A 144179-nucleotide genomic window follows, 5' to 3' on the forward strand; every position below is an offset into this window, starting at 1 on the left:
GTTTGAAGCACAGGAACGGGGTCTGGCCTGCTCAGGCGAAGACACCTTTGGGTTTTGTTTGACTTGTGCTGGAGACAAACAGCTGTGGGCTGACTGAGGGCACAGTCATCTCTTCTACACTCACTCGTCCCTCCTCCTGCAGTGAACTGGGCAAGACAACTCTCAGCAGGACGAGTCATTCACCTCCTGGTAAGAGATACTGAATTATTTTAGGAATCACTGAGTTGTGGAGAGGAGCACCACCACTAAGCAGTGCCTGCTGTCACCCAGTGCTTCTGGATTGCTGTTTTAGCAGATTGAGAACTGCTGAATCATATGTTACTAACCAGTGGCAGTACTCCTCCAGTTTATTCATCACACAAATATGAATATGATGATGAATAATTTTTAATACATTTCACAATGCACATTTTTTGGTTTGTACTATTCATTAAATAATGTCAGCTCCAGTCAGTCACAGATTTTTGTGTTAAGGAATTATGTTGGCGTATGAAGCCAGGTGAGGTGGGTGTAATTGAGCTAGATGTTAAAACCTAAACAGCCTGTCTCATAGGCCTATTTTATACACTAGAAACAACAGTTTAACTAATTTGGCATCCATTGGTTCAGACTCTTTATGTTCGAGGTGTTCTCAAGGAACTAAGAAATGCAGTATTAATTCAAAATAAATGTCTCCACATGGTAAATGCATTTATTAGTTCATTGATATTTAGGGCATGTACAGCCCATTTCTTAAAATATTACCACATCAAACCAGTCATTTCTGCCCATTGCCTATGTGCTGCTGTCTCCTCATCATATCCAGGTGAAGAAGTCATGTAACCACATCTCATACAGAATGTTAGTTGAAATCACAAATGGAAAGATAACCAATAATCTCAACCTACACAATGGAGACAGGAAATGGGAAGGTTTGAACACCTGTAAAATTCCTATTTTGCTGGGATAGTATATAATCATTACATAAGTAAAAGGATTCACAAAACAATTCAGAGGACTGCTTCCTCCTGCTTTTTGCCTCTTCTCCTGCTATGCAAATTTATGATGCCATGAAGAGAACTCCACCCCAAAGGACCTACACACGTATAAGCATTTGTTCTAGTGACAAGTGTGTAAGTTTTCTGGTCTAAGGATCTACTGAGATTGTATGCTTAGACAGTGTGTTAATTAGTGGGCCTACATTCTAGTTGATTGCTGTAATCTGTGCTTTTCAGGACTTCTGTATTATTTATGTGAAGAGGAACACCCAAGTTTTACTGTGGGTAGCTTCAGAGCCTCTTGGTCAGCAACCAGAACACACGAAACTGCTCTCAAATCCCTGCTTCATATTAGGCAGAGGAGGGATTTGGGGCTGTGCCTTAAACCTTCAGACTGCCAAGCATTACAAAACGGGGTAGGATTGCTGTTTGGAGGGGAGGACATGTCAGTAGTGATATGTCAGAAAAGGGACTGATCTCAGCTAAAATGCCTTCTCCAGAAGAGGGGCTGGAGTCAGGATCTCAAGGGCAGAGATCCTTTCTACAGGTTGAAGGTAGATAATGTGCATCAATCCAGCCACATCATGGTTGTGCTATGCTTCTATAGTGCATTAATGAAGTTAAACTTCTTTTCCAAAATAGCTAAAAGAAATCATCTTTGTGATTCAGTCTAAGCAGTTATAATATATGTGGGAAAATGCAAGAATTTGCCCATTTAGCTTTGTTTCACTCGTTCTGTGGCTCCCAAACCTACACATTTTATAAATAAATCCTTTCTGACTGTAGGTCTTGCTTACATTGCAGGCAGTCAGACTGAAGCTATACAACACCAAAAGAGGTGAGAAATCCTTCTGCATGTGTCTAAAGCAGAGTGCTATCATTTCACTGTTAAAATGCCAATAATTTTAAGCAAATGCACACCCCCAACAGCCATATACCTTGTACGTTATTTGTATTTAGTTATACACTGGCTGAACAAGAGAAAACATACTTTGGTATTCTTGGTTCATCAGTCAGGGTGTGGCAGAGTAGTAGAGACAAGACTCAGTCAGGTGCGAGAAGTATGACACTGATTATGTGGATGATTATGATAAGAATTACTGCTACTACAGTAGCTAAATACTGCCAATGCAGTATGTAATACAAGCAGGTCTAAAGTGTTATAATAGAAACAGGTTCAGTTGGAAACATACAGGAGGACAGGCTTTGACCTTACAGAACGCATATTTGCAAAGAATCTTGCATAAATGCAAAGTACCTGTGGAGCTACTTTAGGATTTTATCTCCATGCGTGACTCAGTGCTTTTACTCACTTGGTAAGAATTTGGCTTAAAATATCTATTGGACTAATGACCAGCTTAAATAAGGATGTAGACAAACAGTTGTTTTGGAAAGAGCTGCCCTGATGTGAAGCATGATCTCCAGGTACTTATTGTCTCTTAGCTGGAGAGCTGTCAAACCTCAGCTGTTTGTGTACTCCTGTACACCAGTTTAGCTACGCAGGAGGCAATCACTGGTACCGCAGGCAGGACACCTTCAATCACCATGGCTGTTTTTCACAATGACCCTGACTGAAACTTCAGATGCTGAGCAAGTGAGTCTTTGTCATCGTTAGAGATGCATTGATCTCTATTTGCACCAGTTCTTACAAATCACATTGGTAAGAATGCCTGGTAAGGGCTGAATGAGGGAAAGTAGGATTTCCTGGAGGTTAGACTTGCCTCTGGGATCCTCCAGATATTTCATTTCATTCATGTCTTATTGATCCCGGAGCCCTGGGCAGTGGCTGAAACCTGTGGTTTCTCTGTTCTTCTGAGGGTGATATTGCTGCTGCTGCTCACTCACACACAGTCTTCTGAAAACTGAGCATTAGTCAGATCCAAATTCAGTGCAGAACAGATTCAGTCTATAGGCTTGGTATGAGTCCCATGGGGCTCCATGTACATGTGTGCAGTGGAAATGGCTGGGGCAGTCACTCAGGCAGTCAGTGCTTCAGCCACATCCTACTGCTGCTTGGCAACTGGTTACTCCCTGGTCTCAATCAGTCAACGGAAGGAGAATGTATTCATGGCCATTTTAATATAAAGTCAGGGCTGAAATCCTCCTGCAGCATTTACCTTAAGTTGTTGGACTCCAGTGAGCAGACAGGCTTCATTACCATTTTTATGTGGATGAAATAGTCTTCAGCAGTAGGTGAGGGGTGAAGGGAGAAATCAGCATTACTAGGCAACTTGAATTATTTACGTCTCTGGCATTTGGAATTTCTTACATTACAATTGCAAATCTTGTCTTCCTTATAAGTGCAGCCAGATGTTTCTTTCTTCATATCTCCTTGCCTAAGTGTATTTGGGAGTTTAGAATCTCTAATAACACCCTCAAAATCTCTAGTCTTCCTCTTGTCACAGCATGAGGTCTGGACCGCTGCAGTGCTGGAGCTCAGATGTCCTGTCAGAGCTCATGCCTGTGTCTAGAGGCAAGGCTGTGTCTAGAGCACAGCACAGGACAAGTCTGGGGTTTTTTCTCGTTGAAAAATCTGACCACCTCAGGATTGCTTTGTCCTTCATGTTGCCTTGTCCTGTGTCAGATAAGGGTTGTCTGTGATCCTAATTGCCAGGGATACACAGATATTAAGATTAGAAGGCTGAATGTGTTTTTACAGTCTTAAAGTTTATGAAGCATCTAAAACTCAGCTGTATCTTAAAGGGCTAAAAATAATCAGTGTGGACAGTTATTACCTGTATAATTAAAAATTCAATCAAGGCAATCAAAGGGTAGCATAGTGACTACCAAATGAAGTTTCAAATGCTACCATACAACAATATTTCTGTCACTCTTAGTCTATCATTTTAAGAAGTGTTTTTAGAGATGCATGTTATCAACTATATTGTCAATTTTTTTTCACAAAGCTGTCTGCAAATCTAGTTTTACTGAGAGGAAATAATGAGCTATATTTCCAGTTTTGACTCTTAGGATCTCTTGACATTAAAGTCTTGACACCAAACTGCTCCAAAGAGATTAACAGCTTTTCACCAATACCTCAATAATGCATATCCCTGCTAGGAAATGAATTAGGAAAGAAGCCACAGCTAATTCTGTATTGCTCTAAAATTCTGAGGTATAAACTGGGTTAGTTTAAGAACTGTTTCACAACCATCTCATCCTTCTTTGCTGTACAGACAGCAAATTTCAGAAAATAGACCCCATATACCTCCAGCTGCCTGTGTTTGTGCATGTGTGTGCAATGTTGTCATATCATCTTATTTACAGTAGGAGTTTTTTGGAAATAACTGGCTATTGTTCCCTATTTGGAAGGATAAAGTAAAAGAATGGTATTGTTGGTTTTGATTAAATCAAAGAGTGACTAAACTTTATAGAATTTTGGCACAGTAAAAAGTATCATAGAACACTGTTGGAGCTAACAGCCTTATTCGACATAAGCAAGTGGTAACAAAACACGGGTTTTACTGCAGTTTTTATTGACAATGAATTCTTCCTAGCTATTTTCCTCCAGTTCTGATATTGTGTGGTTGAAGGGTGCCCTTATGTCTTTTGAAAGAGTCAACAATAATAAACTGTTGGGTTTCATGGACTTCCAAGAAAAAAAAAAAGCTGTGATCTTGTACTTGTCTGCTGGATCCTCTCCTGCAGAAAACCAGGCCTTATTTTATAAATATTGTTCAGAATACAATGTGTAATTGTTCTGCTGACATTTCCCATGTCACTGACACTGTTAATTAGCAAAAATATTTTATATTCAGCTCTTGTTGAAGCAAGGGATGAAGCCATGCTCTGCTGTGCTAGTTTCAGACAAAGCTGTTTTAGGGAAGGGAGCAAAAGCCTGGAAGCATAGTGCTAGCCCCTGTACTGCATGTTATTGATGATTTGAACTTAATGAAGTACTATAATCAAAAGCTAGTTCGGATTACACCTGAGACTTTGGACTCTAGTGTGGCAACACTGAAGTAAAGCTGTGTATTCTCCATGGCACAGATAAGGACTTTGTCCACATTGCTGTGTTCATCAAATCCCTGTGACTGTCAGTTCAGTGTGTAACACCTTCTAGAGGTGGTGAATTGATTTACCTTGGTGAGAAATCATGACAGTTGATAACAACATTTCAGTGTGGATAGATTTTCTCCCTTGCCTTTATTGAAAAGTTCAACCCACACTAAAATAGTCTGCATCAGAACAAATCTAATATTTCAGTGGCATAAACAGTATCTGATACCCTGATAATTACAGTACTGGTAAAGAAAGAGATATCTAACTTCTGAAGTAGAGATGCTTTAAATATTCCCAGAGCAGATCTTTCTTTTAAGTTATGCTTCTCCAATAAAAAGAACACGAGCTGCTGCTTGAAAGAATGGAGATAAGTTCTATAGTTTTATCAGCAGTGATAGCTAAAGCTATAGTTTTATTTACACTTTTTCTTAACATATATGGGGGTCATGGAAACTGGCCCAGTAGACTGGTAGAAGTAAATGTTAACTAAGCCATGTGTTAACTGCTAAAGCTCTGATGCAGGACACTTGCCAGTTATTCTTTCGATGACTGGTGTTTTCCTAATTACATGCAAAATTATGCATTAATTGACTTTGCTATAATCTCAGTGGGCTCTCTTATTGATTAATTTATTTATATGCATACTAAGACTTCAACTGCAGTCAAAATAATTTATTATTAGCACAGACTTCCTAATGCTCCTGGAATTTTGCAGCCTCAAATTACTAGTTTTATCAGAAAACGTGATTCACCTCTAGCCTAAGGATATCATATTTAATTAACTTTTCACAAAACTTTTCCAGTCATTCTATATCTGGAAAAAATGTACACATATGTCGACCCTCAAATATTCCATATGTTAAAATCAGCAGCGGGATTATATTTATTTCAGGTTATAAAGGAAAAAACAACCCAACTTTGTAAAATTCTGAAATCTATTTCAGAAAATGGACTTGGATCATAGAGTCGCAGAACATTCTGAGTTAGAAGGGACACACGAGGGTCATAAAGTCCAAATACTGACTCCAAACAAGGCAACCTAAACGTTAAACCAGTGGTGTACAAACACTTTTTGGACACCAAAAGCTTGAGGCCAAAAGAATTTCCCTAGAGGGCTTGTTTTAGTGCTTGCAAAGAAGACATTAAAATAAGTGATTTGAAATTCGGCAGGGTGGTAGTCTTGGTATTTAAGATCAGCCTTTTCTGTCTCAATAATAAAATGCCTTAAAAGTTATAAACTGTCTAAACTGCTTTTTTTAAAAAAAAAAACAAATTTAGAATTAATTTATAATTAATTACTAAATTTAAAGCAAAAATAAGCAGACGAGAAGTTGTTTTAAGACCTGACATTTCAGTTTGCATGTAGGGTACTCTTTCAATCCAAACCCAGCTGATATTTACCTACTTCAAGGGTAGGTAAATGAAAAGCACCTACCTTCTTTCCTTTGTTTTTGTAAAACACTTTATTTTGCTGGTGGCAACCATAACTATGTTACTTTTACATCACCTGATTACAAAGAGGTTTCTGAATTTACCACTAATCTTTACCACTAAGCTTTATGATCATGTTTTTCCATCTGCATTTATTAAAAAACTCTTGTTCTGAATTCTGAAAAATGATGATAAAATATTAAGCAGAGCAGATATCCTCTAGTCTTGCATCATGGCAGAAATCCCTGTTATCTACCATTATAGCTTTAATATCTGTTTTGGAAAAATAGATGAGGAAAGATCACTAGAGTCTAAGGATTCGTTTGTTTGTTTTTCTTTTTTTAAACCAGTTTTCATGGTTTAAATGTGTTTTAACCCATGAAGTTAAATTGGCAGAGCAGAAGTTAGTGATGTGTACTTTTTGTTCTCATTGTGTACAATCAAGTTTACCACTGGATATGACAAGAGGAGCTGGTAACAGATGCAGGGAAGGGAGGTCATGATAGTCTGGGAATAGATCAGTTTAAATAGATCTGGAAGTCTCCTTGCTCATACTGAGTGCTGGTTCTGCTCACGTGCATGGCTCACTTCTGATCACCTGGTGAGAAAGCACAGACCTTTGTGAGCTTTGTCTGCAGGAATACAAACTCCACAGCACATTAAGTTCATACACACTCATGTCCATTTGCACTGCCTGCTGTTTTGGAAGACTGGCACCCTGACATGACTGCTGGGTAGTCCATTCCTGCAGCCTCTACACTTCTGGGCCCAACTAGATACCATCTCCTGATGGAAAGTTTTCTCTGCAGTTGAAAGCACTCTGAATTTAATACAATCATAAAATCATAGAATGATTTGGGTTGAAAGAGATCTTTAAGATCATCTAGTTTCAACCCCCTGCCATTTGCAGGGACACCATCCACTAGGCCAGGTTGCTCACCCTCAAATGTGTTTTACACAGAGCAATGTGTCTTTTACACAGACTTTGTGTCCTTGACTTTTGGGAAAAGGTGAGGACTTGTTCTTTTGAAAAAACTTCATAGCAATGATCTTTACAAAGCTCTCAGTACAGTGTTTGCTTTGGAAAGTCGTGTCTGCCCTGCAACATTGGACCACTGGAAAAAATTCAACACAGTCTCCCAAGAACGAAAAGAGAAAAAATAGCACTCTAGCTCTTTGTTTATTATTATGTGGGGTTGGAAAATGCTTTATTTGTGTGACACTTCTGCCTGTGGTTTGGAAAAGGGTACTGAGATACTGCAGTATGGAGATCATGCCAGGATCAGAATGGAGCCCGGTAACAAGTCACCTAAAAACCAGAGTCTTATTGTCATAGAAAGATATCTGAGAATACAGACAAAACTCCTTCATCTGTCAGATTTCCAGATGAGACTCCTGCTTTGGGATGGGAATATGGTCAGTTTTGGGTTTTGTTACAAATATTTTGTTAACTTTCTTGATAGACATTGAGTCTTTTTCCCTCTCAACTAGAATATTTCTTAAGTCCTGGAGGGATCATGCATGCCTCTGCATTTAAAGATTTTCTGTACCTAACCAGGCTACTAAACTTAATCCATTTCCTTCTTGTCCTACACTAAGTCTTGCTTAGGGGGTTCTGGATGTATGGTTGCTCTGGATTCAGAACAGTGGCCTCTTTTTCCTGTCTGCCCTGTGTACAGTGCAGACTTTAAATTATTATCATTTTTATATTGAGAAAAATATCAAAACTTGATCCATGCTCTTTTAAAAGTGCATAGAAATTTATAGAGTATCTTGTAAAGCTCTGTGGAATAGTATGGTGAGGGGCCCTTTGGGTTTCATAGCACAAAAGCCTTGCATTTCATCAGGACAACTGGATGGCTCACTCTGTGTGTGTGTGTGTGTGTGTGTCTCATACAAAACCCAACCATTCCAGCGTTCTGCTTATTGAATGCCTAAGCATGCACAAATAACAAGGTACTGAAAAGGTGACAGGCTTAGGTCAATACACGCTCTAATTTCAAAAGCTGTTGTAACTCTGTTCGTGTATATGTAAACTCTGTGCATTTCTGCAGGGGGTTCAAAGTGTAACTTTTGCACATGAAAGCACTCTGTTGTAGCTCCAGCATCAGAGTCACTATGTTTTTCATTTCAGAATAGGTAGTTCTGGCCTTTCAAACACGAAGAATGTCAGGTGGGAGCATTTTGGTGAATGATGCCAGTGTGTAGCTTGCTCTGCTCCATTTAGAATTTTGAAAGAGGCATTTGTTCATCAGGGATGTCTCTTCTCACAAAAGGTATAAAAGTGCGGCTGCCAAATGCTTCTCCCTCCCACCTTACTGCCTATCTTTTGTGATGATAACATGGCTCTTATTGGGCATTCAGCATCTGGCAAATCACAGGAGCAGAGTGTAAAAAGAGGAATATTTAGTGAGCTACTAAAAGATTGCATAGCACAGAAGTGGCTGCAGATTCTCAAGATCGGGAGAAGAGCATCAGGATGATGTTGGTGGCAGTCTGCAATGTTCAAGGAGATCGGACAGAAAAGTTCAAAGTTAAGGAATGAAGAAATGTGATGTTGTGGAAAGTATGAATACTCTGAGAACGTTCTGAAAAACATATAATGCTCCCCCATCTTTTTCCTCTGAAACTGTTCCCCTGCCTTATGTGGCTTCATGTGATATCGCACTGAACATCTCTTACTCATGTAAGTTTTGGCAACCAGAAATCCTCCTACACAGAATTTTCACTTAGATAGTGCCACATTCTGAGCTGCTGCACCAACACTGATTTCTGCCATGTCTTTCCATCTCTCAAGTGTAATCAGGAGAAGACTTGCAATAATACCTGCCTGAGGAATATGACCTTCTCCATCTTTTCCACTCAGAATGTAGCATCAGACTAAATTACCAAGCAGTCCTGGCAAAGACGGCTTTTAGGGACCCTGGCAGAACTAGCAGTAATAGTAATATGGCTTGGATTCAGATTACATGCTCTCACTAGCAAAGTAGTGGCCTTCTTTCTGCCTCAGTTTACCCGCCCTTCAGCCTCCTCTGTGTGTTTTCAGTGTAGAACTGCCTCTGTGGGGTCTCACTGGTCGTGTGGTCTCACATGATTGGCTATCCTATCTTTCCATTTCTTTAGAGGAATCTGCAGAAATATTACCTGAATTCAACCATTTGGTAATTACAGGACTGGCATCTCCACAATGACAAGCATATCATTGTACTGCACAAGAGTCTCCATCCAATCCTCACTGAAACTTTACCACTGCCAATCCAAACATCTCACCCAGGCAAGACTGAGACATCCCACTGAGACAAGAATTTCCTGCTCCTGCCATTTGTTCTTTTGAAAAAACTTCATAGCAATGATCTTTACAAAGCTCTCAGTAGTACAGTGTTTGCTTTGGAAAGTCGTGTCTGCCCTGCAATGTTGGACCACTGGAAAAAATTTAACACAGTCTCCCAAGAACGAAAAGAGAAAAAATATTTTTGGAAGGCTAAAAATGACATGAGCTTTATGCAGCAGTGTGGCTAGATACTGTTAGTACAAAATCAATACATATAATATTGTATTTCAAGGAAACAGAAATAATGTGGCCAAGTGCACACTATCCTTAGGAGTTTAGCATCTGCAGAACTGCAACTCGGGGATAATATCTGTGTAAGACACTATTGTTAATAACATTACTGTGGATGCACTACGAAGTAAATAATAGTCGACTGAGATACTGGTGAATGTTGTGTATCCTGCTTGGCTACTGCTGCTAATTAGTAGCTTTTCAAAGTAAAAAATAAAAGTAGTTATAAAGTGTCTCTCTAAAGTGAGAAATGAATGCTATATGAGATTGCTACAGACCATGTCTTTGGTTCACAGGATGTCACACAATCTTGCATTTAGGATTATATCCTGCATTCTGTACTGATTTACCAGAAATAAAAGCAGATAATTGCCTATTGGAAAGTGGCAGGTCTAGAAGAGCTAAAACTAGAAGAGCATTATGTGTTGAAGGTTCCCAAATGTTTAACAAACTACTTAAGAATTTCTCAATCTCCTCATTCTACTTTTAGCTACCTTGAATAGAAAAGAGCAGCCTTTGCTCACAAAAGCTTTCTTCAATATTTCTTAATAACACAGACATGTTTTAATGAGGATAAGATGAAAAATAACTCTACCAGTTGATACTTTTGTTAGAATAAATTCTAGGATAAAACGATTAGTAGCAACTCTTACAAAAACTGCACTGCAAAGTACTTTAAAGAGTACAAGTGCTCAAGACCTCACCTTACATCTGATCTGGAAAATCCAATGCTCTTCAGGCTTAGAGAGACAGAGGTATGTTGTCTGCCCATACCATGTGCCTCATCAGGGCAGGCTTCTCATTCTGTTTAATTTCTAATTATTTTTGACTCTGTGTGTGTCTGGGCCCTGCTCCAGCTGCTGGCACTTGGACCTATTCACCCTCTCTGGGTGGATGAATGGGTCCAAGTGCCAGCAGCTGGAGGAGGACCATGGATCACAGGGCTGTGTGTCTGCATGTCAGCATGGCAAGTGCCTTGGGAGCCACGGAGAGGATGTGGGTGTCCATGTCTGCAAGACAAAGAGAGAGAGCAGTGATGTGGGTGCGTGACTCACCAGCTAAGCTCCTTTGCTGGAGGAATCCACAACGTGGTTATGTGATGGTGTGTGTGTGCTGAGGGCTGCAGGGGTGTTTGTTTAAGGGAGTTCCAGGTGCCACCGGCTGGGGAGACTGAGAATCCAAGGCCATATACCAAGCGGACTGTGCCTAACTAAGTCCAGCAACCAGAGGGATTCCCACTGCATATATACATACGCATTTCCCACTAGCAGAACTACACAGGTGAGCCAGAGGGGAACAGGATGCGAGCACTGTGGTTTCTGTGTTGCTCTGTGTGGCTGGCAGTGTATGTGCGTGCTCACCTATGGGGTCACACGCATTCCTGTGACTACTGGGGACATGTGCTACTGGTCAGCCCTGGGGACATGGAGCCTTGCTGCTGTCGGGCTGCTGGATTTGGTAACCATGAACATGTGCTTTTGCAGCTGATGACACTTATCACTGAGCTGCACAACTGCTATGATCAACCTAAAGTAAGGCTGACCATTTAGTTTAACTCCTGCTATGACTGCTGCCAGCCAAATATTCCAGAAACTTCAACACTCAAAATAGTCTGCTTCCCTAAAATTCTGCCCCCAGAGAAAGCTTTAAGCACTCAGAGTTGGGTCCAGTAGGGCTACCTGTATATAATGCTGCCCTAAGAGTAAACAAACTTCTCTGGTTATTTAGAAATACATACATTAGTATGATGATAACTTACTAAGGAAACAAAACACAAGGGATGAAAAGTATTGGTTCAGCTTCTCTCAATCTAAATTTCACATGAACTCCAATCTTACTCAAGATTCAGGCTGTTAAGTCTCATGCTGGCTTACACTCCCTGGTTCCTGAGTGCTAACTTACTGTAGACATGTTTAAAATCAGTCTTAAAATACTTACAGATGACAAAATTATCTCCAATATGAAATGCTTTTATTGTGAGCCACAGACGTGTCTCTACTGATGTACACTTTAATGAAACTTGGTCTGGGGAGCTACAGAAGTATTACATATATTTATGTCCTCTATACAGTAGAGGATTATGAAATGAATTGATAATATCTAAATTTGGATTGACCTTCTAGCATTCTAAAATGTTAAAATTCCCAGCATTATAAATCTGCTCAGCCTGTTCCTTAGTTATTCTGATTGTCCTTTATTGAATGAAAACCACAGACTGACAATGCACAATGACTCATCTAGGAAAGAGATTACCTGGATTTAGACCATCTTTAATCTGAGGGTGATGGGAGTAACAGACTGCAGAACAGCCTGATGTGAGACTTTCAGGACACATCAGCTCCAGCTTCAGCAGCCAGAGCAGACTCCCCTTTGAAAAAGTGGAACACAATTTTATGGAGACAAAGAACAAGCAAGAGGCAACCCTAACAGCAGGCTGCAAACAAGAAAATTTACCCTGAAAGGAATATATATTATGTAGTGCTATGATCAGTCAATTGTCTTTATTTTTCTAGGCTTATTTTTATATATTATAGGGATAATAAGTGTATAGGTTGAGGGTTTTCAGGACATATTTCTAGGATTTGAATAGAGCATTAAGATTGCACAGGTGTTATATAATCATTCACATATATGGAAAAGACTCTAAATGTTAGGTGACAAGGGTTATGTCATGGTTGTTCTTATGGAATGCTGGCTACTCTTAGCAAGAATTAATTTCATTGTGGATCAGCTGTTGTTTCCCAGTAATCATCATTTTACTCAGCATTTTCCTGCACTAAGATGCACAGCAGACCAAAAAAAAAAAAAAAAAAAAAAATTCAAGCCCACTGAATTTGTGATTTTTTTAGATGAAATCCAAGCAGTCTTTCTTCCTTAAAACAGTGTTTGCAAACAGGGACTGATATGCTTGTTGGGCAGGTGATTTCTAGATAAAACAGTTTGGCAAACATATGGATTCAGTCTTGCAGCTACAGCAGAACCTAGTTCACTTAAAGAAAATGACAAGTGCCTTGATTTTAGTTGAGAAGGAACAAACCCAGGATGGCTGGTAAAACGGTGATGTTTTAACCATTAGAGAGAACACAAAGATTGGAAACAGATACTTACACGTACAGTGGCCTTATTATTATTATTATTATTATTATTTTCTTTTCTGTTGGACAATCCTACAGGAAAAAGGTATTTAATGATTAACTACAGTGACCAAGCTCAAAGCACTAGCGTTGTACAAGAGTTGTATCTAGCTATTTCAAACCAAATTTTAAACAAAATTGTAATGCATTTTATACATTTCTAGCCTGTTATTTTATTGAAATCATTCTTTAAAAATATATATTTTTCTGCCTTCAAGAAAAAGGAGTTAAATCTCTTTATGAACAAAAGTATTATCAGAGATGGTACAGCTTCACTAGGTGGCAGCATAGCTAGCAATTTTCTGAAAAATCTACCTCACAGTCCATGTATGGTTTTGGTGTTTTTTGGCCAAGCTGGGTATAAAAACAGACAAAAAATAGCCTATTATGAAGCCAGTATTAACAAAATGAACTTATTATAATAAGTAATTCTTTCAGAACATGTATTAATTTAACACTATGCTCTGTATCTGTGATAAATGGCATACATGTGTTACGGTGTGGTAAAAATCTAGAGTAAAACAGGAAAAAAAGAAAATTCCTAAAAAAGGGTTCAAACATAGCTTTTAGTCAAGTCTATAGCAGATTAACTATGAATTGCAGCTTCAGAATGCTTTAAAAAAAGGTAATACGCAGCTGTTAAAAGGTATTAGAAGTAACTTGAGTTGGTCCTAAGCAAGGGAGAAATTTAGTAAAAATTGCAGAGGTATAATCACAGTATAAGCACTCCCTGTAGTCTCCAGAAGCAATAGGTATAGGGCAAAGAGTGTGGTGACAAATGGAAGAACAAAGTGAGCAGAGAAAGAAGCTTACCTCTGCATCTGACCGTTTTTCAAGCTATAGTGATGCTGTGGACTCAGCCAAAGTCATCTGGTATTGTATGAGACCGAAAATGTATCTTACAAATTTTCAAGATCCTCTCTGATTTCATGGTTATATTGTAAATGACAGCTTTCCCCCCTTCTCTTTAGAGGAAAAAAATGGCTTAAAACCCTCTCAGCAGGGAAAATGGATATGAAAATACATTTTTAATTGGACTGAAATAATTCAATCTTCTCAGCTTCAAAGATTCAGATGCACCAATTGACCCTTCTCACTACCTTGCAATCAACATTCATAAAATCAGAATGGACAATGATGATTTTCTAAAATATCCTGTAAGGAAACTCTTTCTTGATGCAGTTCAACATAATTATCCAATAATCTCAGTTCTGCAATGCTGCTCTCAGCCACTTATGCTTAACCTGTGACTTAGACACAGCCTTGCGACTGCAGCACCACTGATGTGAGCTCATGGGCAAGCCAACCATGCAGTATTTAGTCAGGAAACCTCTTCTTTTTCTAATTTCCGCTCATTAATGACTGTGAGATCAGTTACTTTACATCCCCACCTTTAGGACTAATCCCTGCCCTGCTAAGTCGAGCATCTTTTCTTACCAGCTTCTCCAAAGTAACTTTGCAGTGTAGTTTGATGCTGTTTCTTGTGCCTTTGACAATTTTCTTTCTCCTAGGAAAGGGACAAAGCTGGGGGATGACAGATAATGACACAGTCCTGAGCTAAATCCCAGTTCTGGTGTTTAATCACAAGGATTGGCTGCCATTCACAAACTGCTTGAGCTGTGCACTTGTGGTTTAGGATCCCAGCATCATCCCCCGATGAAATTACGGTTGTGTTCAATCTGGATTGAAGCAGGCTTTTAGACTGGCAGGCAGAAGACCTATATCTTTGAAATTATATATAATATGTTGGAGATGTTGCTGTTCATGATTAAATGGAACAGATTTTGCATTTTTATAGTGCTTGCATATATTTTAAAGAATAGGAATAACAGAAAAAAAGTGCATTTAGCAAAACTCAGGGAATTTTAATTTAAATTTAAGCATAACACAGCCAACTAACTAGAATCATTATTTCTGAAGACCAGTAGACCAAAGATAAAATAAACCACCTAAATATGTGTGTCTCTTTTTAGAAACTGTACATGTCAGTGTGTAAAATATTTTATACTATTTTATAAATACCTGTTTATTTGTTAAAATCCATTTTCTCAAGGAAAATTGATACTATCTTCAACCTTTCTTTTCCTGAGTATGGGCTAGAGGACCAGCTGTCAAAATTTTAAGCCTTGATGATAATCTAACTGAAGAGCATGAAAGTCTTGCCGGTGTTGCTGCAGCTGCACTAGCATGAAGTTTCTCCAGTTTCTTTGAGTCTCTTCTGAGTCATCAGGACTTAGTCACAGCCTTGTCTTCTGCATCTCACAAGCCATTGGCTAGGTTTTTGGCTTTGGAGAAGAGAGAGGCAAGGAAACATGATTCCTCTATCAGCTGTTGTGAAAGTAGATAAACACCACCTTGCAACAGGAACAGCTCAAAAGCTGTATAAACAATTTGGATTAAGCAACATTAAACACATTCACACCTGCTTTCATGTTCTGAATCTGTAGCTCTGAAAAATGTCGAAGAAAAGACATTTTTCTATTTGAAGAAAAGCAGATCTTTTTCTTTCAGTAAACATCTGCTTGGAACTGACAAACTTATTTTTCTGCTCTTAACTTTTCTGTTGCCTTTACCCATTTATCACCCTATTATTTGAAATATACGTCATTGATTACCACTGGATATTATTTGAAAAATATACATCGTTGATTACCACTCAACAACAGCTATAAATAACATTAAGTTATTTCCTTCTTTGCCTTTTCTTTTTGGCATATAAGCTTAAGGTTTTTCAAATAATTCTACATACAATCACTGAGCTTTAAAATAAAAACAAATGGGAACTCAGGAACAATCTGCTCCCATATATTGAAAGCCAGAAAATGTGTTATTCTGTTTTATTGTTAAATACATGAAACTTTGAGTTTCATTGGAAAGCAGTCAAACTCAAAATGTGAATGACAGACAAATCCTTGTTTAAATTACTTACACGATTTAGACACCAATGAAAAAAAAAATCACTGAACAAGAGTATTTGAAGTGAGATTTGATTTTAGAAGATATTCAGTTACAGGTAAAGTACTGCAGGCTTGATTTGAATCAATCTGTAATTTAGAAGTCCGGAAGATTAGGAAAAACAGAGTTATGAATTCAGACATTCAGATGAGGAAACTATCAGGTGTATCTTTAGAAAACAATGAACAGGGTAGAAAATCAATGAACCATATAGCAGTATAAACACATGTTAATATTTGACTTGTACTTCAAACACAACATTGTGATCCTGGAAACACATCCCAATTCCAGTAATATTTCTGAAGTCAAGGGAATCATCTGCATAAATAAGGGTCCTTGATCATGTGTTAGGTTCTCTATTGCTATATGCAAAGCCATTGGGATTGTGTGCTGTATTTAAATCTTTGAAATGTATATTTAAAGAAATGTAGAATTTTCCTTTAGAAGTTTCTGCAAAATCATCAGCAGTATAGAAGGTGCTGAACAGTATTTCAATAAGCCTGGCTACCACACAGTGGTACCACCACAGTGAAAGTGGTGCATGGGTTTTGAAGGAACCAGAGAAAACAATAAGGGCAGAGATAACAAAAGAGGAGTATGATATTTAAGTTTAGAACCCAATGGAAAGGCAAACGGGTGTGTTAGTAAGGTGTCTGCAGCTGCATTGTTGTAATTGCATTATATATTGATAAAGTTCACTTAGGGAACGTGGTGGATCCATGCTGAGTAGTTGCAATTAACTTCAATTGGTATAAAAATGTGTATAGACCAGACTGTTCGAGAACAGATCAAGATTAAATTCAATTTACCTTCACTGTGTTTTTTGTAGCTATTGCAAAGGATAAACCCTGGCTTGCTAACCTGAGATGAAAGGAGTTAGCTAATATCTAAGACAAGGAAAGCATCAGACTTATTATGTGATGTGGATAGAATTAATTTCTATCCTCCCGCATCCGATAAATCCTCCTGGAATGAGTAAACTTAAATTTTCTAAAAGTTATAGCTACAGAGTCACAGAATAGTTGAGGTTTGAAGTGACCTCCAGAGATCATCTACTCCTTGCTCAAGTAGGGCTACCTAGAGCCAGTTGCCAAAGGCAATGGCTTTTGGGCTTCTCCAGGGATGGAGATTCCACAATCTCCCTGGGCAACCTGTGCCAGTACTCAGTAAGACAGTGTTTTCTGATGTTCAGAGGGACTCTCCTCGGCTTCACTTTGTGCCCGTTGCCTCCTGTCCTGTCACTGAGCACCACTGAGATCAATATATAGCACACTGTCAGCAAGTGATACAATCAGTAAGGGACACTGCAATCAATATATACTTTGCATTAGCTCTACATGTTGACACACTCCAGTGCAGTCAGAATATCCTTCCCTTAGAAGAGGGCTAAGGTGAATGCTACAGAGGACCTAAATCCAAATGAATTATCTATATGGAGACTATGCAAAACAGCATATGAAGTTTAAATTTATGCCCTATCTTGCCTCACAACAGCTTTTCTATGCACACGTGCCCTGAGACTGGATTCTTGGCAACTTACTTTCATGTTATGGAGGTAAGATTTCAGATTTCTCGACAGATCAACAAACCAGAGCCATTTGAAAGGAGTCTAGTGTTTTAAAAGTCTTTCTGAATGTTTTTCACTGCAAGGCTTTCCTATTTCCAGAATTCACATTATCTGCAGACTTCACAGGCATCATCACAAGACTAAAGGTAGGTACTTTGCCAGTATTTCTAACATCCCCTTTTCACTCATCATGACTGAAAAAGACATCTGCAAAGAATAGTTTTGTCATTTTCTCTATATTTTTTGTCAGAAACATGACCTATAAAAGCAGGGTCAAATCGGAATGGCACAGGTGTTAGAGAATGCGGCTGAGGGTCGTGGCACATCAAACCTCTGTTGCCTGTGACATTATGCTGTACAGACTGCAGAGCTACTCTTCTGTGGAGCTTGTGCTCCCATGAATCCCTTTTCTGTACTGCACAGCCATTACTTATCTCAAATTTGCACTGAGAATGTCATGGGATGCTCACTGCCCTTAAATAAATGAGTTCCTATATTTACATAGTAATTTTTTACTCCAATGCACTTTCAAAACACTTCATAAAATTGGGATATTTCCTATGCTGGCCAACTTCTAACAAGCTTTGTTGTTCTCTGTCATGCAACAGATGGGTTCTCTCTACAACTGAGGGCAAATAAATATCACTCAGCTGCACCTGCTGCCATTGCAATTGTAACATTTTTATGTTTTGTACCTGCATTTTTGAGCATTGACTTTTCATTATTTTTATTCCAGAATGCTAATTTTCAACCCAAACCCCTCTAATTAATAGTATGTGTGAAGAACTTACACTTGGACTAAAAAACTCCCACACTTTGATAATGAAAGTTCATTACTCCACATGGTTCTGAGCCAGCATTCTTGAACCCTTCCTCTGTCATGCGTCTGCATGTGTTGAGGTAGGGAAACACGGGCTCTGGCAATAAACATGACAGCATGCTCGTGAAATCATACTCTATCATGTTCTTCCATCCATGGCAGCCCCTGACTCCAGAGGGAAAAACACTGTAGTAGGAAACAATACGAGACCTGCCTGGTCAGCATGCCTGGCATCAATCTCAGCTTGTCAAGTGCTTTTAAAGGAACCACAGATGAATCACAGGATTTTAGTAGAATTAAACTGGTTAGCAGCAAAGTTCGAATAAAATATACTTTTAAATGTATTGCAAATCAGAAGTATTTTTCCCCCTAAAGATATGGATTTAAGATTCCCTCTATGGGAATATTAAGATGCTTCAAGTCCCATGGTAAACAAACAGTAGAGTTGAAGCACAGCTGATGACTAAATGAAAAATGGAAGCTCTTATGTTTCAGTCAGCAGTGTACAGACATGCTATGTAATAGCTCTGGTGGGAACATGAGTGCTGTGACAATTGGAAACTCTAGAGGGAGTTTTATTAAAAAAAAACCCAAACCAAAACGGTAAATATTCACATTGGAATATAATTGGGAAACCAAGGTTAACATCATTACCCTGTCATCTACATGATGGCTTCCATTAACAGATAAAATGGAAGTAAGAACTAGGCAGTACTTTCCTCTGCCATATCCAGGGCACTAATTTCACATTAAAGTCAATGACAATTTGAGAGCAGATGGGTACATAACAAACTGTCTGCTTATGTATAAATAACTGTAACAGAACTGCTCTCCTGAGGAAGACGTTATCCAGCGTTGGTCAAGCTGTGAAGAAAAAAGATATTTTCAGAAGAGACAGTAAAATAAACAAACTAGACTCTGACAAAATTCCATGTGCTTCATTTCAACACACAGAATGAATTGATATTTTGGAAAACTTCATTAACAGAGGCTCCAGCCTCTGTTACTATGAACTATGAGCCTGCTATGTGCTCATCAGCAGATGTGCTGAAACAATTAGCAATATGCTCAGGTAGTCAAGTAGAGCTTTTTGTTCCTGAGTACCTCCTTTAATTTAAATACTTTTGGAAAACTGCTTAAAGACATCTTAAAAAGAAAGCTCTTCTTTTATCAGGTTAAAATGTTTTGACATGATCTCTTTCCATCTTTTGCACTTCAGTGAGGGTACCACTATTTCTCTGAAGAGAATACTGCTGTACCTAGGATTTTGATATAATAAATCCTGGGAGATGTATGGAAATAATGAATAACAGGCTTCCCTTTTTCAAGCTTCTTTGTTAATTACCCTTTAAACAAAACTAATTTTCACAAATAACTATTCAGTTATAACCTATTCATAAATGAGATTTGAGACAATATTGTGATAAAACAGACTGAATGGTAGATTGATATGATTGTCATAGAATTATTAATAAAGGAAATTTAACTCATTAATGAATGGCTCCGCTGTTATTTTTCTTGTTCTCTTAAGCATTTTATGTCAATAATTTACTGGAAATAGGCAGCAGATTACATGTTCATATCTAAATCATCCCTTACAGTCATTTAGAATCCTTTAAGCAGTACAGAGAACATTAAAAACATAAATAAAAGCCTTCAAAGGTACCTTTGTACAGAGGTTTTCCCTATCCCCCAATTTTCCTTTTTACATTTCGGCATAGTAGCTACGTCCACAGTCTCTTCTAAGACAATTTCCTGATATAAACTATGCTGAGAATCTGCTGCATTCTGGGTTACTGGTTCATAAATGAAAATGTTGTTTACAGGTTTCTAACTTGTGTCTACATAAATGTTCGACAGCAGCATGGCCTTTTAAACTGGGATAAAAATGTCAAGGACTTCTTTCCAGCTGTTTTTTGTTTTTTGTAGCTGGGACATATCTTTCAGTTTGATTGCTTTAGCATACAATCCTCTAAAAGCAATGTACTTTCCAGTATGTCTTGCTTGATTCTCGTGGGGAAATTAAATCCCTATGCAATGCAATATTTCTGAGGAAGGAGGGAAATATGTATTCTTTCAAGCAGTAATTATAATATTTTTTGTATGTATGTATTAAAAATCCATTATTTATAAGCACAAGTTCCATGCCAAAACAAAAAACCCAAAATATTTTCTAAGGTGATAGGAAAAAATGTAAGTTATGGTAACATCTTATATGCATATGTTGATGGGGCATATGACTACAGAAATAGTTTGTATGCAGACCCAAATCAAAAAGGCACAAAGTCATTCTGTCTTCTTTCTTTCAGCGCTTAAAATAGTTCTCCACTGTTTCAGAGCACCTCCTGAGGAGGACAAGCAGAGTATCTGAAGACCTTACTGCTGGGCTAAACTGCACTCTGAAAATTACAAAATAGTAAATTTTATCTAATACTCATATTTTAGAAAAACTCTACTAAGAATTAAGACTCCAATCTTGTTATTTTTATAGCACAAAGACCCCAAAGTCATCACTGAGTCAGTTTAGCAGGACACTCAGAACACTGTCCAAACCCATGGGGTTTTCAGTTGTTTAAACATGTTTATTCATGTTTAAAGTTAAGTATGTCTTGAAATGTTTATTTTATGGTGTCTGCATCTTGAAGAGGCTCAAGCCACACTTCATTAAGAGAAATATTTTGGGTACTGAATTTAAAGGGAGTCATGTCAAAAAAAATGGGATACTTCCCTTAATTCTACCGTATTTACTCTTAGTTTTACTCTATTCCCTCAGTTTTAGTCAATGAACATTGTGCCCTGAGTCCATACTCTAGCTTCTAACACCACTGAAATGTAAAAACCAAAACCAGAGGAATCCCTCTTCTCCAAAAGTCTACCTCAGGACTTAAGCAGTAAACTGTCAGTCCCTCCTTAAATCCTCACTAGATTAAAAAAAAAAAAAAAGAGTGGTGGCTAAAACCAGGTCCTGAGAGGGCTGGTGAGAAAAAAATTTACAGGAACTAATCTTTTACACAGGATGAAATCCTTAAGTCCTTGAAATGCCAGGTAACATAGACTATAGATTTGTGTTTTGTTGGAATCAAAATGTTGGATTGGGCATAAACACCATTTTCATAACTATTCTCATAGGAAATTTTAATTCCCTGGTCCCATTAAGTAGTCTGCTTTAATTGTCATATTTGGTAGTCTTTGTTACAGAATTATTCAGCATTTGTCTTTTAGAAACAAGCATAAAAAGTAACAGAACCACAAACTACAATCTCTTTTTCATAAAGCTTGGAAACGATGACTGATATTTTACAGTACATTTCCAAGATTTTGTGCACCTTCTCAAACTTTTAAAATGAAAGCCAACTTTTGTCTAGGCTGTCAATGGGACTTATTTTTTCGGGAGACTTGCACAATCGTGTCATACTGGAAGGCCCTCACAACAGAAAGCTTTTAACATCCTCATGCTTTCTTAACAAAGCAAGCTGTTCAGTTCCAGTTTCTATTTTGTCTAGAAAAAATAATATTTAGGAACCTCATTGGTAGCAGTTGTAGGTAATTATTTTCACATTTTACATAATAAGACTGAATTTATTTCATGGATATGGCTTTTATTTCTATGGAAGTATGTGACAGAGGAATACTTCTCTTAATGATGCATTTTGGTAGGGGTATATGTTTTCAAACAAGAGTCATCTATTCACTTCTCCTGGTGCTTCACAGATCTCTCTATCCCAACAATAATGAGAAAAATTTGAGATGGCATGGAATGGCATGAAGACTGAACTCACTATCGCCACAACCGAAATGATCACCGATAATTACTATGCGACATACAAAATACTTCAGTGACACCATTCAAAATTGTGAAGCAATTATTCTTTCTCCATTTTTTACATATTCATTCAGAAGAGCAACAATACTTCTCTCAAATATGGTCCTGCTTCACTTGCTCCTAATTTCCTCTAAGTCCCCAGTGGAATTTTATCCAGAGATAGTATGACTGATGCTCATGACAGCACTTGCATGGGAAGTTTCTTATGAAACTAATAAGCTAAGTTGCACATTCTGTTGCTTTTTGTTATCTTCCCAGAAATAAATGATGAAAATCTGGCAATCCTGTTAGCCATCTTCTCTTTTGCTGGCACTACTTCTGGCGTATAAAATGCAGAGACAAATCCTTATGCAAACAAAGAAATACTCTACCGACAGTCCCAGCATCCCACCTTCTTGCCTTGACTTGAAACAGTTCAAACAGAAGAGATGCGTTTTTTTGATTCGGTAGCAAGAAATCTTACATGCAGAGAAGAAAAGGTATCTGCTCCAAAGAATTCAGTAATCTGAGAAAAGACTATATTTTCTGTATATTTTTTCTTAAAAAAATCCCAAATTATTCCACTAGTACTTTATTTATCGAGTACTTCTGCTGCGATGGACATGAAAGCTGTATGTTACTTTCCAACTTTCTTTCAAGATGGTGCTGCTATTTAAAGATGCCAGCTAGAGAAAATCTCCCAGACATAGGCTGAAGTTCTTAAACTGCAGTGACTTTAATAATAAACTGAAAAGAAAGAAACACCTTTTGGGAATTTTCTTTTTTCCTCACTATTCTATGCATTAAAGGAGAGTTCCACTTCACAGCTATTTTACTTCCTTTATTCAGTGTACTGTTCAGTCTTTTCACCTGTATGTGCATAATAAATAATGGGGTTTTTTCTGTGTTTTTTATTAGACACCAACATTGTACATTCTAACATATCCAGGTATTCATAATATCTAATAATGCATTCTTCAGATGAACATTTCAAATAAAACCAAAATAAATTTTTATTATGCCACATGTTTAAAAAGACCTGATTTCTTATACCACTTTCACACAGATTAAAAGCCACTCAACTCAAACACTTGTTTCATACTTCAGCTGTTAATAAGAGAATAGATACTCCAGCAAATTCTTTTTTATATAGAAAAGGCCATATATACTTTCAATGCTAGCAGAGAGAAAACCTTGGCTTTCTACTTAAGAAACTACCAATATGATTTTCAAAGCTTTATTTTTTATATATATAGGCTTCCATCATACTTGAAGTGATGAGTTTCTATCTTTTTAAAAAAAGTTAGACTGTAGCAAAGTATGAAAGGATTAAGTCAAATCAGCATTTTTGCTGCTGTTGACAGCTCACAAATCATTTGGAAGCAGACATTTCTGTCTGTATTCTCACTAGTTTCAGAAACTGGTTGAGGTAAAGCTCGAGCCAATAAATGACAAATTACATAGTATTGCATGCTGTGTAACTATTGTTAAGATAAATAGTGACACATGCCAAGATTATTCTGTATGATTCTGACATTTTCTTGGCCCTGTGTTTCTTGACTTCCTTTGCTGTTATCAAATATCTGCACCATACTTCTGCTAAACAGGATCTCACTGATTTCCCTCGGTGGCATACAGCTGCAAACGGAGGAGATACTGTATGCTGGGAAAAGCTTACAGCTGAGTAAAGATGGTATGTAACAGATGAGTACCAGGAATTGAAATGGTCAGCTTGAGAATCAGTGGTTTCAGCATTGCAGCAAGTCGTTTTCAAGGTTTTTCTAGGAAAAATAGAAACGAGCTTCACGCTGGTGTTATAAGGACACGAGCAAAGTAGCTCTGCTGGCATTGATGATGAACTCCTGGTAGGACTAGTGGCACCAGAGAAGAAAAAAGAAGTTAATTACCTGTTAACCATCTTGTTGTTTGGTAATAGATACTGGTCTAAGGGGCAAGGAGCTAACCTGTCAGTAAAGCATGTATAAGCCAGTTTGCAGCATGTATGTAAGCCCATATAGCACAGGACAAGAAAAACCAGTAAAGACACCTCTTCTAAACCTCTCATGGTGAGAAAAGGTGGGTTTTGTTTTAGGAGAGACAGTGGGATTATTCAGATCATTTATGTCTGCATTTTGGTTACTAGCTTGTACCTCCTGAGTACATGGAACAGGCTGGTTATTTAATACTTAGACACCATTTTGGTCTGTGATTGCTTAAGCATTTTCTCATGAACAGATTAAAGAGATTAGATTTTGTACTTTCAGAGGCAGAAATCAGTCATTAGGGCAGAGTTTTGTTTGCAGTTACGTGTTTATTATTTATTGACTAACAAATAATTTTTTATCACCAAGAATTCTTGACACTCATTCACTGCTTATAGATACCATATTCTCACCAATCACACTACAAAAAAATTGAGTATGAACAAATCAGTATGAACAAATGATGGTTTGAAGACTTCTTTTATGTCTTATGTCGCTGTTGTACCAAGAAACAAGCCAGAATCATGACACAAGTCCAAGGAGAAAATGGAATTATTTTATTAAACACAAGCTAGGTTATATACCTTTGTACGTAAGAGAGCATGATATGATTGGGAGCTTGACCAGCCACCCCTTAGAAGGATTGGCTGAGGTTCTCTAATACCCATTCAGAATATTTTCTCTAGTGTACCATAACAAGACCGTGCAGCTGCAAGATAAAGTCTTGGCTTACAAAAATCTCTACACTGTTTTCAGCTAGCTTGCATGAGAAGGGAAAACTTCACAAAATGCTTCAGCAGCTGGAAAATTCCTCTGCTCCTGCTTTTTAGCATCCACAGTCTCAATCAGAATTAAAGGGATAACAGATTTTGACCAATTTTTAAAAATTTAATATAATATGGAAAATAAGGTATGTAAGATAACAGTATCACAGTACAATTCACACTAAGTCTTAGCAAAAACAAAAACTTATGGTGTCATTTATTCTCACTGGAATGGTCTGGACCTGACTACAGCTGTTTAGCTCTAGTGGGGATCCTTTCAATCTTCAGTTTCATTTGTGTTCCAAATTCAGGATATTTCACATTTAACTTGTTATTACACAGGACAGTCAAGTGTCACAATTTTTAATGAAATTTGAAGTAGAAATAAATCTAGATCTTAGAAAAATATCATGTCCAAAACTAAAAGAATGCCTGCTTTCTCTTTAATTGGATTAAATTTATGGAAGACACACAGTTTGATCCACCCACTGCCTTGCTTATTACAGTAAATGGATGTCTTTTCATAGCATAAACTGAAAGGTGTAGGTTGGAAGGGAAATTAGTATAATACTGCTGACATCCCAACTTTCAAATAAAAGTATTCCATGCCTTTCACTCATGAGGCTGAAATTACTGATTCTTGCTATAATCTCAGAAGTAACCACTTTATAATTAATGTACTAAAATATTTGTTTTATCAAGTGTTAGCAATATCAGTGTTGACATTTAATGCCTGAAATATTGGTCTTGATATTGACTCTCCAGCCAGACATGTGCAGATGACTGAGATCTGAAGAGCCTCTTTCAGATCTCAGTCATTCTCCTCTTTCTACTGCAGATCAGGAGCAAATTCCTTAAATCAGTGATTTTAAGGTCAGTATAAAACTGCTGTATTTAGGAAAAGGAGCAGACACTACCCATCTTTAAGAATGCACTGGTAGAATTTTAGAAGGCTCCAGGCAACACAGGAAAGTAGCAAAACTGAACTTCATCTGCTTGCAAAACACATCTTCCATATGTCTGTCACTAGGGTGGGCAGCTCTTGTACTATAATCCACAGCAATCTCCCACAAAATGTGTTGCCCACAATAATTTAAATTATCACTTTTTTCTACATATAACTTATGGATCATGTATAAAACCAACAGTCGTGGTTCACTGTCAGTGGGTTTTTAATATACAGCAAATGGAAGGGGAAGTCCACCCTAGAGATGCTTCTCACCTAGTAACAATACTGAAATTATCCTCCAGCCTATTTACTCTGTCCATAAAACCACACTGGTTCTGTCACTTGCCTAGGGTTTTTTTCCAGGATGGGCACTGTTTGAGGCCATAAATCATCTGAGGGTTTATGAGGATGGTTTCTACACAGCAGCTAGTATGGGGCTAGCTGTTGGGATTTGTGCTGTTGATAAAATGGGGATGCATTAATTACTGCCAAGCAGTGCTTATGTAAGAGCCAAGGCCTTTTCTGCTTCTCACTCCAATCCACCAGGGAGGAGGCTGGGGGTGCACAAGGAGCTGGGCACAGACTGGATAGCTGGGATAGCTGACCCCAACTAGCCACATGGATATAGCATATGGTATCATGCTCAGCAAATAGAGCTGGAGGAAGGAGGAAGAGGGCCACGTTCAGAGTGATGGCATTTGTCTGCCCAAGTCACTGTTACACATGATGAAGCCCCTCTCTCCTGAAGATGGCTGAACACCTGCCTGCCCACAGGAAGTGGTAAATGAATTCCTTGTTTTGCTTTGCTTGCATACGTGGCTTTTGCTTTGCCTATTAAATGTCTTTATCTCAGCCCATGAGTTTTCTCACTTTTGCTCTTGTGATTCTCTCTGCCATCCCACCAGGGAAGAGCAAGCAAGTGGCTGTGTGGTGTTCAGTTGCCAGCTGGGGTTAAACAATGACAAGAAAAAAGGCACGGTGATACTCTACCTCATCCACTGTTGGAGGGAAAAGAAAGGTCACTAGCAAGAACTGAACAAATTTTTTGCCTTGTAGATTTAAAAGCCCCAGCCTTTCCAGAGTCAGTACAAGAACAGTGGTGAAACCAGCATGTTCATGTCACATCCCTGGTCAACATTTCATCATCTACTGACAGCACAGGAGGGTGACATTTCCCTATCTCTTCCACATCTACATTTTCCATAAATGCTAAAGAAAATTTCTGATTTTTTACTTGTAGACATATTGCATCTACTTGGGATTTGGTGGGCATGTATCATCCTTTCATCCATTGCCTCTGTGTGATACACAGCTGGGTCTTTCAAAATTTGACATTTCTGAAGTTGACAACTGCCTGCATACCAGTCCTCTCGCTAGTTGACATGAAATACATGTTACATCACACACAAACCAAATTACAGATCCAGCAATAGCTGAATGAACAGACAGAAATCTGACACTTGAAAGTGATTCTTTATTCCTTGAATCAAAGCATGCTGAACAGCAGGAAATGCAATGTTTCAAACTTCTGAGGAACAGTACCTGCCTCTTTGTAGTCCAGACTTGTTGGCATTGTATCTCCTTGCTACAATAAGGTGATAATGGAGGATGTATTCAATGCAGAAGCCACTGCAGCCACCAGGATTATATTCTTTATAAAGCATACACTGAGAACTGACAACACATTGTAAAACCACAAAGCAATTGCATGCAGTTAGGACTGGAAGTACTATTACAGGATGGATGGTAGCTCCTAAGTCACTGTCTTGAGGAAAGCAGTTCCCAAGAAAAATTTAGATATGCTTGTACCAAGGTCAGTATTTGTCTTTTTTTGGGAGATGCATTAGGTAGAATTACAGTAAATTGAATAAAAGAAAACGGCAACACTTAAATCAACTTTAAAATACGAAATAAAACCTGCTACCAACGCAAAGCAAGTGCGGGGTCGTTCTTATTTTCCCCCCAAAAGACATGTTTGATGTGGAGAGCTCCCATGCAGGCTGGAGTCATCCCCTCTCCCAAGCCCATCTGCTGTATTACCTCGCCCGACTGGAAGGTGCGAGCACCAGGTAGATAAACTTTGCCGTCTCTGGCTGGACACGAGGGGTGGGCGGGCGGCCTCAAAAGAAACTCCCCAAAATATGCGTAAAAAGCTGAATCATAAAAGGTAATTGCATCCGAGGTCAAGAGCCCCCACATTGCGGTGAATCATTCTGCGCTCCCACGGTTCCCGTCGCGCTCTCACACGGGGTCAGGGAGGGCGGGAACCCGGAGGGCCCCCGCTCCCCTCTGCACCGTCAGGAAAGACCGACCCCCGCCAGGAAAGGCCGATTCCCGCCGGGAGACCCCAGGCGCGCCCGCGACACCGTGACCGGCACCCCCGCGCTCCCCTCCCGTGCCGGTGACTCCTCCCTCGCGGCCGCGGCCCCCGAGCCCGGCGGGGCGGAACCGGGCGCGCTACAAATCCGCCGCTCCGGCGGGGCTGCCGGCAGAGCAGCGCGGGGAGGTCCCGCGGAGGAGGCGCTCCGGCCGGCTGGTCCCGGCGGGAGCGGCTGCTCGCGCTCTCCTTGGGGGAGCCGGCAAACTTCCCCGGGGGCGGGAGGTAGAGAAGAAACCGTGTCCCGGTACCGCGGCTCAGCCTGCCCCTTTCTCCGGCCGCCGTCCCGTCCCGGGCGGTGCCTGCGGCCAGACCTGCCTAGCGCCCGCCGGGCTCGTCCCGTCTGCCTCCCATCGCCGCGACTGGCTACAGGGCTGCCTGCCTCCGCCTCGTCCCGTGGGGAGCGGAGGGAAACGAGGGGGTCGTTTCCATGGAGATAGGGCCGCAGCCGCGGGGTTTCGGAGTGAAACTTTGCCGCGGGCGGGCGGCGGGGCGCTGAGCGGAGCGCTCGGGCCGGCTGTGAGAGCGGGGTCCGTCCCCTTCCACCACCCCCGCGGCGCCGGGGAGACCCTGCTGAGGAGCCGGGAAACTTTTGCGCCGCGGAGCCGCCGCCCGCCCACGCCCCCCGGGGCGGCTGCTTGGCGGCCGTCCCCCCTCGGCGGCTCCCGCGGAGCGCTGCTATGGCACCCGCCCGTCGCCGCGGGGCGAGCAGGGGGAGGCCGCCTCCGGCTGGCCGTGCGCTGGCGGCGGCGGGGGGGCGCGCAGCCCCCGGGCGGCGGGCGTCCTCCTCCGGCCGGCAGTGACCGCCCCGGCCCCGCTCCTGCCTGCTCGCCATGCCTGCCCCCGCCCGCCTCTCGCCGAGCACGGTGCCGGGGAAGGGCGAGGGGAGCCGCCGCCCTGTCACTCCCTGAGCCAGCCGCCGCCTCACCGGAGAAGCCCCGTGTCTGACGGGCACGGCGCAGCTCCGCAGCTCGCTGCGCCGGGAGGGCTGCGGGCACCGCGCACCTCCCCACAGGTAAGCGGCGAGGCGAGTGGGAGTGCGTGTGGTCGAGGTCTACCTTTCGTCCCCAAACTTCAACCCGCCCGAAGCCGTCACCCCTCCTCGGGAGCGGAGGGGCTGCGCCTTGCCCGTTCCTGCCGGCGGTGGCTGGGGGCACCGGGAAGCGCGCCCCTGACATCGGCGGCGAGGGGCAGGAGGGGAGCGGCACGGGTGGGTGGGTTTTTCCTTGCCAGAAATGGACTTTATGCCTCCCGAGCGGAGCGGGCTGGCGTGCCGGCGGCTGCCGCGCTCCGCGCAGCTGCTACACACCCTCTTTTGTCTGCGCTTGGGTCCGAAATACTTTAGTACTGCCGCTGCCTGCCCCGCCGGTCGGGATCCCGGCCGGCACTGCCCCGCCGGGGGCTGCCCCCAGGCTGCGCCCCCCGTGCCGCTCCCGACCCCGCGAGTTGCCCCTTTGCCTTTATTTTCACAGGAGCTGGGCTTTCCTTAACCTTTGTTTGCGGGGAAAATGGTGGTGCGCTGGGTATCTGGAAGGATGAGAGACAGATGGGGATTGCTCTATTCCCTTGCGTGCGAACATAACTCAGTGCTAAATAAATCGTTCACCGGGTAGATATAAGCTTACTAGTGAGGCAGACTTTGAAACAAAAGTACTGCAAACAGCTCGGATGCATGGCAGATATTCCTGAGAGCGTACTAACATAAATATTGTTGGTGTTTGCGCTTGAATTCAATACGTGTGCAGCTTTTGTGCAGATCTGGAATTGCAGTAGCTGTATCTACTTGACACTTAATAGTCTATTGTATGCAGTAGTTACGAAAAATAAAACTGGTTTTATTGTTCAAAGGCAAAAGTATCCAGACAAAAGTATTCCTTTAGTGTAGCATTCTGTGTACCATGAACTACAAAATAACCTGTAGCGATGTAGTGGACTTGCACTTCATAATGCTTTTAGGACCTGAGGACTGTATTGTTCAATAAAATTCTGTCAGCAAAGGTTTTGTCTTCTCTGCCTTACCTTCATGCTAGCTCAATACACTAGCAACTATTCTGTTATTTTTCTCTAAGTAGATGATGCATAGAATCCATGTGATGGAAACCGAGTGTCCAGATAGGAAGAAACTGCATTTTTTTTTTAGTAGTTTTGGTGCTGCTTTGTAGAAAGTGTGAAAAAAATCCCAACATTTAAACCATAAAATTATATTTCCATTGAATGTAACTGAAGTTCCTTAATGATTAAGCTAAAGGGTCATTCAAGTTGGAATGGTTTAGTGTACTTTTGTTGGCAGGAAATGTATGTTTAGCTAAATACTTGTTAGAAGATAATTGTAAGATAATTTTTAGAAATTCAAAACATGAGTTACAATTAGATATTTTGTCCTGAGAAGAGAAAAACACTGTCATGGATAAAGATATTGAGGTACTTAACTAGTAATTTGGGAAATAAAATCATATATAATTGATATTTTGTTGGCATAGAAACATTTTGTTTGTTGCTCCTTGGTTGGATTGCAACAATGATCCAAATGGAAGTTGGACACCTGATGCAAGCATTGAGCACGTTAGAATTACTTTATTCTATGTACAGACATAGTTTTGCCCAATATAACCTCACTGGAATTCATTTTTGTGGAAGCTCTGTAATCAGATTATAAAAAGTGGGCTGTTTGAATCTAATCCTGTGAAGTATGGACTAAGCAAGTCCTGCTCTGACAAAGGACTGGAATGTTTGCTCACTCTCAAGCAGGTGTGCAGTTCCAACTTCATCCCTAATGATCACCCAAGGTCTTGAGTTCATTGCACATGGCAATTTGTCCTGGTAACTTCAGTGAAACTCTTCACTGTCTTAACTGCACTACTAGACCTTCTCTGGACCAAGCCCTCTCTGTGTGTTCTGCCTCCACTTCCTTGAATGCTGGGCCTACAACACAAAATACTTGACACAAAATATCTATGCTTTGTGCCGGTGCTCACCTCAGCCACATCTCATGGGTTGTATATTCTCTGTTGACTCTCGCCTGTTGGGGGCGGAAGGGGAAAATGCAAAGTGAAAATTGGTTAAGGAGTAGAGTACATCAGTGGAACAGCAGGAGGAGACTGCTACTTTTTGTGTTTTGTTCAGTATATTTTAGGAGCCAGAAATCAGAAATGCTGAAAATCAGTGGAAACACCCATTAAAATTACTGAAACCAGAAAAAGTTATAATATGAAATACATGAAACCTATTGTCATGAATAGTTTCCTATTTTTTTTTTAAATTAACAATAGAATCCTGGCAGTCTTGTCTGTAATAGTGGTAGTGAATGTAGTAGAAGGGGAGCTGTGCGTCCTAGCTAGTGTTGCCTCAATTTGATTTGGTGCCATTGTGCTTTATAATAGTTCAGTTATTTGTAATCTACATGTTTGATCTCATGATACTGGAACAAAGGGGCAGGTGCAAATCATTTTCTGGTGTGCAAGATAGGAGAGTAAAACATATGAAGATGTGAAACATGAAAATGTAGCCATGTCATGCCAATTCAAACATTTTATGGTGCTTCAGACCTCTGTATGAGGCTGATAAACAGAGTCTAAGGAGAACAGTTCTGGAAAGGCAGCTGAAAACCCGGTAGAATACTGTAGTTTGTACTACAGTTCTGTGTAGAAGCCTTAACAAGATTTCAATCTATTCTCTGAAACCCTGTTAAAAATTTTGATGCTGTGTTATGATGGATGTGGGAAGAAATCCCTTACTGTCAGGATTTAGGGGGGTCCATTCTCAATGCCCATTTATCAGCAGAATCTTTGTATTGCTTCCTGTGCTGCTAACTGCTTTTGAGTAACTCAAAGGTGCTAATAAATAGTTGAGTTAAAAATCTTCGTAGGGAAGTCGTGTACACTCTCCAAGCCTACTAGAAGTGGAGAAATGGAAATTGCAGGCGGTGCTTGAGTTAGTGCTCTAGTTTCAGTTAGTATTTTAGCTATACAATAAATATACTGTGAGGAAAAGTTTCTGCATTTCTCTTTCACTGGATAAAACATAAGAACTTACTCACCCAGAGATTGTGTGGGTTAAGTGGACTGTTGGTTGCATGGAAGGGTGGAATGCTGACAACATCAGTGAATTAAACTACTGAGCAGATGTTTACCCAGCTGTTGCTCTGCCCACTAGTTTTGCCAGCTTCTCAGTGTCCATCATTTGTGGAGCGTGTGAGAATGAGCACTGTTCTAAACTTTCATGCTGATGCTTCAGCCTAACTCTGAAGCAAGATGTTGTTACTCTGTTCCATCATTAACCATTGCCACATCAGACAATTCAGTACCGGGTGTATCTAAATGTGTAACTGCTCAAATAGGTGAATCTTGCCAGAGGCAGCCCAAGTGACATGATGGCAGAACTTAGTACTGAAATACTGACATTATATTAGTCTCTTAGTATAAATGAAATTACATTTTCTGTCCTGAACTTTCTTACAGGATCAGTGATTTTAAACTACATGATTCAGAGATGCCTTTTTTTAAAAATCCAAGTTTTTCTTTATTTGCACAGCTAGTCAAGTGGGATGGATAACCTGTAGTACAGAAGTACTTGAAGTCTTTTATCTGCAGTAGTAGCAGAACATGTTTGTATCACTCAGTTTTCTTTAGTCTTTTGCTGAATTTGTCAGCAAAAGAGTACCTGATTGTTTTAAAACGAGTTTATGTCCAGAAGACCTGACAAAAAGAAAGATGTTCATCCTCAGTAATTTCTTCTGCCCATCTGTGTTTCTGGTTGGGGAAAGTTATTGTTCTTTTTTCTGCATGTTTTAGTACCTAAAAAAGTGTGACAGGGTGATGCAAGTCCACCTAAACTAGGCATCTGAGGAACGTTGCAAATGAGATGTAATGATACAGCAGAGCTTTTCAGGAAAAACAGACTTGTGGAAAATAAAGCAATAAACTACCTTTTTTTGTGCATAAAGATTCTGAAAAGTCTAATGTGAAATGTAAATGGTTTTCACTTTACTCTCTTGTGTCTGTCTATATCAACATGTTGTTATCATTTATATACCACTGGAATTGTTCCTTTTGTTGGAAGTGTGACCATTTTCCTCCAATTGAAATAAGCAGAAACAAAGGAGATATTTCTCTAAATTGTCTTTTAATTTCTCCCCACTAAGCTGAACGATGAAACTCTAACTTAATCAGAAAAACCAGGATTTTGTCACTTCAATGAAGAATGCTTTAGATACACACAATAATAAATCAGATTTTTAAAATCTCAAGAGATGTAAAATATAGCATAGGTTACTTTTCATAGGATCTAGTTCAAAGACAAAGAAGTAGAAGGAAAGAGGAAAAACCCCTTTTTACATTATTTTGTTTTTTCTAGTTGCTGTTTCACAGATAGAGTTGGACTGAGCATCCCAGTATTGAGATTTTAAAACCCATTGATAAAAAGTGCTAAAATTTGAGTCAGTTGAAACTACATTCACGCTAGGTGTGAAATGGAAAGGACCTTTTCGACAAAGCATTGATACAGTTGGGTGCTAATGGCCTACGAGTTCTGACAATTGGTTAGTTTCACTAAATTCTTTAAGTAGTAGAGGTTTGTGCTTTGATACCTGTGAAATGTAGCATTAGCTCAGAGACTGAATGTGATATCAAACCAAGTTTTTTAGATCTTTTCAATAGTAGTTACACTACTTTTTTCTAATAAAGGTGAAATTCTGAAAGTAATTTTAATTTCTGTCAATTTAAATCACCCTAAAAGCCCATTAATTAGAAGCCTGTTATAAATGTCACATGTTGAATTCGGTATCATAGTGGTAGCAGTAATATAAGGGTTTTTTCACATTCTCCATCTGAATGTGTCTGAATAAATTGCTCTGCTTTTCTGTAATCAGTTGCACATTGTTGAAGAACAAGTTTGTATCTAGTTAATTTTATTCCTTCCATTTTGCTATGTATTAGATGAAAAAAAGTGCTATTATTTGTCCATCCATCTGGTGTAAAATTGTTGCTCAAAATCCTGGAGTTTTGTCTTTCCTTTGGGTAATTCAAAGTAACAAAGGCATATCACATATGTAGTGTACATGTGAGATGTACAACTGATGTATTCCTTCATAAAGAGGAATCAAAGCAACCTTGTGTGTTGGGGCAGCATTTTGCTGCAGCAAACAAGCTTTCCCAAGGACTGTTCCTTGGAGCACACAGGGTGTACATAACAGCTGCTATAGGTTCTGTCTTTTGCATGATCTTCTGCTAGACAAACTTGGTGTATAAGGTGTGAGGCAGCCCTCTGCTTGGAAAAAGGGATGTGCCCTGCAACTGTGCTTTCTAGAGACATGGATGTCAGGGTGGGGTCAACTGAATAAACCTGATACAGTGTCTGAGACTTGGCAGAGGTCTGCTTCTTGCTATAAATTACTGTGTATTTAACAGCTGGCTTGTTTCACCTGAGGTGTGACTATTATTTTTGTAGGGAGGAGAAGTTAGATGACAGAGAACAGACAAAAAAAAAGAACAAGGAAGGAAGAAAACAGGAGAGGGAGAAGGGAAAGGGGAAAAAGAGCAAAACACAAAATGGAAATATTGAAGATAGAAAAAATATGAAGGCAGAAAGAGAATTAGATATAATAAGTTGCATTTCTAAAGATAAATTATGCTACATCCAGTGTTATAAATGGAAAGAAACTCAAATCATGGAGATAATAGTAAGAATAAAAGATGTGGTGGTATTTCTTTTTTGAAGCATTTTGAAAATCAGACTGGAAAATAAAGAGATTAATTCTTGTCTCCCTGAGATGCATTTTAAATGAACTGTCTTTGTTGTGTAGTAAGTAAAATGTTCTGCAAAAATGATGTTAAACACTTCTTCCAGAAGATACACTGTAAGTAAATCAGTTCAAACAGACATATTAAAGGAAAGGGAGCTATGAAGGATTGCTTGTTTACAAAGATTGAAACTGCATTTTGAAGTACTTGAAAGTTAGGTGAACTGTTGTTTTCATTTGCAAGCAGACTAATACTCTAAACCCAAAAGTTATCAACATGTTGATCTATTCAATTTGTCATTGTCTCGCAGAAGACCAGTGAGCACAATAAGCATAACGGGGACATCCTTCAAACACTGGATAATTAACTGGTATTTATCATGAATACTTAGCTACCATACTTACACAGATTTTTCTTTCTGATATGTTTTTGCTATATGTGTGTTAAGAAACTGATGAAGCCAAGACCTGTTTTCTAGCTGTGAGGTCAGCCAGAGTGGTCTGGCTCTGTGTGGGTGTTAAACTGTCTTTCAGATGGTCATATCCAAACTGACTGTTTGGAAAGAGCTTCTGGACTGAACCAGCTAAGTGCCTGAGAGGGTGTTAGCTGACCTTGATTGCTAATGTCCCTAGCATCCTTGTGGTAGTGTGAAAGAGCCCACTACCTGGGCCTGTGCCTGGGGACACCAGCCAGTACTGAGCATGAAATCCATGACTTGTTAGAATGTTTTTCCACCTCAGCTGAAACTATCTTACTACAATGATCCTAATGTACACAGATTTTAAACAGAAGTAGTATGTTAGAAGCTATATTTGGAAGATATTGTCTGCTCTAATTATGTTAAAAGAAATCTGATGTCAGTTTGCTATCACAGTAATATAGAAAATGGAATTTGGAACGTTATCTTTGGATGCACAAAGTTTGTGGAATTGGTGGAAGAACATACTGGGACACCAAGAGAGTGGCCACCTTGTGGCAAAGAGGGCCAACAGAATCCTGTAGTGCATTAGGAAAAGCATTGCCAGCAGCATGAGGTATGTGATCCTGCCCCTGTAGTCAGCCCTGCTGAGGCCACATCCGGAGTGCTGTGTCCAGTTCTGGGCTCCTCAGCACAAGAGAGACATGGAGCTCCTGGAGCAGGTCCACTGGAGGGCTGTGAGGATGACTGGCGGACTGGAGCGCCTCTCTTATGAGGAAGGGCTGAGGGATCTGGGCCTGTTCAGCCTTGAGAAGAGATGACTGGGAGGGGACTTCATCAGTGTGTATAAATATCTAAAAGGGAGAGACATCCAAGAGGATGGAGCCAGGCTCTGCTTGGTGGTGCAAACCACTAGGGCAAGAGGCAATGGACAGAAACTGATGCGCAGGAAGTTCCACCTGAATATGAGGAAGAACTTTTTACTGTGCAGTGGCTATGTAGTGGAACAGATTGCCTGGAGAGGGTGTGGAGTCTCCCTCACTGGGGATATTGAAGAACTGTCTGGACACAATCCTATGCCATGTTCTCTAGGATAACCCTACTTGAGAAAGGAGGCTGGACCAGATGACCTACTGTGGTCTCTTCCAACCTGACTGATAGTGTGACCATACTCCCAAATGGATTACAAGAGATTTACCAAACAAGCACAAAACCTGCACACAAAATAAACCTCTAGCTGACAGTTCCTTACTGTCACAATTATTTGCCTGGTAATAGTAGCCTGTACAAAAATGGCTAGCAGATATTAATAATAAACATCCAGAGGCCTAACAGACTCTTTTTGGGAAGTCCTGTCTTGCCATTAATATGGTTTATAGTCTTTAGAGCAGTAGAATCCCTTTGCATTAATTCAGTGCCAAAGTGTTTTCCCCAAACCCTTGCTATGACCCCTACAAAGTATTTGCTTTGCTCTTTGCCAGGAAGACATTTCTTCTCAAATTACTTTGCAGATGCCTATTCTGAATTTATTGCCATTCTTTTGCTAATTCAATATTATTCTCGCAGGACGTGGCCTCATTAACTGGTGCCCATGGTGGAATATCTGCATACGTTGCTGGAACATAGTTCAGTAGACTATATTATATTAGAAAGACATGAGTCTGAGCCAAGCTTGCAACCAATATACATACCAATTAAATTACACACAGAAGCATTTACTGATTAAGGACAAGCAATGCTGTGTTTTGAAGAACACAGTTTGTAATTTTTTTGTTGTCCTACTGACTGTACAGTTGAAATGATAATGAAAATTGCTGAGACTGTAGTTCTTTTTTATTAAAGTTCTTAATCTTGTGAACTTTAAAATTCAGTTAGATTGGTGTTTGGTTCGTTTTTCCCTGTGAAATTCAGAGATTATGACTAGATGGCATTCCATACATTGTATAATTCCTGTAAAAGAGATGAGATTATCACAGAATCAGACTTAGACTAGGAGAGGCTGGGCCCAGATGAAGTAGTATAGCTTTTTTTAATGTTTTGTTGCGCAGCTTTTACAGCATGCGTGTGATTATAGGTTAGGAAGAAATTCTCCACTGAAAGGGTTGTCAAGCATTGTTACAGGCTGCCAAGGAAGTGGTTGAGTCACCATCCCTGGAGGTACTTAAAAAGCATGTAGATGTGGCATGTAGAGACATGGTTTAGTGGTGGACTTGGAAATGAGTGCTAAGGTACTGGTTAGGATCATGATCTCTGCAGTCTTTTCCAATCTAAATGAGTCTATGACTTCATGATGTGATGGTCGTGGGTTTTCTTACTTTCTCCGAAGAATTTTAAAAGTACTTAATCTTTGCTTTTACAAACATTTTTGTCAGTGTGCATGTTACCAAGTATCTACCCTGCGTTAGGGAAGGCAAAGTCCAAAGGGAGAATGTGGAGCAGAAAGTGGTCTGTGTGACCCTTAGTTTCTGCACTCCTTCCTTCCAGAGTTTAGACCTAGACTCAGGGAAAACTCTTTATCTCTTTTATAGAATATTCTAGTTGTTACTAGACCAAATTTAATTCTGAGTAAGGTCTGTCAATCTTGGTTTTCAGGTTTGTGCTTAGGAGGTAATTTTCAGCTGAGAATATTAAGTGCTTTGGAAATGGGCCATTGCTTAAAACTCCTTAAGAAGCCAAGATCAGCATCACCCTCAGGTTAAGTATGGCTTTGTTAAACCTTGTGACTGAAGAGATGGGCTTCAGAATTCAGTTCGGAGCTTTCTTTCCTAATCTAGCTGTTCTCACAGTTGAAGAAACATTTGCTGGGGAAATGGGAAGGAAAAGGAAAAGGAAAATGTGGAAGGTCTGCTACAGCAGACTATGAATTCAGAGGGGGAAAGTGAGAGAGTCTAGTTAAACCAGTCTAGAATCGAGAAGGCCCTTGGAGAGGGTGCTGATGTTATGGAAATATGAATTGGAAGATTTTTCCGATGAGTCATGTGCTCTGAAATTAGTTGAGAATGTTGCTCTTCCAACTGTGAGACTGTGCTTGGGAATACCCATATTTCCAAAAAACTCTTCTAAGACTCAGAGGCTTGTGGCTTCTCAGGTTAGACCTGAAGCTTGGAGGTCTGGGTAATGTTTATTATGTGGGTTCTTCGATTGCTTTATATTAATAGTCTCAATATTGTGCTTAATCACCTACATTTGATTCCACTACAGGCATTCAGTAGCTGGGTGCTGTAGCAGGAAACACACAAACTGACAGAGTTTGTTATACTTTGATAAAAAATTGTGGGTAAACAACTGTAGGTAAATTCTCACTCCTTGACAATTGCAGGACTGTGAATATAATGATATTATGAAGGCAGAATGTAGATAGATTGGTCAATAGTACAGCAAAAAAATGTCAATTATTCTATAGCAACAAGACTATAATATTTGCAAATAGTATCTTAATCAAGAAGTAGGGAGGCTCTTGTCTGAGTAACTGAAGGAAGTGGGTCTTATGCAGTGTGGCTAGAAGTATGTGTGGCATTAATATCATAACACTGTTTTCCTTCATGTTTTTCAGTAAATCCACAAGGAATGATGAGGCCAGCTGTTGGCATTTGCCAAGGGTAAGCAGTTTAGAAGAGAAAAAACATGGTAGGAATAACACTCAGGTCTTGAGCAGTGACAGCAGAGGCTTTGACATAGAGCAGCTAAAGGGCACTGGAAAAGGGGTCTGATCTGTTGTGCCAGCTGCTCTCCAGAGGTTTGTAGTTTCAGAACTCTTTGCAAACACTCAATTGAAAAGCCTGTGTTCAACAGCTGCATTGCTCTGAAAGATTGTCCTTAGCATGGTCATATGTGTGTTTGTACTGCTTCTTGTCTCCTTTTCCACCATATTTCTGCCTTTTAGACTGTGAGGTACTGAGTGGTGTGCTGTGGGATGTGTCCTGGGGGGATGTGCAGCCACACTCCAGCCCACATACATGGGTTCACAGTACAGAAGGTAGACAGAGGGTCTTCAGGAACGGGTATTCACAGAGGTTGCTAAGATAAGCATGAGGTTCAGGTTCTCAACATTTTTTATCTAGATCTTGAGGCAGTTTGTTTTTTCAAAAGCTGAGATTTTGAGCATGTAATCACATGGACCTTGAAATTAAGGTGCTGGGCAGGTTTCTGCAATTCCTGTGCCTAAAATCTCATCTTGATGGGAAATTACCTTCTCAGACAGAAACATCAAGGAGAGGATAAGACAGAATATGTCTACAGATCCTACTTTATACATTTCTTACTGTTTTAGATGCAGTGAGGTTTTCCTTAAAAAATAGAATTTGAGATTTGGTCAAAACAATAGAAATGGTTGAAAAAGCATTTAAAATCACTTTTGCGTATGTCACGTGTAAAACCATGTGGCTGTGATTAAACAAGCTCATTGTGTGTGAAAGCTAGGGGATGACTGTTGCTGAGCATAACTTGCTTTAAACAGATTTTTCAGAAGGATTATCAGTCATCATGATCAGACTGTAAAAACAGAAAATATGAGCGGCAGCAGAGATCTGAAAAACAGACAGAGAAATGATCCTGGATTCCATCAAAACCCAAAAGTTTATACTACTTCATGTTACAGCTTTGATAAAATGGAAGTTGATGAATGGCTGCTGTTAATAATTTTATATTTGGCTTGTGTTTTAGTTTTCAGGATACTTTATTGTAAAAATTTTTTATTGCTCATTCTTGGTATGGGTTTTGTTTGTTTTTACAGAGACAGACTGCATATTTATAGTGCAGCAACTCTCCACATTCTGTCTGGATAGCTCTTGAAGGAGGAGCATGGAGAAAGCATGGCTATGTAGACAAGTTAGTATTGCATTATTTGAACATTCATCTGAATCTAATGTGGCTCTTCTGGCTGATACGACAGTAATTTCTATTTTTCTCAATCAAACCTGCCTCTTCCATATATGAGTGTGTATGTGTGTGTGTGTGTATAAAAATCTTGGGACAAGAGTGGGGAGTTTGTGCAACTGTTGCTCCTCTCTTTGTTAAAAAAAATATAATAAAACCAGGTAGTGGATTTGCTTCATATGGAAGCTTGTAGGCCCTACTTTTGTTGTTTGCTTCAAAGAATAGCTGCAGAAGCACCTTAGTGCTGTAGCCCTATTTTATGATGTGACCCAAGTCACTCCTGTATTGTATAGATATAGAGAAGATACCAGACTGTAGTAAAACATGTAACAATCTCATGGACATGATGTTATATATAAGTTGTGATAATTGCTGTCTTACTCTGTTCCTCTGTGAAATAGTCCTTTAAATCCTTCAGGTTTTTTGTGTCCATGCAATGTTCTCTTCTCTCTTTGTAGTGTAGGAGATCCATCCTATTCTCTTTTGCTTCACTTCTCCTGTTGTGCTTTTTTCTACATCAGAGCAGCAAATGCTCCAGGAATCAAATGGTAATTTAGGTTTGCTTATATCTAGGGTGCACACAGCTAGGAGCTGCATACTGCACCATGGAATAACTCCTTCAGTTTTTAGAGTTGTATGTATTAAACAGGTCAGCAAAGACAAAAGAATTTGAATTCTCTGCTATTGTTACATTTCGCATCAGTATAAATCCTCAATTTTAATGAAAGTTTTGATATTTGTCACAAAACTGGTGGAGGGTTAGATATTACAGATTGAGTATTGGATGATACCAGTCAAAAATTGTCTTTTCCTGCTATGAGCTCAAGAACACTGTAAAAAGATTGAATTATTCTTGTTTGGTTACTGTTGGTCTGGTAGTGTCTTGAGATCCTGTCTATGTGAAGTTACAGGCAGATTTCTTATGTATTTCAACAAAGGTAGGATTTTATTCAGTATGTTAGGTAGTTGTGGGCCTTGTGCTGGTTCTTACATGGCCCAAATATGTAAAAAATGTTTTCTGTGAATTATGCCTTTATTACACAAACAAGCCAAAACAGCTCTCCGCAGCTAGAAGTGTTTTCATTCAAAGCCATGACAATCAGTTTCTGCTAATAAGCTGCCATCATGGGGAGCCCCCAAAGCCTTCTGGAATGTGCTTTCTGCAAAGATGACACTCTAGTTTATCTAAGCCATGTTAAGGTGGTATTTTTTTGTTGTTGTTGTCTTAATGTCTCTGAATATATGCTTTTATCAGCTGGATTTTAAAATGTCTGAGTTCCAGATTTCTAAATGATATGTGTAACACGCCCTGAAGTAGAATGAACTTTGGAAGTTCAGATTTGGAAGGAGAGATTTTTTCCATCTAATTTCTTTTATTATAATAGAATATTATGAACCATATGATAGGTTAATTGAGTTAATCAAGATATTAAGAAGATGTTTAGTTTTCTTATTAGTGATATTCAAACTCTTAAAGGCAACATAATGGGGAAGATGTCTCTTCTAGTCCAGGAGAAACACTTTTTAGAGAACTTTTAGAAATACCCTAACACAAGTACTGAATACTTTCTGTGGCCAGTAAATTTCAGGAGGTCACATGTTCATTCTGCGAAAAAAACTGACGATTCGTGAAAGCCCATATACCTTGTTTCAAAAATAGCAGTAAAATTTCAGTAACCTGTACATCCCAGGGTGCTTGAGCAGTTAAGATTGGAGTTGTAGGAAGGATTATATAGATGCATTGAGAATTTACTTTCTTCCTTAGGGTTCTACAACCCCATTTCCTGTGGTTGGAAACATTAGTTTTCCGTGATCTGACCTGCTGCTTTGTATGACATAAGGCTGTGAGAGTAAGAGGTCTATGCCTAATAAAGCTCCTCTCAGAATACACTCTGACAGCTATTGGCTGCATTTTGGAGAGAACCTATTACGTTCTTTCATCTACTCAGCAGTATTCATTGATCCAGAAGAAAACCTTCCTCCCAGGTTCAGATGTGCAAAGAAGTGACTGAGTGTGCACGCTTCTATTGACACATAGTCGCTGGGGACTGAATGGCCAGGCTGAGGTCTTCATTTTCTCTGCCACAGGTCAGAGTTGCAGCAGCTGCCAAGGCAAATTTGGGCTTGCTGTGAGTATTGGTATTTGTCATTCATTAGGCTTAAAGTGTCTCGTTGTATGAAGAGGGGTAAGAGCAGCCAGTTGCTTAAATGGTGTAAAAGCTGTTGCATTCCTGTGCTGGACAGTTTGTACTGTTGCTGTAATTGAAGCATCAGTATTAAATCTGTAGTGTATTTCTGAGCTGTTTCAAATACAGAGTTGTACACCTGAACTTCATACAACAGTATCTAGAAATAATATATTCAGGTCACAGTTGTCTTGTTGTGGAAGCACAGGCATAAGAATCTTGACAATGCGGGGTTTGTTCCTGGCTTTGCCAGAGTTGGCCTGTGACTTTGGAGAGCTTGTCTGACCCTGCCTTCCCAGAAATGCATAGACACCTTGTTCCCATGTTATTTTAATTCCTTTGGTGAATATTATCTTTAGTGTCTTTTCTTTCAGTTTGCCTGGCTGCAAAACGGGGATATTTCTGTAGGAAGTTTGCCATTCTTACACACTTGTGAGAATTTTTTGAGACATTTGAATGACAGGTGCTATGTAAAATCAAGTCAGTATTATATACCGTGAGTGGAAAGAGCTCTGTGAATGTTGGCACCTGAGCAGAGTCATTAATCCTAGAAGACGTCATGCACCAAAATGTATTGGAAATCAGAATATTGAAACTGCAAATAAAATAACAATTGAAATTGGAAACATTTCTAACCATGAAAAGAATGAGTTAAAGTATCTCCTAAGAGCCGAGTTGTCTCTATTGAAACCAAGACTATCTATCTGAAACAAGTAATTCATGGAGGAGTTACAGACTTGATACAGAAATCAGAACTGAATTTCCTTGCTTATGTATGCACAAGAAAATGGTCTTTTCTGGCCTAAAATATCCATGCATATACATATTTTTTTCAGCTGAACAATCAGTTGTAAGTTTGTGGCTAAATAGTGCTTTTCTCTAGAGGGATTTAAATTCCATCAAAGCTATTATTTTGAACTGTATAATGTAAGCTTGTTATGTAGACAAACATAATGGCCCGGCTGTTTATTTTAGGCAACTCTCTCCAACTGTATGGATAAATACATGTTGGAGATAATGTTGATCTCCAGCATGCGCCTCCTTGCTGAAGTTTATATTGCACATGCTCAGTGTAGTGAATGAAACAAATGTGTCTAAGTAGAAAGAAAATTCTGCAGACACATCATTGCCTTACAGGCAACTCCTGTTGGCTGAGTCTCAGTTACTCTTGTCCACTGTTAAGCCTCAAGTGTGGGATTTGGAGAGTCTGTCCAAGGAATTGATGAGGATAGATCATATTTTTGAAAGAAGGGCATTATGACATTTGTGTTTTGTTCTTGGTGAGGTATTGGACTGCCCCACCAGTAGACCTGAGAGAAGGAAGGTTAGACAGATTTTCCTGAACAGAAATAAAATAGTTGACAATGTGATCTGGTTAACTATGAATGAAATATGATTTTTGAGCATACTTAATCCCTCTAGTATCTCATGCAAATGCTATCTCAAATAAACAGTGTAAGGAGGAATCCATATTTTCATAAGCAAAATAATGCTTTGGCTATTTTAACAAAGAAGGTAAAAATTACCCAACACACTGTTGGTGAAGAGATTGGTTTGGCTTGTTTATGGGATAATTAACAAGTTTTTGAAAAAGGTTGCAGTAGCACTTACTGAGAATACTATAGACAGTTACTGTGTTGCTAGTATGTTTGCAAGGTTAGACCAAAGTGTGGGTAAGATTTCTCACTTCATGTCACAAAGCAGCCCATGATGTGGTGGTCTCAAAGAATCATTGAGAGTTTGTCTGGTAATTTCAGTGGAACCAGGATTTCATATGCAAAATTAAATAACATCACTATCTTGCTTATTCTAAAATTCTCGTTTGCTACCCAAAACTCTTGGACTTCAACAAATCCTTTGTGTTTGCAGAGTCTATAACTGGGCTCAACTTAATATGATTGTGCAGTTCTTTCTGACTTACTCTTTTTTACAAGAAAAATCATTGATATGAGAAAGATTGACAGAATAGTATGTGAAATATTCAGAATTATCCCCATTCTTAAATATGGTGTCTTGGTTAATAACGGAGAACTGAGGTGTTAGCCTGCAAAATTTGTGTTGCATAAAGAGAGGTTTTGTGGTATATTTTTCTTTGAATGGCATTTTACAATTTTGTGCAGAATAGATCATTATTCTCTGTGTGTGTGTGTCTGTGTCCTGTTCTTTCATGTTATTGTTGAGCCTGAACAGATAACAGAACTCATGTCCCAGTTATACCAACAATCGGCATAGAATTTATGTGTATGTAAGAAGTTCCAGATTTTCAAATAAGCAGTTCAAAATATGAATGTCACTGTTGCTATGTATTTTTCCCCAATCTCATTTAGCAGTCAAGCAACCAGTTTTTGGTGAAGTTTTCACAAAAACATCAGGTGCAGTTTCATAAAAGGCCTAAGCTATTAAATTCTGGCAAAATTACAAAGACGAATTTACAAAAAAAGTAACCAGGTAACTGGTTAACTTGGCATTTTAAGTGGACTTGGAAACGGAAACTATTTCCGTGCAATGATACAGAATACAATGTATCACAGGAAAGGAGAGAGGCAGGGCCATTTACAATAATTAGCTTATAAATTCTTGTGGTCTGTGACAGAATCGGCTGGAACTGCTGGACTAGATTCTGTCAAGCTGTCATGGTTCATTCTTGTACTCAGTTTTAAGCAGTATCAATTGCAGGCTCAGACTATCCTTTAAAGCAAAATATTTGGAAATAACTTACATCTACAGCTATCTAGTTAGTTCTAAGTTTAATCTTTCCTGTATACCAAAGGTGTCAGTGGAGAGTGAGGTACAAGGAAAATACAGAGGAAGCTCAGTATCTTTGGTGGATAATCTTGAAAAATATCAGTTGGGAAAATACAAGAATTACCAAAGCATGACAGATTTTCGTAACTGTTTCTTCATTATAATTCTTAGGGAAAGAAAGGTGAGTCATACTCTGGATGCATTTTTTTTTCAGTGAACTATGGGAGGTTTCATTATGCTCAGTTTGACTTTAACTGTGAAAGCTCTTCATCTGGAGTATGTCTGACTGTAGTGATCATTAACAATGATTACGTTTTAAATTGAGATGCTGATGGCAGAGAAAGTGGGGGATTTTACCAAGAGGACATCAACCAGCCTTACTATGCAGACATAAAAATTTTTCATAATGATTAAAAAATATACATTCATGGTCTACTTTTCTGTAGGTTTCCTGATAATCTAAGAATTTGTATCATAGCACATGATTTAAATACTTTGACAGTTGTATACTCTAGTCCATCATTTATCTGTCAGTGAATGACAAGTCCTTGCAGCCAGAGATAGTTTGACTCTATTAATACACTTCCCCAAAATCTAATGGGAATTATTTGATGTCAAATCATTAGAAAATAATAAGTGGTCTGCAGTGGACCTTTCATAAAGATCTTCCCCTAGAACTGTACATCTCATATTCCAATTAATCATATGTGTTCATTAGAAATTGGGCTCTGTCAGCCACACACAGTTATGCTAAAAGATAACTCTGTTCGGATGAATGTGGAGAAAAAGAAGTACTGGCTCTCAAAATGCGAGGACAGACACGAGGACTAATTTTCTCTTGTACTTTCTCTAGGATGCAACTTCCTCAGACAAACGGCAATCCTTGGTACCAGTGCCTGAAGGGCAGGGCTATTCGTTTTCATGAGAGCCCTTCAGCTAATAATGAGCTGTTCAACACAAAGTTGACTGTATCTGCACATTGCAGTGTCAGAGATTTTGTTACCTGCTTAAGCAGCACCAAGCCGTCTGGGGAAAACAGCACCTCTGCAAAAAGGAAAAGAAAATGATGTTGCATCCAAGGCAGCAGGAGGTGCTGCTCTGCTTTCAAGCCCCAAGCAAGCACTGTTGCATGGTGCTTTGGTTTGGATTTTGTTATCTGTAGCTCAGAGTTCAGTTTACTGCACTTGGTTGCATGGTGTTAGTATGCCCAGTGGCTGCAATTCTGGCTGATCATAAAAGGGGAAAAGACTCTTTATGGTCTGCAGAAAAGATCCTGGGTGTCTCTTCAAAGGCTGGACAACAAAGAGTATCCAAGGATTGTTGTAAAAGTGCTATTAATGTTGTAAAAGCAAATATTTAATAATACATGCTAGATTTATCTGTAAAGCCTCTTGTTTTATCTGGAAGTAATAATTTAGTCACTTTTTATTTGCTGAAAATAAACACTCACTGAATATTAGTACATCTGTACTAATACACATGTACACTATCCATTAGTACATGTATACTGAACAAAAGATACATTTTATTTCTTTTCTACTTCTGTAAAACCTGTACACCGTGTAGTTACACCATACATTAACTTAGTTCAGCTTCTTGATGATTTAAGGGTACTAATTATTATGATTTATCTCTACCAAAAATCTGTCCAGTGCTGGGCTGAGTAAAACTTTCAAGGTCTTGTAACAAATGAGTGACTTATGAAATAAAAGATGAAGAGAAGTATAGAGAGCTAAGGAAATCAGTGAGAATCTAAAGCGAGTTAGTATTTTCATACAATCCTTATTCTCCCTGTAATGTAGTCTTGTTTTACTTGTTTGCATATTTTTTTTCCTGTGGTCTACTTTATGCTGAACACATGTAGTGGACTTCAGTCCTTGCTTTGTCATAAGGTTGCTTTGGATAAAGTCTTTACTGTCACTCTGAAACAGTTTTTGAAGGAAGAGGAGGCAAGGGTAGGCATTATCTATAAATGTCAGAATACCGTTCTGATAGTCAACATCTTGGAGTGACTTTGATAAAACATGAGTTTTCCTGGTTCCTCTACGGAAGTGAGGAAGTAACCAACCCTATTTCTCGGATGCGAACACGTGTGGTAACATACGGACAAGTGATCTACCACAGACAGACCACGCTTTGTTTCAAGAGAACACTGGGAGCAAGCCAAAATAAGGCTTTTAGAGTACAGAAGCACATGGGAGGCGTAGATTAAAAAGATATTCAGAGAAAATATTTTTCTCTGTAGTCATAGCATACTTAACTGCAGTCAGCTTGCTGAGCATGAAAATAAGCTGCTGAATGCACCTTTCAATTAATTTTAATATGAAGAATTCCTCAGGATAATTGATGCACCGTAACAGAAAATTAAAATCTAGGGAAAGTTCAGGGAAGCGAAGGTAGTATTACATTTGCTGGAAGCATCTACTCAGATGTGCCTGCAGGAAAGAAGAGGCTTGTTCTCTACAGTCACCAGTTAGGTGAGGCAAAGGCAATTTTTTAATTGAACTTACTAGGAAAATAAGAAGTATAAAGAGGCAAGGAAAATTAGTACACTAAAGGTGTAATAGGGGAAGTACTGATCTCTTCTCTTTGGTGCCCAGTGACAGGACCCGAGGGAGTGGCCTGAAGTGTGTCGGGGGAGGTTTAGGCTGGATATTAGGAAAGGGTAAAACACCAGCGGGTGTTTGAGCACTGGAACAGGCTCCCCAGGTCACAGTACCAAGCCTGACGGAATTCGAGAAGCGTTTGGACAATGCTCTCCTGGCCCATGATGTGACTGTTGGGGATGGTCCTGTGGTGGGTCGGGGCTGGACTCAATGATCCTTGTGGGTCCCCTCCAACTCAGGGTATTCTATGATTCTCTTTTGAGATGTGGACTACTGTGCTTTATTTTTATAGTCTGTGATGCTGAAAGGAGCTCATAGGTGATGTTTTTACTGTGTATGTTACTGCTGCTAAAAACTTCAGAGCTGAACTATTTTCATAAACTAAAAATTGAAGAAATTTTACACAGCAGGAAAACTTATAAAAATAATTTTTCCACTTTTTTGGCCACGTGTATCCTATTCCTTATGGTTATTCAAAGTGTCAGTCCTACAAATAAACTAAAATACAAGCCTAGAAAATCATACCGCTTATGTGTTTCTTTGATAAGCAAAACCATATGAAATTACACATATGATTAGATCTGCCAGTTTCTGTGGAATGACAATTTTTCCCTAACTGCCAAGCAACAAAATGAAAAGCTATGGTACTCTGGCCTCAGCCCCACAGATTTTTGCCAGTTTTAGCAGCCGATCGTCACATGAAAAATCACACTGATTTTAATGGAGGGAATTCCAGGATTTAGGTGCAATAAAGGCATTTTATTTCTGAACAAATTCTGCATCCAACTTGTAAGATTATAATGTTATTTTGCTTACAAGATGCAATAACTCTGATGAATTTGCTGTGAAATTTTTGTGATTCTAAAATTAAGAAGAAAGTGCAGATAAGCAGATGTTTACAAATCAGGGTCTCTGTAGAAGTTTATGCTAAGTTTATAGACATAAAGCATACTTTTGTCACTATAGAAATAACAATTTAAGTTCCCATAATTCCTGTGGGTATGTTAAAATGATTCTTTTACTTTTTAAGGTTATAAAAAGATCAACCTTTTCAAGTTCCACAATAATGATGATCATATTGTTTAATAAGCCACTTTAATACTGAAGCATGAATGTTTAAGAATGAAAAACAAGATCTGATCTCTTAAGATTTGAGAACACCTCCAAAGACTCCTAAGCATATAAATTATAAACCATAGCAGCACTTATTTTGAAAAGCATCAAGGCACGCATCAAGAATTACTGAGAATAGAAATAATAATTCTGAATTACAAATAGCATTCTAATCCCATTTAAACTGATGGCAACCTCCTGTTGCTTGAACTTAAGATTTAACCTTTTGTCTTGGTATATGCTTTTGAAGCACATATAGGCATTAAGATGTCTAATTGATAAGACAAATGACTTGAAAATTATGCAGAGCATGGGGACATAGAGGTGAAGCATAGGCAGAAAGCATGGAGAAGAAAGTTAACCCTATAATTTGATGGCTTCCATACCTCTTCCTTTCCAACTTTTTTTCTCAACTAAAGGTTAGTTCATGTAACCCTCCTATAACTAGGTGACTAAACAAAGTATGTGCTTATCTTCATTTTTATGGCATACTTTTACTTACCACTCTCTTTCTGCTGGGAGGGATAAGATGTATTGCTTTTGTATTTTAGTCCAAAATCCTCAGCAGTCTTCCAGGAGCAGTGAGCTAAGACTATCAATGTGAATTAAATTTTTTTCTTAATGGGAAGCTGGTAGTATGGGTCATGAAAAGAAGGGCTGTTACTTAGCCAATGTTCATATGATTGTAGTATTGCAGGCCATCTATATATCAGCTTTAAGCAAACAGTTACGGGATGTTACGAGCAGCTGTTCCATCCAGCAGCTTCAGAGCCTGACAGTTTTTCCTGGCTGCTGGAGCCCAGTCTGAAGTGCCTTAAAACCTAGAGGTGTCCTTCCCAGACGATGGACACAGCAGCTGCTTTCCTATTTACAGGTTCAACCAGTAGCAAAGCTAAACAGGTACCCCAGAGACACACACACACACACAGAGGACGTGTGCATGGCTGGCTACTCAGGCTGCCAGAGACAAGGTACTGTCTCCAACAGCATCCACACACAACGCTTTCAGGAGTGGTGTTACAGCCATGTTCCTGTCCTCCTCTTCGACTGGTAAGGATTGACATTCAATAGTGAAAGTACATGCACTTTTGTGGATCCCCCAAGCACTGCTGTGGCCCCTCTCTCTGCCCAGCCCTCCTGCCTGAATCCCCTTACCCACCCTTGCAAATACCCCTTACCCTTGCAAATAGACATGCACTCACACACTTGCTCCACAGGTACTCCACACTTGGGGATCCCCCCAAATACCCACATGAACCTCCTGATACCCCTGCCAGGTCCCAGAGCCACTCAATGACTAGTTCAACTTGAGAATTGTGAGTGAATACACAGGCACACCTCATGCACACCCCTCAGTTTCTTAGTGGTCCATCAATTAGTATCTGGAGATTTTTGGCATTGTCTCTGTTTATCCCTTGTCTAACAGTTTGCATCCCTGTGCTTTTGTTTATCACTTCCCCTCAGATTACTATTCCCATTTGTATTGAAGAGGTCCTTGATTGGATAAAGTTAATGAAGCTGGTACTTTCCACATCCCCTACACAAACAGGCTGTGGTATTGGTAAGGGTGACAGCTTGAGATCCATACTCTGTACTCAGCCTACCCAAAAGCTGGGCAGCTTTCTGGCTAGTTAGACAGTGTTCCTAGTCTCTGATCCCAGTTCAATGGCAGGTTTTGCAGTGGTGGTCTAAGATGTTAGTCCTGCAGCTTCCCATCCCTGTGCTTGCCAAAGGCTTCCCTCCATTTCTGAACAGCAGGTGTGAACATGACACGTCCTTGGTTGCTACAGGTCATATTTTCACATATAAGCATAAATCACTAATGAAGATTAACAAGGTGTTTGCATGTTCCATTGCAACTTGCATTAACTTTGGCCCTGGCGCATCTGATTCTGCTGTTCCACAAGGGCACTGCAAGACTGAACTGAGAAGTTTTGGAGTCGGATGCAGCAGGGCAAAGCGTACTTCCCTTAGTAGCAACACTCAACCCTGCTGAGCTGGAGCTGGAACATCTTAATTGGTAAGAGCTCCAGTCACTGTTTACCTAGCTTTGTAAACATAACTTATCTGTATGTTTCTTAATCTTCATTAGAGATTTTGGTGTGTTTTTTAATGTTTTTGTTTTGTGTCCTGGACTTTCAGTTGCCTATTGTACAGAGATAATGTGGGAAACATTGCACTAGTCTGAAAATCTGGTTGGTGCCAGCTCCTAGAATTTTTGACATAACAGATCTCTATCACAGATCTTACAATCCTTCCAGTAAAACTGAAATCCCAAATTGTTTCCTAAATAGGAAAAAAGTGAGAAAGGTTGAGGAAAGTGTATGAGGAAAGCATGTAGTGGAGATAGGATGCAGAGGAGCTAGAGGCAGACAGACCCAAGTGCAGAGAGAGTTAGTGGGGCTTGCAGTAGTGTATGTTTGCATATGCTCAAGCCTCCTCAAGGATTTTATAATCTGCAGTGTACTATGTGTTAGAATTGCATTTTTGTTAAGAGATGCTAAAACCCAACTCTTTTGTGTGTACCAACAGTAAATAAAATCTTACTCAAATGAGTAGTTCCAGTCTGTTCCACTTGAACTGTTTGTAATAGAAGAAGTAATGCATCTTGGCATCTGTAAGTGCCCCAGAACAATTTCTGTGAGCTACTGTAATACTCCTACATTGAACAGACTGTAGTTCACAGCAGGATTTCTCCTGCAGCGTGGTGATATCCCAGATGAGTCACAGCAACAGCATCTCATCCAGCCAGCAAAGTACTGATTATGGCAAGAATGGCTGCAACTACAGGCAGCAAATCTCTGTCCTGTGTTCAAGAACATGGCTGCATTTCAACTCAAGGCTGATGCTTTGTCTGTCTTAATTTCTTTATTACAGGGGGAAGTTTTTTTAGCCTGTCTTCCATTGTTGGGCTGGAGTTCTTTTTCCCCATCTCAGCAGATATCCTGAGACAGTGTAGACCACATGTCTGGTAATGCAGCTGTGAACTTTTATGGCAGCACAGCAGCAGATGCTCTGTATTTGAATTCATTTTCAGATCCTACTATTTTGATAAACAGTATTCAGGGAGTTTTCACTTTGTTGCCTAAGTGTTTTCCAATTTGACATTTATGGAGTGGAATGTTGAATTCTGAGACTATAGAAAATGATAAGTTATGATGGCTTTATCACCAACACAGATGAATTGAATAAGTGAACAATATGAAGATTTGTGCAAAAGTAACTATATTTCAAAAGTTCAGTGAGCACCAGGAAAACAAATGTTTTCAGAGACAGACATCTAATTTATTTCTAGGTTTTAGGGCTAATCCAAGATTATTGTATGGATACTTCCTTCCTATGAGTAAAAGCTTCATACTGAGCTTTTTGCTGCTTCTGTTTTCTTTTACTTTCTTATTTTATTTTTTTCTGGTCAGGTATACTTACTTTTACACTGCAGAGATCCTAATTTGTCATAGCACTTCCCACAGTTACATGTGTATGAAACAGCTTCTGGCTGAAGGAAATCAGCTATCTTGGGAACTGCAGAAGATTTCCTAGGAGGGAATGTAAAGAGTGCAGTATTCAGTCAGAGTCAGCATGAAGGATCTGGACCCATCTGTGGAAGATCTGCTTCATAGCTCAGGTGTTCCTGTTTAAGACATTTGGCTGTTAATATAACAGACATGGAGATTTAAGGAGTTACTTGATGGAGACATAATGGTGATGGAGATTTGACCACTCCCAGTTTTGCTTTCTGGAGCTGACATGAGACTTGCCATTGACTTTCAGTACCAGTCCATTAAGGCTACAAGAGATTTGGAGATCTGACCTTACTGTGGGATGAAGACAATTGGATTTGGCCTTGAGAAATTAAGTTTGCTGGACGTTCTGACATGCAGTAAAGAAATTTTGTGTATGTGTTTTTTAATTTTGGTTTCTTTTTTTCCCCCACTTTAATTTTTTCTCACAAATTTGTCTTCTAAATCTATTTATTTTCAGCTTTAAAAGATGGTTCATTTGGCTGCTGAATTTCTAACTGTGGCTTTTGACATGTGATCTTTGGAATTCATGGAAAGTTAATGGGGGTGGGTCTGTGAACAACTTCTAAGACACTTACGGAAGATGAGGAAAAAAGTTTGTATAAATTCTACAGGAGGTTGCACTGAAAATTTTTTAGGTTTCTACAAACATCAGATGTTTGAAAATCCCTGATTTAGGATATGAATATTTTACTTGGTGAACTACGGCTGCTAAGGCTTGCCCTCTTCTTTGCTTTTAGTCTTTCCTAGGCATTTTGACTGGAAACTGGAATTTGGTATTTGCCTTTTGGCTGGTGGCATCATGCAGTATTCTTGAAGACTTTTCCCAGAAGACATACATATTTTATTTTTCATTTCCAGTTTTGTGGCTGGCTGTTAGGACAGTGCAAATAGTTCTAAAGTGCTTTTAGCTTAAGTATGTGTTATCTGTGTATTAAAGAGTAGTAATGGAGACAATGTACAGTAGAAATCAGTGCCTAATGTGAGTTTCAAATGCTAGGCTTCTGAGTGCTCCTGAATTTGTTAACACATTTATTTCTATTTTCTATATTGCTTTATAATAAACCTCTTAAAAATAACAGTCTAATTGACCACATTAAAAAGAGAAACCTGCTGTACAAAAGTGTTGGCAAATACACAAAGTTTAGAAAAAAATATGTGTATTGTTTTTCTAGTTGCTCTCAGTTGTTCCTGCAACAAGTAAAACAAGGAGTAGAAAATATTTGAAGGTTTGGTTTTATTTTAATTAGCTGTGTTTAAATTCTAAACATGGATTCAAAGCTTCATCGAGGTGTTGGCCTTGCTGTGAGTTGGAAGATTCATGTGTAGGCCTGAGGATGCAGTGTAACCAGCTTCCTCTCCTGATGATGTATTTGTGACAATATGTGTGGTGGGGGGACTGAGGGAAACATGGGAGTTGTGGGATGGTGAATTTAGCCATGACCTTTCACCTATGATGAGCAATGGCATCTGTTGCTGCCATCTGTTCTGTTTCTTTGCTTATCTTCCTATGTGTGGTACCAGGCAGGGAGCCCTAAAAAGAGGACAAAGGGGTCACTTCAATGAAAGTATAATGAATGTTGCTCAGAAGTCCCCAGGCAGCAGTTGGAAGGATATGTGTGGTCTTTTGCCTGGCAGAGAGGAGGATGCAACAGGATAGTAAAAATGTGATTAATATCCTGCTAGGAAGTTTTCCTGACTGAGCTTCTATACAGAGTAAGTACTGTGTTGTCTGACAAAATACTGTAGTGAAGATAAAGTTCAGAAACTCCATCACCCTTAGAGAATATCCATTTGGTGGAGCTTCCTGATTTAAAAGAGCATTGCAGCTACTGTTTAAAAGTCGGTTCTTCATAAAACCCAGCAAGCAGGAATATGTAAAAGTTTTGGCAACCAAGAGTACATTTCAGTGAGAGAACAATGGGATATTTAAGGGAAAATAACTGGTCGTTGCAATAAACATCTTCAGCTTTTCTAATAAATCTACTCTATTTGGGCAGTGGCTTTTTAGCTCTTGGCAAGCTTGTAGGATGTTCTGTAGCAAAGACAAGAATTTGGAAAACCTCAGGGGGCAAGGCTGGCTGCAGTCTGTGACAGCTGGTAATGTATGAATCTAAAAATGGTCTGAGTATTGTTTAAAAGTTTCTTACAAGCAGCATAATTTGTGGAGATCAGAATCACATTTTATAAAAACATGTATTTTTTTAATCAGATGTATTTCAGTTCTATGTGAAGTGTTTCTTTCTTTTGATAGAAGTTGTGTGATTTATGACTCATTCTGTACCTGAAATATTTTGGTTAAAGAAATCACTTTTACATGTAAAGCATTTCATTCCAACTCAGTATTGACAATGATACGAAAGAAGAGTTGCTGTAAAGTTTCTTTTCAGCGTGTTTTTATTTAACCATTGTCGAAAATTCTAAATAGGGTGGAGCTAAAATTGAGGATATACTATGGGTATATCAGAACAGCAGTTTTGCTAACTATATCTGTTTGCAGAAGATGCAGTACAGATTAAAAAACTCATGATCCCTGTATGGGCATCCATACCATTCAGCAGATGGGTTTGGCTAAAGTAATAAAAATTGAAAACAAAAGTTGAAACAACCAAAATATTTTTTGAGTGTTTGGAAAGTGAAACTTTATTTTCCCCTCACAAAAGGATGTATTTAGTCAAAATTTGCTCTGTAAAGTAACTCTCTAAACTGGTAATGACACACAGAAAAACAATGTTGTTTGACCTAGAACTAGTTTTGCTTGCTTAAGATTTTGTTAAGAAAGCTAAAAGCTATTTATATTCACATCTAAACAATTCTCCATATTGTTCCATTTTTTCAGTCACTTCTGGGGTACTGAGCCTGGGCAACTAAAAATTCAGAAGGCTGAGTTAGTGCATAGGTTGCTGGATATTGTCTAGAAATAATATTTTATTTTGGAAAGCTAGCACTGTTAGAAAAATTCTCTTCTTGCATGCTACCTTTTCTCATTTTCTGTGTGGTGTTCCTCACATTTGTGTAGCTTCCAAATTATGGTAGTGTGTGTGAAGGGAGTGCTTCAGAATATCCACACAATAATCTTTTAATTCACAGGTGAAGTTCTGTCCTTGTATAAGTCAGTGCAAATTTTGCAATTCATGTCAGTAATTAGGACTTCATGCAGCCATCTTGATTTTAGTGACTTAGCCATCATACCTGACTTACTATTTTTCAGTAATGTATCAGAATTGAGATTACATTCCATAAATGTGGAATGGTAAAACACTTTGGCAATGATGTGGGAAGTCTTGGAAAGCTTAAACAATTAGAAATTCAATGAAAAGACCTACCTTTGCTCTATGCTGAGAGGACACAAGTAAATTTATGTTCTCAAAATTCAAGAGATCTCATCGCCAGTGTAGTTATTTGGTATTCATAATACTATTTCTTGTGAGAGGAGCAACTTAATGTCACAGATTCACAAATTCACAGAATATTCTAAGTTGGAAGGCACCCACAAGGATCATCGAGTCAAACTCTTAAGTAAATGGCCCATATCCTTTAATATCATTTTGTATTGCTTGCACATTTAAAACTTCCATAGAAGCCAGTCATAATTTTATATGCAGTTAAAAAAAGTAGGACCACAACTATAAATGTAGGTGATCTTTTTTTCTAGTTTAGTTTAAATAAATTACACTAAATGTAATCCCAACAGACATTTCCAGAACAAATTTTACTTGCCTTACTAATGCAAGGTTTTTGTTGAGAATTGGGCACCAATAAGAGTAGCATTTACTTTGCCATAAATCTTTGAAAAATCTTCTGATACACAGCAGGTAATTTCAGAGATAAAGAAAAGAGAAAAAGAGAGAGAAAAATTGTATCCATTTCTCTGCCTTCTATTTGGAGATAATTAAGTTCAGAGGTTCTGAAGGAACACTGACTATATTCCAGGATGGCCTCCACACCAGAAAATGAAATTAATCAGTCATTGCCATATTAAGTGAAAATGAATTAGTTGCAGACAAAACAATGTGTTTTCATTAGTCATGTCAAGATGCAAATGTGAAGATATATATCTTTGCATAAATGTTCACAGATAAACAATATAATTAAATTCACTATTGAAACAAGCTAATTAAATTTACTGCTGTTATGCAACAGATATTCTCTTAAGTATATGATATTTGGCTTACAAGAGTATGAAGTAGGTTCTTTATCTGTGTTTTGTCTATAATGATAGGAGAATTTAATTTTTGTTAATCTGGCATGCCTGGATCCAGGCAGTGACTCAGGAAGACATCTGTGTTTATTCTTAGCACAAACAGTCCATCTAAATCTCATGGCTGCAGGTTTTTCTTTTGTTTTAATAATGTTCCCCTGAGGAGTACGATATACAATCTGATCTCACAGTTTTGCAACTGTCCCTCAAGATGGTTCCAATAAGACCACTTTTGTCTAATGACTAGAACTGAAACAAAAGTTTTGCTTTACATATTTTCAAGGAATTTTACTAATTAGTGTCAAAGCAACCTTCACCGAGCATTTGCTTTAATTTCTGAAATATATCTAGTGACAGAAAACACTTAAAAATCACCCATTAACTAAAAATTATTCAGAATTCAGTTGATTTAGGGTTTTGCTATTGAATTGAGAGAATGCCAAGTAGGTAAGTGGTAGAGATGTACGCAACCTGTTCTGCAGCAGTTGTGAACTCCTGCACTCCAGCTTGGAAAAGAACAATGGGTCACAGCATGTCTGTCCCATAGAGATTACAGTCTAACATATACATCTTCAGATACTCTTCAGTCATAGAATCATAGAATTGTTTAGGTTGGAGAAGACCTTTAAGATCATCCAACCAACAGTCCAACTGTTAACATAAGTCTGCCAAGTCCACCAGTAAACCATGTCCTAAGTGCCACATCTTCACATCTTTTAAATACCTCCAGAGCTGGTAACTCAGCTGAGGCTACTACCCTGAGTAGTCTTGTTCCAATGTCTGACAACCCTCTTGGTGCAGAAGTTTTTCCTAATATCCAATGTAAACCTTCCCAGGTGCAACTTGAGGCCTTTTCCTCTCATTCTGCCACTAGTTACCAGGGAGAAGAGGCTGATGCCCACCATCCTACAACCTTCTTTCAGGTAGTTGTAGAGAGTGATGAGGTCACCCCTGAGCCTCCTTTTCTCCAGGCTAAAATCCTCAGCTCCCTAAACCACTCCACATAAGACTGACTTGGGCTCTTCAGGCATCCATTCATGCTGCTTGACAGCAGCTGGGAGTAGAAGGCTCTGAGAAACAGGATTTAGAGTGGCAGTAAGAGAATTTCATAAGAACTAGATTAATCCCTAGATTTTAGATTGGCTTTAAGAACAGCATTGAAGAGAGAATATTTTAAAAATAATCAAAGAAGCATCTTCACTCAATTAGGGAAGCCTTATGAGGGGTGGCTGAGGTCACTTGGTTTGTTCAGCCTGGAGAAGAGGAGACTGATGAGAGACCTCATTGTGGGCTTCAAAATCCTCATATGAGGGGAAGCAGAAGGGCAGGCACTGATCTCTTCCCTCTCAGGACCAGTGGCGGGACCCAGGGGAATGGCCTGAAGTTGTGCCAGGGGAGGTTTAGGTTGTGTATTAAGAAAAGATTCTTCACCCAGAGGATGGTTGGGTGCTGGAACAGGCTCCCCAGGGAAGTGGTCACGGCACCAAGCCTGACAGAGTTCACAAAGAGTTTGGACAATGCTCTCAGGCCCATGGTGTGACTCTTGGGGTGTCCGGTGTAGGGCCAGGAGCTGGACTCAATGATTCTTGTCAATGATTATTGGGTCTCTTCCAACTCAGGATGTGCTATGATTCTCTATTTGTAGAAGTTACTCTGAGTGTTGACACTATACGAAGCATAGGTTTCTTTTTGATTTTGTGTAGAGAAAGAACAAAATGTTTTCTGAGCAGTTGAATATTAAATGTAATATTGAAGTGATTCCTATGAAGAGGACTGTGGCGAGGGGCCAGCTTCAGTGTTTCAGCAAGGCAGACTGTTTAGGGATAAAAGTCTTACATAATTTGTTTACACTATTAATATGTTTATTTTCTGTTTGTATAAGCAAATCAGTCCTGAATGTGTGGTATATTCAGTAATGTAGCACTTGTGTAATCATTTGATGATCATTTGATGCTTAGTCCACAAATTAAATACGCAGCTGACAAGAGAGAGCTTTTGAATAAACTATTGCTGCTGCCTATATATGATAGTGATATGTTATAATAAATGTTTTCTGTGTAGATTTATATTATTCTTTTTTCCCCTCCACTGTCATTTTCTACAGGAAGGCTCTTCAAAAGTTCACAGGTGGGCTGTGAACTACAAGGAAGCATGTTTTCAAAGAGCAAAATTGAAAGACTTTATAATTAGATCCTTTCAGCAAAAGACTGGTAAATCTTTGATAGTAACTTTGCTAACACCTTCTGAGCTGATGGGCTTGTTTTTTATACACACTAACACACCTCCTTGCTATATAAAGCCTACTGTAATTTAAAGGAGGAACTACTGAATTTACACATCATTTAACATATTTTAAATCTGCTTTTTGTGTATGATTCAAGACCCCAAGCAGATTAGACTGTTGAAATAAAGAGTGAAAAATGCAAAGATTTTGTCCCAAAATAATGACAGGGTGATCCCTATAAACACATTAGGGAAGTGAACAGTATGACCTGTGTATTCTTGTTTGAAATGGATTTTCTTCTTTTTGCATCAACAAAAGCTGTTAGGCAGTAAAGTCCTATAAATCTACAGACAGCAAAGGTGGGAATTCATCAGCTAAAAGGTTGTCTGAAAGTCTAAAATCCAATTCTTTATAAAGCTGACATATGGGGAGAATAAAGCAGAAGTGAGGAAGGAACAGCTGCCTAGGGAAACAGTTATGACTTAATCACTTGGTGATTAGTAAATAGGAATTTGAAGACAGTGTTGTAGGGTCAGAGAAAAAGAGCCATGGCCCAGTTAACAGATTGAATCTGAGAAGATCTAATACTCAGATGCTTAAAGAGGAACCTTTTTGTAATTGTAGTTTCACACCCTAAGGGTAAAACTCTCAAAAACTCATAAGTAATTTGGGAACTCAATTTCCATTTTGAATGAAGATTCACAGGTAATTTCTGAAAAAGGTTCTGAATCACTTTTCAAAATTTTGCCCTCAGCTTTTTTATGCATTAATTGTTCTGTAAGGAGGAAATGGATATTCAACTTTAAGAAGTGATTAAATTCTACCAGTGATAATCTCCTGATGTCATTTTTATAGCTATGTTCCTGAACATGACTTTGTTGCAATATTGACTAAGAGTAGATTTTGGTATGCTGGGGTCTGGTTGTGATTTTAGAGTACGAAACATGAGTCAGTACTCTTTAGCTGAGAATAGCATCTCTTTCTTACCCCTTCCATGAGTTGGCACTGGATGGATGTAATGTACTTACTTTGTCCATGAAGTAAAGGCTCTTAACAACTGAGCTGTAATACAACCACATGTGCTCTCAAAAGAAAAGGATAAGAATGAAGATGTTGTGAAGAATATATGCCTATTGCAGCCTATACAAATCTAAATCTGTAAATCCTTTGTCAAAACACAGGCGGAGTTCCTGTCTGCCCTCCCTTTGCCTTGTTCTTACTGCCCCTGTTCCTTTTACAGCAACAGGTTTCTGTGATAACAGTTTCAGTGAAGTACACAAAGCTGATGTGGGGCATATGGTTAATCAGTGGTAAATCAGGGATGCAAATTGTGAACAGCACTCATTGTGAAGGAAGGGGAATGGATAAACGTATCCTGCACTGCAGAAAATCAGAACAGGATTGGATTAATCAGCACAGCATGTATTAGGAGGCCAGAGCATGCCCTATTCATTTGATTTTCAGCATGTCACAGCTCTCGAAGCCAGAGTGTCTGTAATTAAATCAAAAAATCAATGTTAATGCTCAGCTGGGACACACAGCTCAAATCAGAAGATAATCAGGAAGTGCTGGAAAATTGAAGGTTTCATACAAATATTCTGTGGGCTGTACTGCACTTCATCAGTGTCCTTCAGTACTGTTTTTTCAGAACAAGTGCTACATGGTGATGTGATGCAATTAAAGCTGTTTGACACTTACCGAGGACAGGTGTCACTATACTTATTTATGAGTGTAACAATGGTGGAATAGAATAGAATAGAATAGAATAGAGAAGGAGTATGGTGCTGTGTAATGCATGAATTGTTGTATTATGCATGGATTGCACGTTTCAAGCTAGAAAAAATGGCACATTTTTTCACCTCAGCTTCTGGCCAACTCTCAGAGCTTGCAGGACTTGTGGCTTTTAGAGTGGCATGGATGTCCCAGCAGCTCTGAAAGCAGTTTTTGTGACACCATGGTCCTGCTTTAGGAGTTGCATGATCTATATCATACCTCAGATGAAAAGAAAATTAAAATCTTGTAGATACTGATCCTCTGTGAGCAGTATCACATGGGGTATTTATGGCACCAGGAGATGATGATGATGTCATTGACATCTGTTAATGATTAATGACCTGTTGGAGTGAGTCCAGAGGAGGCTGCAAAGATGGTCAGAGGGTTGGAGCACCTCTCCAATGAATGCAGGCTGAGAGAAGAGAAGGCTCTGGGGAGACCTTATAGCACCTTCCAGTACCTGAACGGCGCCTACAGAAGAGCAGGAAAGGGACTTTTTATAAGGGCGTGTAGTGATAGGCCAAGGGGAAATTGCTTTAAACTGAAAGGATAAGTTTAGATTAGATATAAGGAAGAAATTATTCACTTTGAGGATGGTGAGGCACTGGAACTGGTTGTTCAGAGAAGTTATAGATTCACCATCCCTGGAAGTGTTCAAGGCCAAGCTGGATGGGGCTTTAAGCACCCTGACCTACTGGAAAGTCTCCCTAAACACAGCAAGGGGGTTGGAACTAGAAGATCTTTAAGGTCCCTTCAACCCAAAATGTTCTGTGAATCTTTGGTGATAACAAAAATACTCTTTACTCATATTTCTATAATGATTTCAATGTAAGTGAAAATATTCTATCAAGAAAGTTTCTTCATGCAAGGGAATCTTCTTTGGGAAGACCTAAGAGCTGGAGAAGCAGTGATTTCTTCCAGGCTGGTTTAGGGATCGGTCTCACTAGTGCCAGAGCAAGCTGACACATCTGGGTTTGTCTTCTAAGGTCCTGGCTCCATATAATTTGCCCACACAAACTTCCTGCAATATGGGTACATTTTTTTGCTGCTCAGATGGGGATTTTTCAGGCTAGATTTCTTGATCTACATGTTGATTATGAACTGAAAAGTTAGGAAGAGTGCACCGCAGCTGGGTTTGTGTTTGGAGATTTAAGTCAGCTTAAATAAAGCAGTTCCTAGTATTGTCTCCCTTCTTTCAGCATGTCTGGCAGGGATGAGCTGTATATTGTGCTCCTGTTATGGCAGAGGCATGGATTCCCATTGCATGGGAAGCCATCAAGGTCCATATTGTCACTGGCTGTTCCTAGGATGGGGAAGGCTCCTTCTGTCTGAGTGGCACAAGGCTGCTAAATGTCAGTAAGCATGTAATAGAGGTCTACTATACAAGCATCTTTCCATAGCTTGGAAAATGTGACTTGGAACTGTATGGAGGTGGACTGTCCACATGAAAAATCTAGACACAGCTTTTAGTCAATCTGAAGTGCTGGGGGTGTTCATGATTGCAATTTGCAGCAGGATCCTTGAAAGATCCTGAATAAAACATTGCAACAAATAGACATTTGCCAATATTAATAACAACAACAAAAATACCAAATGATCTGTGCTGTTTTCTGACAGTACAGAAATTATATTTCAAATTATGTGGTTGGCATCTTCTGAATTTAGCTTTCAGTGTCTACAGCAGAGATGTTGTGAGTGCCCTCTGTTGTGACCCATTCTTTCACCCACTCATCAACTCAGCTGTGAAAAATTGCCAAAGGCTTGTGTTGAACCTTTCTCAAATTCACAGTTGTTTGACAGGCAGAAGCATCAGAGTTGGCAGGAATCCGGAATGCTCTCAATTGGGATGTGCCTCTCTGAGAACCACACCCTGGGATGTCGAGGCAGCCTGAGAAGCCGCATGCATGTGTTTCAGGGCAGTGCAGGCACTGGTGCCTGGTGGTGTGTCTGAGGCTGGGGGGCTCATGATCCACTGTCTGATGGCGGCTGTGCTAGCTGGCTGTACTGAATGAGCATAGAGCAATCCATGACTTCAGAGAGGACTGCAGCAAGCCTTCTTGCTCCTTGCTGGTGTCTTAGTGATGCCCTAGGATAAAGAAAACTAAACAGTAAATTAGAAGCCTAAATGAGAAGTCCAAATGAAGCACCTGTGAAGTGATTATTTTGGCCTCTGGGCAGGTGATGGTTGATGCTTTCTATAGAGGAAGAACAGTGATGTCATGTGAAAGGAAAAGGAGAATCTTGTTCTGTAAAATCTTGTCCTCCAGCTGAACCTGGAGGATGTGATCAGCTGCCAAATCTGCCAGAAGCTGCAAGTGTATCTGACTAGTTAACTCCCACAGACCTTACATATTTCCTACAAATCAAACAGTTCTCATAACCAGATGCTTTTTTTACTTTTCCTTTTGATTTTATTATCATCTGTCATGTTTTTTCATTGCTTGCATAGGTATCTTTGTTGGTTTGATTTTTCCTTGCTTCCTAGTATGTTTGCATTTGTTATCTTAATTTTTTGGCATTTGCCTTGGTTTAATTACATTCTATCTATCTCTGACATTCCAGGCTGTTCGCGCATAGTTGCATGATCTGGTTCATCTTTCTGCATGCTTCTCTACCTCTTTATTCACTTTGTGTGGTCCTCAATGTTTGCAGCTCTATCAGCCACTATTTCAAATGTCAGGCTCAGTTCATGAGCTCAGTTGTACAGAACTTTTTCCTTTTGATATTTGCTCTGCTAATTCTTGGGCACAGTTTCAGAAAAAAATAACAGCTGTGCTTTTACTTTATCAGGTGTCTGGCTTATTGAAGCCTTACTGCACTTTCATTGCCGTGAACAAGTAGTAATTACTTGATTCACATTTTAGTCACATAATGAACTCTTATATAAACATATACATATACACACTAATCCAGCTGTCTAACCCATTTACTTTACCCATGGTTTTCTGGGAAGCATCTTTTCTGCAGAATCAAAGCCCTTGAGGCTTTCATAAGGAAGTGAAAGAGATTAGTCCCTGTCTTCAGAATCAGCACGTTATGACAGTATCTCACAAAGCTGGACACTGGTTACACTTCAGGCATGCTCTGGCTGGACTAATGCGGACAGTCCCAACTGTTCCATAATGTCTGTTGTATTTTAATGCTGCCTCTTACTCCATACTTACATTAGCATTGCTGTCGTATTTCCTCTAGGAAAAGCATGCACTGAGTTGTGACCTTTGAACACAACTGTGAGAAAAGAGGAGTCATAAATAAAGATTTTTTTTAAAGTGCTCTGTATATTTTCTGTGAATTTTAGTGAATGCCTTCAAATATGCACAGATAATTTTAGTGTTGTTTTTATTTGTTGCTTTAACTGTCTAAATGAATCCATTTGAAGTAATTTGCCACACGTTGCTAGCCTTCTACAGAAAAAGTAATTAACTGGTAACATTATATTTCACTCTTCCTCCTACACTCTGAACTGAAAACTTTATGGTGAACTGCTGACAGCTTCCTGTAACTACACTTTCAGCTTAATCTCCCTCTCCCAATTTCTTCATCCTGCTTTTCTTGCACAGAGCTGGTAGTTTTGCAGTAGTTTCTTAAAAGAAAAAAGAGTAACCCATTCAGTGCTCTGCTGAGTTTACTGACCCTTACTGTATTTTCTCCTCAGCAATGCATTCAGAAATTTGTCTAAATGTTTAGACATACCAGACTGACTGATAGCTACAAATGCTCTGTGATTATCTGAGAAGATTCTAAAGCCAGAAATGTAAATTTTACACTAACTGGAAAAACTTGACTATATTTTCTGTCTTCTGGACTTCTAACTTCTTGTTGGAATCATCTCTTAGTTGTTTATGCTGTCTATATTTGTATCACAGATCAACAGTTTTTAACAAGGTGCCTCAAATAATTGTGGTTATGCATTCATGTTAGTTTAAATGTGCCTAACTTGTAAGTGCTTGATTCTGAACATTATGCTGGCTTTGTGTAAGTCAGGAGAATATTCATTAAAGTAAACTGATATTTATCTCTTTAATTAACAATGACTATATCCCGGCTAAATCAAAGTAAGTAAAATATTAATGGCATGAGGGGACATAGCAATAATGTAAATGAGGACCTTGAAGAGCGAAAAAATTACTGCAAGCCTTTGTGAAGAAATTGCAACTTACAATACATGCTAATAATAGTTTGCATTTCCTCCTAAATTAAGCTGTTACTTAGTATCACTCAGCGTTGACATCTGTCATGATCACAGGAGCGAACTGAGATCATGTTTTAAATTGCATGGGCAATTACAGGGTAGGTCAAATGTGTTAAAACATGGATATATAGACTTCACAAATGGAGGGCACTGCAAATGCACAGCACACCAGATAAGCCAGCATGCTATCAGCAATGCATCTATTAACAGGTCTTTAACTAGGACACCACGCTTTAGCTAGCACTACTATATGCTAGAAATATTCTAATTTTCCTGAGGCCTGGCAGCCTGCTGTTCCACAAGCTCTGTGTTAGGAACTCAATCTAACTGGAACAACTGGAGGGAGATGGTTTTCTGCAAAATAGCAGAATGGGCATATACTGATTCCTAGATGTAAAATGAAGTGAGAGCAACTCTGCCATATTTCAGAGGACTCAGTCCTGTGGACAAACTGTATATTTGAAATGTAGGGCAGCAGTATGGAATGTAGCTGTCTGAGGTGAGAGAGGCAGACCTTTTAAGGATCACAAGTTGCTGGATGTGAAGTCCCCTGTGTGAGCAACACCTGGACATTCTGGAAGCAAGTAGAAGCAAGGAGGTAGCAGTTATTCTGCTCGGTTTAGCTGGCCTTTCTTCATGTACTACCAAGGAATTGTTTGACTTTAACCCCCAATAATGTTCACAGATTGTTGATGGTAAAAGAAAAAAGGGATTTACTGTGCAAGTCATGTATCTTGTATAAGTGAATTCTGCTACCAAAGCTTAAGATGCAGTTCCATAAATTTGGCCCACAGTATTTCAGCATGTCTTTCTCTTTGTGTCTCACTACTCATAGGTTACTTTGCTCCCAGTGGGTTCCTCCTGTTCATAGAACCCTTAGTTTAGGATACTACAAAGAGATTGGTTATTGTAATGCAAGTGATAATGGAGTGATGGATAATCTGCATAACAGAAATGCCTTCATATTGACGTTTCTGTTTTTTTACACGTGTAAAATACTAATCTACGTCTTGAAACTTTCTGCTCTTATGTGTACTTTGTAACTTGTATTTACCCATCAACAGGCTGAGTATCAGTGTGGATGCTTACAGGTTCTACTGATGCCCCCATGTGGATGTCTGGCAGGATCATTCTAGTCTGCAGTTGAAGACATAATTGAGGTTTACTGTTAATTTAATAATAATTTATTCCTCTGTCATCCATAAATAGGCAAAAAAGTTTGACTGTGTGGGATACTAGAAGTATTTTTGAACTATGCTTACCATTCTCTATGAAATAGTGCTTGACTATCCCTTTTCTGCATCTAGCATTTGAAACTATTGTTGACATACTGGAAATAGCATCATACTAACCAGTTTGCTTATTTTTGTGGGATTCTTGAGACCCAAGAAAATTTTCATTCCATTATTAATGTCCTAATAATAGCTGTGATATAGTGATTGCCTAATTGGTGTGCTAGCATAGAATAACCTAAACCTCATACACTGATTTTTCTGCCCCTGTGAACGAATATAATGGTGCTGTAACTAGGAGTCCACCTGTACCTCTGAATCACCAAAAATTAGTGTTAAGATGCTGGAACTGTCTTTAAATGTGACAGCTCAGGTACTGTGACCTTGCTAGCTATAACAACAATAACCTTAGGAGGGGCTGATTTGTGTTGCCACTTGGCAGAGCAGATTAACTTGCATGAAGGCTCAGTGTAAAAGACATCCTAACGCTGACCTGTGTTTTCAGAAGAGATTTCAGAAGGAAATGACAGACAAGGTAAGTGTAATGATAGCTTAGGGCCACAGTTGTGCCATGGCAAATGCTCCTCTTGGCCATATAAACACTCACACCTTGTGGCTGGGGTGCTCAGGGAGCCCAAATTTCAGTTCTTCTTCTAAAGACCCCCTTGCATGGACTTTACTAATGACATGGAAGATAGTCTCCTGCTGGTGGAGGGGCCTGGCACTAGGGACACCTCAATTCCCAAACAAGTATCTTGGCCACTAATTTAAAATTACATTGCCAGGCTTAATGGACAAGTAGCAGCGCTACGTCTGTGGCTTTCATAGTTACTTTTTGGTCTTAGGTCCTTGGTCCTTAAGTTCTGTTAAGTTGGGCACTTAACATGACTTCTGTACCTCTATCACGCACTGAGATCTTCTGATAAAACTACACGGTGTAGATACCTAAGTACTCTTCAGAGTTAGACTCTTTTATGTTTGAAAAATTGGTCCTAGGTGTCTTTTGACAATAAACACAGCATGCTAACTCCTGCTCCTTTGAGTTTGCATGTTTTATAGAGCAGGAGTATTTTCTAGGTTAGGGGAAAAGTGTTGCTCACACATCTTAGCTGTGGAGCAAATAGATTTTATTTCATATCTAATATGGGTATTACTTAAGCCTTCTGTGAAATACCTACTTGATTTTGTACCTGGTACTATTTGATCTTATAGTCACTGAACTTGTATGCAGTGGGAAATTACAGTTGTTAGAACCTGCAAATTAACTTGATTAACTGAGCATGTAGTGCAGATAAGGACATTTGTTTGGTCTTTGGTCTTGAGAGCTGCTTGCATCCTACGTTAGGTGTGTGTCCAGGCTGGAGATTTTGCCTCTGATGAAATCAGAGTAACATATTGCTACTTAAGCTGGATGATATGTGAGTATAAGTGGTAGCCAGGGCACCCCAGCATTGCTGTGCTTTTACCTCCACACCAAGTGTCTGTCACTGTCTTATTCAAAGTTTTGTGTGTAAGAATTGAAGAACCAACAATCCTAGTGCTTGAAAATGAAGGTATTTCCTAACATTTCCAATCTTGTTTCATGTTTGTTTTTTATTAGGAAACTGAGTTTATCTGGCATGTTGAGCCCTGGAGTGTTTAGTCATGCCTTTCCTTTGCAGTAGATGACAGAGAACATATATTTTACTCTGGTTGTACAAATTCAGTCTTTCAGAAACAATAGAGATCTTTATAACATTTATTTCATGACTTGTGGTTGATAACTGGTCTATACTCTGATTTGCATTGTGTGAGCTTGCTTCAGAATTTTGATTACTTCTGTGCATTTTGGATTTCAGTTGTAGGTTTGAAAGTCTATAGTATTGTCTCAAAATTTTCACTTTCTTCTAAAAGAAGCTCCTTTTTATAATTGGTAATGTCTAAAAAATAAAAACTAAAAAACCACCCCAAACTAAAATAAATGCATAAATATCCACATGCTTCTTTTACACGTTTTAAATTATATTGTGCTTATAAAGTGATTATTTTCAATAAAATTATTTACTTTCAGTTGATACTGAAAGTGACAGATTGCATGGCATAAAAGGTTTAAAATAGTCCACTTCTCTCACCTGTAGACATATATAAAGCAGCATGTTTTCTGTTTACTGAACATGAACACTAATAACCTGAATGGACCAAAGTATCTAAAATAATTATAAGTATTTGGCTAAATAGCCAATATCTGCTTCCATTTGTAGTACCTATTTTTGCTAGAAAATGGGTTTACACAAACTAAAGTGCTAAAATAGCTTGGGAACAGATTTTGTCACTTCAGTCATTAAGGGCAGTTATCACCTTGCTCAGTTTAGGCTAAAAAAACCCTAGTTGTTTATCAGTAGAAAAACTCTGACAAACTGGATAATGAAAGCAAATAAAAGCAACAGTAAAGCCTCATTATCCAGCTTTTATTTTCCTGTGTGCATATTCTGTGGATATTTTTTCTTCTAGGAAGAAAATTCAAAAACTCTATTAATCAATTGCATTTTGAACAACTTTTCTTTAAATCTTGTAAAGCTACTTGCCATTTTTGTTTCCCTGTCTTTTTTTAGCTCCTTGTTGCTTTTTGCTGTAGTTCTGTAATAGATTTTAGAACAAGATGTGATGTATCTGTGCATAGGAAGTGGAAATTTTTGTGCATAAGTAAAGAATTTATAGGTTCACACTTCCAAAAACAAGTTACAGCTCTAAATTTGCTGATAATTTAATACAGTGGATACAGAGGTTATGTAAGCATTCCACAAATAAGTACATCCAGTGCCTGAGATCTGGGGTTTCTTTAGTCCATCATCTAGGACTTTAATTAAGATAGTACAGCTAGAGGGAGATGGACAGCTGGGAATTCAGCTGGGAATTCAGGACATCGGACATGGCAGTGGTGGGGCAGGTGGGTTTACGCTGTGTGAGACAGGTGTTTTGTGACCTGAGAATTGTTTGGTTCACTGTATAATGATTGGAAAGCTGTTCTAGACATAGGATACCTGGCAGCAACCTTACGTTTTGTGAGTTTTACATAGGTAAAATCCACAAATTTCTCTATACTCACACCTGATCTACTGCAGTGTGCCAGCAGACATAGTTGAGGATGGAACAAATTTAAAAGTGAGTTCAACTGGGCCAGGCAAAAGCTGGCAGACCAAATCTAGGCCAAGTCATACAGCAACATCTTGAAAACAAAATACAGAAACTCAGGTTCCTTCTTTCCCTCTTTGATGTGTGTTCTGTGCCTTTGTGAGTAGCTAACGAGCTCTGTGTAATGCTGCCAATATTGAATGTTGCTGATTTTGCACAGAATTACTGTATATGAAAGGATCAGGCTGGAGGAGAAATAATAGCAAAGAGGATAAGCAGCTCAGGCATTCTTCTTTATGCAGTATTGCTGGGTGTTCACCTTACATTTGACCTTGGCATAATAGTTGGAATGATTAATGTACGTGGCAGATATGGTAAGTGATGAAGTAATTCAAAAGGGATTTTTTTCACTGTGATTTAAAGTATGGAGTCACAGCACTCCCCAAATCTGTGTAACAGGCATCCTCACTTACCCTACAATTGTATTTATCAGTATTTTGAAGTTTGCAATTTTTAAAGTTCAAATTCCCTAGTTATTGGTTTATTATTTCAAGTTAGCTTAGAGCCAAATAAAAGCCCAGGTGGTTTAAAAAAAAAGGAGTTTCACATTAATAAAGTGTGAAGAAAGATGTTTGCAGACTGGAGCAAGTTCAGCATGGGGCCCCAGGGAGGCCAGGACCTGAAACTTTCTCCTGAGAACAGGCTGAGCTGAGAGGGGGCGGATTCGGCCCTGGAGAAGAGGCGGCTCTGGGAGGACCAAGCAACAACCCCCAGTACCCTACAGAGGGGTGATCAAGAAGCCAGAGCCAAGCAGATGGTGTTAGGACATGGGACAATGAAACACACAAGAGGTGCAAACTGGATAAAGGAAGGAACCTTCTCCCCCTGAGGCAGAGAAAAAGAGTTCCAAAGGAAAGAGAGGGTTGTATTAATACCAACACAAACTGAATCGCTGTAAAGGTTTGGGTATTGATCAGTTGTATCTTTGTAAGTAACTTCTGGTCCTTGTACAGTTGAGAAAATTACTTAATAGTAGTTAAGTATAACTTTATTAGACTAGTTTGGTGGTTTGGTATGGGATTTTTTTCTTTTGATTGGCATTTTATTTCTTTCCCTCCAAATAATAGTGGAGGGTCAAGTCTTTCTTTTTGTAATTGCTGTGATTTGGTGTAATTTTATAACCTTTCCACTGAGTCGTTATGCAGACACTTAGTCTGCATACATAACAGCTTGACGAAAGCTAGGTTAGGAAGTCAGGTTACTCACAGGCATACTTACGCTTTCCTTGCTGTGCTTTAATACAAGGCAGTGGACTGTCATAATGATCATGATTGGGAGTGCCATGGTCCAGATTTACTAATGAAACAGAATGAATTTGAGTCCAAATAGAGGTTTGATATATCCACTGTGGATTCAACGTCTCTCCTTCAAATACCTGCCACAACTGAAATTTGCATCAAAGTCACTTTGATAGAGAGGTACATCTTTTCATGTGTTTCAAAATGGCACAGTATAGTTATAGAAATATGTATAAAAATGAGATCTCATAACTCTCATTAAAGCCTGGACTTGTTTTTTAAAAATTCATTTTCCTTTCTTAGTTTGTTTGAATTCCCAAATTTGTAGAGTAGAACAATGAGAAGGTTCTGATGTGCCATGCCTAGTTGTCTTTCACAGATTCTGCAGAGGTAACTGCTGGGCCCCCGCGGTCTTGCTTCAACCAGTGCAGTGCAGATTTGAAAACCACTGCCAGATCTAGATTTTTAAAATAACTGGATCACTGTCAGACTTCAGATTTCCTGTCAGATGTGTCCTTAATAGCAAGCTTTTATTTTTCAGTTATGATTACAAAGATTTTAGTTTAATATGGTACTATTGTAAAGCCAATACAGTCTGTTTGATACAGCTGCATGGTCTACCAACATCTAGGGAACTTCATCTTTTAATGTCTGCAGTGGACTTTCTGCCTACTGCTGCCCCTTGGACACCCTGGTGCTCTTGCCTTGCCTGACCTGTGGGCAGCTTGCCGTTGTTTTTTTGTGCTGTGGAACTGCTTGCATGATTTGGCCTGCCTACCACAAGCTGATGGGCAACCAGGAAGTTAAAAGGGCGTGATTAGTCCCTAAGTTTATCCCTTCACAGCCTAGAAGAGACACCATTAAAGGGAATTTGAACCCAAAGGGGTTGAATTCAGCTGGAAATTTCAAAGCTTTAATGTTTTAAATGTCACATCCTTGTCTTTTGCTGGCATGACTTTGAAATATCAGCTGAAGTCACGGAGATTTTTTTTGACATGATTTCTTCTCACCTATTGTCAGTTAATGTGCACTTAAAATACCCCATAAACATGAATGCAAAAGATTACTTTTGCTTGCTTGCTTTGTTTTTTAATCTGTTCAGCCAGGTCATGTTTTGATGAATGGGTAAGAGGAGGGAAATGCATCATAAGATGGTCCCGCTTGTGTGCTGGGCAGTTGGAGGGGGCTGTTTGTTAAACTCTGCTAAATAAAAAACTACTGCTAAATAAAAATGTAATTTGAGATGGTTTTCTTTGCTTCTTGTGGGACTACTGTCTGTTTGGCTATTGCTGTACTATCTCTACCAGAATGATTAATCCCTCTGGGCCTATAAAGTTGGATATTTTTACCCTTGGAATAGAATAGATTGTACCGGATGACAACCTTTATGCACAGATAGCATATTGACATGTATACGTTGTTCATCAAGAAAAAGTGTAGATGTGTTAAATACAGCTGAATATTGATTTGTTTACTCAGTTATGTCATAATTTCTCTTATGATTTTGTCATTTGCATTCTTGATTATGAGAAATATTTTATGAGTAAACAGTCTGTCACCTCCTTCATTTCTGGGACTTTAGGTTTATCAAAGGTGAAAGAAACTTTCCATGATATTAAAATTCGTGTTCTTGTTAAAATTTGAAATTTAGTCCCTTAAATGATAACAAATCATTTATTTATCATTAGTTGGGAAATAAATTTCCTAATAAGCTGAAATAGTCGGATAGGAAATGCTACAGTAATAGAAATCAGATTCTGTCACACACTACTTCTTATTGCAGTAACGTTTAATTTTTTGCTGATACACAAGAACTGAACTTTTCAGAAAACTTTACATAAACTACAGGGAAATAGCATGTACAGTTCTGATAATTTCACATAATTTTCAGTCATTTTTCAAAGAATAAATGAGAAAAAAAGAAATATTTATGCAAGTGAGGTTGTCATGCAAAGATTTTAAGTAGTAAGAGACACTGAAATGTATCTGGAATAAAACATTAGGAAAAAAGATAGTGGTAATCTTTAGTTTGCTTCCCATCTTTGCTGGGAAGAATTTAAAATTAAGTGTAAGATCTCTGTATAATTCAAATTATTATGCATGTATTCAAAAGAATAATTTGTAGGTAGAAGTAATAACTTACATAGTACCAAAATAGTTGAACAAATTAGATAAGGCATTAGATTTCAGGCATTTAAAGTAGAAGCCTCAAGCTTTAAAGCTTACTGCAAGTTGAGTTGATAATAGTTGCTGAGAGATTAATTAGATTTTTAATAGTTAGACAATCTCTGAAAAAAAAGTTACTTGGCAGCAGTACAGTTGTGGTGAAGCTAGTCATTAGGCAGGAAAGATGGGTATTAAGGTGGTGGTCTCTTAGGTCAAAGAGAGAAATAAATAGTAGGGGAGTGAGGAGAAGTTAGTTGGAGCTGCTAGAACATGCCATGAAATCCATTGCAGCCAGTTGCTCTGTGCTCTGCAGCTACTCTAGCAAGTCCCCAGGTCAGCTGCCTCCTGCCTCTCTCTTCCTTTGTCTAGGCTGGCAGGAATGTCTGTATGTCAGTCATATGTCTGTCAAGTCAAGTGATAGATGAGTAATGGTAATGGCATAAATACACCCTATTGGTGTCCCATCATCAGTGATAGCCTGATGTCCTGGTAGAAGAGAAGGATTCTCATCCACCTGTGCTAAACTACAGTTTGTCTATGATAATTTACCTAGGCCTTACCTCTGTGTCAGAGGGTGAATTTACCTTTTCTTTGCTGATTGAATTGTTTGACTTTCTGACTTTTTTAGGAAAATATCTCATATTTTGCTTGGCAAATGCAAGTCTCATGGTTACTCACAGCATACTGTTTTGTGAAAGCTGTTTTTACCCTCGTTTCCAAGTTTCCTTTGTGACGGCTTTTCCTTGAGCATCTGAACAACCTTTTCCCATATGGAGAGGTGATAAAGGAGAATCCATTCCAGCCTCTCTGGCATCCTTGGCCTGTGTAGCCAGTGTAATATAAGGAAAAAGCCAATGTCACTCCACATCCCAGCATGACACTTGTTATATCATTACCCATTTTGTGTCATGTCTGCAAACTTCTTGCTTTAATTTATTTCTGTGGCCCTGCTGTTCTCTGCTTAGATGGGCAGCAGCCCCTCTCATGGCTCCTTACTTACACATACTTTTGCAGATGTTACTGTATTGGGTTTGTGTGGCAAATTTTGGTAGTGGGGGGCTACAGGGGTGGTTTCTGCGGGAAGCCTCTGGAAACTTCCCCTTTGTCCAATAGACATGCCAGTCGGCTCCAAGATGGACACGCCACTGGCCAATGCTGAGCCCATGAGCAATGGTGGTAGCACCTCTGGGATGACAGATTTAGGAAGGAAGAAAAAAAAAGGCAACTGCAGCCAGAGGACTGAGAATATGTGAGACGAAAAGCCCTGCAGACCCAAAGATGAGTGAAGGAGGAGGGGGAGGAGGTGCTTCAGGTGCCAGAGGAGAGATTCCCCTGCATCCCCTGCATGTGAAGACCACAGCGAGTCAGGATGTTCCCCTGCAGCGCATGGAGGTCCACAGGGCAGCAGAGATCCACCTGATGCAGGTGGATGCCCAAAGGAGGCTGTGACCCTGTGGGAAGTCCATGCTGGAGCAGGCTCCTGTCAGGACCTATGGTCCTTTGGAGAGAGGAGCCCATGCTGGAGTTTTGCTGACAAAGATTTGTGACCCCTTGGTGGTCCCATGGTGGAGCAGTCTGTACCTGAAGGAATGCATCCTTTGGGAAGGATCATATGGTGGAACAGAGTGAGAGTGCAAGGAGTCCTCCCCCTGAGGAGGAAGCAGCAGAGATGACACATGTTGAAGTGACTGCAACCCCGTGACTGCAACCCCCATCCCCTGTCCCCCTGCACTGCTGTGGGGAGGAGGTGGAGTATTCAGGGAGGGAAGCTGAGCCCAAGAAGGGAGAAGTGTGAGAGGGGAGGTGTTTTTAAGATTTTGTTTTATTTTTGATCATCCTGCACAGATTTGATTGGTAATAAACTAATTTTCTCAAGCTGTTTTGCCCATGATGGCCATGGGTGAGTGAACTGTCCTGATCTCAATCCACAGGCCTTTTGTTATATTTTCTCTCCCCCATCCAGTTCAGGAGGGCAGTGACAGAGCACCTCTGCGGAGGACCTGGTGTCCCCACCACATTTATGCAGCTCTTTCCCTTTGTCTCCATTTCTCTGTCCTTGCTGCATGGCTCGTTACCAGTAGTTTCTGCTTAAGGGTCCATCCTTTCTTGATACTAAAGGGGCACGTAGCTACCTCTTGCTCTGTCTGTTGCTGGATTTTTTTTTAAAGCATCTCCAGACGCAGAGGACTGTGTTTAGCCTGTGCCCTGGATGAAAGGCCAAGGTAAATCTTGCTAGTGGTCATTGAAGAGGTTACAAGTGAATTGTCAAGAGCCTGAATCATTCTCTGTGCAAATAATGCCAAGAGAGTGAGAGTGATCAGGAGCTGCTTCACAGGATCTCTGCCGAGATGGGCTTTCCGTGGATGATCTTTGAGTGGCTGACAGCGCTAGTGTCAGAGCTGCTCTGTAACAACAGCATAAAGCAAAAGTTAAGATCAATGTAGAGGTAAATGTGGGCCACTGCTTCTTTCAGGACTAAACCCCTAAGGTGTCCAGGCCTTTGGACCCTATGTTCTCACTGAAGATAAAACAAAACTGAGCAGTGATGAAGTTAGAGAGCTGCTCAACACTTTGTTCTTCAAAAGGACCTTGGCAGCTCTGGTGCTTTTGTATCAGCGAGATGGTTATGTTTTATAAAATGGATTACAGGCATGTCCCTTTCTTTTTGTTCTGTATTCCACATCCATTTTACCAATACTTGTTTCCTTGAAGAGCCAACATGTATCATTCACAGTGCCACCAAAGAGATGCTGTCTGAGCTCTTAGCATAATCTTCATTTACCTCTGAGTAAAAGTCTTCTAAGTCTTTGCTTGTTTAGAACCTTGAATTCAGACTTCAGGATAAAACTAAAAATATTCACTGTACTAAGTTAAATAAGAGAAGCAGTGTTTAATGAGCAGCACTCATATTATGGCTGGTATGTCACAAAACTAAACAGATTTGCAGAATAAATCATATATATTTACAATGTCTATTGTAAATAGAATATTTTTCTAAAATACGATTTTCATCTTAATATGCACTTCATTGTAACTGGTTTTGGTAAAGCTGTCAGCATGAAGTGAAACCATCTCATACCATTATGTATTTTTTTAGATGCAGAAGAGATCAAAATTGGCTTATTACAAATCATTATTTATAAGCCTGATTGTGATTTTTTCCATGAAAGAAAGTATAATAATATTGATATGAACTCAAGAAATATGAAAATTTCTATGTACAAAATATGCTTGTATCTTGGCAGCCAGACTTTTTCTCCCCTGAGCCCCATCTCTGATGCAGGTTAAATGAACAGAGGAACATGTTCCCCTGAAATCATAGTACCATAGAATGGTTTGGAAGCCAGCTGTGTGCTTTGAGAGATCTTGCTTTCTCTCTCACTTTTAGAAATCTCAATTTCTGTCCTTCAAGTAATGAAATTGAGATATGGTTCCCCAATTTCTGCAAAATTTGCAAATGAGAACTTTCTACAGAAGCATACCCCAAGATGTAATTCTTAAGCATGTTTTTACTTGCTCTACTTTTCAGTTACAGGGGAGCTCTTGCTAGAGGTATGTTTAAAATATTTAGCAAGTTGGTGTAAGCTTATTCTGTTCACCCTTTGGTGCAACTCAGGTAGCTGTGATAAGCCCAGAACAGTACACAAAATAACAAATCCTGCCAACAGGCACAGTGTGAATTTAGCACTTAACTGCTGTACCTGTGCGCTTCCTTGGTAGCCTTGAGAAGGAGCAGAGTGGGTTCATATGTGCCTGTAAAATACCACATGAATATGGAAACTCTTTGTTCGCCACAAAGGTCTGGCAATTGTAAAAGATTAATGGAACAAACTAGATTATAGCTAAGTGATTTTTCATTTCAGTAAAGATGTGCCATAATTGTCTTAATTTATTTCATAGAGAAAACTAATTACATTTAATTGAGTCATGAAAAAATGCAACATCTTTTGTAATGACTCAGTCCTGTTTATTTCTGTCCACAGATATTCAAAACATTGTTTTACGGAATAATGAACTTTTGTTTTGGCAGAAGCCCATAAACATGTAAGCACATGAGAAAGTTTGAAAGACTATCAGTGTCAAATAACTTTCTTTGGAGTATTTTAAAATTGTTATCTTAAAAGAAGAGTATTTTTAAGAAGCATTCAAGACATTAATTTCCACTGAAGTATGGAAATTGTCCAGGTAGCATCAAAAAGGGAAATGAATTGCAAAGCCTGAGAATTCCCAGAGAGATTACGAACATGAAACCTGAGAGTACAAGTGAAATTTCTGAAATTTTTGGAATAATGTCATGAATTTCTCTTGCAAAAATTCAGAAAATGCAGTATACTTAGCAGCCTAGACCTTTTCAAGTCTTTCCTTTGTAAAGGAAAGGTTTCTCAGAAAGAGAGGAAGCCCTCTGTCCTTTAACAGTGAGGGTGCAAGGAGGGAGTTCAGGTTGTTAGTCTTTCTGTCTGTCATCTGAATTGCTGTTTCCAATTTCCTTCCAGTTGGCCACCTATCTCAAATTCCATATTAATTGCATAATCAAGTTCATATTGGGTGGGATGGGCTGATTGCTGTTTGTAGATGTGCTTATGTGACACCTGCTTGCAGTGTTGGAAATCTGTGATAGTGTCGTATCATAACAGAGTCTGTCTGTTTCTCCTAACACAAGAGATCTAATAGTTTTTTTCCCATGACTGCACTGCTAAAATTTCAAACAAAATGACAAGTTTGAGAGATCTGATGAAAATCATTGCCTGTAAATTGCAAGCAGTCACCAATTTGCTGTACCTCCGCTTTTCAGCACCTCACTTTGTTCACCCAGTCCCACTTCAGTTTTGCTTCTTAAACCGCCCCCAGACTTGACACAGAGCCTTTTCCTCTGCAACAGGCTGTCAGCCTTTCTTTATCTCTGAGCATAATAACACTATTAAAGAGGACATAATTTTTTCATAACTAGCTTATAGTATCCTAATTTTACTCTATAATATCATCTCTCATTAATTCTAATACTGATTGATTAAGCTCAGAAACTATTTTTGAGTCGAAGATGCCTTGTAAAATAGAATTATCCTGAACTGTGTTGTTCTATTTGTTACTTTTGCTCATAAAAAACTATCAAATATGACTTTCTCTTTTAAACCCATGCTGGTTAATGTTTCTCATGTAATAGGCAACCAGGTACCAAAGTAAGTCTAAAATGAAATAAAATTTCCTCATAAAGCTAAGAAATTTTGAAATTATCAATTTGAATTTTATTAAAATTTCTTGTCTGATAAAACTTAACAGAGGTTTTTCACCTGTAGTCCAAGAGGAGCAAACAAGGGAGGAAAAATAGAAATGTGAAGATCAGCTGTATTAGGAAAGGCAAAAATTATTCTCTAGCTGAGACTCAGGAAATCTGAATAGACTTAGTAAAAGCTTATTTAAATGCTGTAATAAATATGTATGAATATATGCTGAAATCTATCAGGAAAGATCTCTTAAAGGCGAAATGTAGAATGAACTGTATTCACAGTCATTGTGTGTCAGAAGTTTTAAAAAGAACTAGTAGCTAAAGTGCTAAAATTATCAACAAGGTATTATTGATTTTACTGCAGACCAGTCCAGACAAATTACCTGTTAAGATTTCTGAATATTTTATCTTTAGTCCTGATATATCACCACTAAGAGCACTAGCTTTACTTTCTGTATCACTGATGGAAGCTTTATTATCTATATTTACAGTGAAAAAGGACTTCTGGAAAATTATTTTTTTTAGGATACCATGTGAATCTCAAAACTGCTACTTTGTCACAACTGGAACTATAGTAGTAGCTTTTTTATAGTCATAGGAGCGTTTCAGTTATCAAGAAATACCTGCATATTAACAAAATGCTACTTATATTTGTAGGGACAACCTTTGCTTGCCTCAACATTTCTGCTTTTTCTTCTTTTTTTTTCCAGGGCACAACATAGAACTATGATAGCAACCGGAGGAGTCATAACAGGACTGGCTGCCTTAAAAAGGCAAGACTCTGCCAGATCTCAGCAACATGTAAATCTTGCCGGAGCACCAGTTCCTGAGGAGAAGAAACCAGTGAGATGCCGGCCCAGGACAGATGTAGTAATTGTCAGGGGCAAAATCCGTCTCTATTCTCCATCGGGATTCTTTCTTGTTTTAGGAGTGCTTATCGCATTCTTTGGAATTGCAATGGCCATCCTTGGATACTGGCCCCAGAAGGAACAGCTGTTAGGATCTGAAGGTAATCCATCTCTAAATGGAACCCGGACTCTGCGAAGCCAAGGAAGCATTTTACTTCGCTTCTTTGAACAGCATGTGCACTCGGATAAGATGAAAATGCTGGGCCCTTTCACTATGGGCATTGGAATCTTCATTTTTATTTGTGCGAATGCCATTCTGCATGAAAACCGTGACAAGGAAACAAAAATAATACACATGAGAGACATATACTCCACTGTAATAGACATCCACACCCTGAGGATCAGGGAACAAAAGCAGCTGAGTGGTGCCTTCACTGGCTTGTTGGGGGAAGGAGAACTCCGGCACGGCGGGAGCTCCTGTGCATCACGGCTGGCTGCGAACACGGTTGCGCCTTTCTCTGGCTTCAAGAGTAATCTTAGAATGGATAGTTCTGCTGAAGAAGATGAGATTACCCTAAATGAAGATAGGACCACTAGTAGCCTCTTGCCACCTCTGCTGGCTGAGCAGTCTGGTTCAGTCTTTGGACTTTACCCTCACCCCAGCAAGGCTTCAGATGACAAAAACACTAACTCTATAAAGTGTGAAACAAAATCCATTGTATCTTCTTCCATTAGTGCTTTCACACTGCCAGTAATTAAACTGAATAACTGTGTTATTGATGAACCCAGTATAGACAACATAACTGAGGACTCAGAGATCACCAGGAGTCAGTCTAGAAATCTGTCAATGGATTCTCTGGCCATTCCTCTAACTGATACCAATGAATCCTACAGACCGGCTGGTTCCATGCTGCCACGACACAATTCTTTTGTGGACACTCCATCGGATCCGTTCAAATCTTCTATGACTGTCGGACCAAGCACAGGAAAGCTTTTATCTCCTGGTGCTGCCAGGAAACAGTTTGGTTCCAACACATCTTTGCATCTTCTGTCTTCACATTCTAAGTCCCTGGACTTGGACAGGGGTCCATCTACACTCACTGTCCAAGCTGAACAAAGGAAACACCCCAGCTGGCCCAGACTGGATCGGAGCAACAGTAAAGGCTATATGAAACTAGAAAACAAGGAGGACCCGATGGATAGGTTACTTGTGCCACAAGCAGCAGTCAAGAAAGACTTTACTAATAAGGAAAAGCTTCTCATGATATCAAGATCTCATAATAATTTGAGTTTTGAACATGATGAGTTTTTGAGTAACAACCTGAAGCGAGGAACTTCTGAAACAAGATTTTAATATTTAAATTGCAATTTAGATGTCATATGGTATTTTTTAAAAAAGCATTTTGACAAGTGTTTCCTTTTCAATGAGACTGTACAAGCCTGTTCTTAACCAAATGCTTAATAGCCCATTAAAATTGGCTTGTGCAAACAGAGATCTTCATCTTTGTAATACCAAGAGTTTCTTGTCTTAGTAACATACAGCTGCAATACTGTACATTACCATTGCTTGGACAGTTTTGTTACGACTGATTCCAATTATTCCCAAGTCATTATCTCTTTTGTTCTATATAAGCATGTTACTTTTCACCAGTTCTACTCCAGGAGAGTGCATTAGGAAAAAAGCTCAATTTACCTGTATGTTCTTTTGATTTAAAGACTGCAAGAGACTGAAAGTAGCAGTCTTGTAGTCTAGAATGGGAAGTGAGCAGGAGCATGTACTGGAATTGTCAAATCCAGGCCTTTATTCCTAGGTGTTGTCTTTCACATGCAGTACATCTCAGCAACTGCAGTCTTGCCATTGTCATTGTGAGAACCTTGTTTACATACTGGGGTGGGTGGATAGAAAAGAGTGGATATAATTAAAACCATTTTTGTGAGTTCATTGTAATTGATCAAGCTGAATACCAGTGTTGTGAATTATTAACTATGCTTTGTACAATCATCTTTCTACATCCATTGTAATTTAATCCTGTAATTCTGGAAAAGCATATATAAAGTAAGAAATCTGAATTTTTTTCTGGGATTAATTCTGTAAATCAGTTTAGATTGGCAGCAGTTTTAAAATCAAAATAGAAGGATTCAATTAAAATCATAGGAAGCTGATGAATGCCAACAGGATTTTAGAAACATGGTGTATAATAAGATGATATTTTAACTTGCATCTGAAGACAATAATGGAAAATTAATATACTGCCTCTCATTACAATAACAAGATGCTGAATAGCTAGATCTCTATGTTCAAAATACTGATACAAAGCATACAATTCAATATGTATACTAACATAGTATGAAAGCCTAAATTTTGGTTTATATATTTCACATAATTACTGGTGTGATGGTTCACTGAAGGCATAGCTGTGTCAATTTGCATTACAAGGTTTTGCAAAAGGAATTGACATTTAAAACAGTGTTTTCCTCAGCAAAGCAAGCTTCACAGTTGACAGTTGTAGGCTATTTCTAAAGGAAAGGAGAATTGGAATGTGCATGTTAGAAGGTTTTCATGTATTCCATTAAGCCGCTTAGGCCATGATCCTGCCATGACAGCCACGCTAGAGAATGTCACTTCAAGCTGCAAGGCTCACCCAACAGGATGTTGGTCTTAATTGGTCGGATTTGATATATTCTCTTACCCTAAATACTCAGGAATTATTTTTAATGGCTTTTCCCAAAAAGAATCAAGCTTGTTAAAATGTTGTAATTTCTCAATTACTTTGATTATGAAAGATCAAGGACAAAATACCCTCTCTCTCTTTTTTTTTTTTAAATATTCAGCTCCGTATTTCAATTGCGCAATGTTTATGTATCAGGAGCATTACTTGCTCAGTGAGTTGAGGCATAGTGTTAACTGTTAGAACCTCAAGCCTATATATTGTAACAGAGTTGGCTGAATATTTTGCTATGAAGCTTTTAATAACTCTCTGGTTTGTGTTCTTAAAACATTTGCTATTTTTTGCAATAAAATGTCTCTCTACACATATCCATCGTAAGACCTGTTTTTTTCTTCTATGATCTCAAATCTTACATCTCAAAGTATAATATTGTATCATAATATTGTATACAACGTCAAGCCAGAATTATTAGCCTGCCACTAGACACTTCTTCATGCCTAATTGATTTCAGTGACATGTCTACACATGGAAAGGCTGAATGCTTTTTTGACCCATGTAATGTGAAATGAATTCAAAGTGGTTTTGATATAAGAAATTTTTATATAAAAAGAACATCCTACTCTTTTTAGTTTGGCAGTAAGTATTATAAAAATGGAAAATGCTATTAAAGACATGAGTGATGTAAGCTTTTTATTTCCTTAATAGCTACATTAAATCACAGCTTAAATGACTTTTCACATGCTATCATATGTGGGAATGGTGGTTCCTTTGTAAGTATAGCAGCGGATGAGCTTTTAATTTTAACACAGATAGTGGGTACTGAAAGTATACTCACTTGGGAAAAATTTACCGAGGGTAAAGCTATCAAAATACCACCACATAAAGAAACTTCATTGTTGACAGACCTACTGCAAAAATATTCCCATATGAACATATAATGAAGTATTTCAATCAGATAATCACAGGACTGTTGAGGTTGAAAAGGATCTGTGGAGGTCTCTTGTCCACCCTGCTTCCTGCTCAAGCAGGGCTGTCTCACAGCCTAGACCTTGTTGCCCAGAACTAGGTCAAGATGGTTTTTGCATAACCGCAAGGAGAGAGATCTCACAACCTCCCTTTGTGATCTGTGCCAGTGCTTGGTCACCCTCAGTGTAAAAGAGGTTATCTAATGGTCAGAGGCACCCTCCTGTGCTTTACTTTGTGCTGAACATCAGACTCTTTCCAGAGCCTCGCTCCTTCTTTTATGTGCCTCCTTTAGGTATTTATACACAATGATAAGATCCTCTTGAGCCCTCTCTAGGCAAAACAGTCCCAGCTGGTTCAGCCATTCCTCATAGGTCCCTTCATCATCTTTGTGGCCCTTCACACAACCAGTTCCAGTATGTCCATATCTTTCTTGTTCTGAGGAGCCCAGAACTGGACCCAGCACTCTAGATATGGCCCCACAGGTGCTGTGTAGAGGAGAAGGATCACCTCCCTTGAGGTTAATGGAGGACATTGCGTAGTTTCATATTCCTTAGGTAGTTCCAACTTGAGCTCAGGTTGGTAAAACTCGTAGATGTTCAAGAGACCTGAACATATACAGAAGTCAGAAACTGCAGTAGGACAAAGATGTCTGGACCCTTTGCAATCTACAGGGGTAGACTGGAACCTTACAGTGGCCAAAATGGGAGCTGTGGCAAGTAAGGAACTGATAAAGACAAGAGCATGTCTTAAATTGTATATTAAAGCTATAAAAATCACATTCAGTCTGTTTCTGATACAGTTTACAGACCTTTTTAAAATTTTATTTCAATTGGTTTGCAGCCCCCTGATGAATTTCTCAGGTACACTGCAAGGTGAAAAAAGCCAGAGCCAGGACAGTTTTGTCATCAGAAGAAACAATTGTGGTGCTTTATCCTAGAATAGGAAGTTAAACTTTGCATCTATTCAGAAGAAATGTTACAGTTTGCATACTTTGTATGTAATAACTCCAAAAATAAAGAATTTAGATCATGCAAACAATGAGTTTTCTCCTTCCTCTGCCTAAGACTATTAAAAATGTACTTTCTACTTCTTTGGCAAGCTTCTTAACCACTACCAATGGATCAGACTGATGATTAGGTCTGTCCCTCCTGAGCAAGGCACATTTTTGGGGCAAGTTTAATCAGGAAATAAAGAGCAGGACTCTACAGTGATAGAGCATAAATGCTGGGTTACAATCTCTCTTCCAGAATTGCTTCTGTATTTTACATGAAATGGTTGCTGGATAAAATCCTTGAAACAGGGATTGGATTCTTGACAGGTTGATACTTTACTCCCTGGTGATCCCAGTTTACTCTCCTTGGGAGGCAATGAACCAAACCCTTCCTTGCAGAGCAGTGCTGAGTTCAGCAGGAGGGACTGGCAAATGCTTCCAGCTACTCAATTGCACATGGCTTAATGAATGGGAAGGCATGAGTTTTCTCAGCAGCAGCAGGATTTTAGCATGATGTTACTCATCCTGATGGCTGTCCTAAGGCTGGAGCTGTGTAAAGGACAGGAAGGTGAGCTGGCACCCTCAGTATGGTTTTGAAAGAAAATGGAGTTTATGTTATTAACTGAGCGGAATTCTTGAGGCTGCCAGTTTTGGAGGCAGACATCTACAACTACCCTGCCTCTTACATTACCTAAATAATTTTTTTTTGCAACCATATCACAGTGCTTTTCTCAGACCCTAAGTTGACTTTGCTCATTCTTAAAATGAACCGTTGCTGGTCCTTTAGTTTCTGCTGAGTTAAATTTGGGAAATAGGATTAACCTGCAGCAGCAGCTTCTCCCTGAAAAGAGTCTCATGCTGCTTGTAGAGTTCCTGGATTGCTTTAGTCTTATATTGTTAAATTATTTCTTTGTATGAGCTTGTTCCCAACCCTTTCCAGGAACTTCTGCCTTCATCTTCCCAGCACTCTTTTTTGTTAGTTTATTTTCCTACCAAATATGGTATTGGGATGAACAAGTAGAAATCTTTTACCGAGACTGTACATGTGTATGAGAGAGGAAATGGAATTAATAGCTTATATAATGGAGGAGTGCTTCATTTAGTATGATTTAGCTACTCAAGGACAAGTTCATGCCCTTTGTCTAAATCTTTTCAAATTAAACTCAGGAGAAAATTAATCGCAGTTATCACAGCTGTTCTGTTTATCTTTCAGGTGACATTTATTAATTCTCCCATCTTATTTTATGTGTGGCCATATTGGTTAGTATTTTAGGACTCAGTATTTGAAATTAACCTCAAGTATTTCACACATTCAGTAAAGCACAGTTCTTAATGGTATTACTTGTCTGAATAACTGTTGGCAGAATTACAACCCCAGGTCTCAATAGGAATGGACATGGGATAGTTAGACTACTTTTATTTTAGAATAGCATGGGCCAGCGGGTCAAGGGAGGGGATTCTGCCACTCTGCTCTGCTCTGGTGAGACCCCACATGGAGTGCTGCATCCAGCTCTGGGGTCCTCAGCACAGGAAGGATGTGGACCTCTTGGAGTGAGTCCAGAGGAGGCCACAGAGTTGATTAGAGGGAAGGAGCACCTCTCCTCTGAGGAAAGGCTGAGAGAATTTGGACTGTTCAGCCTGGAAAAGAGAAGGCTTCAGGGTGACCTGATTGTGGCCTTCCAGTACCTGAAGGGAGCCTACAAGAAAGATGGGGTGAGACTATTTACGCGAGCATGTAGTGACAGGACAAGGGGACATGCATTCAAACTGAAAGAGAGTAGGCTTAAATTAGGTATTAGGAAAAAATATTTACTGTGATGGTGGTGAGGCACTGGAATGGGTTGCTAAGAGAAGTTGAGGATGCCTTTTTCCTGGAGGTGTTTAAGGCCTGCTTGAATGGGGCTCTGAGCAACCTGGTGAGTTGAAGGTGTCCCTGCCCATGGCAGAGGGTTTGGCACTAGATGATCTTCAAGGTCCCCCTCCAACCCAAACTTAAAAAAAAAAAAAAAAAAAAAAGTCCATTGAAATTGAAATAAAACATTTCACTGTATTAAATAAAAAAGCTGTATGTCTAATCTGTTGTGTTGGTTCTAATTCAGGTAGATGATGCTTTAGCAGAGAGTAATTTACAATCACTGTGAATTGTCCATAGGAAGAAACATAAAGCCATTGTTTCCCTTTATCAATTTTTATTCCAGTTAGTGTAATTATTCAGGATAGCATTCACAGAAGCATCTAATCCATTTCTGAATCCCACTAAGCCTTTTGGTTCACTAGTTTAATTTTTGCCTACTACTGCAGATTAATTATGACTTGCCGGTAAATATATTTCCCTTATCAGTTGGCAATTCTTATCAGCATTGTAATTTCATTGCAACAGCCAACTGCTTCCCTATTTAAAAAATTGTTCCAGGAATAACCTGATATCTAGTGTAAATATATTGAGTTTCTGGGGGTTTGTTTTTTGTATTTTTAAAGAAATTAATCACTTAATTTTCTCAGAGCTATCCTGTGATTCATTGTACAGCTGGTTTAGCACTTTTTGTTCTCAGAATAGGTTCCTACTTTGTAGGCAACACTGTATCTGGTTTTGGCCTCTAAATTACATGGTTTTTTCACTTTTATATTCCTTTTCCTTCTAGCCTGTTAGACAATTCCATTTTCCTTCTGATCTCTTTTATTTGATGACACTTACCTACTCAGTGCAGCCCAAAAGGAGTAGATCTGTGCTTGTTGCCAAGGGCTCACTGTCCCTCCTGGTTGCATTTTAGAGTGTTTATTTGACTAGCTCACACTTAGGCTGGTTGGACTGAACATCTTTTGATGATTGGAATATGTTATGGGCTTCTGGAGGACAGCTCCTCATTTATTGTGCAAGGAGTCCAGTGTGTGATGTGAGATTGCTCTTTGGGATGAACTGAAATGTGGTACATGAGGCCAACTTGGAGATTTGTTTCAAAGGAACACTACCAACCTGGAAAAAACATTTTGCTCAGCCACACCGTCAGTGACTTCTGAGAATTGCATCAGCACAAATGTACATTTTACATAGATCTGATAGTAAATGCCATCTGGTAAGATTATTTTCATGTCGTCCTTTAAAAACTTCCCTAATTATCTGCCTTATACATCCCCTACTAGCCCAATCTGCCACCTCCTCATTTAATACTCAGCATATTTTTCCTCCAAATTCTCTTCTCCATCTTAGGTGATGATTTCACATGTGCTATTGTATGAAATACTTTGCTTAAGTCAGAGCAGATGAGATCTACTGCATGTTTTTTCCAGGAAATTACTATTTGAAAAAGAGATATCAGTTCAGTGTGGCACATCTACTCTGCATATTATTCTGCTTCCTGTTTTCATTCTTTAGTACCATGATTTTTTATTTTTCTGAAGCCTTCCATATGACCTGTATCTGACAGGTTTGCAAGTGGACAGATAACTTCTCCTTCTTTCTGCAATTTCATAAATACATACATTTAAAGGATTACTATTTTTAACATACATTTCCTTACCTCTGTCAGCTCAGTTGATTTATTGAAATTCCTTGCTACAACGTGTTTCATGGGCCAATTTCTTCTGTCTATTGTATTGGAGGTTATGTGCCCTCACACTGTGACAGCATTCAGGGCTTGAATTTAGCTTTCTCATAGGTGAGTATTTTCATTGCTTCCATTTTCACAGTTTTCTATCTCCCGTTTCCAGATTTTTTTACCTACTGGTGACCTTTTCTTTGCTATTTCTAATACAGTTAACCTAGCTGAAAAAATGAGGCAGAGTAATCGCTTAGCATATAGGTTTAATCTGGAAAAAACCTGTCACTTTTAGGGGTTTTGAGGCAGGGGTTGTTTAATTTTAAAATGAGTTAAATGGTGGCTGAACATGGCACTTCAGGCTTTGCACTGTGTTCCCACACTCACTGCTTTGTAACATACATTTCCCCACAGTGTTTCCTCACATGAGGTGTTGGGGTTTTTTTTATTTCATTTTGGTGACACTGTCATTAATCCAGCTGGGTCTGGAATTATTTCCAGAAGCTTTGTACAGTCGAGGTGTACATTTGTGTGCTGCTGGCTTAAAAAAAGGTCTGCCTAACCTGAGAGCTAAATCACCAGCCTGGCTGACCTCAATAACTACTTTTCTTCTGAAATTGTCGAAAGTGGTTCAAAAGAGAACAGCAGTTTAGTTGAAGTTCCACTGTAAGTTACCCTTTTTGATTGAAGTTACTTGGATCAGTTTATGAGCACTTGAGTTTCTGGGAGCATCTTGTTTACAGCACACGCAATGCTTAACAAGAGCCAGTTGGTATTTGCTACAGTGATTGTCATAGGGATCTTGTACCTGGGGCTATCTCTGCTCAGTTGTCACACCCACCATTTGCTCCCAGACATTTTTTCTGGAAAATTAAGTTTTATACAAAGTGAAGGTAAAACTTCAAGGTAAAGACAATATTTAACTTGGTTAGCAATCATCTGCTTTTTAATTCAGTCGTCACAGGAAAAAATATTCCTGTACTTCTACCTACTTGTCTTGATTGTCTGGAGGTTTAAAATATTTGTCCAATCTAATTCTGAAAACAGTGAACCAAAACTGTTATCCAAGATGAGAGTATAACATTATTATGGGGACTTAATGGAATATAATATTTTCAGTAATAACCTGTGTAGTTTCCATAGTATAGTCACAAAAGTTCATTTTTGAGTCTGTTAAACATGTATTTTCACCAAGATGCTTTCATAAATGTAATTTTGATATGATCACCATACAGAAGCACTTCACCTAACTCCTTCCAGGATGCATTTTTAGCATTTTTCAGAAATAATTATAAATTTAGTCATGTTTTATTCCACCCTACAGGAATGTTGCTCCAATTGTTGTTGTCATTACTGTCATACTGCAATCACTAGTTTTTCAATGTTCTTGATTGATTCAAATAAAAATATGTGAATGAAAAATATAAAGTCACCTTCTGTCACACAGAGGGTACAATACAGTTAAACTCATCTGGCACCTGTAGAGAATTCATTATCATTTTAACATTGGGAAGCACTCTGATATATGATGTGAGCATACTGTATTACCTCCAGCAAACAAGTGTTCTTTATTATCTCCTTATGGGGATTAGGAAGAGAATTAGATTTATAAGTTCATTAAATGGCAGTACCCTTTGATTCTTGCATAGAGGAGTCAGGAAAATACAATAGATTAGGAGGGGTTAGGAATTGATAAAATGGATGTTAGATTCTCATTAAACTATACTTTCTAAATCCGTATGTCTTATAGCTAACACTGAACTGAAGGGCTCTTGCTTATTGTCACAGAAGACAGCCCTGATCATTCTACTAAGGAAGAAAATACACCTGTTTCTTTTTCACTGAATTTTTTAATGAATGCTTTTGTTCTTATGGCATTGTTACCTACCTCACTGTTATATAAGACTGACGGTTTTGCAAGGTTTTCATGCTTTATCTTAATACCTCACTTTACTCTGTGCTTTCCTTCTGCAGGTAGGACAGGTTAGGGCATCTCTGGAACTCATTAACAACTCTGATATTTACAGTTTCACCTATATCCCAGACTGCCAAGGGACAGATGGGCCTCAGCTCACCCTCTCTTTGTAATATCACAGTGACTCATATGAACTGTGGTTTTTGGACTGCACTAATAGACTAATGGTTTTTAGAGAAACATAACAGACTGTGGCTTCTAGTATCCATTCTGGTAATGAAGCCCTGTGCATCTATGGAATACTTCTCTGTGATTTTCTGTCTGTATTTACTCTTGCCATCTTTCAAGCATCCAGTATCTTGGTGATTGTCTGTGAATGAGCAAGCCATTTGCAGAAGTCAAAATCTCTTCCTGAAAAGAGAAGACAGCAGAAATTTTTCTTGATATGTATTATTGGTAAGTCATTCATTAAGCTTCTGTTCTGTTGCTAAAAGTAGGCTTGGGTGCTTTTTAATAACTGTATGTTTATAATAGTCAGTTACTTTCTCCTCAGAGATCTGCAGATCTTAATTAGTTTGTATTATAAGCAGCTTTCCAGACCTAAGGCAGATGGAAAAAAATGTATCCCTGAGCCCTTTTGTGTCTTACTGACTACCAGAACATATTGAAATGTTTATTTTTGTAAATTATTTAAGTTGAATCACGTGCTAGATCATATATGCATATGAATTTACAGACATAGTCATATATGTATGTACACGCAACATTTTTTATTAGATCTGAAAGCTGATCTGCTTCAGAATATTCTGCTTCTGTTGCTCAGCAGAGATAAACAGCAGGGTGCAAAGGGAGTGGGGAGAGGAAGATGTGTGTCCAAAATAATGGGCTGCCTTTATTCAGTCTTGCCCCAGTGGAATCTGGAAACGGATTAGAGACCGTTGATTTATTTCATATATGCTGCTAAGCTGTAAGTCATATTTTATGATCTTAGGAACATTAGGTACATTGGGAACTTCACAAAGGTGAAAGAAACTTCAGTATCTGTGTTTTGTATAGTAAGGCTTACATCAGTATTGGGTACGGGTAGTCTGCCATATCTCCTGCAAATCCAGTAGCTGATACTACAACTGATTCATCTATCTTAAAATGACATTTAATTTCCAGTAGAATTGCAGAAAATGTCAGTTTTTGGACTTCTGCCTAATAACGCAGGAAAAGCTGAACAGTATCAGAAAAGGCAATACCAACAGGACTAGCAGGATGCAGACCCTGGAATTATCATAAAGTTTCCACTTAATCTCTTCTCTGTCTGAATCAGCATAGTTCAATTTACAGTAAATTCCTTCAGGATTCTTTTGTTACTCAAGCCTGTGGGCATCATCCTAAATCTCAGAATGTAGTACATGCCTTTTTCAATGTGAAGGAACCATCTGTTTTTTCTCCTACTCAAGTAATACTGACAAAGGACATATATAACTGCTGCAATGTTATCTCAAAGGAAAACAACATTTGCTTTCTCCAATGATCATAAGTAACATATTGAAAAGTAGATGAACATCCACAGCAAATATATGGTTGGCTATAACAGAATTTAATTAGTTAAGGTAACGAAATTTCATGTTATATTGGTAGAAGTTAAGGTTCATATCTCCTTTTCTCTTAGCCCTGTCACCTTTCTGTGTTTCCTGTCACAGTGAAGGTTGGCCTTAACAGATAAGAAAATGAGAGGGAAACATTTGGCCAGCAGATTGTCTAAATCCTTCCTGTTTCAGACACCTGCCATTCCAATTTTTATGCTTAAATTAACTGTATTTTCCGTTTGACTTTGCCCATCCTTTTCAAACTATTAATGTTTTCAGTAGGAACAGCAGCATCCTTAGTTGCTCGTGGGGAAGGAAGGATTTAACAGGTACTTAAGGGAATGCAACAACATCAGGGTCATGGCGTTAAACTCAGTCAGAGCAGTGTGTCTGGCACACTCCTTCTTGCAGGAAAGCCTTTCCACTGCAAGAATGGCTGAGTTCATTTATTTTCCATGTCGTTCTACTTCTGTTACAGAATCTCTGCTTATCCTTCATAGCCTGCACCTTACAGTAGTGAATATCACAAGCATTAGGCTACTGATACCCTTGTAAAGGTGCCGCCAAATACAATGCATGCTTGAAAAGATACTAGTTCCTGTTAAAGGTGTCTTTGGAGAATCTGAAATAAAAAGTTCATTTTGCTCTTGGGAGAATGAGTATAGGAAGAAATTTGGCTTTGTAGCACCTCTAGAAAGTTAAACTAAATTGTTTCTGTAGGGTTCATTGAACCATATTACTATGAGCACTCGTAAACTTAAGAGCTGATGCTATTGGCAGTATTTCTAAAGCAATGACAAAAAAACCTGAAAACATCTTATACGTAAGCAACAGGGTGTTTCTCACATTTCATACTAAAAAGACAGAAGTCCCTTCTGTTAATTTTCTCCTGTTTTGCTTGGTTTAAACATTGCATGTGGGATGGAAGGTGATTTGCTTAGTGTTTAGGCCCCTTACAGATACCTCCCTGGCACTGTCTGATTTCCTGAAAGAAAAACTCAACTCAAAACTCGGTAATAGTTATGAGGAAGGTGGCCACAGAACAGCTTTTCTCAACCAGGGAAAGCCTTGGCAGTGCAGGGCAGGGTCTGGAATCTGATTTCAATTTCATCTGTAAGCCTTGAATATAAATATAATAGAGATTGAACAGATAAAGGAAAAAAGAAAGAAAATTTACAGAATTGTTTTGAGTGTGACCATAGCTCTAGATAGACATCAGGATGGAGAAGGAGGCTGGTCCCTTTAGTCATGGGTTTCCTATTTGGTGGAATCATCCTTGCTTCCTCCTAATAAACATGCAATATATTTATTCTCCTTCACTCCTTTGATGAAAAGAAGACAATAGTAAAATATTGAATAAGAGTGAAAGTAAGAGAAATAAGTGATAAAATATCAAAATGGAGTAACTGAAAAGTAGAAGTTTTTGTGAAATGCTTATTTTATAAGAGAAAAGAATGGAGGTGAATTTCTGGTTTTGGTTCCATGCAAAGCTATTAAATAAAGGAATACTTAGCTTTTTTTTTTGCTTTTCTTTCCTTTTTTGCAGGGGCACAGGCTGCACTCCTATGGTCTCTCACATCCTCTTCATTCAGCCAGGTTTAATATACATTTTTCTATAAATGCCACAGCAGGTGACAAATGGAGGTGGACATGAAGTTCTGCAGCAGCCAGCCAAGGAGTGAGAAGCTTGTGTGGGGAGACTGCCTGAGAAAATGGAGGGAAAATTGCCAGAAAGGATCAGAAGTATATGGGAAAAATAAACAGACTGACCGATTGCAGAAAATGTCCATTTTTCTTCCTTAAAGTTAAGCATCATCCCTCGAGAGGGAAAACAGGCAACTGAGACAAAGGGGAAGGTAAGATAGTCCTCCTCCTGGTCCTTGTAACCCAGAAACTTGGTGACAAAAATCACAGATAACTAGTCTGTGAAGAATTACATCTCTCTCACCCAGGAAGTAAGCCTGGGGAATCAGCAAAGACACCACAGACTACTGCAGAAGCTTAGCCTGAAAAAAGATCAGCATCAGGAGGTGATTTCAAGTCTAGAGATTGAAGAAGTGCCTGAAGTCTTGGCTGCCCTAGATGATGAGCCAGGTAGGAGTCTGACAAAAAACTGGACAGGTTGCTGAGCAAGCAAGAAAGCTGTCAGAGGAGTGACTCTCCACAGGAGGGGTACAGGCTGGCCCAGAACAGAACTAAAGGGGCCCTGTCAAAGACAGTGACCCAGTAGAGCATTGGAAATTGTGTATTTTGGGTAGTGGTGGGTTGAGGACTGCTGGAAAGAGTCCTGAAAAGCAGTAGGTGCCAAAGAACTCTCTGCTGTAACCATATTGCCAATTGTCATGGTTTGATTGTAAATCTTGCACTATTTGGAGACTAATTTTCTTGCTCATTGGGGGAATATATGTTCTCACTGAAGGGGAAAACAAATCCTAGACAATCCCTTTGTTCTTTACCCTCTGTCCTAGCAAAACTCCTGCGAGTGTTGCTTGAGCATATTCTGTATACTCACAAGAGAGAAAATGATGGAAAAAAGCTTAAACTTTAAGAAGTTGTTTGTAAAATGTCTGAAATTTTTTAAAGGGAGGCTCTCGATGTTTTTTGAACTTCATTTTGAAGACCTGGAGACAGTAAGAGCTCAGCTCCAGGAGGTTAGCTCCTTTCAGAAACAGGGAACTCCTTGCAGAGCCACATGCACCCAAAGAAAACATATGTGTTCATCTGATGTAGAACAGGTTATAGGAGTCCCAGGAGTGAGTCTGAATCTGTCTTGTGGCTGCATATGAAGCTGGCAAGGAGGATTTGTAATGTCTAACTGGGTGAATTAGTTTATACCACCTTAAGTAACCACATAATTGTAGGTGTACATGGATAGATTCCTACTATAATAATTTTTTTTGGTGCTTTTTTTCTTCAGTGTTCTTACAAGAGAACATGGAAGACAGAGTGGGAAAACAGAGAAATTTAATTTCATAATGTAGTTTCTGTGTTTTTCTGTAGAGGTGGAAAAAAAAGTGATGTTTTTTTCAGAATTGGATTTCACAGTGGTCTGCTTCCTTCCTCAGAAGTGACTGATGACAGGATTTGGCAGGAATGGAGACCTGTGCTAAGAACCATTTAATTCAGTGGGTGTCAGATCAAAACAGGGAGCAGATGAACAGAGGAGGGTGAAAGAAGAAAATTTCCTAGATATGTAAGGCTTTCTCTCTTTCTCTCTTTCTCTCTTTCTCTCTTTCTCTCTTTTTCTCTCTTTCTCTCTTTCTTTCATTCTCATTCTCTCTTTCTCTCTTTCATTCTCATTCTCTGTCTTCTTGGTCTCTTACTTATTGAACCTCTTTTTGCAGCAAAGCGACATCAAAAGGGGACATTTGACTTGTGAAATAGGAAAAGGGAAAAGCATTTTCCTCCCAGGTGTAAGGTTTGTTTACATAACTCCAATGATCAGCAGAAACATTTAAGTAGCTACAGACCCTTCACTCACCAGGCTTTCAAAAAGGTGTCTCAGGATTTGGTTTAACACTGCCTGGCATGCAGGAACCTGCAGGACTCAAATGCCTATGACATTTTATGGGATATATTCTGCCTGGGACCAGCTGCATGACCCTTGGAGGCTACCATGATGCATTCTTGATGCACACACCAGCTATATACAAGCATGCCAGCCTCCAAAGGGCCCCATCCTGAGGAAACAAGAGGGTCTGTTCTGCTTCTCTCCTAGCTCACAAGTCAAATGACTGCATTAGCTGGTGCTGGTGGCTGGAGGCTGAAGCAAATGAAGTAAGAACTCCTAAATAGATGCATTTGCTGGTGTTTTTGTCTACACTGCTCTGAAATCTGTCTGTCCTTTTCACTTGACAGATAGGAAGGCTCCTAAGCAACTGCTGCTTTATGGCTAAATATACATTTTTACCCACAGAGATTGCCATCGCCCTTTACAGTCTGCAGCAAAGCCTTTAAACCCCCTGTGGACAGAGAAAACAACACCACAGGGAGACATCACATAGATTATATAGATAGTTGAGAGACCCTGGGGCAGAGAGGATAATGTACATTCTTGTTCTTGGGGCAACCATCACTGGAAAGAATGGCTCTTATGTAAAGAGATACAGGATGAGTACATTTTTTGTATTTTGATTTCCCCTGCAAATACAGAATGCAAGAAAGCACCATTTACAGAAGGAGTCTACTGTTATCATTTGGGGAGTGTAACAGCAAATACAGCCCAAAGTGAGGCACAGAATGGAGGCACTTTCCTGTGTGGCAGACCGCTGTGTGGGCTCACAGGCTCCTGCAGGGCCCAGAGGCAACACCCCCACCACAGGTTGGTGTTCCCTGCAGTCACCTCCTTGAGGCTGATTGTCCTGCAGTTTGCAGAAGAAAAGTCATAAGAAAGAGAGAAAACCCTAATTTTTATTAGTAAATAAATGGAAGATTTAAAGATCAGAGGGAAGAAATCTTTCACCAATTAAAAGGAACAGTTGTTTTGTGTTAAGCATGTGCATACCTTTGACATCTTGTTCTCATGACTAAGGCAAGTGAGCAATTCTGGTAAGATCCTAAAATCCTCAGGGGAAAAACCAGCTTCAGCCTGTCAGTCAAGGCAGAATTCTGTTTAAAAGGCCATATTAATGATCTGGGCAAGGAACAGTACAAATAGCTGCTTTGATAGTGTATTGATCAGCTGTTCCCATGGCGAATTACCTTTCTGACTTTTGGGAATGGAGCCGCTGGGTTCCTTTCCCAAAGACTCCCTCTCACTGCTGTTCTTCAGTGTTTGTATGTACTTCTCAACCAGTCACCTTATAGCTTAATTGGATGCACACACTGATCTGCTATCTAACTGCTGGCCCGGTTCCCAACTCTGACTAGGCAGCATCCATAGCACTCTGCTGATCTCAAGCAACAAGAAAAAATGTGTTATTCCTCTCTTACTCTATGTTTTCTCAAACAAATGAATATTTTGTACCACTTCTGCAATCTCTTTGAACATGAGATTTTAAGTCACTCAGACACTAAGATTTATGCTGATAAGACAAAGAGTTGGGGCTATACTTTTGTTATTCAGAGCAGAAGCCAGAGATCTGTTCCTAGCCCATGGGAGGGTGTTTGATGTGCAAGTGCTACAGCACAATTGCAATGGCGTGTTTTCCATTTTATCAGCATTTTTTATCAGAAGCTTTTCTACATTATGGAGCCTCTGGCAACACAGCTGGAATTCACAGACATACCACTGGAAATGTGCTTACAGATCTGATGTCATATAAGCAGAATTGCCTGTATATGGGTGAAGCCAAATTTATGTGGTTCACTCTAGTTGTTTAAGGCAGCAAGGAGAGACAGGCAGCTAAATACCTTAAAAAAAATTAGGTCTTGGTCAAATTTTACTGTTCAAGCCGTGCTCTGGAATTTGAACATAAACTCTGCAAGAGCAGGTGGGAAGATTAACTCTTTAGCCAGGGTACCAGTGAATAGTAAAGGCAGAATTAATGACACTTCTGCTCTTGTGCAAGAATCTGTTAGGTCCATTCCTGACCAATATTAAGGCTGGTGCAGCCACCTAGGCAAGAATGTGGTCTTATGTCTTTATGCTCACAGAAGGGGTAGCACGATCTTGGTGCAGTTCACATATGTTCAAACATTGTGCATGAAGAACATAAAATTGTCATACACCTTTGCTGATTGCTACAGAGTCTTTTGTACTGGGAAGACATGTTTCTTTCCTGTCCAGCTCTATGAAATTTCCCAAAGGCAGAAAACTGCTTTTTGCTGAGAAAGTTTGCTTTCTCTTTTCATCTTTTATACATATGAATAAAAAATTCTTTTATGTCTGATTAAAGAAACATAGAAAGTGGCGAAAACACTGGTTCTGATGCTGTTTGCCAAAGTTTTTCTTTCCTGTAGGGATATATTTTTTCTTCAGGTAATTAGGGGAGGCAAAATTCAATGCGGAGAAGAAAGCACCATGAGACACCTCCCCTGCTCTCCCTTCTGCCCATACCATGCAAGCTATTCCTTTTTAGGGCATCCTGGTTTCATGTTCTGGGAATTTGTTTAATTTTGTTCCATTCGTCTTTCTTCTTCTGGGTGAAAGATTTTAATTTGGTGAGTAACACTATATAGTATTTAACTGTGAGCAGTATCAGCTGCCAGTGATGTCTCAGGCTATAAGAGCCACAAATAGTAAAGAAGTGATATAGAACTGAGAGAGGTAAAACAATTTTTTAATTGAACTTACTAGGGAAATAAAAAGTGTAAAGAGGCAAGAAAAATTAATACACTAAAGATATAACAGAGGAAGCACTGATCTCTTCTCTCTGGTGACCAGTGACAGGACTCAAGAAAACAGCGGGAAGCTGAGTGAGGGGAGATTTAGGTTGGATATCAGGAAAAGGTTTTACTCCTAGAGGGTGGTTGGGCACTGGAACAGGCTCCCCAGGGAAGTGGTGACAGCACCAAGCCTGACAGAGTTCAAGAAACGTTTGGACAATGCTCTCAGGCCCATGGTGTGACTCCTGGGGTGTCCTGTGCAGGGCCCAGAGCTGGACTCAATGATCCTGATGGGTCCCTTCCAACTCAGGATATTCTATGGTTCTATGATTCTATGACAAGAGGAAACGGTTTCAAGCTGTGCCAGGGGAAGTTTAGATTGAATATTAAGAAAAATTTCTTCACTGAGAGGCTTGTCAAGAATTGGAACAGGCTTCCAGGGAGCTGGTGGAGTCACCAGTCTTGAAGGAGTTTAAAAGATGTACAGATGTGGCAATTTGGAATGTGGTTTAGGGATGGAATTGGCTGTACTGATTTAATGGTTTGACTGGATGATCTCAGAAGCCTTTTCCAACCTAAATGATTCTATGAGTCTATGTGGTAATATAAAGAACACTGAAATTTGCTGGCTTGCAGCTGAGGCTCCCTATTGCTTCTGATATTAGCTTATTGTTGATAACATGCTTATTAAAAATGAAAAGCACCATGCTGAGGCAGGGTTTTAAAGAAAGTTGGAAGGATCATAAAGTGCAGGATGGATTTTTGCCACTCAAGTTACATGTGGGTAAGAGTAGACAGTGGGTAGTATACAGCTATTGTCTTTTCACATAAATGAATACTATACCAGAATGTTGATTGGTGGGAGCACTGCCCCCATTAAGCAGCAGGAACAGTTTCTTGCTGTTTTGGGCAAAAAGGTTTTATATAATTAGAGTTCTAATTAGAAATGCCAGACCTAATGTTCTGTTGCCTACTTTGGTATGAGGGCTATAGGAAAATATTAACTTCTGGCAGAAGTTTGCACCTACTAATTACTTGTAAAAAGATTTGGATGGAAAGCAGAGCCTCAATCTTTCAGTAGAATGAAAAGCAATTAAAAGAAAAAGCAAACAATTATGCTATTAATTTCTCTCAATGATCTGTGCCATTACTGTATTGTTTTCACTGACAACATTCCCTTATTAGCAGCATTCAGCCTGACGTTTATTTATTCTATCATCCCTGAACATAGGTCGGCCATAAGAATGCTGAAATGTGGGAATAAGTCACATTATAATGACGAAAGTAAGGCTTGGATCCCAACTGACCAATATTTCTGTCCATCTTTTTGCAAATGATCCAATGAGCTTAGAAAAGACAGATTTGGGAGTTACTTTTCTGGGCAAACATTCACGATTTTGCCATTTCCTCTTGAATCAATAGCTCCTACTGATGGTTACAGAAGTTAGTTAACACACACTGCGATACAAAACTACTGTGACTTTGTTGTGCAATGGAGTGTGAAACCTTTTCCTTTCCCTTCCACATAGAGATGTATATTAGCTATGCTTGGAACAAACTTGAAAGTGAGGTTAAGTTGCCCAATGCCTCTTTACATTTAATAATTCAATGAAAATAAGAATCTCTGTAGTAAGTGAGCCAGCATACCTAAAACATCTCTAACCTTCTGCAGGGGCTTATTTCTCTCTGCTGATAAGGAAGGGAACCTTGGGAAATTACTCTTCATAATTAGGCAGTGTGGGAATTTAAAACTAATTACAAGTCAGAGCAGATGTGATAATCTAACCACTGGGTTTATCACTGGGAGAATAGCACTGGGACAAGAGTTCTGTCCACCTGACACATTGGCTTTATCCATCGTAAGAGCAGTGATATACTGTATATAGGTCATAGTACTGCATTTTTTACTAGAACTTAGAGTGACCTATACTGCTGCGGTGACAGTGAAAGCACATTTCTTCAGCAGCGACCTGCATCTTCCATTGCTACATCTAGTTACATCTTTACTGGAAAAAAAGTGCAAAATTAATTAGCTAGATATGTTTAATTATTAGGGTGCAACCTTAGGCTATAAGCCAGTATACATAAGGCCAATATTTGCCTTAAACCTATATGCTAAATTCAGTAAAGAAATCCATTTTTATAATTTTATTTGGCCAATTCTTGGAGTTCTTTCCTCCAACAGCATATTACTGCTCTAAAAATTAGTCTTGGAAGGTAAGACTTGCACAAGACTTTCCACAAGAAAATTTGACCAGCCCTCTTCCCCCAAAAGGCAAGGATGTGGGACATAGATACAACCTCATGTTTTACCTAAGTTCTAGTAAATTATTAACTTTCTGAAGTTAAAACATGACTTGTTCACCTGCAGAGGTACTTCACAGCTTGCATATCTTTTGCAGCGTCATATCATTATGGGAAATGTAATGTGTATATTAATTAATTAATGCAAACCTGGCTGTCTAGGAGGTTGCAAGAAGAGCTGGGGCCCTTTAGGCATGTCCTAGGGTGAGCATCTCACCTCAGGTGAAGCAGGCAGTTGAATTCACCAGGTTGTCTTTGGTTTAATTTTTCTGCTTTACCAAATTGACATTCATTGTAATGCAATGCTGGGCTTTGCTGAGAACAGCAAACGATCCCCACGGAGGAACGAAATCAGAACAAAGGCCTGATATCTGAGCTGTCTTACTGCATATGCAGGATATTTAACGTTTTGATTTTTATTACCAGCATGGTTGCTTGTGGTGAGTTTAATTTTCCATCTAGTACTTTTTTGGCACAGTTCCACTTGCAGAAGTGAAATGAGATATCCATCTATCTTTTTAGTTCCTGGGTGATAAAAGTACAATAAAAAAAGCAAATCTTAAGTTAGTTTTCTGTCATGAACAGAAATAAATCATAACTGAATCTTAACTCCTCCTTCTCCTCCCACCACAAGTCCTATACTCAAACAAATATTTCTTACAGGCTTCCTACTAGTTTTAAAATAATATTCCACTTTCTTTTCTCAATTTTTAAGCTTTTGTCTTTAAAATCTGTTTACTGCAATGAGATTTCATAATGCATGATTTTACTGTAAAATGTTGTTTTGGAAAAGAAATACCCAGAGAAATACTCAAGCTTATGGTAGGCAGATATTCATCCAGTTAGCCACTGCTAATCTAAAAGTAGGCTAATCCCAATTAAATTCTGTTTGTACCTATGTGTTTAGCCCCAAAGCAGAGTTTGAAACCTGACTTTCCTTTACATCGCTGGTTGTTGTGCAATAATTTAGATATTTAAATGCTTGTCTGATTCGGCATTCTTAATAGAGTTCATGAGAGTTTGCAGATTCCCATGTCAGTCAAACCATTAACTGCTGAGATGCCTTTAGAAACCCCACATTTCATAATATTTCCTTTGTTGACTGCCCCATTGACAGAAACTTATTAAACAGGAGAGCAATGAAAAACAAATACTGAATAATTTTATTTGTACATGGGTTTTTCTGTATGTGATGACAGTGGCATTTATGAAGAAGAGTGACTCCCAGACATTTATACATCCTAGTTTTTGCAAATATTTGCCTTGTATTGCTTCATTAGCCTTGAGAACAGATTTCAAATGTCTGTACTAAAGTTAATAGTTCTCACACTGTCCTAGTTTTGCTACTGATGTGATATTGGAAACTGCTGTGTCCACTTTGTGAGCTGCACGAAGGCAAGCTGACAACCTCTGTTGGTGGCAGAGGAAAGTAAGTGTGGCTTCACGGAGAGGCTGAACTGCCCTGTTGTTTTTAAAGGTGCTTGTTCTGAGAAGCGAGGCACAGTGCCAGGGCCTTGTGCAGGAGTTTGACCATACCTGTGCGGCTGGTAGACAGTTCTGAAGACTTTTTAATCTGATACATTTCACACAAAGTAAATTCATTATGAAAGGATTAAGCAGCTTAGGTATCATCCCCTTCACAGCTGCTTCTTTCCCTAAAGAGGTGCCAGGAAAAGGTTGTTTTTCATAAGGGTGCTTCGTATGAATCATGTACAGAGAGTGATCACACCCTATGGACAACATGAATTTTAAAACAGTTGTGACACCAGGATTGCCTTTCTTCCGTAAGTCCCTCTAAACTAGGCAGAGCTGATGCTCCTCTAAGGAGCAAGAGTTAAGTTCAGTCTTCTCATTATTCATGCAATAGGCTTTTTCATTTTTCATGAGGAAAGATACCTTCTTAAAAGAGTTTTGAAACTCTGTGAGTATTTTACTGAACACATGCATAACATGTAGTAGGCTGAGCAGAGATTCCTAATTTGTATGGTGTGGCATCCGCTGAGAGAAACTTGAAAATGAGTTTGTTTGTCTTTTTAACACTTGCTTTGATTTATGGCATGCTCTGTGTTACTAAGGATCACACTGAGTGCAGCTGAGTGGTACTTAGTTGCTGTCTGGGATTAAAACACAACAGATCTTAATTAATTCTAGCTTCATCATATCTACATGTCTGACCCACACACTGTGTCTTAAGTTTAGAGTAGCTATGACTGCACTGAAGTACTGATGTTGAGAATACTTTGGTACAAACCTTTGGCATTTCTTTGGTACATGCAGCTAAGGGCTGAGCTGTTGCTGGCACAAAGTTCTGTGAATTGTGACTATGAGGATGCCTTGCCTTTCCAAATTAAGAATGTCAAAAATTCTAAGTTATTGCATCTAAATGAAGTGCAGTGTGCCATAACATTAGATTAGCTATTGGACTAGGTGAGGAACCTTGGATTAAGTCCCTGCCTATGGGACTATTGCTGTTTTTCATTTTTTGAAAGCTCCTTCTCCGAGTAACAAGGCAAATTAAATGAAACTTCTTATGATCTAGCATATTTTAATAGAAAAGGGAAAAAATAGGAAGATTACAACTGTGAATGTTTAACAGTATAATCTTTCTGATGAATACTTGATAGGACTAAAGAACAGCCCCCATAATATGTGGCAGACATAACTGAAGAAATGTCAATTATGTAGTTATAAACTCCATAACATTATCTACTCTTGGTAATAAATCTGAAGTTTTGGTGATAATTTATGTCAGTTCTCTGTGATATGCAAAGGAAAAATATTCTCAGAACTCCGTGTTGATTTATTAGGTTTTACAAATGATGTAAAAGCTTTGTGAGCAATATTTTTGTCAGCTATTTTCCTTGTGTCTCTGAAATTGTAAATTATTATGGTTTTTTTTCTGTGATGCTGCAAAGTTGATGTAAACATTTGCAGTGATTCTTGCCAGATGTCTGGAACTTGAGCTGTCTAACAAGCTCCTGGTTAGTTTGGTTTTTTCTTTTTTTTCTTTTTTTTTTTTTTTGAACAGCCTTGGAAACTTTTTTTTTGCCTGAATAACAGCAAAATTGGGATAATATTTTTGTTCTCAAACTTTCAAAGAAAGTTTCCAACCCAAAGTGTGGCCAGGGTGAAAGAGTGTTATGACTAAAGCTCACTCTCTTGAGGTTCTTTAAACATTGGTCCAAACTGAGACCCTTTGAGCTCTCGTGGCCCACAGTAGGCTTTGACCACCAACCTCCCTCTGAGTGGGGCATCTCAGAGCCAGTGAACTCTGAGGTTTTCTGTACCTGGAGGATCAGTGAACAATGACAGTGGAGCCTGGGCTGAAACCCCCACTCTTTGAGGCTTGACCCTTCACCCATTGAGTGGGCCTATTCCTGAAAAAAGTTTTCATAGTGAGCCGCCTGAGCTTCTGTTCTTGGCTTAGATCAAAAGAAAGGCTTTAGCAAGAGTTAGGTATGAATGCTGACACAAGCCCTTTAAAGGAAAAAAAAGAAATAACAATAAAAAGAGAAGGGGAAACTTCTTCATGATAAGCATGTCTTTGTAGGAAGAAGTATAAGGACGCCAGGTACTGTGATACTTCTATACTTTGCGATGACAATGAAGGTGTCTTTGAGAGTTTGTATTGCTTCACAGTGAAGGGAGATCAGATTTTCTGCATGAATCAAGAGGAACTGACTTTATAAGGTCTGTCCACTTTCCTCTTATCAAAATAAAAAGGGAAAGAAAGCATGCCATCTCCACACAGGAAAGATATCAATTGAAGCAGGAAAGTATTTCTAAAAGTCATGGGAAAAAAACAAATTGTGAGGAGTTTACACATTTTTGAAAGAGCTTAGCAAGTGAAAAAATGAGCTTTCCTCACGTGACAAAATTGAAAATGGTTTAAACAGCTTGGTTACAAAAAGGCAGGTCTATCATAGGCAACCTTTCCCATCTGAACACAGAGCGGGATTTATTAATTAGTAATTATTTCTATAAAGGACAGTGTCATGCTGACAGCAGTAATGAAAAATTCATGACAGAGATTTAACATTCTAATCTGCTGGATTACTATAAGGAGGCTGCCAAACTTGGGCAACCAGCCAGAGCTAGGAACACAAACAAATATCATAGTTCCCATAGAAACTGGGATCACCTTGGAGATGATTAATACCAGTCTGACTTAAAATGGATGTTCCAGAGATATCACTCTTGGCTGATTTAATTATGACCTGGTGTAATAGAGCTGAGCATCTCTGAAGAAAAATAACTCTCTATTTCTCAAATTCTTCCTCCTACCCCTTGATGGAAGTCTAAGAAGGATATTATTTTATTTTGTTTCTTTGCTATTAAGAGAGAACAGAAAACCATATAGGACACATGCCAGAGTTGTGCATGTCACACTGGAACATAAACAGATATACTGAGGACTACTTTGAATTTTTAGAAAGTTTTTTTTTTTTTTGGCTTCTGTTTGTTTGGTTGTAGTCTTGCAAAAGCATACATTGCTTATATGTGCAGTACTCTGAGCAATACAACTATCAACAGTTTTCATACTTAAGTGGAGTACATCAGCTGGTGCTAGGAAAATTTTTACAATCCATTACCAAAATGGAGCTTTGTGAACAGAATACTATTCTGAGGTTTTGCAGTGTAGGCAAAAATAAAATGTTAATTTCACAAGAGACCGTGAAAAAAAACTGTCAAAAGAAAAGAAAAGTAGGTATCTTTTTAGCATTGTCATCAGAGAATCTAGGTATCCTATGGGTAAAATACTCTGTGCTTGAGTCACAAGTCTAATGCTTGTGGTGTCATTCAATCTCTGTCTCTCAATGAACAAAAAGTGAATATCAAATCTTGTATGTTAGCATGTTTTTCTAGAAGACAAAAGTCTCCTAAAGTGCTAGATCTGTAAGAATTTCTACCATTATCACTGAACTAGCATAAAAATCAATTTTCCTTCTATGTGTTCTTGAGGATCAATTTTTCACGCACATTTCTGATCATGAAAAGTTTGAAATATAACATCCATTTTTGAGAGGTGACACATTTACCAAAATGAGCGCTAATTCATATTTACAGAAAGCATAATTATTGACAGCAATACTCAATTTGGTTGAATTCCTATAAACTTTTAGTGCTGAAACTTCAATAGTTTTAGGCAAATATTCACAATGTGATTTATTCTTTCTTTTAATGTTGAAAATGCTTCCATGCTTATCTGTTTTTAGAATATTGAAAAGAATTAAAATATTTCTCCCCGTTCATGAATACAGGGAACATTTCCCCATCCAGAATCAGAAGTAAAATAGCCTTGGTTTTCCTCCACTTCTGGATGTGGTCTTATACATGTCAAGTGAGAAGAGGATGGAGAAGTTTTAAAATATCAAAATAACTATGATGATTTTCAGCTTGTAGTCTTCGTAAGTGCAGCTGCTGGATGGACCAGATTCTGGGAGATTTATTGTTCCAGAAAGTAGTAACACCAGAACTAACTGCAGATGCTAACTGTCCCAATGAGAGTAGCAACAGAAAAGTAATAGGAAACTAATTTAAGTGTACCAAGAGCTCTGCATTGGCCTCACAGGGAAAAAGTGCAGATGAATCAGAAGCAACATCAGATTTGAAAGCTGAATTTAAAAAGTAAGTGGTTGTAGCATACAGGGAAAAATAGAAAGACAAAAAAAGATATGCAATGAGAAACGGTAAAAAAACCTAAAAATAATAAACTTAAAAGTGTCTGAAGTTTTAACAGAAAGAAAAAATACTTTTTCTAGCTATTCAACAATGAACAAATTATATTAATGGGTGAAGGAAAGAAGTCTGTAGTGGTTGATTTCTTTTTGAAAGACTAACCATAAACAGTGAACTTCTATAAATAGTGTGGTAGTTAAAAGAATACAAAGCCAGTCTAGATTTTGGATAAAAAGTTCAGGTCCTTGGGTTAGTTTCTGTTAAATATTTTCAAATTGTCTAGCAGTTCTCAGATGAGTTATAAGAGCCTGAGAGTAGGTGAAGGCTATTTCAGGACAGAGAATGGTGATACGAAGAACTGTGGTTCTTGAGTAGGTTTGTGGAAGGAGCGGAAAGTCTAGACATACCAATCCCTAAAAAAGTTGAAAAGAAGCACCAGAGTGTTGGCTCTGGTCAACTACATATCTTGAAAATTATGGAATAAATAAACAAAGCATGTGTGAAAACTAGCAGATAACGAGAAAAAAAAGATTTTTCAATAACAAATCACATCGGACTGCTAGGAGAAGAAAATATGTTTTGAGAGTAGGAGAAAAATAGTAGATGTCTTATATGTACTGAAATTGTTTCATTACATGCTCATACAACCCATCCAAGAAAATTTATGCTCACTGGAATTAATAGACAGCTATACAAGAAAGCAGGAGCAAGTGTATGCTGCGTGTCTATGGTTGTGAAACATGAAGTCCAATTAAAATGAACCCAGCAGTGAGAATCCTCATCAGAAAAGACTGAAAGCATGGATGGAATAAAAAGCAACAGGTTAAACTGAAGCAAGTATGACGTGTATTACAATTAAGAGGAAAAGAATGGCTAGAAATCTGCATAGAAAATAGATATCCAAAACCACTGCTTCTCCAAGTTTTTTGGAAATCTGAGTTCTTTCTGGATCATTTGCTCTCATGCAATGCTTTACATTGAAAATATTCATTCTTTCCCAGGAAGAATTACCATAATGTTCGTTATCAGCTCCTTTCTTCTCATGAGAGGTCACAACCAGGGGTCACAACCCATTCTCACTTTCAGGTGAAAAATTCTGCTGCTCACTTCTTTGTGGTCTTCTTGATGCCTTTTCATGAATTCCCCGCTTTCCTCCCTGCCACTGTATCCAAGGGACACTGCTCAAAGGTTTTCAGCAGAAGGTGATTTTAAGAAAAGGATACCTAATTTTTATCATGAATGCTGTTGGTATACCTGTTTTTACTACAGAGCAGGGGGACAGATGACACTGTCACCGAAAATCCATTCCACCTCTATTTTTCTGTAGCTCCATGTGAACAACATGAACTGGCAGATATAATTCTTCATTAAATTGGAAAGCTCACTGATGAATAAGTAAACATTTATCTTTGGGAGGGCTGTAGGTCCCTGATTTGTCTTTTTCTTCTGCCTATCAAGTTTTAAATTTAATTCTATCCAAAAAAGCTGAATTCTCTGGAGGAGAATAAGACTGGTTTCTACCTGTACTAAAAAATTTTCTAAGTTCTTAAATTTAGTTTTTATCAGGTACTCTTGCTTTTGCCAAGACTTTCAACTACCAAAATATTTTATGGCAAGAATGAAGATTGGATTTTTTCAAGAGAATAAAGAATCTATCCTGAACTTTTTTGTGAATGTCTACATATTATAATCATAATAGATTCCATCTACCTAGATGTTTTCCACTAGTACAACCATTGATCTAATTCTGCAGGTGGGCATGGAAGAAGGGGGTCGTAGATCACTTCTGGTTGCCTCTTTGTGCACACTAGCCTTACTGATTTATTTCAGCGGAGTTGCTCCTATGTGAGCTAGAATGATAAGCCAGCTGTGTGTTCCATATCTGGAGCTATATTTTCATTTGATTTTGCTAATTTAAGGTCTTTAAGCATAATTTAGGACTTGAAATTTGTTCTTCATGTGCTCACATTTTCTTAGCTATGTAATAAATAGGATGCCTTATTGAGGCATGCATGTGCTGCAGTGGTTTGTTGGTGGTGTAGAGTCAGAGGACTTCTATACAAGAGCCTGCTCTTCTTTCAGCTTCCACTAGGACAAGACACATATATTCTAGCTTTATGAAGGCCAAAGCATCTTCTCCTCCCCTCCAAAATCACGGGAAGTCCATCTCCAGCACAGAGAACGCTTTAGAAATTCTTCCCTCTTGTATGATGGAAAGAGCACTCCTTTCACTTTTCCCTCTGTGTTTTTAAAAATCATGTTATTTGTCCTCATAACAGCATTGCTAAATGTTTTCCTTGAGGATGTAGAGAAAACACAAAGGAATGTGTTGCAAACACATTTCTGAGTTGAAATCCAGAAATGCAATTCCAAAACTATTTCTAACTAGGGAGCATGATACCTTTTGACACCTGTGTCCTAAACTCATCTCAAGACCTCTTCAGTTCTTGCCTGAACCTAAGTGCAGCCTGGATCCCTGTTGCCCCTTACATTTTTGTGCATGTTTAACTATGCTGATGAGAATAGCTTCACTGGCCTCAGTGGGGTTGCTTGTGGCAGAAAATTAAATTAGGCACGTGCATAAACATTTCTAAGTTTGTTACAAATTATGCTCTTCTCAAAAGTGCCTGTACAGCAAACACTGGCTTGGCTAAGAGTCTAATGGTGACAGGATTCACTTTGTCAAAACAAGAAATAACAAAATTTTGGTCATAATTTGCATGCAAAGCATTGAAAAAGAAACAATTTTATAGTTTAATCAACAGAGATTAAACCAGATCAAAAGTGGAGTTCTCCAAACATTTTATCAACAAAATTCCTATCATGACCCTCTGCCATACTCTCAGACAGAGATCAATTTTTGGGAAGTTGGTTCATATATACAGTCTCAATGTGTCAAAGGCTTGTGTTCATTTATCTGTATGCTAATATATTACTAAAGAAGCATTTTCTCTCTGCCTTTGAATCTGTTTGCTTGTCGTCTGCATTATTTTTGTGAATAATTATGCTAAATACTGGAAATGCCATAGAAAAATTCAGCACTCTGCTCATATGTTCCTGACAGCTCCCTTGCTGAGTACTGGCATAATACTATATTGATAGTAATTCAAATTGTATAACTAATGGATACATAACATATTAAAGATAAATCAAAGCTTTGTGCAATGTTCTGTGTTTCCTAATGCCATCCTAGAACTCATATCAATGACAAACACATAACACAAAGCAATTTGTTGGATTCAGTGTATTATTTTGAAAAATAGGAGAGGAACTGCTCAAAGAAATACAACCATATGTCAATATGAGAATGTCTTCTAAAGGCTGATAACCTTTTTCCATATAAGTATGATTTGTAAACTGAAAGTTGAATGCATCGTCTCTTTTCCAAGAATACCATCAGCAGATGCTTTGAATGCTCCAAAGAGCAGTCCTCGGCTACTTTCAAGGGGCTTTAAATAGGCTTTGTGGTCCACCCATGAGAAACTTCAATGAGCTTAAGAAAAATAAGCTGTACTGAGGCAGATGTCAGTGCTCAAACCATGGTATCTACACGATGATGTTTTATCAACAGACCAATTGGGTGCAGAAAGAATTTGTTCATATTTTCTTGATGAAAGTTATTTTCTCGCAGTACTTTCCATTCTTTTGTGTCCTGATACTGTCTTACAGAATATTTTTTATTCACTGATAGAGCTGATAAGGACTAGAAGTAATTAGCTGAGCATGTCTAAATGTTTGCATTCAACTGGCTGAAATTTAAACACTATTTTAATTTCCCAGAGTAACTTTTATCCATGCCAGCATCAAACTTTAGCAAATCTTCATGAAGCCATAAAAAGATATTATCATGCCTATAATACCTACCCAGGTGTAGAATAATAAACATATATGTGGGGGGTTAAAGATCTGTTTTGCAGAAGAAATGGCTGCATGTGGTGTCAGGCATATGTGGTGGTATTCGACTGTTAATCAGTGCCACAGCAGAAAGCAGAACCCAATACTCCTCTCCCTGATTTGCTCACATTTGACTAATTTTACTTCTGATTTAGGACAGAAAATAAAAAATACACTTATTGATATCTTACTGATCCATTTCTGTGTACATACAATCTAGCTTCATGCCAGGGTTTTGATCACTTATTCCTTCTTCTGGAGACACATAATGGTAACTTCTGCTGCTTAAAACCCAACAATGCATTCCCAGCACTAGATTCACAATGGTCGTTCTACAGACTAACAAATGAATTTATGAGTGAAAACAAATTCTCCCCTTATGTAGAAGGGTGAAGATGAAAATAACCGGCCATTTTTTTGCAATGACAAAGCTGCTAAGTTAAGCATTCTCTTAAGCTGGCAGGAAGGTAATTTTCCTTCTATATGTACAAGGTTTCCTTCTATGTACTTCACTTGCACAAAATTGAGTGATTATCAATTTTAGCAGGGAGGTATGTGTTTCAAACTGCGTTGTTACTTTCATCACACATAAAACCTCATGGAAACGTTGGTGCTGATAATAAGAAGCCTCATTTTAGGAGGCCTAATAAGATATCAGAGATGTTAAGGCTATATGCATTATTCATACACTGTGAATGGAAAACACTGAAGTCCTCAGCTGACTGTGGAAGCCTTGGAGGCTCTAATAGATGGTTAAATATTTTACACAGCAGTCATAGGGTTAGCAGTGTCAAGTGAAATCCATATATTTCCACAACGTTGTGACACTAATGTTATAAGAAAAGGGTATTGCAGCAGGTTTCTTAACAGTGACTACTTTAGTAGTTAGATTTCTACTCCCTGTACCTGGTTCCTTAGATCAGCAGTGGCAGTTCTGCGTGTGTTTGTCTCTCTCTTCATGCATCTCCGGCTGCTCAGTGACCTTAATGGTCCTTAGAGACAAAAGTGTCCTGCATTTATCTACTGGAAGAAATAATTGATGACCATGAAAACTAACATTGCTTAGTACTTCACAGAAGACAGTTAAAAACTTAAAGAATTGTATCCTTTAAAAACTGCTTAAGAAAAATACCTGATGAGAATCGGGTTGGCTTTGCATTTAAAGTATTTTCTAGACAAAAGTTACCTGACACATCTTTACCCAAGGTCTTACCAGTAGTGTAAAACAAATGGGTAATCTACATCTAATTTCACATTCTCCATACAGGTCCACCTCAGAACAGCAATGGGTAAAGTAAAAATTCATCTCGACTCACCCCATTGTAACTTGTTTTTATTTGCAGGTCTTTGACTAAGGAATGATTACTCCAAGAGTAATGGAGGCCTCTAAACTTCGGCTAAAGGAAGGGTGCTGGAATTTATCTCACTCTTTCCTGGGAGGAATGTGTTTTTTGCTGTGATAATAATCTGGGGAGTAGTAATACCATACACTGCCCCATGAGCTAGTCTATTCTGCTTCCAAAGTATGTAACAGACTTCCAGAACACACTTTAATACTCTTTTCCTATTCTTTTAAATCAACATATATTCTGATCCTGATTCTGTTAAAAGGGCATGTTTTAAATCTCCAAATATAGCTTTGAAGGTGAATTTAAATTATTTGATAATGGTCAATAAGCTGTATTTTTCATAACTAGTAGCATAAGACCTTTGGCTGATGACTAAGCTAGAATGTCTTCAGGGAGTGGGATTTTATTTGATGTATGGCAACTAATTCAGGCTACCACTGCAGGAGATATCTGGGGCTTTAAGCCTATATTTTAAGGTACTTAGACCATGAAAGCCAGCAACTGATGGAATTGAGAGACCCAACTCCAAATCAAATCATGGAGTTATTAACTCCTTCATTGTTTGACCTCAGGGCTCTTTGGCCTCATGGGCATCAGAAGGATCACTGGGGTGAAGCTGCTGTGTCAGGCAGTGTGCAAGAGACTCAGAGTCACTGCATTCCTCACTGGGAGAGTGCAGACTTCAGAAAATTGGAAGGAGAACAAAATTTAGGAAGTCATTAAGTCCTTCTCACCTCTGGCAAGATTGGCAAACCCAAGGTTGTCTAGTGACCAGGTGAGGGGGGCAGGAAGTGGTGTGTTGGTCCCTGACTGTGCCCTGCATGGCTCCTCGCAGTCAAGGAGAGCGGCAGGATGGGGGCAGCTGGGAGCAGCCTCAGACTCAGCCATCTTTGTTTAGTACCAGTCTGCTGTTTTTCTGCTGGTTTTGTGTCACGTCTTTTACATGCCTCTTTTCTGTTTCCATGTCTCTTGCTTCATGGGATCTTGTAGCTTTCCTCAAAGAGAAAGTGGGCGGAGTACCTCTCTTTCCCCTTGTCTAATCCTTTTGCTGACTTCCCCTCCTACAATTCTCTTCTCTCACTTTCTGGCATACACAGGGATGGAGATTTTTCCTTTGCTTTCCTCATATTCACTTGAACAAGTCATTTTCAATTCCCCTTTACTACTCATGGTTATTTCTTTGGATGCTTTTTGCTCACAAATCAAACCTAACTAAAACTGACCAGTGAGTCTGCTTGTCCCTTCAGACTCTTCTGCTCTTCTCCATTTCATGTATCAGCTCCTTGACTGTGCTGTGCACTGCCATCCCAGCCCTCACACATCTCCATTTGCCTTCCACATCTTGCTGCTTTCATTAACCATTATAAAAATTTTCCTGAACAGAGTGGGACACTGCAGTTCTCATTCAGTACTCTGACGGTTTCACCAGTGGTTTGATAGTTGGTGTATCGAAACCACTCTCTTCTGTGTAAATATTTTCTCATACGATCTCTATGTTCCCCCATACTCGAAGCCTGGTTGTCACAGGTCAAGGATGATAATTTTTATGCATTTGCAAAGCATTTGACCCAATGGGATAATCTTCGGCCCTTCACGAGGGCTCCTGAGAGCTGCAGAAGCACAGCCTGTGCTCAGAATTAACTGATACATGTTAGCTTTTTGCTTAATGTGGCCTCAAGATTTTCTCTTATGATTATAGGAAGTTGCTGCTGCAATATTTCTCAAAATATGGACCTGGAAATAAGAAAATATTTTTGACATTGAAATCCTTAAACCACCATTAACTACACTACATCCTCAGTAGTCACAGCTGCTTTCTTTGAACTCCTCCAGATTAAACCAAACCTAATTTACAAGAAATATTTCAGGTTGTTTGCTCATTACTGCAGAATTAGCTCCTTTTGAAATTTTGACAATGAGAATTTAAAGTAACTAAACATTTGATTTCTGAAACAAGCTTGTGCTTGTATTGATCATGCAATAGAACAATGTGTCTAAGCCCTAGTTCATTATGAAAGTCTCTGAAACTCTGGAATTTATTACTCCCATGTTGGCTAATTAGTTTGTATGTAAAATTTTAGCTTCACTACTGTCTTTTTAGACACCAACGTTTGCCTTTCCACAACAACCATATTAAGTGGATTTTGTAATGCTTGACTACAAACAGAGCATTTCCCGATTTTATGCTTCTGTGTTTAAACATTTGTTCAGCACTATCACAATATTATTTTACCAGCATTTTTTATAGAACTTTAGCCAACTCCAGGCCATCATTTGAAGCCATTTACTTTTTCAGCTAAGTGTAATGAAAGTACACAAAGGAAAGAGAAGCAGGGTTCCAGTGAGAGCTAAGTGGTTAGCAAGGCTTTGAAGGCAGCTGCCTCCTGTGGACTGCTGTCTGAAGGGCATCTGAGAGGGTGGCAGATATATAGAGCCTTCCTTCATCATTTCTAGCTCTACCTCTTCTCTTGGTTCCTTCTCCTGTTTACTTACCTTACTGGATCCATGGAACTCAGAAAACAGTTCTGGCAGACCTGAGTGCTTGCAGCCTCCTCCCAGCTCTAGTGGTTATTACAGCAGGCATTCCAAAATAATTCAGCTACATGCAGGCCACTTTCTGCAGTATTTGTGTTTTTCACACACCATTCCTGATTCCTCCCATTTGCATAGTTATTGGTCCTGCAGCCATTTAGTTGTAAAAGTAAAAAGCTTTAATCTGAGCTTTTTAATTATGCTGGGAGTTAATCAGCAGTGGGTGTCAGGATCAAATCTGCTCCGTCTTCTCATGGTTATCTGAGAAAATAAACTCTTGTTCTGGCAGCAACACCTTTAGGCACGTAGGTATTCTAGCTGCAAGTACCAGCTTCTCCCCAACTGCGCTTGCCACTGTGGGGGAATGAGAATATTCATGCTTGTTGGAACAAAATGGAAAGAAGTAGACGTTTTTCTTTTGGGTTCAAAAGAATATAAAACTTAGCTCAGTTTCTCTGTTTGTTCAAGGAATAAGCCACAACATTTACTTTCCCAGCAAGAATTATGCTTTGGTCTTGCTTTTAAACAAACTTGCTAACCAAAATTCTAGTAGTATTTTTCTAACATTCAAATGGTTTATTCTTATAGACAGAGTGAAATCAGGAAAGGAATGATGAAAACTAATTATGGAGTTTGGTTAATAACTTATCTAATGAAACAACTAAGAAGTAGAGTTAGCAAAAATGTTAAGTATAAGCCAGTCTTAAGCAATTTCTGGCATTAATCCAGTCTGAAGTAATGATTCTAATTAGTGGGCTTTATGGTGTGGTACATCTGGTCTTAAATATACATTAACCAGTATTAATGTGTGAAAAAATTTTACTGACACATCTTCAGATAAGAGTCCAACTCTGATCTCTTAAAAATCAAATTATTTCTATCTTGAGGAACAGGCTGACTTACAAGAAAAACAATATACTTATAAATAGAGGGTTGAAGAAGTCTAATTTGTACTGAGGGATCACTATCGCTGTGTGTATGTTTGTAGCATCTGATGTAACAAAGCCCTAGTCCTGAATAAAAACCTGCAAACACTCTATTAATTCTATTAATAACAAAAAAGCTAACACCGTCCTTAGAATGAAGCTGTAATCCTATCACCATCAATATGTGTGTAATTTAGAGATTAAAACATTAATTCTTTGCAAGTGAAATGATCTGTTGCATTACTTGTGTCAAGTCATGTCCTGTTTCTCATGGGATGACATTAGTGACCTGTTCCCTTTCCTGCCTGATGAACAGCAAGGTCTTGTAATGTAATTGTGTCATACTTGGATTTTTTTTTTTTTTTTATCAGGTGAAACCTTTCAGATTTCACATCATGTTCAGGGAAGAAACTGTGCAATTCCCAGTCAAATGTGTTCTTCATGTAGTTAAGTTGGTAAACCAAGGCTTCATAAACAGAATCACACTGAGAACAATTTCTGTTCAGAATTCTTCAGAATTTTACCCAGTATGTTTTGCTTCTGCAAAGTGATGTGTGAACATTTTATTTACGTTAGTTGTAATTAGAAAGTGTGATTTTTGTAATTAGTAGAAATGTTTCACCAGCACCAAGCTAGAAGTGCTGCATACTGTGTTATGCCATATACTAAATTAACTGTGTTTCTTAATTTACACTGAGTAGACAAACCTGTTTTTTCCAAGGCTTTTTCTTTCCTGATTTGCCAACTAAATTATTTCTACATTTCCCCTCATTACTATAAACTGACCATAAATACATTACTAATTTCTCAACAAAAGCCTCTCAGAGGTAACCAAGTGACTTGAAACACTTCTTATTTACTCCCACAGACAATTGATGCAGTGCATGTAAAATTTAAAAGCTGCCTATATATTCACCTAACAAAACCTTAAACCTTATGGAGCAAGACTGAGATCTAAGCTGCTTGCTGCAAGTATAGCTGTTTCATTTCAGGCCCAATTTATTCTGAGTTAATATTTAATTTTCTATTTTAGGCACTATCATCATAACAAGCTACAGGTATGTGTTTCAGGATGAGGATGGATGCAACTGGTTTAGAAATTTTTTTTGTTTCTCAATAAAACTGTCAAGATTTTCCTGAAACATTCTTGTTGCATAAGGCAATTCTCTTTGACATCAAGCAAAGTTTGGGATTAATAAGTGCTACAAACTGTCATTCTGTCCAACTCAGGCAATATTTGGACACAGGCAAAACACAGAAATGAACTTGATTTTTATTTTGTTTTCACTGGAATCATTGTTGATGAAGTCCAATATGTCTAGCCAGCTTTTCTATAAATATGTCTTGCTATGGGATATATCTTCTTATACATGGGTGTGCATTTATGTCAAGATGGAATAAAAATATATTTGAATTTAGTGGTGTTTTCAAAGTCAAATAACCTAAAAAAATTCCTCTTTGAACAATTGCAATCTCCTTGAACTGAGCACATGGCAGGGCTAAACCAGCAAAATGAAATTTATCACAACAAAACATACCTTCCACTTCCTTTATTTAATATGGTTACCAGAATTCCCTATAAAGCTTATTTTGATAGTGTTCAGAGTGACAACTGTATGTGTAAGTGCTATAGATATTACATAAATCTGACATTAAATGTTGCTTGGTTTGGGAAGGAATTTTTTCAGACCTATATTATAGCACAATTAGCCATTGCAACTTTAGGCAAAATGTTTCTGAGGTGTTCTCTCAGGACTTTTCTGAATATTGTTGCTTTGCAGATATGAGGGGGCTTGAGAAAAATACAGACGACATACAGAGACATGTTCAATGGCTTTTCCCCTCCATTTTGAGTGATAGTAAAGGCAGAAGTTTTTAATTATTTATATCCCATTCCTCCTCTCTTGGCTGAGAAGATAAGTTAGGTCAAGATGTGAAGATGAAACACTGCTTTGATTCAGGAAGGAATAATATTTCAGCTGTGCTCTTGTTTGCTCTACACATCAACACACCTCAAGTCTTCCCTACGCAGCAGCCTTCTTTATAACCTTCCTGTCATCTCAGCACATGTGAAACCTATTACAGACTCTGAAAGTGTCTTTTACATTATATAGTAGACTGTCCAATTTTAGAAAAGTGGAAATTAATTCCAAGGATGCCCTCTATTTTAAAAGGGAAACAAAAACCAAAAAGACTTAAAAAGGAAGCTGTCCTTGGCACTGGGCACAGTTAAAACACAACATGACCTGTTGTTTTGATGTTTGCTATCCTGAAAGAGCATGATCCAAAGGCCTCCAAAGTTCATGAACATTTTTTCTTTATCTTCAATGCACTCTGACTAGGTTCTAAGTATAGAAAATAGCTACAATATTTTTCCTTAAAATAGTTTGTTACTGTGTAATAAGTATCTGAAACACATACTCAGCACATCCTTTGTCTTAAACATAGTAAAATGGCATGTGTTCTTGTATGTTCCCCAGTCTCTTTTCTTGCGGGCTTCTTATTTCAGATTTTGTTGATCAAGGTACCTACAGCCTCCCTTTTTCAGGGATCTGCCTTTCTGAGATTAAGGTAAAACTGCATCTTCAGTCTCAACACCAAGAACACTAAGGTACATCAGCATCTAGACAAAATTCAAGCCATAGGTTTGGTGGTCATACTGCTTAACGATTAAGGAGGGAGAGGTATCTGTGCGTCAGATCTTCAAAAGCTCTGTAGGCAAGATTTACCATTGTGGAAATTTCTGGTGCATTGGTAGAGCCAAACTGCAGCGTGTAATTTTATTCTTGAGCATGTTAGGATTTTCAGCTTCTATGGGTTCAGGCTGTTGCACACCATAGATTCAAGTAAATGTAGAGTACTCACAAAGGTAACCAACTGGAAATGCCTCAAGAAGATTAAGAAACCAGAGTAAAAGTTACTCTCTAGAAACACTCTCAGCCTTTGATACTTTGCAGCTCAGTCAGGGATGACGTCTTTGTGTCTAGTAGACATCAACGATTTCACTCCCATATATTTGTTCAGTCATACACAAAACCCAGTTTAGCTCCCTACAAACCCATATGGGCAAAGTAAGCAGTACAGTGTACAGAAGGGCAACTCGGGATGCCTCAGAAAGCTTCTCTGTTTACTGATTAGTAGAAGGATACTAGGCCTAAACTTAGTGTGAATGCGTGTTCCCAGATTTTTCCTCACATCCTGAACTTGACTCCATCCCATCAGAATCCACATCAGAGAATAAATAGCAGCTCCGGCTTCTCACGCTTATCTGAAGACAGAGATCTTAAGGCCTTAGTTCAATGAAGGGATCTGGTGGGGACAAGAGCATAAATAAGCAGGTGAGGTCACTATGAGATGAGATGGGAAGAGATTTCTTTCTGGTTAGGAATAGTAGCTTGAGAGTGTCTCTTTGAGAACATCTAGTGTAAGCAGAAGTCCAGGAGTGCTGGTATGTGACAGAATTTTCCCACTGGGATGGTTGTACCTGTAAGAAAAACAAAGAGACCAAAATCTGCTTGGGAGTTTGATCCAAAGAGATTGGTATAACATAGGAAAAGGACTGAACGTATATTTTGCTGCCCAAAAGACCAAATTTATGTTTTGCTGAGGTACAGACTGAACTGTAAAGCTGTTTCTGTGCAAAGAACTGGCCATCCTAGTAGAGCAGAAGTTTGTATGCAATGAATGAAAACAGAACTTCCAATTTCTCTGCTAACACAGCATAAATCCACTTACTTGACCAGTTCACCTAATTGATATGTGGAAACATCAATTTTCTTTTTCTCTGGTAGATTTTAGATTTTCTAAAGCAAAGCACATCACACAACTTTTTTCAGAACAACCTGTGAGGAAAAAAAATCAATCAAATGATTAAACCAACAGAAGGATGATGAATGAAAATGTTTCAAAAGCTGAAAATATCTGGTATCCCTCAATACTTAAATAAAAAGTATTATAGGGGGCTTTGAATCATCCTCCCACAGTACAGCTATTGCAGAACAAATGTTTGTTCATCTTTCCCTTTCAGCTGTTACTATTTTGACTAGTTGCACAGACAAGCTGAACTATCATCTGAGCCAAATTTAGTTCAAATTCAGAGGGAGTATGTGATGTGAATGTGAGAAGGCAAAATTTCATTAAACTACCCTATTTTCAGAGCAATTTCTGTTTCAAAAAGAGAACAAGATGAGAACAAGGAGACAAGAGAAGTTCAGTGTTTTTCCCTGTGTGTTGACAGAGGTCCCACCTTCCTCTTGCCGCTACTGGCGTTCCTACTGGTTCAATAAACAGGACATCCTGTTTTCAAGATGAAGTGGGAATTAGGGAGGCCTTTAGCCTAAAAATCCAAGGGATGACTACTCATCCTCAATCAGAGTAGTTACAACTAGGATGAAATTTGTTTTACAAGAATAATTTTGCTATGAGGCTCCTGGATTAAGAGGGCAGGGGAGATCCAGGGATGAATAAATTTGTTTTGAGAATCATCTTTCAAGTAATTTGTACTGGCATAGCTGAGCCTTGCTGTTGCCTTTCTCAGAATATCTGGCCACATGTTGATTAATAATATTTCACAAATGATTTTGCCCTAAAAAGAAAAGAAGTCCCTCCTTGTCTGCCTGGAATACCACACTTAGAGGTCTGAAATTTCAAGGGAGAAGCATCAAAACCACCAAAATTTGAGAGTCAGAGTCAACTTACTTCTCTCTGGTCTCACTCATACACTGGGGATTGCTTATGGGCCACTCAGAACTTCTCTGAGCTGTGTCCAGTGCTGCCACTCCCAATTTCTGCAACTCACATCAGCACGCAGGTATGCAGGAGTTTTCTTCCGCTCTGTTTCTATGTTTTCCTTCTATTCAATTTGTATGAGTAAGAATTTGCTAATGATGCCAAGTCAAAAGCTTCTAAACCTTTATACACCCTCTGAAGTTTCCCAGTCTTCCCTCATTGTTACATATCCCAGTGTGTATAATGAACCGTGATGGAGACAAAATTGCATCGACCCCAAGTTTTTCTGTCTCTGTGAAAATGCTCATCACTTACATTTCTTAATTTCAGAAGTAACCCAAGTAATGCTGCTCAAAGCCTCTTTGAAATGCAAAAGTTCTTTCAACAGTATCTTTGGAGGATTGATTTATTTTAATAATAACAGATACTGATATGCACTAAGAGTCAGTTATGGCTGGTCCAAATGGTTTTTAGAACACAGAAAAGTAATTTAAGTAATACTTTGCAATAGGAGTGGCTTTGAGAAAAATTATCTCACATTTGCAGCTTGTCACTAATATTAACTGCTCCCTATCACTGCTCTCCTTCTCTTTTCTGAAAAGTAATTGCTACTGCTATCTTAAAGACCGGAATATATTTAGGTATTGTTGTTTATCATTGTTTTTCTCATTATACATTTTTTATAAGTTTGATATTGGAAGGATTTTCATACAAAGCAAAAATATAATTTAAACTGCATTCGGAGATGCTATTCTAGGGAATCCTTCTTTCAAAGCTGCAGTGGGACCCCACTTCATTTCCTGGAGGAAAAGCATCCACATGGTCAAAACTATCACCACAATTGGCACTAATTGGGAGACTTTGTGGAAGTTTGAGCAGACACCCAGGTTTTAATAAGCAAGGAGTATGGAACACCTACTCAACACCTTGTGCTGGGCTTCTCCATGGCAGTGTTAGACACATTGTCAGGACAGCTGAGAGAGTTTGCGCTGTAGTACTTTGGATAATTGGAAGACTTGTTTCCCTGGAATTGCTATTCTGTAACCTTGCACTAAACTCTAGTTTTTCTTAACTCTGTTTGTAAGAGCTAAGAAAGAAAGGCAATATTCTTTTGTTGGAAATAGCTCCAATACAAAATTCAGCAGCTGCAGTTCATTGGAGACTGCTAATTAAATAATCTATATCACCACTCTGTATTAATTAGGGAGTTTCAACATCTATAGACTAAAGAGCCTAATCAAACTTTCAGTCAATTCCTGCTGTGATTCTCTTGTGTCCTGAAAACTGCTCAGTGTTTTCCTGCCTATGAATTCTTTACTTTTCAATTACCTCTCAGTAAAGGATTTTAAACATCAAAGTGCAGCAGATACTTCAGAAACACTGGACACCCCACAAGGATGCTGTTGAGAACAAAGGACTCCACTTGATACAGCCACAGAGAGCTCTACTGCATCAGATGTGCGAGTGGATTTATAGAGGAAATTATTGTACCTGAAACTTTCTTTTCCCCTTCCCCCAGCACTGAGCATGGCTTCATGTTGCATGAAAGAGGAATGCCATTGCTCCTGTAGAGAGATCAGCACAGTGACAAGATGGAGCATAGCATTTCTAATATTGCCTGAATAGAGCCAAAAGCAGAGTGCAAGGGCAGGGAGCTGCCACCAGCAACCCTCCACTGCGGGGAGGGAGGGCTGGCTGGGGAGAGTAGGGGAGTATTTAGGCTGTATTTTACAAGAAATAGTGAGTGCAACTGACTGGCTGGGAGATATTGTTGGCTTTGTTGACTGTATAAATATACTTTTAAAAGAAGCAATTCAAGCACAAGCTTTTTAAAAGCATGTGTAACTATTCCTGGTTTGTTTGTGCATGTGTGGCTAATAGCTCTTGGCAGACAGAAAAGGAAGCAGGAGAAACATAAGATTAAGTCCTGGAGTTCCCAGCCACCACACAACCTGCTGTTCTCATCTTAGGGATGTGGCATCTTCACCTTCTGGTGAAGACAGGGGCCTGTCTCTCTTCAACACCAGTGTCTCCAAGCTCCCTATTTTTCCCCATATCCTATTACACTGATTTTTGCCTGCAGAGACAGCCTGACTCTTAGTTATTTGTGTACTCACATAGCATAGATAAAGGCTCTGCTTCCAAAAGAATCTGATCCCAAAAATGCTGCTACACATGAGTAAACAGTCTGGGACAGAAATTACTAAGTTGGTAACAAAGCCTGATCATATAAGTAGAGCTTTAGTTAGGATATTTTAAAGGTATTAATAAATTAGGCATTTTTAAATTACAGTGTTTCTGTCATTTTACCCTCTCTAACCACTGTTTCCATTCTTCCAGGGGTGTGTCCGTGTACTTTAACAAATGTGTTACAACAAAACTCATAATAGAACTTTTCCCCCGAAACAATATAAAGAACAATGCGTGAAATAAAATCTGATGTTTTTTCTCCCTGCACCTACATTCATACCTCCTACACAAGTTGGCTAAAGTGGGTGCAGGAGATTTAGCTATCATCAGGAACATTAAACTCTGCCACTGTGCTCAGGATGAGACACACTGATTCAGTGGTACTACACATCAGCCTTGCTTAGGCTGGTCTGTGAGGGAGATCTAGGGAGGGAAGCAAAGGCACTGGATTTGTATGGAAGAACAATTTATTCTTGCCAGTTTTCCCAGGATTTTTGTTTTATCTCTTTCATCCTGTGGCACTGGTGCTAGATCTTAATATAGAGCCAAGAAAACACCATCACTTTGCACCAAATCCAATCATGCCTGCATTTATGACCAGGGTCATAAAAGTCAGCAGGAAAGTTGGGGTGGGTATAGAGGAAGTGATTTAAGAAGAAGAGGGTGAGTTCAGACTAGATATAAGGAAGACATTTTTTATAATGAGGCATTGGAACAGGTTGCCCAGAGAAGCTGTGGATGCCCCATTCCTGGAAGTGTTTGAGGGGCCCTGAGCACCTCATCTAGTTGAAGATGTCCCTGCTTATTGCAGTGGGGTTCGTCTAGGTAACCTTTAAATGTCCCTTCTAACCCAAACTATTCTGTGATTCTATAATTTTCATATTTGCAGCTATTTGTCTCTTAATTACCTGTAGCAGCTATAACAGGGGGTAAGTCTTTTAACTCTGCTTTGTCTTTAACAAAAACAATCATACATAAAATGCTCTGGTCTTTTTATAGCAATGTAACAACCAACCCAATGAAGTGTAAAATCAATGTTATAAAGCCAGATACTGTTCCAAATGAAGGGATTGCAAAGTGCTTTCTGCTGATTAAATATAATGTTATTAACTCCTGGGCTGTAGACATACACAAATAAAGATAGTGGTGGCTCCTTACCAATAACAAAGCTTAAGACGTTTACTTCAAAAATAATTTTTCTATTCCCAAACAGATCCTTGACTATATCTTGTGACTTTGTGTCATGAAATCAGATGGAGAAAAACTAGAACTTCTTCAAATCATCCCCTCCTCTTGTGACAGAGATCAGCTAAGAGGCAGAAAGCTGCATCAGTGGAACTCACCTCTCTGGCTGCACCAGTAGGGTCCCAGCGAGCACATCATTATGTCTCCCACGTGTTGCTGGGTGCAATTGCCAGGCAGCTGACATAAATGGGAGTGGGCCTGATGATGCTCTAAGCATTTGCCAAAAATATCTAAACCTTTTCACAGCATTCTCAAGATCTTCAGGACTATGCACGTGCCCTATCACCATTTCTGTCCTACCCAGCTCCTCCAGCCGTAATCTCTTTATTGTCAGGCTCTGCAGCAATCCAGTGGTTAGGAATTGTCTCAGCACTGTTCCTCTTGGCCAGTTATCTTTGGTGACATGAGCATTTTCAGCCTCTGATACTGGCATATCCAACAGGGCAGCTCAGTCCTGCTGGAGCTCTCCAGGCTGCCCTCTCTCCTGGCTGTACATACACTGCTGCTCCCATGTATCTCAGGAGCACTGAGGTTGTTACTAAAAAGCCTATCTTGACTTTTTTCCTAGACAGTTCCACTCTCTGTCTTCTTTTTCTGAAAAAAAGTAAATTAAGTCCAAAAAAATAGAAAGTACTAAACAGAAGAGATTTAATGAAATAGACACCATGCAAACTTTTAGGAAACACAGGAGAACAGATGTTTTTAAGTGAGAGGTGCTCAATCCAAAATTCATTGTACTGTGACCATTGTTTACTGACATGTGTCTTAGCCCTGGTACTGAACATAATCATAAATCTAAATTTTGGAAATCAGGCAAATGGCAGGAATACAGTACAATACACTTGGTTTTGCACAATATGAAAAGCAGGAATCTGATTGTTCTGTAGCCCTATGTTCTTCATAGAAAAATGAACTGGATATTATGATTTCACTAACTATGTTTTAAATAACCAAATAACCAAATAACTTAAAGGAACTATATACTACTGGTAGTTATGAATTCATGCTACTCAGGCAGTATATGGTAAGTACCTGCTGTTCTGGCCATCTCCTGCTCTGTGCTCATGGTTGGTGTAAACTCCATCATCTTTTTTGTCCTGTTGGGATGACTGTTGCAGTTTCCCAATAAATATTTACAATCCCAAGTGAAACTGCAAAACCAGAACTGGTGTCATGAGCGTGACAGTATTGCAGATAAGAAGTGGGTTGTTTCCTATTGCTTTGTGCAGTTTCTTAGCCATATAGTGGCTGAGGAACTGAGGCAGTAGGTAAGACCTGAGTAGCTATGGCCTTCAAAACAAGAGCTTGTGGAGTATTGAAATGTCTGCTTGGCAGACATGGCCAGACTTAGATGTGCAGCATAACACTTCAAGTGGTTGTTCCTTCCAGGAAAATTTGTATTTCCCTGCAGTGCTGGTAAAACTTGTAACTTTAGATCATATTCCTGACCCACAAAAAGTGGTAGAGCTTGTGACAGTGCTTGCTGCTGAGCTGCAGAAAACTGGTATCAAACCACATACCATGGCCTGCAGCCCTTTCAAACTCCAGTTCCTGCCTGTAGACTTCCTAGGGCTGCTTGCTCTGAAATGTTTGGGAGTGCTTGGGATTTAGCTGTTCTAAGTAAGAACAAGCTGATCTGGCTCTAAATCTCTGTGCTGCCAGGAGGGGCGGTTGTAAGGGGTACTCTTGATTCATTAAATGCTTATTAAGGTTATGGTCACTTGGTAACTCTTTTCCTCTCCCAGTTATCTTTTCTTGTATCCCTCCAGCAGCAGAGCTACAATACAAATATTAACAAGTAGGAAGAAACAGTCTTTTAAGAACAAAACTAAACTAATTTTTTGAGAATATGTCAGTGAAATTGCTTTCCAAAGCAGGTTAGCAGCCTTGAAAATTCCCAGAGATGCAATGACTGACTTAAATCAGAACTGAAAAGAACATCCTATGAGACACATTCAGCATTAGGATTCATTTCCCTCCAGTTCTTCCCTTCAGGTTTTTTTTTTAATTTTCCAAGAATAAACACATTGTGTTTCTTGTCTTTCGAAGCAGGAAGCGAAGAAAGGGTTTGAGGATTTAGGATTTCTCCTATACTAGGTTTAGAATTATGACTATTTGTTCATCTATTAGAAACTTATTTATTCTTTGAAAGGAAAAGAGAATGTTCCCAAGTCAAATTAGTCTAATATTCTGCTACTGTTGTAGTGAGTGCCTAAAGATAGCTGGCAAATATAGAGTTATTGAAGATGTTATAAACACGTAAATAAAATATTAGTCTGCTTGGTGACAGACTAATGCACTTGGTTTTGCAGCCATGTTTGACTGTGGGAATTCCAGGATGATTGCAACAGAAGGAGACATTGATGACTTTATGTATTTCTCCACTGAGTACCAAGTAAGAGAAATATAAACATTAAACAGTAAATCTAATGTTGAAAAAATAAATAAATATGGAACAGATGGGCAAAAGATGTGTCCAGCTGGCTCATGACACTCATTTTTTTCTTATTTAAGCAGTAGCCACATGCAGAGTGGGTTGGGTATTGGGCTGAAACTGTATTTTCTAATGTCATGCTACATCCACTTTCTCCCACAGACCTTTTAGATAAATCAGAGGAAAAGTTTCTCTAAATGGATTTTATGCAAGTAGACAAATAGACAGGGTCTTTCCCTCATCTCACTTGCTTATGAGAAAGTTAAGTGTCAGGGCCCATTGCACCTTTGATGACTTGCTCATGTCATCATAATCATCGTAATTTTGTGGCTGCACAACTCTCTGCCCCGTATCATGAACTTTCTGACAGTCCCTGTGTTCTCAAAATCCGAGCTCATGTGCTTACCCTCAGCTTTTGGTGAAGCATTCACATGGAACTTCTCTAGATAAAGTAGCTGGCAAACACCCCAACAAAGGGATCACTGGGGCATTTCTTTGAGAACAAGTCTGCTTCTGTCTCTGCTACAGCTGTTTGTGATGTGGGTGTTTTGAGGGCTAGAGAGTTATGAGGGCAAAATCTTCAGAAGAACACCATGGCTTTGGTGAAGCCTTGAACTAAAACAACGATTTCAAATTCTGAAGTATAAATACTGTGAATTAAAGTATTTACACAACTTCTGTTGTAGATTTCACAGCATTATGTAGAAGGGTAAAGAACTACTTTAGTAAGACCAGGTATTTCTTCTTAGTGTTACCGTATAGAACTTCATTTTATTTAGCCAATCTTGAGAAAGTGAAATGGTACAAAAGCTAGATTCTTGTTCCAAATGCAGTCAAGTAAATAGAGTGCAACTGATACTAATGTTCGGCCTAGTTGTGCTAGGAATTAATGGGATGGTCCTAGTAAGCATGTGATGCAATTTATAGACCTCAATTACAGTCACTAAGAAACAGTTTGTTCTGATGAAAACTTTTTCTGTGCATAGAGGAAGGAAAAACAAACACTCTAATTATACTCATGACATTTGAGAATGTCACTATATATTTTTTTCTCAAGGAGGACGCAATATGATATACCTGCAATGATCATTTCCAATGTAAATTATTCTATGATATCATGATTTGTACATTAACAAAGATCCCATTTCTAAATGCATTTAGAAAAACATAAGGTCAACAGAAAGACAGCAAGAAAACAAATATACAGCTAGAGTGGAAGAATTGCTTGCTGCAGTGCTCACTCCTGGCATGCTCACTGCTGTCATCTGTCACTTTAATATAAGCTGTGATTTATACTTGGCTTAGTTAACAATTGAAAAGTTTATTCTCTATAAAAAATGTTAATTGAATAGTGTTCTATTAAAGTAACACCTGAAGGCCGGATATGTTAAATGATAAGCAATTTCAGATAAAACTTTGGAGACAGACTTGCCGAGTATGAGTTCAGAGCAGGTATAGCAAAGGCACTGAAAATACAGACATAAACAGACCTCAGGGATCTGCCCATCTTGACTTGAAGCCACTCTACACTAGTGAGAAAGCACTACTAAAATCACTTCACCCTTGCCATCTCCACCAAGCAGGTGACCCATGCAAAAACATCAACGCTTTTGACTTCATATATATCCATTTTGGCCTCTTTCTTTTAAGCTAAAACTGATCCAGCCTTCAGTGGCCTGTGGTGAAATCAAACCAGCACTCCAAGATGAGGAACACTCAGCCCACAGTCTGTGACTCAATCCAGCCCTTGAGAAAATGAATCATCTGGCCCACTGGCCCTCTTTCCAACTGCCTGCTTTAGACACTGAGCTTCAGGCAGCATGAATTCATCTGGCAGCTGTAGCATCCTGCTCCCGATTGCCATTTTTCCTCATCAGCCTTCCCTGTATCTCACTGGGGGTGTATGTGGGGCACAGGCTACACAGCATGTGTGAAGCTATGCTCTCCTCCATGAAATCCCCAGAGAATCTCCACCTCATCTTCTGTTCCTGCATCTCAACTTTTTACTGGGAATCATGTCAATACCTGTCACTAGCTGACTAACTAACAAACCTATCTTAGTCTGTGCTAAGCACAAAGCTTTCATCCTTCCTCTAAACATTTGGTGGCATTTAGAGAATAAAAATAGGTAGAGACAATGCTCCAGCCCTCTGATGAGAATATATGTGGGGGAGAAAAAAACAACACAGAGGAAAAGAGATGATGCCCAAATGTACAAAGTCAAAGTGAGTCCTCACTTATTTTTCTTGCTGATAAAGATAGTGCTTTTAAGATTTATGATTGCACATAGAAATGGATTTCATGCTTATGGGGATCTGCCTGCTCCCCAGTATGTACTTAGTAATAAATCCACAACTTCAGATACTCTGCAGAAGAGATAAGAAAAAGCAATACAGCATTATTTAAAAAAAAACTCTTTCCAAAAAAGCTCTGGTTCAAAAGGATACCAAAAGATACCTTTTATTATATTTATGCACAAAATTATGGACCCATATATTTACTTCTAAACTTACAATAATAAATTCTGCTTCATGAAGTGAATTTTATTTTTTAATTGAGGTATCAACTTTTACACTTCTGTTTTGCTTTGAAACATTTGCATCTGTTTGTTTCATATTTTGTCAGGCTCTTCCAACTACATTTTTCAAAACTTTTGCTGCCATGATATCTAGAAACAGCTTCTTACTTTGACATAAGCTTCTTTGTCTCCATAGTCTCATCCTCAGCAGATGCTGGTGAGACAAGTCAAATGGTCCTCTGTTACATTTCCTCTTAATAGGGTAAGTTCACCTCTATTTGCATCACAGGTCTCTGCTACCTCTCTTAGCTCTTGGGATGGGGAAGACCACATTCTTCCAGGTTCACTGTGTTGGTTGTACTTTACCATGTGTTCTGTATCAGAAATTTGTGTTACATGGTCTCATATTTCCCCAGTGGTGTTTTCCTGGCAAATATTGATGACTCCTGGAGGAGTGCTCCCTGTGAGGGGCTTGTCAGACATGTGGGATCCCTACAGGGAGGAGCTACAGGCCTCCCAGGTCATTGTAGGTGGGGAACTTCCTGGTGAGCCTGTTCAGAGACTCGTCAAAAGGAAATGGTGTAACTTTGTTGGAAACAGTAATATCAGTGTAAGCATGGGGATCCAGAGCAGTTTTTGGCACAGAGACAGGGCGGTCTTCTGAAAAACAGAAGGTGATAAAGACAGAAAAGAGTGTGAAGAACTGTGCAGCTTTCCTGTAGGTGGTCATTTATATTCATTGGCATCTAATGTGAGACTGAGTTATTGCATATCATGGATAGTCTTTTCAGTGGATTACCCAGTCCTTTGAATGGAGAGATGCTAGCAGTGCTGCAAGTATGTCCTTCGTATTACCATGGGAAAATCACCTGGCTGCAAGGATGTCCAGGTTTCATGGATCAGGCAGGGCACAGCAGCAAAAGCTCTTAGGCTGAGACTATGTGGTGCTGGTTTCATTGCCATACCCCAGGACTGGGAGTACCTGGAGGTGGAAGAGGTTACCATCTGAACAGCCACTTGGACTGCTCGCCTGTGGAGCAGGTACAATGCTGTGCTTCTTGTTGGTAAGTACCTTGAGACACAGACTGCTTATTGGTGGGGTTAGCTTGTCTCAGGATAAAAATAAATCACAGATCACTTGCTGGGGACTCTCCTGCAGAAGAGCCCACTTAGTATGACATTGGTCCAGTAGGATATCAGGGCACCAGGCTTCAAAAGAGAATGGTAGTTATTACATGCAATGCTCAAAATGCTTTGGTGTCATGTAATTACAGCATGGAATGGTCAAATAGTTTAGTGCTGTAATTCCAGTCATTTTGTGAAGTGAATTACTTTTGTAATCAATGGACAATATATGCAGTACGAGCACATTGCTAACACAACCATTTCATGAAATTGCTGTTCACTCCCTCAGTTCAGGCAAGCCTGCTCATTCCCATGGGCTGCAAGCAGACACATCCCTACTGCTGTTCCTGTAGATACCATCTGTACTGCCGCTGAGCAAAATGTGGCCCCTTCCTAAGAGTCCAGGCTAACTGGTGGTGCTACTCACTTTTTCCATTTCCAGTGACTTAAAACCATGGTCTTTCCCCAGAGTCTTCATGTGGGTGGGACTCACCAATACCAAGTCACCATCCTTCCTCTTCAAAACACAGAGAAAATGTGTATACATGCTATGTAGCAAGCAGAGGTTTTTGTGGTCACCCGATCTTTCCAGTGGGCACAGAGATCTGTGCATTATATGGTAACAGAGCTGCCTCATTGAACAGAACTGTTCAATGAGAGTTGGTAGCAGAATGTGTCAGTAGTGGTGTCTCTCAGCTTGGACTCTTCAGGTCTTCTGTTCTTCCCAGATATTAGGAAAAAATTCTTTACTGTGAGGGTGGTGAGGCACCGGAACATGTTTCCCAGAGAAGTTGTGGGTGCACCATCCCTGGAAGTGTTCAAAGCCAGGTTGGGTGGAGCCTCGAGCAACCTGATCTTAGCAATGGCATCCCTGCCCATGTCAGAGGAATTGGAACTAGGTGGTCTTTAAGGTCACTTCCTACCCAAACCACTCTATGATTCTATGATCCTATGATTTTACCGTGGTGAGCTGCAAAAAAAAAAAAAAATTAGCAGGGCACAACATAATAAAGCACATACAGAGTTATTACTTTCTTCCTCATTTTGTGAAACAGGTAATAAAAAATCCAAACTCAGTCTGTCTCAATTTGAACTATTAAAACTGCATTTGCATGGAATGCTCAGTACTGGAAGAATCCCTCAAACTTATGTCTGTACTGGGAGTCCTCAGCGGAACACTTGTTTAGAAGAATTTAGGACACAAACTGGAGATTTCCGAAGTTTAACTGACATTAGGATCAAGATAATAAACAAACTATTATGTGGGTGGCATATGTTTTCTACTTATAATGCTATTCCTACAGTGGTTAAAGGAAGAAAAAGAGAATGTTTCAAGAATCAAATATTCATTGGTATGCATATACTGGAAAAACCATAACTTGGAATGATGCCAAGAGATTTCACATTATTTTATTCTTGTAACATGAAGGAGATACAAAACCCCACATTAGTATTGTACATCTGATAAGGTTTTACAGCTCTTCAAAATGAAAAGCAGTGAGGGAAAATTATGTTATTTATATTAGCCATGATATAAAGCATCACAAAAACTGTAACATGTAAAAGCAGTGATTTGTGCACTGTATTAAACACTAACCATCATGAAAGGCTGCATGTTTTAAATGGCAAGGTAATTTTGAGTATTTAAATAAATGGGATATGATTAAATATACAAAAGCAAAAAATCAAACAAAATGGCTGAAAAGTAATTAGCAGCTCATTTCCCCATGTTCAAATATTAGTGATGCACTCTAAGAAACTGAAGTGTGTGCTGTAGTGTACTTCATCTTGCAGAACTGAGCCTGAGACATGCAATTACCATCAACACTCAAAATAATTGAGCATTTAAAGAATACATAGATGCCTTCTAAAGGATCATCTATTGTAACTATGCCTTCAGCTAGATGGTGTGCAGTGGATGTATACAATTTCCTTCAGCTGATAGAAAACATGACCCCCACAGATTGCTATGCTATTAAGTACATAAAAAGGCAAAGCCTCCCTAGTATTCATTCATCTCCTACACAGCTCAGTCTTTTCACAGCTTATTTGAAGGAAAAATATATTTTCTATTTCTTTAGTTATACAGTTTTCTCACACAAGCTCCAAGTAAATGCCAAACACAGTTGCTGCTACAGTGGTTAAGAGAAAGAAGCTATTATGAGACAAGGTGGTGAAGAAGGAACTCCGTGCTGGAGCCCTGCAGACTGTGCTGGGCTGTGTGGGCACCATGGGACTGACAGTGGGAGCATTTCAGAACTTGTGTTGGATTGCAGTTTGATGCACTTTGCATCTTTTACCTTTTTTCAGCTCGTTCCTCACCAGCTGCCATCACCTCAGTCAGAGTATTTCTGATTTTGTAAGCAACTCTTGGCTGTACTGAGCCAACTCTTGTGTGACCTCTTGCCAGCCCTCGTTACTCCCTTCCCTGGAACAAACCAGCATAGAAATTGAGTCACAAGGACCCAGAGATAAATCTGGCTGAATCTTCTGGTCCACTCTCTATTATTGTTGCTGATAGATTGCTGTGTACTTATCTAGGGCATTTTTATTCTATCGCATACTTAACACTTTCACACCTTATGCCCTGATGTACTCGAACACTCCTGCCCTGTCCTGCTGGAAGCAATCATGAGGGTGGAATGAGACAGCCAGTGGCGGTAAATCCAAGTGTATGAAAGAGTCTGGAGTGCTGAAGAGTTTGAAAGCAAATATTTGTATTTAAAGATTTAGCCATTATCTCTCTGAAAGTTCAGTCAGATCAAAAAGGAAAAATATTTAGAGCCATCTAAACTTAAGCCATCTCAAATAAGAAATATTTAAGTCATCTCAAGTAATAACATTCGAGAACAGAGAAAGAGATTACAGGACAGAGGAAAGAAGCAATATGAAAATTGGGACACCAGGCCAAAGGCTGGGTGGATAAGGGGAATAGGAGTGACCCAGACTGAGGTGGAAACAAGACTAAAAAATTTTAATTCAGGGAACCCCTAAAGTCTGCAGCCTACTGGGTAATGAAAGCAGATACCCAGTTGCAAATGCTTTTACTTTGTTAGACTAAGAAATTCTGAGGTTTTAGCTCAAGAACCATTTTGGGAGATTCTCTTAAAGCACAAAATATCTAAGTGCATCTAGCTTTGAGATAGCACTAAAACAGTTGTTGAAAGTGTGTGTGATGAGACTGCCTGAGACTGCAGACAAAGCAGAGGATGACCTGAGTGAATCAGGAGATCTGTTCCAGCTTTGTATTCCCGCAGAAAATCTATGCTAAAATAAATCTACAGTTTTGAAATTATGCATTTAGAGAAAGCTCCAAGGTTGAAATCCTCCCTGTAAAAGGAGCATTTTCTGCAGTTCTTTTGGGATGGCAAAAGGAGCAGCAGAGCCAATTCTGCAAAGCAGTATATTTTATACATTGAAGAGCACACCTGGGTTCTCACTTTTCCCTGGGTTTTACCAGTCTCTGGTGCTAGTATATGAGCACCCTATCTTTAAAAACAGATATCCTGCCAATTTATCCTATCAATCATTTAACTAACATAGACTAAATCCCTTACTGCAAATTCTAGTCTCTGGCAAGTCTGTGATGTGTAAGTGACAATTAAAATTTCTTATTTTCCAATATTCTTTTTTTGCATAAGCTGAGAAAGGAAGATTGATGCAATTATGCTGATGAACACTGGTAGAGAATAATAATTAGGGACACAACAGAGATCTGGTTGCTAACATCAGTGAAACAGCTTAAAAGAAAACCAGAGTGGTCTGTTTCAGTCTCTCCTTAAGAAGCTGTTCAGACAGAACTGACATTCTAGACTTACTGTACTTTTACGAGTATTTGCACAGGTCAGTAGAAGAAGAAAATAAATTTTAAAATCTTGTCAGGTTGAAACCAGTGATTTGAAAGAGGTAAGCTAGACAAATCAGAGGACAAATATAATGAGTGACTGTTTGAATAAATAGCAAAAGCATATCATCTACAATTTATTGCTTGCGAATTTAGATTACAGGCTTTGACTCATAGGAAAATGTTAGCAGTTGAATTTCAATACAAAGAAATTCTACATCTCCCTATGCAAATCCCTACAGTTACGTTTTGGTATCATTCTTGGTTTCCCTTCTGCCTGCCCTGGAAGCTGGGATGCAGAAGATGGAAACTCAAAGAGCCTGTGATTAGAAGGTTTAGTACATACACTCACGTAGACACACACACACATACGCCCCAGTGTGCATGGGATATAAAGTTGCCCTTTATATTTTGGGGTGCATCATTCATCACATTTTAATGCTGCAAGTAAGACCCTTTTTCCTTATCTTCTTTGGAAAACATGGATACAGAAATATCCTTTTTCTTGATGAACTATGTATTGGAACCACATTTGATCAGTGAGGATTTCAAGTTTCTAAACTGGAAGTTTTGGGTTCTCAGCTGTGCCACAGCCTATGGATGGGACAAACATCTATTACTACAATTACTAGTGCAAAACTAAATAAATAAAAAACCAAGTCTGAATATAACCAAACGCCATCATATCACATCATATCATACAAATTGTTGATATTTAAGAAAATAAAGAGCATCTTAAGTATGAAAAGACATCCTTGATGGTAAATAAGTAGTACTGATTTTAATCACAGAAAAAAAATTGAGGAACTCAAATTGACGGACCTGATAGGTTTCAGCATGAATTTGTATTTAAAAGACGCATCCTGCTGGTTTATCTTAAATAGAAAATCAACATAATCATAGTACCTCTTAGCATTAAAAGCAATGACTTTGTGAAACTTCAAGTAGTTTTGAACATATATCAGAACCCACACACCAGCTTTTCAAATTTGTTAAGAATCAACAAACTGGAAGAAATCATCTAACAAGTACAGTCCACAATAATTCTCCATGACAATTCTAAAACCATATTTCCTCTTTTGTTTAAAAAAGTTCATTTAGAGGCTTATATTTTTCAACAACTGGAGATAAGTATTTTAGTCTGACTGTTGATGATTAAAGAAAAGCATTTTTAATTGTACTTTCTCCTTCAGCATCCAGTTCTGACTTTTTAAATACATGTTGAGAGGAAAGAGCAAGAAGGAGAGTGCTCTTTGACACCGTGGGTACCAGCAGAGAAACCGTCAGTTCACTAAAATTTAGAAACATTTAGACAGCTGTAGCTGTGTTAGAAAAGTCACACAACTTTCTCAGCATTCTATGATAAAAAAAGATGGGGAAGAAAATGATAAGAAGAGAGCAGGGAAAATCAAAAGAGGTATTTGATGGTCTGTATTCCCCAGTACAGAATTACATACAAATGACTAAATGAATATAGAAAATACTTTTATTCAAACAGAAACTGAAAACAGGGAGGCATAAAGACCCTTTTATTATAGACTAAAAAGTTATTATAGACAAAAATTTATTCTAGAAGTATCTGGCTTATATGGAATTGGGGGTTAAAATACCTATGAGGAACTTATTTTAAAAAGTTTGTTATATCTCTAGCCATTTAATCAGTTTCACCTGTAATAGAGATAGATCTCACAGATCTTTAAAAGCTGATATTAAGAAAGTTCTTTATAAACTGAAGACCCAGAGAAATAGTGTAGAACAAGGCAGAGGAAAAGGCGATTCACCTCAAAAGAAAATTACTGTGTGTCTTGTACAAAACCTCTTCAACTCCAGTGAAAATATTCCCTTTAAATGACAGTGCACCATATTGATCAACAGAGAATTGGAAATGCTACAGTAGTAAGAGATAAAGTACAATTTAACACAATAGGGGCAGACAGGAAATTGCAGATCTTCACAAATTGGCTGAAAAGCTGTATTATTTAACTAACAGGCAAGGAATTCCATTGAAGTAATGAGCCACAAAGAATAGGTGAGAAGTACTGGAAAAACAGAAGTATCAAAAGGTTCCTGGCACTGTAAAACTTCTATTTTTTGCAAAGGAAAGACAGAGACATTTAGTTTGCTATCAGCCATGTTTGTATTGTGAATCAAGAGAGTTAATTTATAGATTTACCAATTCTTAATTTTATCTTCACAATGCTCTACAGCATCTGAAGTTTTTTCTCTCATCCCAAACTGTATTCACCACAATGCTGTTTTTTAATATGCAAATTGCCCTTTTTTACTTGGCTCATGAGCACTGAAGAAAGCCCCAGTCAAGAAAGGTGTCTTGCTGACTGAACAATGTAGGATCAAATCTCTTCCATTTTTCAATAAGTGGCATTCAAATACCATGTGAAGTGGTGTATAAAATATGCCTGGTGGTGTAAAAAATATATTTTTCTTTAAACCTCAAAAACCCTTTTATTTTTAAATTTTTAACTTGATTAGCCTGGATTGCTTTGATTTCTTTCATGACACCAGCTTTCTCTCTTAATGACCTACTGCAAACGTGAGGCTGTGCTTCACTAGGTGTTTGAAACTGCTGCTACTGCTGAAGTGGGGCTGTGTTCATGCCATTTTTTAAGAAAACATCTTTTCATTATACAATCTGAAAAACAGATGCAAGCCAGAGTTCCATTCTTCTCTCCCCAAACACAATCTGCTTTAAAGCTGCAAATTAATCCAACATGTCTCAGATGTCTGCCTCCAGCTGACTTGTCCCTTTAAACATAAACAGTGTAGATTCCCAAGGCCTGTTACTCTGACAACCCTATAATGCCATCCTTTATACTCTCCAAGCTCTGTAAATCTTCATTCCATCACAGCTTGAAACAGACCAGTCTATTTTCACTGCTCAAGGTATGGAAAGCTATAAAACCAGCTTCCATGGTAAACTCATCAGCTTATAAAATTGTTTCAGTAGGACCTAAGCAGCTATTAATTAAGCAGGTAAGTTGCAGCTTTTAACATCTTATTTTATTTGCAATCTAATTACTCAGTGCTTTTTCATATCTACAGCTGGGGAGGAAAACCCCATTAATTTCTGTAGTGACTCAGACTGGGAAACCGCTGGCCCAGCACAAGAAGAGGTGACTACATGCACTTGTAGGAGGCACACCAGGTATTTGACAGATGGCCTTTTAGCATCTTTAAGTATCTAGTGATACGAAGAGCAAGTGCTTCCAAAGGCATTGGTGTAAATTACTGAACTCCAACATATGGAAAAGCATGCAGGGGAGTATGCACTTAATGGAGCCAGCCATTTACCATCTTTAGGAGGTTAACATTTGTTTTTAGCCGCAATTCCAAAATTTCCAATGCCCTGCCATAAAGCAGTGAGATATCCATTCTTCATAGAAATGATAACCTACAGAAAGGCCACTACCTATCACTATAATTAGCAGCTACAGGCTATACATCCAATGTCCTTTTTTTTCGTTTAATTAGAGGGGAAGAAGAGGCATTACTAATTTGGTGTGTTGGAAGCTGAGTGCTTTGTTCAGCCTTTAAAACAATGCAAAGGGAACACAGTTTATTTTAGAAGGGGCTAAACACATGCCTTGCTAGCAGCAAGCACGATGTGCTGTTTCCATAGAAACAGAGGTTGGTATTATTAAAAGAAGAGAGGCATTCTGTGGCTGCTTCTCCTGAGGGACCCTCATTTACAGCTAGTATTGGGTAAACTGGGTAAGTGAGTTTTACCACCTGTTGTTAAAGATCGTTAGATATGCCTCTTTAAAGCTTTATTAACTGTCTGCTAACTCATGGCAGAAGTGGGAGGAAAATCATTACCCCCTACCTATAGGTTCTTCTGGAAGAAGATTTACATTAAAAATCAAAACCAAAGTCATATCCTCCTTTAAACTGAGTTGGCTTTGAAGGATGCTACTTGCCATTATCCTGGTAGAAGAATAGAGATATAATTTTGTCTCTGTCTCACAATCAAAAATATTTTCCTCTGGTTGAAGACTTCAAAGAGTATATGCCTGGATAAAGAGAGCAGGAGGTAACTTCTGAAACTGGAAAATCGAGTAGTAACAAAACGACAAGGCATTATTTCAGAAAGTTACTGACTATTTAAAACTAAAGTTATGCATCTGACTATCTATTGACTCATATGTCCTGTGGTTAATCCAACATTTTAATGCCGTGAGATACTTTCGGATGTGATAATGTTCAAGTCTATTTTTGTCATGCTCACTGATTTCTACACACTGATGTTGTTAAAGTCATTGCTGCTCTTGGCCTTTTCAGCTTTCAGGACTGACAGAGTAAATGGCACATTGGGAAAGGTATGAAAAAGAGTTCTCCATCTCCATGTTCTGAACACAGTATGTTAGGTGCTAAAAAGCCAGCTAATCATGTTATAGCATCCTGTTGTCCTACCTAAAAAAAATGTAAGGCTGGTTTAGTGAAAGGGGGCTGGAGCTGAACATTTTGTATTATTACTTTTCTTTCAATTTTAAAGCATAATTTCTTCTTATCTTCTGCAAAGATTTCTAAACTGAGCTGCCCATGTTTTCCAGTTATACCTGAGGCCATAGGAAACAGTGGGCTTGCTAAACTATGTATATTTACTTATTATGGACTATCCCACACAAGGAAGATGAGCAACTTTTGCCGAATACAGGAGCCACACAGCCATCATGCTCTGGCTAGTGTTTCAGGATTGTACATAATCCAAATATAAATGGTTTGAAAGGCTTGATATAAAACACAGGTCTGGACTTAGCAATATGAAAAAAATCTTAGAACTAGTGTGGGACACTTCACAAACTGCAGTTCTCCTTTGATCCCCTTTTTTTTTTGTCCATCTAAAATGATACATTTTTAATAATTCCACTAGGACAGGAGGAGCTGGCATCACTCTGTCAGCACACTGATTATGGTGCATGAACTTCATATCTTGATGTTGCTTCTGGAAATTTTTTTCCAATGTGCTTCAAGGAAAAAAAAAAAGAGCTGCTTCAAAGTATCTGCTACAGAAGCCAGATTATCACTTGTTTTCTGTTTGCTGTCACATTTGAAAATGAAATTCATAGAAAGACAGGTTAATTATATAAGGTTATTATAAGTTTTCCAAGCTTCTGCTTTTCAGTGGGAAGCAGAAGGTCATTGTGCATACAGGAACGACATATAAAATTATCTGTCTCTTCTTTTGTCAAACAGCTTCTCTTTTCACTCAGTTTGCCAGGGCAGTTAGCCAGCGCTGTTCCTAAAGCTGCCTGTTGCAGCAGGCGTCATCTCCTAAGTCCTCCTATCTCAGCATGACAACCTCAAAGAGAACCACACTAAGCTCTTCAAAATGCAAATTAAAGTTGACAAAGGCCAAAGCCTGGATATGTTGATGCAAAATGGTGATGCAAAATTGTAATGCAAAAAAATTTGTGTAGGTAATAAAACTATGGAAAGAAACCAAAACTTGTACTCCCTCTGCATTATAAGGTCTGCCCAGACTGGAGAGACTTGGTGAGTCTCTGTACCTGCTGGTTTCTGCTCTGAGGCTGCCAGTTATGGGTCAGAGGGATGAGCAATAGAAGTGAGGGTCCTTCAGGGAGCAAGAAGAGAGCTAGTTATCAGAAAACAGCTACTTGCTTGCTGTGAGGTATGCAGGCTGAGGTCCAATCTCTGTTCAGACAGATGCCATCCTGAAGAAAACAATATAATATGTCCACAAAAGAGAAAAAGAAAGTGAGCAGGCTGCAGTAATTCGGGAAGAGATAAGCTTATGCATACATATATGTACAAATCCCAAGTATATATGTAGCACCTTCAGCAGGAATGGAGAGTGAACTGAGACTTGCTGTGTATGCTTGAGACAGCTGGACATCCATCCAAGCTCTCAGAAAGGTAGGCAGAATGCAGATGAGCAGACACATGTGCTTAACACTTTTCTGCCTGCTCAGTGTCTGTGGGTAAGTGAACAGCACCTCCACCCAGCAAAAGCTGCTCTGATCTGTGCCAACCAGCTGCTGCTTGCAGACGAGCAGAGGAAGCATCAAGCACCCACCAAAGACAGCTGCGCTCTGCACACCCTGTGGGGGCATGATGGAGAAGCCACCCCACAGGAATATGTGGGTGTGCCCAGACAGACAAATTGTGGGCAGGTATCAGGGGTAGGGGATGGAGTAGCCTGGTGACCCAGGTGAGCATAGTGTGAACCACAGAACTCCAGCAGTCCATGCAGAATTGCCCTGGAGAAAGGTGGCGCACAAGGAGAAAAACAGAATGAAATAAATCTGCCCATCCCTTTGAAAGGATTAATTCAGGTTTAATTTTATACAAGAAAGTTTTCTTAGGACAAGGCAAGGAAAAACTCTCTCAGGAAATACATGATTTCCTTTTCAAAGAAAAACAATGTACATAGGAGAAAAAAAAATAGAATTTAAAAAAGCAAGAATTTGACATTTAGGGGAAGCCTGTGCAGCCTTAATTATTTCACTGTATGCCTACAAACTATGACACACTTATATGATGTACATTTTTTTTAAAGCTTCCTCTCATTCACCACAAGATTCTTATGCAGCTAACAGCTATTTAATATTTGCTTTCCTCTTGTTTTTCAGCATACAGATCACCAAACGTCATTTATTGCACTCCATAGCCTCATCTGAAGGTGGAATTATCCTCTATAGACTGCATTTCCTCTCACTATGGTATCTGAGTTCTTCTTAGACCTGAATGTATTTCTTTAATATCTGTGCAAGGTGGGAGGGAGTGGTTATCTCATCTTCCAAGATGAGAACCTGGACATGGGAATTAGTTTCCTAGGAGGACTTAGGACATAATTTGTAGCATCTGCTTTTTAAATACTCTGCCATTTAGCGCCTGGTCCATCACAAACAAAGCAAAGAACATCATTAGCTAACCAAGGAAAAGTATTGACAAGAGGGGAACAGACTCAGCACTGTTTTTCCAAGAGTGGAACATTTCCATTCTCCTCAAGATTCACTGCCAGGGACCTACCTCTAGGATTAAATGAGAGAGCATCAGGTGATGGATTCAGTGCCATTCTTCCTGTGTTCTGTAGTCTTTAGGTAATAGCTTTTATCTACACTAGAGAAAATAAATTTAAATCCTTCTTCTGCATAACTAGATTTAATTTGGATCAAACCTAATTGGATGTGACAGTACTGAAATTGAAAACAAATCTATTATGTCATAACATCACCAGGTATTGCAGTACTTGTAGGCTTATGTGAGTCATGTTTTAGAGGATGTTTTTTACTTCTCAATCCCCACTGCTCTCCCACTGCTACATTCTTGCTGTGGCACTGGGATCTGATTCTGTGGATTTTTTGCTAGAAACTCTTCCCTCCTCCCCCCCCTCAAAAGCAAGGGACTTTCAAACTGAATGATGATTTCTGGATTCCTGACACTGTGGATGCAGGAGGAGAGCCCTGTACTCTGTGCAGCAGCACTACCTGGAAAAACAAGAGGGCTAAGGTCAGGATCCAGGGGGTTTGGGAAGCACAGGGCTGGGCTGGGCCCCCAGCACAGGGCTTCCAACTGGCATTGATGACAGTTCAGTATCACAGCATAATAGAATACATTTATTATCAGCAGACATTTCTTTCTATGGCATTGATATGCTGTCCAAAACTAGTTTGGGCTGTCAGTCTTGCCCTATAAAGCTTATTTTATGTAACGACCTCTTCACCAGATTAGGAACTACAACCTACCTTTCCTGTCTCCCTGATGCTGGCCTCAGTACCCAGAACCTCTCCCTTTTTATTAAAAATTTTGAATCAGAGCTGAGCCTGTTTTGTGAACCCAGCTGAGGCTAACCTGTGGAGCAGGATTTATGCAGCTCAGAACTTTCAAGTTGCACAAACATAGCAAAAAGGAGATCTAGCTATGTACCTCCTCTGGTTACTACACGTCAGAATATCTTCCTGCACATTTCCCTTCGGATGCTGGGCAGATATTTTAAAGTAAAGAGCTCTTAGTAACCTTGACTGGCCACACTATAATACCTGCCATCTTTTTTTATCATGTTTGGCTTTATACATTGAAGGACAGCTCCTATTGAATTCCCTTGAGCCTGATGTATAAACCTGAAGTAACATGGTGAAATAAGCAGAGCTACAGGCAAAGCTGGAAAGAGGAACAAGCAGTTGGGAGTCTCATGCAAATTCTCACGAATTATTCCATCTGATGACTTTGGAGACAAAAATAGCTGTCTGAAAAATTGCCTTTAATGTAAACTGAAGCTTTGAACTCCACAGCAGTACTTGTTGCAGAGCAAAGATCTTGTTTGGGTAATATATCTTGAATTTTAGTACTTATAATGTAAAGACTCTTGAAGAAGATACTTGAAAAGGAATGAAGTGAGATTAAAAGGAAGATAATAAACCATGACTAAAAGTCTGACACAAGGGACAAGGCATCATAAGGTATATCAAGAGACTGAGAAAATTACTCTGGTTTTTAAAGATCGTAGTTAAAAAAGACTTTTTGCAGAATATTAAAGGACACCAAGACAGGCTCTACCCCAAAAAAGACCCTCCTTAGCACTGTGGGATGACAGAAGGAGCCAACAGACATTTTAAGAAAGGTCTCAGTGAGGGAAATGCCACTTGCCCTATATATTCCCTATTGCCCTATTGCATCAGTGCTTTTGGAATAGAACAAAAATGATGTCACTAGTAGAAAAGTGCCAGAACAGGGGGAGGCAGCTTCACAGAAAAAAAGAAGTGGTAAAACACTTTGTTTGGAAAGTGATGATATTTTCATTCCAGTCTTATACTGCAAAGAGTGAGATGCAACTAAACACTCTGTTCCATGGAAAAGCTGAGCAAAACCCCTAGTCATAAGTAATAGTGTCTTATTAAGATGAAAAAAAAAAAAAAAAAAGGTATATCTTGATCTGAAAACATCATCTTCTTCCTCACCCTTATTGTTTACATGTATTTTCTGGTGATTTCAGTGACATTTTAGAAAATTTTTGGTTTGTTTCTTTTTTTCAAAGTATACCAGTGAGATGAACACAAAATTTTCTCTCCCAACAATAATCAATTGCTGATGCAGACAGTGGAATACTCTACCACAACCAAGGGGGAATTTTTCTATCACTCCTTTTTGCCACACCTGGCTGATCTTGATTACAGGGTTGTGATCTCCTCAGACCCGAGTTTCATGTGATAACTGCACAAAGAAAAACCAGGTTAGTAAAGCTTACTCTGTAAACTGTTTAAGTGAATTAATTTTGATTGAAGCAGATAAAATTGAAGCAGATTTTGATTGTGCAGTTTACACAAGAAGAAGTTCACACAGCAAGAAGAAAACAAGCCAAGTCTGATGGACAGTAATTTCCCATAGAGGAGCAATGCTAAATGAACTGGGGATAAGTGATTCTTCCACTTTTCCCACCACCACAGCTGGGTTCAGACCAGAGCAGCTGCTGGCAATCAGATCACCCACCGTCTCTTGCAGAAAGACCTGTGCTTTAAGAGCCTGAGTTAGGGGTTTAAAGCTACCAATTAGGCAATTTGGGGAAATTATTTTTTTTATGCATTGATTATACTTGAGTCACTGAATAACAGAAAATCCATATCTTCCTATGCCATTTTTATGTCACAAATCTGTGTTTTTCTACCATCAGAAATGTTCAAAGAGTTAATGTGGTGTGACAGCAGTCCAAATGAAATTAATCTGCAAACTGAGATAGTAGCTTGAGGTTGACAAGAATTTCTTCCCAGCTGGAAACCACAGAGGGAGAGCTTCACAGATCACTTGGTCAGCTATATGCCCCATTAAACATCACTGACTGGTATCAGTGAAGGCTTATCAATCACCAGAGTCCCAGAGACTGTGAAGAGATTAGGAGTGGTACAGTTTAGTATGGAAAATAAAATCCCTGGTGGGTTTTCTACATCCTCCAGTCTGCTTTGATTTGTAATGAAATTTTAATAGGAGTTCAAGAAAAAAAGATGGAGAAGGAAAGTGGGTACATTTCTGTCTTTTCTCACCTAATTCCTTCTTTAATGCTGTAGGAAGTTGTTGGCACAACTAGATTATCAGAGTAACTTCTCTGTAATTGCAACATGTCTTTAGTGAAGATATTATACTTTGGTATGAAACATATGCTTTCCTGCTGTTACCACACACAGATGTGGCCGTAACTTTGCCCTGATTTCACAATATGAAGACAGAAAATGTTGCTGTGTTGCTCTATTTCACTTGGTCATAATGGCTGAAATTAATGCAAAAACCCTGCTATCTAATGATTGAAAGCAATGAAGCTTTCATTTCTGATGTTCTCACAGATAAGCCGTCAATTACTTTGATTTGCTGTCAGCAACAAGTTAGAACCATTTTATTTCCTAAATACGCAGCTTTCATGCTTAAGAACATACTATAATATCGATCACTTTACTGTTTGCAAACTATGATTCAGATAGAAAACTAAAATGAAAAGAAATCACAGCTTGAATGTTTCACAAATAAAAGCCAAAATCCCAAAAAAGCTCAAATAGGAGATTCTAAATATGCAGCAACTAAACACTAATTGCATGTCTAGAAAAGGTTGAAAGTCTTAAAACTTCCCAAGCTATCTATTGGTTTTCTGCTTGGAAAGTAGTCTGAACCTGGGACTGTCCATTTGCATCCCTGCAATGTTAATTTCAGAGCATGAATAGAAACATGAACTCCTAAGGTGCAGATGTCAGGTGAATGCCATTCTGAATCAGTGACAATAGCTTCTTTGGGAAAATACCTCTGTGCTCCATGTCAGCGAGCAGAATGACCACAGACCCGTTACCAAGTTAGTTTACATTCTGGAATAAATCTAGCCAGGATTTCTAGGAAGAATCGCATTTAATAGCAGAGAAAACATGCTGAGTTAAAGGGAGTGAGTTCTGATGCCAGTAACTGATTCTGCATGTTATAAATACCTTCCCAATCACTGCTTAGGCAACATTTTCTTATCTACAAAGCATCTGATCTGTGTACAGGCACAGCTGCATATCTTTGAAGCTCAACAACACATCATTTTACCATTCCAAAACCAAAACAAGTAGAATTTACTAAAAATCCCCCAAACTTGCAGAAATAAGTGTGTGATCAAAATGGATAAAATGGAAGTGGTATAATTTTTTTATAGAGAGTAAAATTTCTAATGTCATTCCTAGTTTTAGTTTGAACTTTATGTTTCAGAGTCTTTTCATCAGTATCAGTGCACTCAAAATTGAAATGATTTTCAATTTAAGACAGCAGAAGGGAAGAAGTCTTAACAAATGTCAGATCTCTCAAGGTGAAGATGAAGCGTATTTTCAAGATCAGTCTGAGAAACCTGAATAAATGAGCACCCTGAAGCACCTACCTATTCCTATTGGCTTTACTTCTAAATGTACCTTCTTTCCATGAAGGAAGAAGGCTGTGTGAGTATTAATGCAAACAGCATAAGGAGATGGAGGTAGCTGATATCATTCTTCTATTTCCACGAAAAACGTGGAAGTCCCTCTTTTTCAAGAACTGACACACAGTCTCACCATTTGAAGCGTGTTACATCTATGCTTGATATCTCACAGTGACAGCATCTGACCCAATGGTTTTGGTTGTAAGGCAAGGAGATTTCTCTCCTTCACAGCACACAGAGAATGGAGGAGGAACCGAACTGACTGCCCTCAAGTTTTCACAGCAATAATAATTTCAGAAAGTTTTGATCAGATTTTTCAAAGCAATTTGATGTGATTGTACTTCTAACCTCAACTCCAAATGAGCTCACCTTAGAAAACTGTGAACAAGTGAACAATAGAAGTTAAAATTCATATGACTGCCTGACAAAGTAATGCATTATTGCCATGAAGAAAGCAGCAAATTTGAGCATTCGTTTGATGCAATTTAGATATGCTTTATAAGTCTCCTCTAAAGGCTCCTTTTCTCCCCCAAAAGTGTATAACTGAGAAAGACTGAAACATGTAGCTTCAAGCATGGCATTAATTTTGTTCCAGCTATACTGACTACATAGCAAAGGCTCTTGAGAGTTCTAAAATGTGCACATACACTCTTTGGTATGGATTGCAGAAGTATACTTGATATTGAAAAAGTCCTTCCAAACATATTTAAAGGATAATTAAATTTAAAATATTCTTAGGAGATATTTCCCCATTTTTCAAATTCTTCTCCTTAGGCAGTAGAATGTCATTTAAATCTTCATAATAAAGGCAATACAGCATTTCTGTGTACAACAGTACTTTTTAGTTTTTCAGGACTAAATATCTTGTCATACTGAAGGAATTATTCATCCTAATTGAAAGACGATCAAAATCTCACCTATTTTTTATTGCTTATAATTGATTCAGAAAAAAAATAAATGGGAAGCTGAAGGATAACTTCTTTGGAAAAATGCAGCAAACATCTAATTAATGGATGAGCATCTGGAAAAAGGCCTGGAATCAGCAGCCTTTGGTACCAGGGCAGCTTTAGGTACATGTACGAAACAGTAGTGATGATACTGCATAATAGCACCTGGAAAAGGCAAAGCATAAATATTTACAAGTGGGAAACAGCTGAGTGAGTTGACAGAATGCTCTGTGCCCACTGGGAACACCCCCAGCCTGGCAAGCATGTCTGCAGTGCTCAGAACAGGTCTCTTTTGCAGAGCAAGAGGATTGGTGCATGACTTTTGGCTGTTCCCTGTCAAAAAATGT

The 144179-nt window shown here is 38.9% G+C and overlaps 2 protein-coding genes across 6 annotated transcripts; one reads left to right on the forward strand and one right to left on the reverse strand.

Moving 5' to 3' along the window:
- Positions 1–28242: 28242 nt before the first annotated feature.
- LOC121658990 (translation initiation factor IF-2-like) lies at positions 28243–29157 on the reverse strand. Its single transcript, XM_042016657.1, has one exon. The coding sequence runs from the start codon at positions 29155–29157 to the stop codon at positions 28243–28245; it is 915 nt and encodes a 304-aa protein (XP_041872591.1).
- On the forward strand, positions 28428–81829 carry TMEM200A (transmembrane protein 200A). 5 transcript variants are annotated; one of them, XM_042016588.1, is made up of 5 exons: positions 28428–29337; positions 38070–38171; positions 39031–39076; positions 40210–40304; positions 78655–81829. In XM_042016588.1, exon 5 carries the CDS (start codon positions 78671–78673, stop codon positions 80144–80146), a length of 1476 nt encoding a protein of 491 aa, XP_041872522.1. In that variant the 5' UTR covers positions 28428–29337; positions 38070–38171; positions 39031–39076; positions 40210–40304; positions 78655–78670; the 3' UTR covers positions 80147–81829. The 5 variants fall into 5 exon arrangements, with proteins under 5 accessions (XP_041872522.1, XP_041872520.1, XP_041872519.1 ...); XM_042016586.1 differs by lacking the exon at positions 38070–38171; XM_042016585.1 differs by lacking the exons at positions 38070–38171; positions 39031–39076; positions 40210–40304.
- Positions 81830–144179: the final 62350 nt, after the last annotated feature.

Source organism: Corvus kubaryi, unplaced genomic scaffold (assembly GCF_017639235.1).
Source record: "Corvus kubaryi isolate FWS band 111438036 unplaced genomic scaffold, C.kubaryi_AGA036_p1.0 split3-73, whole genome shotgun sequence".
Classification (NCBI taxonomy): Eukaryota; Metazoa; Chordata; class Aves; order Passeriformes; family Corvidae; genus Corvus; species Corvus kubaryi.

Coding starts and splice junctions, on each gene's coding strand:
- LOC121658990 (XM_042016657.1), bottom strand. CDS start 29,157: ATGGCGAGCAGGCAGGAGCGGGGCCGGGGCGGTCACTGCCGGCCGGAG.
- TMEM200A (XM_042016584.1), top strand. CDS start 76,673: ATGACTCAGTCCTGTTTATTTCTGTCCACAGATATTCAAAACATTGTT. Junction 76,765..78,654: donor TGGCAGAAGCCCATAAACAT/GTAAGCACATGA, acceptor TTTTTTTTCCAG/GGCACAACATAGAACTATGA.